This window comes from Perna viridis, chromosome 4 (assembly GCF_037379345.1).
Source record: "Perna viridis isolate PV_CMFRI_1.1 ecotype Kerala chromosome 4, ASM3737934v1, whole genome shotgun sequence".
Taxonomy (NCBI): Eukaryota; Metazoa; Mollusca; class Bivalvia; order Mytilida; family Mytilidae; genus Perna; species Perna viridis.
This window is the reverse complement of record NC_142448.1, coordinates 18,564,886-18,697,771: the sequence shown is the minus strand read 5'-3', so window position 1 is coordinate 18,697,771 and position 132,886 is coordinate 18,564,886. Positions and strand designations below refer to the sequence as shown.

General features: G+C 33.5%; 1 protein-coding gene across 7 annotated transcripts; it reads left to right on the top strand.

The window, feature by feature from the left end:
• Positions 1–30,304: 30,304 nt before the first annotated feature.
• Positions 30,305–67,206, top strand: LOC148619168 (allatostatin-A receptor-like). 7 transcript variants are annotated; one of them, XM_088578780.1, is made up of 5 exons: positions 30,305–30,679; positions 31,388–32,656; positions 44,297–44,334; positions 64,288–64,370; positions 65,731–67,206. In XM_088578780.1, the coding sequence occupies exon 5, from the start codon at positions 65,773–65,775 to the stop codon at positions 66,949–66,951; it is 1,179 nt and encodes a 392-aa protein (XP_088434906.1). In that variant the 5' UTR covers positions 30,305–30,679; positions 31,388–32,656; positions 44,297–44,334; positions 64,288–64,370; positions 65,731–65,772; the 3' UTR covers positions 66,952–67,206. The 7 variants fall into 7 exon arrangements, with proteins under 7 accessions (XP_088434906.1, XP_088434905.1, XP_088434911.1 ...); XM_088578779.1 differs by lacking the exon at positions 64,288–64,370; XM_088578784.1 differs by lacking the exons at positions 30,305–30,679; positions 31,388–32,656 and adding an exon at positions 37,655–37,807.
• Positions 67,207–132,886: the final 65,680 nt, after the last annotated feature.

Sequence of the window (132,886 nt, the reverse complement as noted above, 5' to 3'; positions counted from 1 at the left end):
TTTTCATATAATCCTTGTTTATAGGAGATAAAAATTATATAATATTTAATGTAGAATTCAAAATTAATGGAGATAACTCTGTAAATGACTCTAAAATACAATAGAAACTATTGAATATTTTATGGGAATTATCTCCTAAGAGCAGACAAATTGTAATGAATAATTATACATTTTATCATAAAGACATGTAAAGCAAAATAATTTTACAGAATTTGCTGGAGTGCTACTTAATGTTTTGTTTTGTGTTTACTGTGTGTTAGTATTATTTTATTATAACGGTTGAAAATAATGAACAAGTACGATCTTAAAAAAAGATAGCCGACTCTGTAAAATTTACTACTAAGTTTCTATATTCCTTTCAAGAAAATTGCACTTGGCACGCAATTTCATATTTTCGATACCGTTTTTTAACGCCACTTAGTTATCAGTATTGGGCCAATCGGGAAATAGATTTGTGATCAGATGACTTGCGTTTCCATAGAAGAGCGTCCTTATGATCAAAGGGTAAAAAGCAAACCTATACTGAGAGCATGAACCAGGTGCACCGGTAGGGTAAGCGTCCTCTGCTTTTCTAGAAACACCCGTTATAAAAACAATAAACAAACATTTATTTAGCTTGACGTTTTATATTTTTGTTAACATTTCATCATTTCATTCATTTTCCCACCTAATGATTGATAGTGAATCATTTAACCAGTTCTTTACATTCCTAGTTTACAAAGTGCAAAGTTGCTTGAGATAACAAAGACAAGATTGAGGACTTCAAGGCCAAACCACCCGACTATTCTTGAAAAAACTTTACATTCAAATATGGTCCTTTCGGTCATGTCATTACGGAAGATTTTAACATCATGAAGTCCTTATTAAAGGTCACCAAAAAAAAAAAACAAAAAACAAAAAACAAAAAAACAAAAAAAAAAAAAAAACGTGAAAGTTGTATATAAATTGTAATTATAACTTTAAATTTCTTATGAATGTTGTGAAATGCTATGCAGGTAAATCGACAAAACGCGGGAAAAAACAGTTTCGCAATCAGAGTTGGTAAAAGCAACGAAGTCCTTAATCTTGAAACGTACGAGTGTTCTAAGTAGATCAATGAGTGTCAATGGTGCACAAGTTTTTAAACAACTCGGTGTAGCCAAAGCATTGTCTACTATACAAAATAACTATAGCTCAAAACAACATTGTTTGTGTCTGAAAAAAAATGCATTACATCCAATGCTCATTATCGGTAGTAGAGATAGAAAATAATAGCAGTAACAAGACCTATACTGCCACCACATTCTCCATAGAATAGATTGTGGAAAACTATAAATCCTCTTTTGGTCTTTCTACTAAAGACGATGATTGTGTTCTACCGTCCATGTACTGAATTAAAAAACTCCACAATAATCAATACAAACAACGCTTCATAGCCGGATCTACAGAATGTATTACATAGTATTGTTCAGAACTATTAACTGTTATACTCACAACTGTAAAAAGGGGGTTTACAGACTTACCACGGCACTTGTTACTCATGTAGTTGGAAGAATTAAATGTGGATCATGAATTATTGGAAAGATCTTCTGGAAACCCTCAATGCTAGACTATCATCAGAATATGTAATAGCATCAACCTGGTATACTACTATTCCCTACATTCAGTCCAGACTATAAAATATTCTACATCGTTGTTTTTCCAAAAAAGACGGTACACCTAGACACAAATACGTAGTGCTTGGTATGGATTCCTCATACTTTGTAAAAACTATTCCAAACCATCTTGCTAATATACAAATGAACATGCTGTCAAAATGCCGGATTTTTTTTTATCATCAACATATTATTTCAATGCGGTGGATGCGTTTTTCAACAGACGGTCGGCATTCCATGGTAATTTATGAGCAACTCGGCGGGTGTTTCTATAAAAGCAGAGGACGCTTATCTTACCAGTGCAACTTGTCCATGCTCCCAGATTTAAATAGAGTCCGTGATGCTCGTTTACCTTTGTTTCTTTGTACGTGTTTTTCTTCCTTTTATTTTGTTTTTTTCATGTTCATTGTTGTGTGTGTGTATGTTTCATCTGCCTAGTCTTTATCTTTGGAATATATTCTTTTAATTTTTCAACAAAGAACATGCAGTTACTAAAATCATACATACAAAGCAACAAAAGCAAATGAGCAACTCGGACTCCAGTAAAAACTGTGAGCATGGGTCAGGTACACCGGTAGGATAAGCGTAGGATAGGGTAAGAACCGACAATGATGAATAATATTGCAATCAATGTCATTCCTTTTACTTTTGTCTCAGCTCCTACAGTAATATTAAAATGTCAGAACAATTGATAAGTTGAAATGTTAATGAATCTATGCATTTAGATTACAGAGTACTAATTCAATCAATGAAAATTTGGAACGTACGAAAAAGAAAATTCCCAAGCAGAAATTACTGCCTCAAAGCGCTTTCAAAAAATTCTTATTTTATTTCACAAATTGAAACTGAGGAAAACCATAAGAGCACATTTAATCAGTACTGTTATCTCATTGTGTTGTTAGGCTTCACACACACACACATATATTTATATATAGAAAGGTCTGAAAAATGCACATTCTGCCACATTCTGAGACGTTTGTATAATATTGATTTGTTGCGACATACATCATTAATTTGATCCTCTCTCCTATATAATAACATCTAAAATGAACTGTTTCGTACTACCATACATCGTTACAGTCCTAGATTAATCCTACGAGGAGGAATGACCCGGCCAGCGAAAGCTATATTTTAATATCGCCTAGCTGGCCGAGTGGTCTAGGGCGCTAGACTGTGCAGGCGGTGATGCCATAGATGTCACAGCGGTACGAGTTCGAGTCCCGCAAATTTGACAGTTCTAACATCGTTGGGAATTTTTCAGACCTTTCTATACGTTTATATATCTTCCCTGTATCAATTTGATCCGATGAAGCAGTGTAGCGAATAGAGTCGTCACATTCTGAGACGTATATATATATATATATATATGATTATACCTTATCTTGAGAAACCAATCGGATTTCCTGTACTATTTATAGATCCTTAACTCTCCACTGTCATTTTGAGGATTGTGAGTTGACTTAAGGTTTGATTTAATGTATAGTTCAGGGGAGCCATTGAAAATTGTGAATTTAGCATTAAAGCCTATGGGAAGTGGAATTCGTGGTTTCAAACCTTTACGGTTCAAATCGTATTATTTTTTTATAAATCTTATAAATTTATATTTGAAAAAATATGATTATTCGATGATCTCTACTAATCATAAAGCTACAACAATTCGTCTCTACTGGAATATTTTAGTGTATGTACACATGCTAATTAAAATGAATTTTCTATTTCCGTGCATACGTAATGTTTTTCATTATGTTTGAAACAAGTATAAAAGTAACTGAAGTAACTGAAACAAGGGATAGATTAAACCACGTAGGGAATAAATTAACAAAAAATGTTGAAATCTCCTGGTTATTTGTTTAATTAAGTTACTCCAACATTTCATAAAGTTATCTGAGGAAGACCAGGTCTGTCCCCAGAACATCATTACATGCACTGTTTCCATATAAGATAGAATTTGAAGACATTACAGGACACTTGCAAGGTGCCAGTGAAACTGTTGTTTGATATTTTCTTTTTTTTATCAGTTATCACATATACACAATCCAGAATTCATCATGGGAAATCAACAGTCGTGAAAACAAGACAAAGTATATATCATCCAAATTATACCATATCAAGACAAGCTTCATTTGCTTATCATTTCTCCGTATGTCTTATCCATCAGCCCTCTGGGACGTTATGCTGTGTTAGAAAACGTCAGACTTTGCCACATCGGCATAAAAATGATTAATACTTGAATAAAATCTGATAGACCTGGAGCTATCGTAGAAAAATTAAGTAACTTAGTTTTGTAAACTTGTCAAATCTAGACCAGTGAAACGACAATACTAGTGAAACACTGTAATAGGTCGTCTGTCTTATAAATCCCTGAAGGTATTGCTCATGAAAAATTAATACTAAAACTAGAAACGTTGTAGCTTTTGTATAACGAAGAAAAACAACACCTCTTTCTGAGAGGTCAAAGTGGTATATATAACTTTTACATTTGTCTTGGGGTATAAATGTACTACTTTAAACTCAAGTCTCAATTTTAATGCGCAGTCAGGTGTTGAAAAGAATTTTTTTTCTCAGGATACGCTCAATGCTGACTAAGATAAAAGCAATAAGCATTGTTGTGTATATATTAGGCAAGCAATTACGCCAACGATAAAGTCTAAGACTAGTTTTGCGAATACATGAAACCTATCCTTGTTCTAGTGGCCCTCCAAAAAGTCATTCAGAACTTAATAAAAATAAACAAATACAAACGAAATAGAATAATAAAAAGTTGGACCTTTTACGACTAATCTTTTCGTATTTATCTAATCTTACTCAACATGTACTGGTTCTCAGTACATTTGTACATTTTGTCGACCTTTTCTGATATATTTAATGTGTATAGTTGTATGATTCCACCATGTTCGTTGTCTCCATATATCCAACCAGTAGGTGGCAATACATTATTATATAACCAGTAGTAATGCCGATTACAAGTGGTTAATAAACAAAAGTGTTTACAGAAGTTTACTATTCTCGTTGAATTCAAAAGCAAATGTTTAACGCAACGTAAAATATATACTCCTAGACCAGTATGCAGTCGGATCCCACAAAAAGAACTGTCTTCAAGTGTATTTGTGTGAACAATAATATTTTGATATCAAAACACGTTTATAGAGTCATACATAATGTCTGTCTATGCGTGGACATAAAAAAATTTCAAAAATGTCAAAACAGTGAAAATCGGCGACCAAACAAGATGCGTAAATTTAACGACAAACATGCCACACACAATGTATAGAAATACAAAATATATAGAGAATTCGGGATTAACTCAGGAGTCATAAGGCGGGATAAAATCACATCGATAACCACTCCCTCCAAATTTATTTTTTTTAAATCAGTGAATCTATATATCAGTATGACCATAACAATAAAAATCTTATATGGATTAATCTCAAATTTTAGAGGTCAAATTAATCTGTTATGTTGTGCATTTACATATAAATACTTGAAGGTAATTGTATTGACACAAGTGCATTTTGCCATGCTAGGTAAATGACAAAACCTTGCTTTAAAATATTATGTGTCGAAACGCATTATATATGATTATAAACTAACTTTCCAAATCGACGATTAATGGTACATTCAATCGCCATCTCGGGCATTTTCTATTTTTGATAAATATAAAATACGTATTGAATTGTTACAGTATCAGCTGTTGTTACTTTTATTCGAGTTGTAAATGATGACTCAAACAACAATTCTGTTTTATTTAATTCATAACTGAACTAATTAAAATATGCATTGATCAGTCCAGTTTTGTTTATACACTTGTCTGAAAGTTTCTTCTGAGGTGTCCTTTTATTTCATTTCGTTTCAAATCAGTAAGTCACATCAAAAATATATAAAATATAAGTAAGAGATCATTGATACACCTAAGTAAGTTTTACCTTTAAAATCTCTCTAGAGAGAATGATGATTGTGGTCTGCACGAAATGTATTGGACACAAAAGAATCCATACAAATAACGCTTTAAAGCTGGGCCACCTAAGTACACTTCAAAGTTTCTATCAATAAATTTCATGTGAATTCTTAAAAAGATCAAAAGACCTGTTGCATAAGTGGATTCAGGTTTATTACCCAAATATTACAGTTTACACAGTAGAACCTTCATACATCGGAGCTATTACCATTCGGGGGCACCTATACACAAATAAAATTTCTAGTAGACATCCATATTTTATTAACATAAATAAATCATCTTCTAAATAAACGATGATGTTGTCAAAATGTTGGAACTTTTAATCGAAAACTTATTTCTTCAGTGGACATGTCAGTATATATATAAACGTCTAAATATGTTTAACATCACCAGAAGATGGTAAAATTTAAATTGAATATTTCGGATAACAGATATCCTTCCTCAGCATAAAACTCATAAAACTATACGAGCATAAAACTCACAAAGTTCAAGATCAAAACAGATTCAGAAGCTGAATAGCGTGCGCTGTGGGTGATTGTACCTTTATCAAAAGCTCACATAAGCAACTGATGAGGAGCCTGAATGAAAATAACAAAGAGGGTCTTTTTATCAAAGTTACAATTAACTGTGGAAAACAATTTAAAAAAATAAGAAGTTCAAATATAGTAGTACGGCGTATTGATGTATAGCAAGTAGTGCTGTACCAGCCTTAGATCCAAGACCTAAAAATGAATTATTTTTTCTCGTTAATTCCATCTGGAGAAGTTGTTTGCAATTTCTTCATCCAAAAGCTTTCCCGAGATACTCTTTTACATTTTGACCAATTTTTATTATGTTCTATGATCGTCACAACAATGATGTGGAAATCCTCCTGGGTGTTTCCGGCAGATCTAAGGTGGCGATAATAAAAATGTAAAAGAGTATCTCGGGAAAGCTTTTGGATGAAGAAATCTGGTGATGTTAAACATAATTAGACGTTTATTTTATTAATTGTTATGTTTCGCATCGTTTTTAACGATCCATCACCCCGTCAGAGTGATTGTTGACTATTATTTAGACGCTTATATATATATCTATATATATATATATATATATATATATATATATATATATATATATATATATATATATGGAAACTAATGGTAACTAACTATTCCTTCACTCTTATAAGGCAAACTTATAGAAGATCTATTTCAAGGGAAAGAACGGCACATTCACCTAATTACAACTGCACAGATGAAATCTGAGATGAGATCATTGAAAACTCCTAAATTTAGTGATCATTTTATATCGCATTTATTCTATAGAACTTGAGATAAAATACTATACCGACATTGAGAGATCCGACTAAAATACAAAACCGACACTGTGGGATCGGACTAAAATCTTTCCTTACAATTAGCGATCGACGAAATAGGAAGACTCATGACTTGCCTGTGCTATATATCAAATAAAATGACTGTCAAATTTTCATTTGTGTGTGGCAACACTTTTCTGCCCCTGTATATAGATTTTTATTTCAACATCATATCACCTGCTGAACCTACACAGATTTTCTTACTGTGTTAACAAGTCCGAACAAGTTGAAACACAGGTGCAAATAACTTCATTTCAAACGTTTTATGCTAGACATTGGTGTTGTTATAATGTTGACACATCATCATAAGAATAGTTTTTCATAATGTAATTATTTACCTTTTTCGTATTAACTGCATTCGATAATCAAATGAGGTACTTGTTGGATGTTTCTAGAAAAGCATAGGGTTCTTAACCATCCGGTTTACCTGGTCAAGTGTAGAGAAAAAGTGTATAAAATTTGTTCGTGTAAAATGTAAGTCTCATAAAAAATCCCTGTCTGGCACTTTTTAATATTTGCTGAATAAGTGACTACTTAAAAAATGTGTTGAGGCATTGTCAGTGACAGATCATTGACACATAGATATTATATATGATTAAGTTTAAATCTCTGATTTTCCTTTTTTAATATTTTGGGTGTGACATTATTTACAATCACCTGTACTTCAAGCCGACATAAAATAAGACTACGACCCTGTGGTTGTTACACAAAAAAAGTCGTAAATGGAAAATAAGTCGTGCTTTGTGACGCCACACGTTTACCTATTATTATGTCAGAACTTACGGTTAATTTTACACTCATGACTTTTTTTATGAAAAGAATTGCTGGTTGAAGTCGTAGAAGTTTTTTAGTAAGTTTTAATAGCGCATACAAATTGAAGCTAGCAGAAAATAAATTAGACATTCAAGCAGAATTTTCTTTCGAAGATAAAAGAAAAAAAAAAGTTTTTTTTTCATTCAATATTCCAAAACAAAAACAATAAAACCACTCTGAAACATTAATAATATGAAGAAAATGTAGGTAAGGAATTCAACAAATATTTCAACCAATAAAAAAAACTAAATTGAAAAAAATATATATAAGTAGACAAGTTAAAGCAAGTTAACTGGGGCTAGCACATGACAATAAATGATTAAACAAAGACAAAAGAGTTAATAAAGTTCCACCCATATTTTTTCAACTAATCATTACAGTTCTTTGATCTGATTGGAAAGAAATTGACATAGGAAAAGTATGTTTGGTTGATCTAAAGTACACCAGAGAAAGAACGAATTTATAAAATCTGAAATTTGCCAATTTTTATCATTTTGTCATAATTTTGTATTTTTAAAAGTGTAAATTTTGATATATTACCGAAATCCCTTTTATGTCTTTTGACTGAAGCCATTAAAAGGTACACAATATATTTTGGATATAGGTAGGTTCTTTACCTCAATTGGCATAAGCCATGAATAACAATATGCGTATTTAGATCTTCTGATAGAACGTGAACCTCCAAAATTGGATGAGTGTAATTTCAAAGTTTAATATAATGAACGTGATCAATGAATTAGATCAATACTTTGCAGATTTAAGAAAAATAAATAAACTTGCACACACTAAAATAAAAAAAATGCATAATACATTTTAAGTAATTGCCAGTTGTAATTCAAATCTCAGCATTAAGAAAATAAAGAAGTGCATATATACATATTGTCTCGAAAAAAATGTTACAAAGTGGTGGTGTGTTGGTGGGCGCAACTAGTATGGATGAAACATATAAACCTTCAAAGTTCAACCTAATGAATGTCCAGGAAAACGGGAAGAAGGAAATCAAGGAAACGGCATTCGAACTATTATCAATAACTTCATGGTCAAAGGATGACGACTAGACAAGGAACTAAAATAACATGAACATCAAAACAAAAGTAAATGAGATATCTTGTTTCTACTAAAAACTAGGAGCATGGACCAGGTGCACCGGTTAGGAAGGCGTCCTCTGCTTTTGTCTTTTTTATATTTGCTTATAAAATATATCCGAGGCAGACGAAAAGAGGGAAAACTATGACACGTTGAATAAATCGGCTCCCATTGTGCAGACGGATACACCATTATAAGATCCACGAATTCATGATGACGACCATAAAAAAATGTATTGATGATTTTTGTTTTGTAGCAACATAACCCTGTTTCAGAAGACGTGTAATATAAATACTCCATACGCAGGTGCTGTAGGAATGTTGCCATAGATGGAAGGAAATTAACAATACGGAATGAGAAGTCATCGCGTTTGTCATGAGTTTGGCGAATCAACCAACTGGTAATAGAGGAAGTGTAACAATCGTGGTTTTCCGATGACTTATGAAATGGTTACTACAAAAATAATCCTTATCTTTTTTTTTAGAATATTGAGATGAATAATATCGCGTGGTGGTATGTCTTAAATATAATCTCAAGCTAGTTTCATGGCATTCCTAAGTATTAAGAATGACTGTGTTCGTAGTGTAATAGCCATTACGATAAGACATATAGACACTGAATTAAATCATCCTCACAATATGCGGTTAGTATATGGAAAGAGGCAATGATAGTTTGTAGTTCGGGAGTTAAAACTCCCTGTAATTAGATTGTATTCATTTTGCATTGCGTTTAATGTGAATGCTTGAGTAAAACTATCACATATATCATCGACTAGTGGGTAAGATTACTGCAGAAAATGATTTTTTTAATTTTTATTCATCTTTCACACTTTTTAAATTATACTATATAGCTACACGCAGCAATGCGTTCTGGAAACGCTCTTTTAGTTTCATGGGTTATTTGAACTCTCTCTAATTTACACCAAAAACAATTAAGAACTTTGAGACAGGTGCTACTATAGCTTAGAGAAAACAAATAAAATTACATTAAGAAAAAGTTAAATAATTCAGATACATACAGCACAACTGTATGGACTCACTGGAAAAGCATTCTGAATAATTAAGCATGGGTTCTTTTACGAACTTCATCAATAATGGACATTTTAACGAGGTGTGTAGAAAACTATTGAACGAGTAAGAATTCCCTAATCATTTAGGTACATATGTACCCGTTAGTGATGCTAATATATTGCTACTCATCGTTAAACTATGACAATTTGTATATAATAGATAATACAGTCCTACTCTTTATAAATTACGAAAGTAATTAAGAATAAATGATTCATTTTACATAATGTAATATGGACAAGCTGTTTCTATTTCTAGCAGTTTAGTTTGTATAATTAACTACGCGTACTTTTTGTATCGCGCTGGACTTCTTACAACTATGCTTCTGGAACAGGGTTATGTTGCTATAAGATTGAAGTCATCACTACAGACGTTTTATGGTCGTCATCGTGAACTCGTAGATCGTTATGGTGTATCCGTATGCACCATGAAAACTGATTTGTTCAATGTGTCATAGTTTTCCTTTCCACTTTCGTCTACCCTGGACTTGCCTTGTTATGAGTAACACGGTGGGTGTTTCTAGAAAAGCAGAGGAAGCTTACCCTACCGGTGCACCTGGTCCATGCCCCCATATTTTCGTGAAGTCTGAGTTGTTTATTTACTTTTGTTACTTTGTATGTATTATTTTGGTCATTTTGTGTTCTTTGTTGTGTGTGTCAGTTTTCCATGTCTGGTCTTTGTCACTGCATTACATTCTTTTGATTTCCGCTAAAATCTTGGTTCCCTTGAGTACTTTTTAAATATAAATCAAAGACTGAAGTCTTCAAAGTCGCTAATCGTCAATTATTCTATGCCAATGAGTTTGGCTTGCTTTCTTGATTCAGACGAATTCATTGCTCTACTTAACTTCCGATCAAGCATGTGCAGTGATTTTTTCATTTTCAACATAAACCCTGGCGTAGATATATATATATATATATATATATTGATTTTATTCAGACAAAAATCACAAATTTTATTGAGCTGAAACTTGAAAGTATTAGGTCAACTTAAAGAAGACTATGCAAGGATGATAATTAACAATATACATTCATGTTCTTCTCCATTTCACGTCTTTTGATGTCGTGCATTTATACATTACTAGCAAAATAAATGTATTAATTCTTTTTTTTTCAAAAATAAACTTGACATTTTAGCCGCATCAGTTCGTCAATAAGCTAAGATCGGCAAACTTCGAGTGAGTCCGAAATGGTACAAATCCAAGCGAAGTTGAGATATGCTCCAAAATAACCAAATGGTTTTCAATGAAAATTACCGGCGAACTGGGTGTTTCTAAGCGATCATTTCATCTCTTAATGTAAACTTCCCGCTGTCATACATGTAAAAAAACACACGTAAACCATATCTGTATGGTATTTTTAGAGGTACATTTTTATCTCGTAATAAGCTAGACATGACAGTTCTATGGCACCTATCTGCAACATATATGAATGATTATGATTGGATCAAAAGAATCAACTTTAAAAGCGGAAATTGCAATTGTTGACAAACTTGAAATTACAAAAAAAAACGTTATCTCTAATCGTGAGTATTCGGTGGTAGCATTTTCAACGGACGTTAAATAAGAACTACCAAAATCAAGTAAAACATCTGAATGGACAGTGTGTTCATCAGATACGAAACAAATTCTCTTATCGCACCACTAGCTTTACTTATAAATATGATATACCAATTTTTTTCAGAAATTCGTAGGTACATTGTTTACTTTTAATGGAAACGGGAAGTTATGTGGCTATCAAACTTGGTTTAGTATATCATTTAAATGGAAACGGGAGGTTAAATGGCTATAAAACTTGGTTTAGTATACCATTTCTATCGGAACTGTCAAGGTCATTACGGTTGTTTTCAAGTTCCGTTTTTATTTTTGCTGTAGACAATTCCATGTCTTATCACACATCTTGCCTCTCAACTCAATCAATTATGAGGTGAATTAAGTATTGACAAGTACAGTTAATTATCTTAATCTTTTCCAAATATTAATGTTAAATCCCACAATATCATGATATTTCAAAACGTCTCATATTATTTACAAGTATGATAAATGTAACATGGATAGGCCATACACCATTGATTCTAATGTATCTTTACCATTATTGAAATTGTGGTCTTTGTCGGAAATTTGATATTGGCCTACACCTAATTTCAGACAGCTTAATGGTTCCACCTATTCTTATTTCCTGGTATATCATACGATAATTGTTGTTTGTCTAGGATAATCTTCTTCTAATAGGTAATTTCCGTTACTTTCTCAAGCTTTAGACATTATAATCTTTCATAACACCCATTGTAGTAATGATGAAATAATCAGAAAATATCATTTAACCAATAATTTGTACAGTTTTATTTTATCTTTATTTCTCAACCATAATCATAATAATTCTTGTCGTAAGCAAATGGTTTAATAGACATAAGTTTCAGACTTGTAGATCAAGTTATGGTATTTTTATTTGTATATTATAACGTCATATCAGAACCTGAACCTCACCTTTCTCCTAAGAGTGTTAATTTTTTTTTTACAATGAATACTGACTTTTTCTTATTTGGAACTAACGACTGATACACAAATTATGATGTCAAAAATAGAGTTAAGTTAATCATTTATTTATTCATTCCGTCCCGTGAGTTTCATTTCTCAACACACATACATTTCAAAAGGTTAACGAAGTAACTCGAATATTTGAACCTTGCTTAATTGCTTAAATATAGATCTTGTGGATGTTATCATTATTTTTTTTTCAATATTAAAGTTTTCCATTCAAAAACAGTTTACACTTCATCAAAAAGATATCTATAGAAATGTGATACATGTACCCGTCTCCACCAAAATGTCTATAGTATTCACGGTAAACCGTTTTATAGCATATTACCGGTATATCAGGCTTGATACGAGAAACTTACCCTACCGTTACACTCGGTCCGTACTTACAGCTTGTTAAGTCATTTTCACATTTTTGCGTTTCATTTGGTTTATATGTTCTTTGCTCTTTGATTTTTTTTTTTTCACTTCTTTCGTGGTCAGTATTATGATCACTTTTATAGTGGTTCAGATTACTGTCCCCTTTTCTACAGTATTGTTATTGCATTTCAATTCCACTTAATATGACTTGATTTGAAAAAAAAGTAAAATCAAGGGGAACTAAAAGGTAGTTTCTATAATCGAATCCAACGACTTAACAAAATATTTTACCCCAATCCGTTATTATTCATGTATGGACTAGATGGACCGTAGTCTTGAAAAGTAATGTCGAAATACAAATATCGGTATTTTGACTCATTGTTATTATGATGATATACATCCATAAATGTTAAAAGCAATCAGTTGATTTCAAATTATTTTAGTTTTTAAATTTCATTAAATAAACTGACTAGAAACTAAAATTTAGGAGTAAAGCAGTATGGCGAGGAGTAAATAAAACTATGTATACTACAAAGCAATCGAAAAAAAAAACTGAAATTATATATGCTTCACGAGTCTCACAACCAGAATACCCAAGAAAAGCGAAAGAATATCTTGCCTACTGTAACACTTTAATAATACATTTGCTAGTTCCATTATTGAGACCAAATCTACAGCAGCGCTTTGATTCGACATATTTTATGTATTTCAAAAACGATTTTAACAAACAAGTTTTCTTTGATTGCATGTATTTGATATATACCAAGGAAGAAAGAAGAGTCTTTTTATTCCGTTAGTTAATTAAGATGGGTATTTATCATGTTAATCACGTTTCAAAGATATACACGTATGCTTTAGCAGGAAGTTTTAGATGCAAGTAGGAAATTAAGTTGAGCGTTTTCCTGGTTTTACGAACTTTTGATTTCCGTTCTCATCAATTTCTTGCATAAAATGTGCACTGCCAATCTCATATTTGCCACTGGAGCAGAGAGATGTACAAGCACAAACCTAAGAATTTGCACTCGTTCTGTACATAGTTTATGGAACAATCGTACGTTAGCACCCTAAAACTACATAGCATACACTTTTCTATTGTTTGTTTAACTAATTATATCTAAACCAACAACTGAAACCTGACAAATTGTTGTTGCTTACGCTTGATTTTTACCTGATCTATTTCCCAATCGTTGGCTGTGGAAGAAAAAAGATGCGATTAACCTTTCTGCTTAGATACATATCGTTGTACCACTTAACTTGTGAATATTCTGCTTTTGTGTTTATTTTTGTAAAGCAACACGACTATAGTGTATTTTTTTTTAAATTTAACAGATGCACTTGATTTGATGTATAAGAATCTTTAAGTTAATTAATTAAGTATAGCTTAGAACATTACATTAGATCTTACAAGCAGTCTTAATTTGCCACAGCTTCTTAAAGTAATTTATTTTTATGGCAATTGAATAATGTAGCTTGTATATCATTAGTTTATCTTATCGAAATATTCAACAATTTGATGCACAAAACCACAAATATCGCTCAAAAGGTGCAAAAGATTATCAAGTAAGAAAGAATGCTTGAAAATTTAATCTAATTACAATTAAGAGTTTGTTAGAAGCAGAAAATGGCAGGTTGGGACACTTCTACTCTCTCTTTGTAAAGTCTATTGTTGTGATTCAATGGGCAGATAAAAACTTGAACAAAATCAATCCGGTTGTTTCAGATCCAAGTCCCATAACTCCCGTAAAGTTTCTTAAATCAAAATGGCGGTATGAATAAATAAATCTAGTATTGTGCCTTACAAGTCTATAAAATTTGAACAGAATTCATCCTCGTTCAAGTCCCATAACTCACATAAACAGACAAACGGAAAGACGCAGAACATGTTATGATCCTGTCGCCTTACCTATGCGGCAGTGGACATTCAAATACAAGTAGCCATAGTTTTTAAGTAAGCAAATGAACTTTTGAGTTTATCCAATCATTTGCATGTGCATTCTTGTTCCTTGAAGTTATTGTTAAACCTTTAACTTAACATACTAATATGTCTCTGTTATTTTCTGTTTTTCCAGATAACCTAAAGACCGCCAAGATATGCCCACTAAATAAGAAAAACAGTTTATTAGATAAGGTAATTAAAACGTTTTGCCTACAGTTTATTATATCTGGGCATGCTTTGGCAATCAATTTACATTGTTGAGAGTGGAAGAAGACAGGAAAGAGTCACTTGATAGTAACAAGTACGTGGAGGCGATCCTCATGGATCTACCAAAAGCTTTTATTTTCTTCCCCATGACTTGTTGCTGTTGAAACTCCAACATTATGGAGTCAGTAACAGCTCTCTCTGACTCTTGAAAAGGTGTCTGAGTGACCGAAAACAATGCGTTAAAGTTGGACAAAATGTTTTTAGAATTTGATAAAAGGTGTTCCTCAGGGATATTTTCTGGACCCTGTAATGTTCAATATTTTTCTCAACAGAATCTTAAGTTTTGTTTATAATTCTACTTTGTACAATTGTCCAGATGACAATACAGTCTCCTATGCAGATAATGATCCAATGAATTAAAAAAAAAAACTATACTTGAAAATGACAGCAAAACTCTTATAAAATGGTCCATATTTATGGGTAAAAAACAACAATTTTAATTTAAAGATTGACCTTGGTAGTAATGTTAACACCGAATGTAAAAATAATATTCAAGTTACTTGGTGTAACAATTGATTTTATGTTAAACTTTAATAGTCAAATTAAAAATATGTGCAAGAAAGCAGTAAGACAACTTAATGTTTTCGAGCGTATCGGCCATCACTTAAACCGTCTGAGCATGATTTCAATTTACTATTCTATCATTATGTCAAATTTTAGTTTTTGCCTCCTCACATGGCACTTTTGCTCATAGGCAAACACTAACAAAATTAAGAAAATTCAAGAAAGAGCTGTTAGATTTATTTATCAGGATAAAGTTCTTCCTACGGAAGGTTGCAAGAAAAATCGCTACTCCAGTCTCTTAAAATCAGACGCTTGAGAACAACAAGCATTTAAACATTTAAGATCATTAAAAACGAAAGTCCAATATTTTTACAAGATCTTGTATCAATTAAGAATAATTCTTATAACTTCAGATATACCAACACATCAGAAATACCATAGTAAAAAAAACACCAGGTATGATCTAAAATCCTTCAACCTCAAAGATTTTGAATGGTCTCACGGATAAACTAAGAAAACAGACAGATGTGAATCTGTTCAAGACCTTCATTATCTGTAACTCATAGAGGCTGAGTGTCTATATCCTTGTTTCAGTTTTGTTCAGCTTTTTCTTGCTTTTTCGGCTGAATACTTTCGTTTTTCTTTTCGTGCTGCTTTAATTTCACCTGCTTAATGTGTGTTTTATGATTGTGCTTTATATGTTTTACCCTATGTCTTGTGTATTTACATGTTTCTATGTTTGTATTTATCTGAATGTCTTTTAAACATGTATGATGATCGTTTGGTATAAAAGCTCCCGAGAGCTTATACTATTTGTAATATGTACTCAGTAACCCGACTTTAAAAGAGTAATTACCTACTTATTTAGTTATCTTGGTTGCATAAAGTTCGTCTTTCATTCAGGTATAAATGAACGCTATTCAAAATTGTGCTCATCATTTAAAAATGGGTATAATTTTCAGTTTTATTCCACGATCTCTTAAAACAGGAGCGTCACTATAATGAAATGGGAACCCCAAAAAAGTACGAAAATAACAAGGTTTAGAATACTGCCAGAAATATACAAGACATTAAAAAGTCCTGTTAACTTTTTACTGGACCCTTTTGTGCTAACGTTTGGGTAGTAGATGAGCATGCGTAGAGCATGCTCAATATAGACTTCCGCGAGGAAAATTCTTCTGTTCTACCCAAGCCCTACCTCCCGGAAGTGTCTCTTGAGCATGTTCACCAACTTACTACAAAAGGGTCTATTGGAAAAAAAATATAATGTTGTTTCAGTTAATTGTTCTGTTTATAAAGATCCAAAAGAGGATTACAGAAGGAAGATGTAGATGTTCTCATGTCTTAAAACAGTATGGTATCCGCAATTTTTAAATTTTGGCCTAAATGAAAGTAGTGATTAAATGATGGGACATCACAGTCGCCTAAATGAATGTTAAGTAATCATGAAACAATGTGCTTCAGATAAAATACTTCTCGGAAGAATAATAGATTATATTCAGTCGTATACAGGTTTGTATACATGTACATGTGATAAATCTTGAAACTTGAAGACATCAGAAAGGGATATTGTCTTCTTAATCAAAATGTTGTGACTAGTGTTTTAACAGCGACATCGATTTGAAGGAACCACTGTTATCTCGTTTTGGGCAAGTTTCTGCTTAATTCAAAGTTTGATCTAGGCATGTCTCACTGAACTAGCAAATTCACAGTTAAAATGTGTGTATACCAGCACAACATGTTGAGTGTTTGATTATGATGATTTTAGAGACATTTGGTTTCATTAGGATTAATTTTGATACAGTTCGACATGTTTGAGGTCAAGTTCAAGTTAAATATGCCGAACATATAGATTTTATTAAGACTTTTGGAAATAAAACGTTTTAACACATTTTAAATGTAAATTTTGGCTGATATATCTGCTTTTAAGTTATCAGCCACCATTACAGTGATACAATTTTTTTATATTTGTATGGGCAGTAATTTAAAATGATGTTTTTTTCTGCAAAGAAAAAGCTGTATTTATCAATTGTAAGTTACGTGTATCTTCCTTGTATTTGGGGTCGGGATGAGAAATGTTACGATAATAGGTATGGTGTATATGTCAAGGAAACAAAAAACCAACGGGATGAAATTGTCAGCCCAAGTCCACCCATTGGTCTTCGATGAACGACGAGGAAATCCTCACATCATGCGACAGGCTGCAACTGCCCCCAAAACATCATTTTACATAGGTACATCGAAAGAGTTGCCCCGGCTATATACTTCAGTAACATAAACAGTAAAATAAATGTGAAAACGAAACAAAACGTACAGAGATACGTGTAAGAAAGCGCAAAAAAGACTTATTTGTCTACTATCCGATTTTTAAATAAAATAATGAAGTGTTTTAATGCTTACTGCTATTTTCCAAAACGTCTTTGTCTATGGCTGTCATATTATTCACAGGATGTCTTCTCACAAGAAGAACATCAGGTATACAATGAATTTAAGACTGATTTCATGTTTAAGTCTTTGAAATATATTTTGCCTGACTATTATGGGAACCTCCTGGTAAATAAATGCGTTCAATATAAAGTAACCCGATTGAACGTGGCATAAAGCTGCTAGTCACGCAATAAATCGACATTTCATCATTACAAGGCTTTTTCCAAATCATATTTCAAATATTGTCTTTTCAAGGACACAGTTATAACATTCTCAAATGTTAAGTCATCTCCGATATTTTCTTTTCTAACAGAAACCTTTGTTAATGTGTTGAATTGTCAATCATAAAGTTACTCACGCGTCCAATGCACATTTGACTAATTAATGAACAAAGCTTGTATTTTTACTTAATTTGAAATACTTTGTTTCTCTTGTAGATTCCCCTAAATGCGTAACTGTTGCAAACAAATATTAAGATATTTCTAAGTTTCTTTGTACTTTATGCAACTGTATCTAAAGAATGTGAAAGCTGATGCACAGATGTAGCTCTCATTTTTTTGTTTGCCTTTTCAATGAGTAAATAGTTAACTTCAAGAAATAAAGTCGCTTTTCCTTTGACAAAATGACAATCACCTGGTAAATTTTCGCATGTAGTTAACTTGGCAGTTGACAAAAAGATTAAAATTTCTATCAAACTACGATTGAAATACCTGATAAATTAATAACAAAAACTTAACTATAGTTGTAGATTGTCAAGTTAAACGTCACTAGCTAAGCTATTTCATCGGGTAATGGGAATCAATGAAAGGTAAACTCCATTGCCTGAAGATAACTATTGAACTCGCTGTAAAATATGAAGATTTGTTCGACATTAAAAAAAACAGCAGGTTGTAGAAAAAATACTCTTTAACTGACTGAACAGAATTGTACAAAACAAAATACTGAACTTTTATATCAGAAACAATCTTACTCGATCAATAAGCTCATGTGCCCATTAACAAGAAGATTGATACTGTTCCTTAAGTAAATATGAATGGCGACCTTACAAGTTTCAACAGTGATACAATACTCTTCAAATACTCTACACGAATTTTGTCAATATCCACTAATGACTTTCTTTGCCAGTCTTAAATTGCAATATGTTGCAGTTTCTGCTCATCAGCACTTCCAATGGCTTCCTTAATTTTAAATTAACAAGGGATTTTCTTGAATTCAAAAAGCAATTACACAGCAGAATAACTCTTACGAAACTAATTAACCTATCAACTCTAAAGAGCGGTCAAGTTCGTTATGTACATAAATTACAAAATGAAATGGCATTCGAATTGCTTCGGGATTCCGTCAAATTAGCATCAAGTACTTTAAGAAATAAGTTATGTCACTATGTTAAGAATTAATCCAAATATACGGCAATATAAATGCTGCGACAATGCAATTAATTCCCCGAGTTATGCGATTTATGTTGTATTTTTGCTGTGAACCGAAGTTTGCCACATTATAGGAAGTGAAACCAGGTTTAGGTTGATTTAATTAAAATTTCTAAATAATTTTTAATCATTTAATTTCAGTGCTACTATGTACCGACTAAAAGTTCTGAAACAACTCCATTACAAATGGTGTTAAAAAGTTATCCCCGTATAATGCAAGGACGACATAAATGTTAAATTTGTTTGATCGCCGGCGGTTTCGTCAAATTATCGATTATGAGACGAATGATCAAAACGTAATATCGCGTCCAATGTTCCCATTCCCATCCTTTCAAACAACTCAATTCAATACACTTATATACTGTTGCTTTTTCTTGCGACACTTTTATTTCGATATAACCTATAAATATATGTCTTTACTACATGTATCTACTATGATTGGCAAATAGTTTATTTTTGTATCACTACATAGCTGTAATGTCATGGATTTGTTAATTGTTTACTTCGTGTAGTTAGTAGAGCGATTAAACCGTGCTTGAGCGATTGTCATCTTCGATCTTCCACATGAGTTAACCATTACAGCATATATAGTGTACAAATGATAGATACACAGCGATTCTCCAGAGCGCAAACATTCTCGTTTTGTTATTGTAAAATGCCAATTAGTTGCTATGTGTACTTGCTTTGTTCTAAAACATTAAGTCGCACTCCAGATAAGAATCATGCAAAATGTGATTCATTGTAGGAACGCCTATATATTTTTATTTTTGATATTTCGTTCAAAATGTTATACTAAATAAAAAGTAGCAAGTAGCTTTCCATATAACCCTTGTTCTTAGGAGATAAAAATTATATATTTTAGAGTGTACTGTAAAACTTAAAATTATGTGTACTTGATAATTCTGTAAATGACACTAAAATGCAATAGAAACTAATGGATTTTCAACGTGAATTATCTCCTCAGAGCAGACAAATTAGAATGAATAATAATCATCATATAGACCTATAAAGCAATTAAATAACAAAAAATAGAAATGTGTAGCCTTTTTGTGGGTATATCACATGATACATAATTTGCATGATTCTTACAAAGACTAGAAGTTAAGAACAATTTAAATTTTTAAGGACAGATGTACTTTTTAAATTGCATTAACTATGAATAAAAGTTAGGTGAGACAGGAATTTAATCATAGCTCTGTTACTTTGTTTAAAGCCTAATTACAATCATCACGCGATATATTTATGGTTTTAAGAACTGTTAGTTGATGCTTTCTTGCTGACATGTATGTGTGAATGGTATCCAATACTTTACTGTTTGTTTCCATGATTACCGTCCGTATTTTTATGCAACATTGCTACACTGAATGGAAAATATAAGTTATACGCTCTCAGGTGACCGTCCATGGTTATTTAGACAGTCCAGTCAGTAGATTCGGTTGGAGGGTGAGGCGTTCACAAGAATTTATACAAACAGCGCTGCACAGCTGGATCTGCAAAGTGTACCACCAAACCTCTTTCGAAACTTTAAACTTCTATACTCGCAGCTCTTAAAGAGGGGTTCCAGTCCTACCACGACTCTTGTTACTCCCGTAGTGGTATTAATTCAACGACTCGACGGGTATTTCTAGAAAAGCAGAGGACGCTTTACCCTATCAGTGCACGTGGTCCATGCTCCTAGTATTTAATGGAGTCTAAGTCACAACAAACGTGATTAAATTTCATTCAGTATTGTAAAATTTTCTTTCATCTGTGGCAACATCATTTCAGCATCTGCGTATGGAGTATATCACAACTCATATGTTATACCAGAGTTTGCCGTTACTATGCAGACTTTTGTTTCGCGCTAGACTTCTTACAACTAGGCTTCTGGAACAGGGTTATGTTGCTACAAGATTAAAGTCATCACTACAGAAGTTTTATGGTCGTCATTATGAACTCGTGGATTGTTATGGTGTATCCATATGCACTATGAAAAGTGATTTGTTCAATGTGTCATAGTTTATCTTTCCTCTCTTTCGTCTACTCTGGACTTGACTTTTTATGAGGAACTCGGCGGGTGTTTTAGATAAACAGAAGACGCTTATCCTACCGGCGCACCTGGTCCATGCTCCCAGTTTTTAGTGGAATCCGAGTTGCTTTGTATGTATTATTTTAGTTGCTTTAAGCTTTTTGATGTGTTTTTCTGTCTTCCATGCCTGGTCTTTGTCCTGGATTACATTATTTCGATTTTTGCTGGAATCTTGGTTCCCTTGATTACTCTTTCAATATGGACCCAGAAAAATTCGAAAGTTCTTCTGGAAACCCTCAGTTCAAGATCAGTATCAGAATAAAATAGCATTAAAAGAGTAATCAAGGGAACTGTATATTTTATCCGTGATTATTTTTCCTTATTGTACCCGTGGATGTGTCTATGAAAAAATTCTGGGCACATTACTGTTGCGTCAAAATATGTTGTTTTTAATTTATTTGTATGCAAGTTACAAGTAGTGTTTTTTCAATTCTTTATACATCCATTCCCCATACTCGGTTAAAATCTCGACTCAAAAAAAAAATAACAAAAAAAATAAAAAACATACATCGTTGTTACTCCAAAAAAGACGGAACACCTAGATACAAATATGTAGTTCTTATTGGGATTCCCCATACTTTGTGAAAAAAAAAAATAAATCCAAATCATCTTCTGATTATACCGAAGATATATTCAAAATGTTCGAATTTTTGATTGACAACATATTTGTCCATTGTGGAAAACACATTTCTTTCAACAAACGATCGGCATTCCAATAGGAACAAATTGTGCTCCTCTACTTGCTGATCTATTCCTTCACATTTATGAGGCTCATCGTAGAAGGAGCATCGTTAAGCTAGATCTTTTAATCACAGTTTCCGCAATATAGATGACTAATTATCGTTAAAACAATCCTAGTTTCGGGGATTTACCCCAAAGAACTTGGGATAAAGGATACAACACTGTGAAGTCAGCCTTATAGCTTGACCTATACCAAGAGATCATTGTGACATGTATCGTTAATTTGATCGACTATTCTGCATAATAACACATAGATGAGCTGTCCCGTACTACCATACATCACGTACTAAGTTACAGCCCTAGATTAATCCTATGAGGAGGAATGACCCGGCAAGCGAAAGCAATATTTTAATAGCCTAGCTAGTCGAGTGGTCTAGGTTGCTGGACAGGCGGTGTTGCTATAGATGTCACAGCGGTACGATTTCGAGTCCCGCGGAGGGACAAACAACAATTTGCTTCGCAAATTTGACAGTTCCAACATCGTCTTAAGACCTTTGTATGCTTACGTTTTCTTCCTTGTATCAATTTGATCCGATGGAGCAGTGTAGCGAATAGTGTCGCCACAATCTGAGGGGTTTGTATATATATATGCGATGCAAGTTTGGTCGTTCCCTGAGAGGGATTTGAACCCCTTCTTTTCTCTGACATCTATGGCAACACCGCCTGCACTTAGTCCAACGCTCTAGACCACTCTGCCAACTAGGCTATATAGAAATATAGCTTTCGTTAACCGAGTGATACTTCCTCGTAAGTAAATCTAGAGAGCGAACATTAGCACATGATGTAACAGGACAACCTCTAATGGTATCGAGTAAAACAATAGAGAATCTGTAACAATATACAAATACAACCACACCAAGTATATAATACATATAAGAAGTCTAATGGGGTGAGGCAACTCTATCATCTTACTTGCTAGTACATTACTATGCAGATACATAGCATGCACGGCGAGGGTCAACATGGTATGTTGATACAAGGATGCATACATATATATAATCAATTCTTAACTACACCCCAACTCTAGAATAGATGCAAATTTGGTCGTTCCCTCAGCGGGATTCGAACCTCTTCTCTTCTCTGACAGCAATGGCAACACCGCCTGCACAAGTCCAACGTTCTAGACCAGTACTTTATGACTACATTTCAGGTGTAATGACATGTTGTGCAATGTTTACCTCTCAGACATCAATGATCGTGGTTTAATTATTTTTATTTAAATATGTTTAATATTGCTTGTATTCAGTTTGAAATTTTGACCAACCACTAATGATTATCCTGACAGTTGTAAGGTGTACAATTGATGTTTACATTTGGAACGTCAAGAGATTTTGAATGGTGTATTGTCCATCCTTTTTATTATAATTAGATTTTTATAGTCGACCTTTTCGTCACTTATTACAGACACACTCAACCTTTCATCGATTATATCCGTGTTGTGGGGCTCTATCGGGTAAACCGATTTCTTTTTCATACTTTCAATGTTTACATGTCGCGTGTACTTGATTTGACCCATTATGGGGTTCTATTGGGTAAACTATTGATTTGTTGATTTCATTTGTCTCCATAATTTCATTCGTGGTTTGTTTCCTTCGCCCCCCTTTTTGTTTGAGTATTGTATGATGATTTTTTTTATAAAGAGATTGAACATTTTATTGTTACAGTATGTTTTCAAGTTACTTACGCTCAAACTTTGGCCCGTGTTATGAGGCTCTGGTAGTAAATATGTTTGTTATGCTGTCGCTAACGGTTTTTATATGTTTCATCGGTTTTGAGCTACCCTGTTTTGTAAGGAGGTCTTTCTTTAGTATAGTTTTATTACACAACAATATTGTTTTGTTTCTTTTATATTTTATTTACAATTCATATTCATTGTTCCATTCGTCGGGGTGTCGTCTGTATTTCAAATCCGGGTCCTGCTCAATTGTCTGTTCCATCAAGTGTTCTTCCCCTGTAAATAACACTTCACGATCCAATGTCCTTACGATTCCGCTTTAATATGAGTATTCTTGCCGTCCGAGTATCATTGGAGTCAAGGCTGTTTTTTTTCACTCTATTTTAAACTGCACTTCCTTTTGTTCCTCTGTAAAATGACTTCTGGTGGTGTTCGTTGTATTTCCTGTATAGCTCCTCCTTTTTCTTGATGAACTATCCTCTCAGGTTCTGGCATCGTAAATTAATATGATTCATCTAGTCGAACTTTTGTAACTTTCCTGATTTCTTAAGGTCATCGATTCTTATGCTAGGATGCACGATATTCTGCTCTGGTTTCCACTAGTATTTGATATTCTGACGTTATACGTTTTACGTTCTTAATATAGCTACACGATCTTTGTTTCACAATCCTCTCTATACAGTTCCATTTATAAGTGTCACATCTGTTTTATTGGCTTTTTTCTTTGATCCAGCTGGTCTACCACGATGCCTATTTGGGCCTCACTTTCTTTTGTCAGTTTATTCTTTGGTTTGCATTATGCCTTTCCTGTCGTCAATTGCACGTGTATGGCATCACGACTGGTGATCTCTTCTGAATGAATCCCTCGACAGGGAACTATCTTGTAAATCTTTCTTGCTCCGGATGCGTCCATCTCCTTTGTGACCACATATCCTTTTTCTTCTCTATTTATACTGTTCTTCATTCAAGAACACATCCTGAATTTCCAATGGGAAAATGTTGCTTCTCAATCTCAAGTTGTCGGGAGTGCCCTGTTTCATGTCGATCAATAAATATCCGTGGGGTTTGGCGGTGGCATACTCGTACGATTTCATAAAGTAGTTTGTCTTTTTGAGAAACATTTGTTGGGCCATGGTCATAGCCTGTGATACGTCTCTAGGATTTTGAAAAGAACCAGGTAATGAGCATTCAGACTGATGGTTCTGTGATACTTGTTTTTGTTGAACAGATTCTGGATTCTGACAAAAGAAAGTGAGGCCCTAAAAAGACCTCGTGGTAGACCAGCTGGATCAAAGAATATAGCTATACGGGAAATACAACGAACACCACCAGAAGTTATTTTACCGAGGAACAAAAGGAAGTGAAAGTTAAACAGAGTGAAAAAAAAAAAAAAAACAGCTTTGACGCCAATGATACTCGGACGGCAAAAATACTCATATTAAAGCGGAATCGTAAGAACTTCGGATCGGATATTTAAAGGGGAAGAACACTTGATGGAACAGACAATTGGGCAGGACCCGGATTTGAAATACAGACGACACCCCGGCGAATGGAACAATGAATATGAATTGTAAATAAAATATAAAAGAAAAAAAAACAATCTTGCTGTGTAACAAAACTATACTAAAGAAAGACCTCCTTACAAAATCGATAACATATATTAAAACCGTTAGCAACAGTATAACAAACATATTTACTATCATAGCCTCATAACACGGGCGAACGTTTGAGTGTAAGTAACTTGAAAACATACTATAACAATAAAAAGTTCAATCTCCATATAAAAAAAAAAACATGATACAATACTTAAACGGGGGGCGAAGGAAACAAACCAACAAATCAATGGTTTACCCAATATAACCCCATAATGGGTCAAATCAAGTACACGCGACATGTAAACATTGAAAGTATGAAAAAGAAATCGGTTTACCCGATAGTGCCCCATAACAGGGATATAATCAATGAAAAGTTTCAGTGTGTCTGTCATAGGTAATAAAATGGTCGACTATAAAAATCTAATTATGATAAAGATGAAGGGCAATACACCATTTAAAAGCTCTTGATGTTCCAAATGTAAACATCAATTGTACACCTTACAATAGTCAGGATAATCATTAGTGGTTAGTCAAAATTTCAAACTGAAATATTAAACAAAAATATTAAACATAATTCAACAAAAATAATTAAAACAACGATAAAAATTGATGTCTGAGAGGTAAACACTGCACAACATGTCCTTACACCTGAAATGTAGTCATAAAGCACAATAAAAAGTGGTTAAAAATCATTACATTGGCTATTGAAATCACCAGTAAAATGGGAAGTTTCAAACATCTGTCTAATCCGTGAGACATCTATTCAAACTACACAATCAAGTGAAGACAAAGAAATTCAAATCAAAATTTAAAATCTATTCAAAGTGCCCATTCAATTGACATTATTACACAAAGACAATGAAATCATAAACAAACAATTTACAAAAAATAACTAAAAAACAATTAACGTAAATGAAAATGTAGAAATAAAAAAATATAAACAAAGAAAGGTAACACTCTAGTCATAGTACCCTCTTTTTTATACTCACCTGTTTATAGTATACTTTATAATGACACTAATAAGGACACTTAATGAGGATACCTATGGAGGTCGTTTCCTCCCTCCTAAACTGTATGCCCCTCTAGATCCGAATGTTCCCCGTTCCCTTTATTGGTCCCCCATCTAATTCCACTTCCGGTCACCCAAGGTCCACTTCCGGTCATACACATGGTCCACTTCCGGTCCCCTATCCCCTACCGGTCACTTTCGGTCCACGGTCACCGGATGTGACGTCATGCCTATAGGGTTGCACCTCCTGAAAAATAATAAGCGTTTCCCACATGTATACTACTATCGTTGGAAGCATTTCAGACCCTTCTATACGTTTACATTATCTTCCCTGTATCAGTTTGATCCGATGGAGCAGTGTAGCGAAGAGAGTCGTCGCATTCTGCCACAAATAGCGTTACTAGAAAACCAGAGCTCGAATCAACTATTTATTCACATTACTCAAGGATTTAAAAAACACATTTGTTTACCAGATTTAAAAGACCTTTTTCTTGCAATTTCATTTCAATATGTAATATGCTTACAGGTCTTTTGGTGCATTTATCTATTTAAGTTCCAATTTAATTAGAAGAAGCAAAAAAGAAATCAGAACCGATCAATATGCATGTATACCATATTCATTAGTAAAGAATCATGGCATTACCACTTGTCAATGAACGATCAATTTATGATTTCAGATGATGTACTGAGATAATTACATATAGTAAACAACTATAAATTAATTGCTGGAACCCATATTAAATAATCAATGCTTGGACAGAAAATTTATTGTCATATATTCAAAGGCCGTGATTTTTTTGTTGGACAACTAAATAGCCCATTAACAATCACTGAAACGCATTCATTTTACAGCGGAAATGTTACATTTAATGGTGAAGGTGGTCAGTTCAAAGTAATTCATAAATATTATAGTTGGACTGAAATTGATATATTACTAATTAGCCCTTTGTACTTGATAATCATTCGATGTTTGTTAATTTTTGAAACGCATTGGAAAACAGAGGTCTTCTTTGGATAGCAGACATATATGTTTTATGGTTTTCCTAATAAATGTAGATTTATCCAGTATTTTTTTTTTCAACAGCTAAATCTTCACTTTAATACTTTTACAGTCGATACCAGGCAACTTTAGTCTGATGTATTGCACAGTGTGCGACATTAGTCTTGCTTATAAATGAACTTCCGGTTATACTTTTTTTGGAACTGTACCCGAGTGTCAATGTCTCTGCAAATCTTCTAGCTATAGATAGTGTTGTGCTTCATGCAGGTAAATTGTCCTAGTTTGACATTATGTTCCATATAATTAAAATCATTGAATACATGTAACTTCTTTGAGGTTTTTAAAATCAATCAGTTGCTAATGTAAATCATTTGGAAAAAACTTTGAGCATACCCCTGATTAAAAGCGTATTTGACAGTATCCTCGCTTTACTGAGCTAGTATGCCACTCACATGTAAGACGGAGGGTCCAAATGCGAACTGTTTACTGCACAAGTACTTGGATACATGATTTTCGTTTTTTCTTCGTTCTGATTCCTTTTTTTTTGGCATTGAAATACACGAAAAAAAAACTATTTCATCATCAGTGCACTTTAGTGACTGACTTAGAAAAAAACATAACAAAAAATGAGCTATTCCTTTGAAGATTTTCCTTTTATTTTCATAATGAGTCAATTCTACTTAATTAATGGGAAACAACTCCGGATTATCTTTATTAATGCATTGTCAACATGATTGATCTAAATAATCTACTGTTAGAGATATGTTCAATCAGATAAAGTCAGTTTGTTTTCATTGAAAACATTAATCAATCCCTGATTCTCTATATAAAAATATCTAAAACTAACAAATCATATAATCTTGAAGTGTGGCAGTAAAATCAGGATCGGAGTACAGGAATTTTATTTTTAAAAACGAAGCAAATTACACAATACTTTGAAATATAAAAAACGAATAGAATAAATTCATGTCTTAGAAAACTAAACAAGATCAGTAAAGTTTAGATAAAATATTTCTTTTTATTCTCTCATTTTTATCTGAATAAGATTATTTATCTGAGTTGTGGCTTCCCCTTGTTTACGTAAAAATATTCTCTTCTGTAATAAAATGTAACACTTTTATTACAATGTGGACCGATAAACATCAAATCATACTGAACCCCACTATTTTATTTCAAGGAAGATCTCCGTATTGAACTCACTGCTTTGAACTTTTTAAATTGCTATAAACCATTGCTTTCACTATCATTTTAACTGCCTGAAGACTAAGTGCAGTTGACAGTAAAAGAGTGCCCTAAGATAGAAGTAAATATCAAATGACATACATCCTTTATGAAAAGTTCATTTTAAATTAGTTTGGTTAGATACAAAAAGGTTTTATTGCCATTTCTTGATGACTTTTACGGTAATTTTAAAGATGTTAAAACAGTTCATTATAATTCAGTGTCGTTGTAAAATGCCAAAACATTTTTTTGTTCAACTCACTCAAAGCCATTTTTAAAATAACTCATCTTATATTGTCAAAAGAAATTGTTTTTGCAACAAACTATAAAATGAATCTGACGCTTCGAGGAAAACTTTAATGTGAAATAAATGCACATTTAATTTCTTATCTAAATAATGTATGAAATACCAAAATACAATGTTTCACTTCAAATTATTTGTTCAGAAAAAAATTTGGATTTGTTTGCGCTTGCAAGTAAATATATGATAAGGCTAAAAACTATCATGAAGATGAACTCGATTGAACTTCATCGATTAAGCTGGGTCGGCTGACGTATAATCATCGGATGTGATTTTAATATATAAAATGTAATGAAACAATGCCGTATTCAATTCCTTTCCATAGTACATCGGAAAACTCGAAAAATGATATTGTTTTAACTATTACAGATAGGCCACAAATTCTGGATTTAAACAGACGAGTAATACATCCAGTAAACTTTCGACTTGAAATTATAAAAACAATAATAAATAAAAACTTGACCCGAAATGTCGGAGCAAATGGGAAGAAACCTTTAACAAAAAGAATAATTGAGATGAGATTTGGAAAGATGGGAAAGGTTTGATAACACATCCAAAATTAAAAGAATTTCATTGAAACTTTATACACTGAAAATTCGATTTTAGTTTTTTTTTTTGGGAAACGTGCCGCCACATTGACGGTGCATAGGAATTTGGAAGTTCAGTTTAAAAAATGAACCTCATAGAGTGTATTTGGATTCGAAGTTCAAACTTAAACCATTTGAGAAGGACATTTTAAACAATATTTTTAAAGTAAATATATCAAACAAATTATACAAGGATTGTGCAAATTTACATGTTTTTTACCATGTTACCACTAACTATATTATTTACATTGATTTTTTTTTGTATTACAATGTGTGTTCAAAGTCATGTAATGCTAATTCATAGTTTAAATTTACTTGTTCTGCATACCGAGTATTTACAAAATCATAGAATATCAAAAACCTCGATTTTTATAATAAATATGTCACTGTGAATGGATACCTTTTTTTCATTTCCTCACTTGTTCACTTGAGCCGTATAAAGAATTTGTTACCAAGTGAGAACGAAATACATTATTTGAAAATTAAAAAAAACGTAATTAATATGAAAGAGACTGTGAGCTGTAACAATTGTGGAATATGACAGACCACAAATCTAGACCCTCATAAACAGATGTCAACTGTTACTACTTTTAATAAGAAAAAAATATATTATGTACTTACTAAACAAGCATACAAACGAATAAAGCAGGCGCCATGAATTTATCAGGTAATTGGGATGACAATCCAGAATCTATGAATCTTTCGTCATAGGTTATGCAATTATGATAAAGAGAATAGTAAACGACATGAGATTGTTTTTCACATAGTATCTTTGGGCGTTTGCAAAGTTATAAATTTTCGATATTCTCACTGAAAAATGTTCCCGCAGAAATGTTATGCTTAAGCATTTATTTCCTTCCTCATTCCAACAAGTTTTATTTTCACTTCAGAGTACACGAAGACTATTATTAACCAACAACAACAACCGAGGAAACGGATTTTGTTCTGTGTAAGGAGTATTATATTCTCGTCTAAACGAAGTGCGGAATACTTTTCAAAGTTAATTACTAGTGTAATGTCACGTGCGATGGACTTTACAATATTTATTTTTACTGGTTTGACTACAGAAAGTAAATGAATACAACTGACTCAGAGTCGTCATCTGTACTGACGGTTAGTCAATTTATCAAGACATCATTATGAATCTAATAACAGTAAATTATAAACTTTCCTAATGATTGATAATATGTCAATAAATTGCTTTACTTAGCAGAAAATGCCTCTTATCTCGTTTCTTTTTTACAATATCTTAATGAACATATATGAACTTCAACTGGCGCTGTCAAAACCGTGACTGTACAAAGTTTTTGCCCAGAGATAAAATAGATCTTATGATAATATTACGTTCAACTAACAGAAACAAAAATGTATAAGCTGTATAATAAAACTGCATGAAACGACAGCAAACAAAAGTTGAAAAATAAACATATATTATCATATGGGTAGTTGAACTTGATGCTAAGTGTGTGATAAGACACAATACTATTTAACCCTCATTCGGCCTGATTAAACCTCTGTTCATTATAATTCAATTGATTAAAGTTTTTTTTTTCATTTTTAGTCTAAAATTAACATGATGACACATACAAACATTTTTAAACAAAAATAAAGATTAATAGAGAAGAATTTCGGAATTATTTTTGTTTGTTTTATTTCAATTCGAGATACATTAAAAATGCTGAATCTTGTTCTATAATTAATTTAATATATACTCACGTCTTACACAATTTATTCATTGTTTAAAACCATTTTGACCACTAAGTACTATTGATTGATTGCTTGTAGTTTAAAGTCATATAACCTATAATTCATGCATTTTAGGTCGAGAAAGTTTGATAGAGAGAACATATTTTATTTTGAACCAGTCTGACATACCGGTCCAGACCAGGAGTCAACATGTTACCCCACAATTACAGAATAGTCTTACTCATGGCGTACTATAAAACAGAGATGTGGTATGATCCACCAAAACCTAGATTTTCTTCTATATGAAGCGTGACGGAGGAGCAGTGAATACACATTTAAAAGTACTTGGTACTAGTCGGTTGGGGATCAACGAACCTACCTCACTTCTCTATCAAGGAAAAACGCAATTAGTTATTAAATATATAGAAAAAAATCGCGCACTTCTTTGATAATTGATGTTAACGGCAAATACAAATATCGTAGAAACTCGGGCAATTCAAAAATTAAAATTAATGAGAATTTACTTTACCGTCATATTCTTAGCTTAATATATTCTACCTTGAAAGCTTCTAGTAGATACCAAGTATGTATCGTCAGAAAACAATAACAAGAAAGGAGTACAACGTTATGGCGAATGTAAAACCAATCAAAAGGTATTATAGAGCATTTATGTTTTTGTTTTTTTTTTTGTTTTTTTTTTCATAATAATCTTAATCCTTCTTATTGTTATTAACGAACAGCTGTTGTTTGTTAGACCTAGTTTATTGGTAAGTTGTAAATACAATAGCTAATTTCAATATCACAATACTTTAGTGTTATTCAAATGCTGTTTCCAGCATACAAAGTACCCTTAGGTCACTTACATATTGATTATAAATACGGTTATAATTGACATAAAACCAAAGTATTATTTGACCATCTAATTAAACAAATATTTAAAGAAATGGTCAGATCTACATGTTTGAGTGTAGATATCGACAATTCACGCCATAATAAACATATGATTTTGGAATAAGAGAAAACTATTGGTTGCTGTAACCCTCTATTGATCTGATGTTAACTCCTACAAATAATGCCAGGCCCTGTGCTGAAATTTGCCATTTAACAGAATCTAAAGCACGATGCTCCATGTAAAGACATGAAATTGATTACTTGGACAATTTACTTTCATCAAAGATTAATAGCCGTGAGTAAGATGCTCAGCCTATGTTACAGTATCTTATTCGTCTAGCACGTACTAGGAACAATAAAAGTTTCATGGAAAAGAAGATTATTTTTTATAGAGAAGATATAACCACAGACTGTATATACCCTGTTCATTAAACAATAGTAATTAGTGACTTGAGAAGAGGTATCAAACCGCAGATTATTGGAAATTTTATCAAGGGACAAGTACGTTTACAGGTAGGTCTTCTTTAACGTTGTATTTGTCAAATCATTTAGAATCATTGAATTATTTGTGTTAACAGCATAATATTTGTAGAATTTAAACAATAATTTTCGAATTTTCAAATTCCTTCCGTCTTCATACAATCCACCGAAAATAAATTGGGATGTAATTAATCATAAATATGTTTGAACACAGAGTTGCTTACTTAAAACAAAACGTTCGGATAGCAAATTTACATCCGAAACTAATTCATATGAAATCGTAGATTTTGATTTTTTTTATTGAAAATACAATGCCTATACGGTTTTCAGGATAAGATATGATTATAGATATTGCTATTTTATGAGAAATTATTTCGAGGAAGAGCGCCTTTTCACTTCGTAACATTATTTGGTACATAAAGGAAAGTTTATTTCAATAACAATTGTAATAATTTAAGTAGAAACTTAATGTAATTAATGTCGTTGTTATTCAATTACTTATGTAAGCATCTACATATCTGGTATCATGTTTGTAAGTCTACATTTAAAATTTTCGTGATATTGAACATGTATACAACAAAATGTTCTAATGTAATTTCAATTGTCATGAAATGAAATATTGTTATATGATTAACTGAGGGTGTCATACGGCTGAAGATTGAATTGATTTTTTATGTCAATATTTTGTTCATATTTAGAAATAAGATTTTTACCATTCATGTAAAATATTAAACATTTTTCCATCGGTAAAATACATATAATTTGCTTTCTAGAAATTTCAAACAGTATACAATTTTCCGAAATTTGAGGGTGTTTCATAAAATCTTCAAGAAAAGCAGAGAACACTTACCTTACCTGTGCACCTGGTCCACGCTCCCAGTTTTCAGTGAATTCCGAGTGGCTCATTTACTTTTGTTACTTTGTATATATTATTTTAGCTACTTATGCTCTCTATTGTGTTTGTCTGTTTTCCATATCTGGTCTTTGTCCCTGGATTACATTGTTTTGATTTCCGCTAGAACCTGGGTTCCTTGATAACTCTTTCAAACACATCTTATTCAAATTGTATTTAAAAGTATGGCCTACTCATCAAAAAGGCATATGATTAAAAATTGTTAAGTATATTCATCATAGCAGGAAAAGAAAAGCTCATTAAATTTTCTATTTAAAGTGCAACAGAAATTGCATCTTATTAATATTGAAATAAGAAGCACACATTTCGTTGTATTAAAGTAGAATAACTTTATCAAAACCCAATTTCTTATTACATTTTCTTTCTAATACTTTAATACAAGGGGAAAATTGATCAAAACAAAAGCAATTTACATTATTTATTAAAGTTATTTCTACCTTATATCGTGTTCTGACTAGCAATGTATCAATTAAATTTACAAGGCGAACGTTTTATGGAAATCAATATGTTCCTAAGTTTTTCATTTATCACAAAATTCTCCCACTGGTTTATCTTTTCAAGTTCACTTAGATCCCAGCGTTGTACCATGTAACCTCGAAATAAGTTTCCTAAACAGGCTTTTATCATTATATTTGTTAATTACGTTACATAAGTTCCATTAGAAATATACTAAGTGACTGTAGTGACAAAATGACTTAAAGGTACAAAAAAGACTGTATCATAGATTATGCTTATAATTTCCCAATAAAATTCACCCCTAGCACTGCATTGTACCTCTACAGAAATTCATATTGCGTTTACGGTTTTCTAAAGAATGAAATATAGGAAATATTCGTCATTAATTTTGCCCAAGGTTAGAAACAAAACTTCACATATCAGGAAATTATACGACTTAATGATGTAAGATAAAACTTAATTAAAACAGTGGAATGCAAGACAAACTATATGTAAATAGATTTTTCCTCTTAAAATAACATGACTACAAGTAACAACAATCGCGTGCAATATATCCTTAAGACACATATATATAGCAAGAAACACATTGCAATGATATTCCCAACAACGAACACCAACTTATTTATTTAGTCAATCTAGGCAGATGATAACACCACACTGCAGGTAAATATTGGCATATATTTCAATATTTCAAAGCATCAAGCAGAAGGATAACTTAAAGCCAAAATACATTGCAAAAAACGTGAAAACAGGAAACATACACGATCCACACTCAAAAAAGACAACAGAATAAAATGACATTTCATGAATAAACTGGAAATAAGTAAAACAAGACAGCACATAAAAATATAAAGCACCGGCAATATGAACTACAATGTAAAAAACGGAAGTGACATCAATATGCCTCCATTCCTTCTCAATTTTTATTGTTCATTGTATATCCATTTACTTTGTAATTATTTCTACAGCACCTATTGACTTTTAATAAAAAAAGACAAGTAAAACTGTCTTAAAATAAGTTATTTGTATGCAGATGTTTTGTAATAGCTAGGTTTTTCTACATAGTTATCGGTAAAACGGTTGTGCTGCCATACTTCATGATCTTTCATCGCATAATTCTTGAGCACAAGAAGTGCACTACAATGAAAACTTATTATATCATTAATTTGAAGAATTTTACAGATGTTTTGTAGTGCCTTTGCAACTTACATTTTGGTTCAAGATAAAACAACTTTTACACACAACTTCTCCCTAGGGGTTCAATGAAATACGATTACAAGTTTCTATTTCTTGAAATCAAAGTACATACGGTTTGTGTTAAAATGGCGCTAAAAAGACAAGTAAAACCATAAAAAAAATTTATTTTTCAGTTGTATTCAGAAAGTCCACATCTTTCTATGGAAATTCAGTGTTACCTTTTTATTAAATATTCATATTGATATTGTGTTTGTAAGTCTGTTGATATTGGGCAAAACGATTTTTTTATCTGAAAGGATTAGCCTACATCTTCCTCCTTTTTCTTGCAAATATCTAATTTCAAATCTGGAATTACTGTACTGAAAGTTATGAAACATATGTTCTTTCTGCTGTTATCTTTAAAATGAACTCCATTTTCAAACAGCATGTTGAATATCTAAATTTTGCACTAATTCTCCACATGCTACATACAAATATATTCATAATTTAGATAACAAAATAGTATAGAGTAAAATGACACTATTACATAAGAACAAAACAATCATCAAAGTTTAAGGCATCAGATAGAAAAAAATCTATATCTACAGCTAACTCCCACAAAAAAAAAAAAAAAAAAAAAAAAAAAAAAAAAAAAAAAACCGGAAGGGTAAGCGTGTCCTTATCCGCCAGCGGCATCCATCAAACTTCAAATGAGTACAATCTGATAATAGTCTAGCAACAATAATGCAGTTCTCCGACAAGAGTCACAAATCACTGTTGGGGCGATGTCATTCAATTCAACAAAATATCATGATGTAAATAAATTAAATAATGCAGCAATGAAACCCACCATTAATCAAGGAACAACTGAAAACGCCGGGTCATTTGATCTTGAACTTGATACACTTCTAAAGGGCGCGTTTATGGTTGTATTGTCAACTGAGTTCAGTATATTTATGGCGAGAAAAAATCATCAACACCCAATGTGTGCATGTTCAGTCGGGAGCTTAAAAATCGCATCTGACAGTGTCTACCTCGGACTTGTCTTTTTATGAGCAACTCGGCCGGTTGTTTTTAGAAAAGTATACTAGACGCCGCTTACTCTACCGGTGCACCTGTTCCATGATCCCAGTTTTTAGTGGAGTCCGAGCTGCTCATTTACTTTTGTTACTTTGTATGTATGATTTTAGTTACTTTATGTTCTTTGTTGTGTATATCTGTTTTCAAAACACACCGTCTTGAGGCTAACGTTGCTTAACAGTTATAAATTTTAGCAAAACTACATGTACATGTATTTAGTAATATCATTATCATCCTGTCTTTATTTAAAATTTGCTTCTACAATCAGTTAGTCGTTTTCATTATCATACGGGACACATATCCTGTTTCTGAATGAGACTAATTATTTTTCAATGTCAACACAAGAAAATTAAAGAAGATTACTATGACAACCAGAATCTCCCTGTTTGATAAGACAATGATATGTTTTACATTTATTTGCCTGCAAACAGTAGTTTAGTATATCTAATTTATAAAAAAATAACAATGTTACATGGGACAAACTGAAAAAGTCGTATTCAAAAAGTTAGAACCGTCTTTTTCTTTTTTTCGTTGCTTAAACATGAAAAATTTGCCTAATACGTCAATATTTTCTTTAATGTCCTTATATTCCAGCGAAACGGTGATTAGTAGATATGTTATTCTAGCAGAATTCTTGTAGAAAGGATTTTCTGTTCCAGAACTCATACTTTCATTTTGTAAATTAAATCAAATTGTTCTACCTCATATATATAGATTTATGACTAAGAGTTGCATATCTTTTTGAACGTCAAATGTATTTTAGCTAAGATTAAAAAAACAAATAAAACAAAACAATATCCAAAACAATGATCTTACTGCTGCCTCCTTGACATGCTTCATTGGAAGAGTATCGACCTCCATTTTCATTATTGATACTATATTACTTAAAGACAATATATATATTATCTATGTTATATATATGTATATATATATTATCTAAATCATACGTCATTTAAGGGTATACTGTGCTCATAGTAAAATCGAACCTGGTGCTTGCATCTACCATCACAAACAATTTGTTTAACAATCATATATTATATTATTAAAAGTCTACTGTTCTTCTTCGGTTTGTATTATGACTTCAGAAAATACTGTTTTGATTAAAATTGTATTTAGCATTAATCCACCTTAAAATTTCAATGTGTTCCGTCGTTTAATTAATTCATAAGACGATAAAAGCAAAATATCAATCCATGGATAAAAAAATCGCATTGTTTTCACAAGAAAGCACCTGTTGCACCCAATTTCTCGTGTTTTTTCATATGTCTTTATCTTTCATCTTGGGATAAATCTACAAATAAATGGAGTAGATATAATTTTTGCATACTTAGAAGAAGAGCTGTTACAGAAGGTGTTTGCTAGATCAGTTGATAGTAATTAAGAATTTACCATACAGTTTAACGCTACGGTCGATTTATCATAAAGAAAACAAAGACAATAGTTGACTTTAATGGAATATCTTAATGGTTCTCCAGCTTCTCAGAAGTCAACTGCTCATGTGATGAGATGATAAGATTTAATCTTTAGCAAGTACTGGTACGTACATAATATACCATACGGTAAGTTGTAAAATTATATAATACTTTAACTACTCATCTGCTTTAAAGTACTTTGACGCAAAGGGAAATGGGAAATGCTATGAACAACAGTTGAAAATCTGTGATAGCTCTTCTTGGATCACTCTAAGCGCTTAACTGACAAAAGTCATAAGTATTTCTACCTTTTATCATGATAATCTTTTCATATTTAAAGTTAGGTTTGAATAGGGTTTCTTTAATTCGATATTTTACCAAGTCTAGATCTATTCAGCTGGTAGGTTCCGAGACTACAAATGATACCTTTGCATTAATACGTTTAAAGTTTCAATCATTCAAACAATAACATATGATGATATGCAACAATAATTCTTCATGATTGTTTGAAAAAAAATCTAGGTATGCTTAATTTTCGACTTCTATGTGGTTAATTAGTATTATAATGTTGAATAAGCACTTGTTCGCTCATTTATAATGTATTTCATACATATGCAGATCGACAACAAAGTTGAAACAGAAAATAAAATGATTATTGACTATGGCAGTGTAGGAAAATATTTTTTTAATTCAGTAACCATTTAGGCAGACGGAAAAATGCGGTAAATTTTCACGTCAGGAGTTGCCAGAAAGAGCCTATTCCTGATGATATCTAAAGTTCAACATGCACAAGACGCGTAACTTTCTCTACACGTTGGCCCATATTGGCTCGCAATCAGATTTCCCGCTAATGAGCTTAAAATCCCCGAGGCTAAAACCTACGCTTATTTTACCTGGGGTATTGCGATAGTTCTTTAGACTGAGGGTTCGACCACTTACCAGACTTCTCAATAATCTTAGTCACCTCGTCTGGCAAACTTGGTTTTGCTCGCAGATTTTTTTTAAACATGGAAAACTTAGTCCCGATGGGATTCGACTCTTAAAAAGACCGGACATGTTTTTAATATTTTAATTAAGAAAACCATTTTTGATAAAAAGGTCAAATGGTTCCTGTCTGCATTGGTATTAGCGTTTTTTTAATCCACGAACTAAACAAGTTCAACTTCTGGACGCCCCGTGCAAGTCCGGGTGTTAAAAGAAAAGGCGACTAAATAGTGCTCAGAAACCTAGCCGGGGGCTAGGCGCTCTGCCCACAGAGCAACTGGGATGTGTGCCCCAGGTTGTGAAATGGGGTACCCCTGGCGTGTTACATGCTGGGGTTGCCAGGCTATAATACGGAAAACCTGACCGCAAACCATAGTGGTGCACCGTGTTAGGAAAGATGCCACGTTCCTCGCACGTTAAAGAACCCTACTGTGGTATTCGATAGGAGTAGGAACCTTTGCGCTCCGCCACAGGAGGCTAAATTGCCCGACCTTACCCATCCCCCTTTTCCCAGTGGCAATCAAAATTTGTCGACCCTATTATCCTTGTGACCCATCCATTTTTTTTCATTTCATGTTCATTTTTATCATCCATTTCATGTTCATTGTCTGAATAAAGCTGAAATATTGCTGCTCGGACGTTAAACCCCAACAAACAAACAAAACAACCTCTGGACTTATGGTTTTCTCCAGCGTGTTTGTATTCTTTACAAAGCACCTGCTTTCTACCGATATGGGAAATATTACCTATACCTATATTTTTTTTTGGGGGGGGGAGGGTGGTCTTAATATGTCTCATCATACTTTTGAAACGAACTGTGGTGATGATTTTTCCTTACTTACTGTTTTCAATTGTTCTTGAATGTTTAAAAGCTTATTATTTCAAAAATACAGTTTGTACACAAAGAAAACAATGTAACATTTTGAGTGACTTATTCATATATTAATGTATGTTATTCAAAAGAAAACAGAATTATGTAAAACATAAAGGACAAGATTCGAAAAAAAAAAAAACGCAATGTGTCGTTTCGACTGATCCTTGATGTTTTAGAATGCAACCTTGAATATTGATTTATAAAATTAAATTTGCTCCCTTTCAGATATTTTTCTACAACTTCTTTTCTACAAGAAAAATGAAATATCTAGTTGCGCAAAGATTTAAAACTAAAACAAATAATAATTATATATGTGTTACGAACACTTCATTGTGTGATTTTCTCATGTTAGATTTGACCTTTCAAAAGCCATGATTAAGACATAAGACATTAAGACATATATCTCAAGAATAACCCCCTTATGATAATAACTAGTTACATTTAACTTTTAAAGCATTACTTTACCCTGCTTTATTTAAGAATGTTTCTATGATAAATCATATTTCTAACGTTAACGATACTTATAAAAGTGATATGAAAAGTATAAACCCGGAAGCGATGATGAAATTGCGAGATGATAATTCTTTTTACAGATTTAAGGATAATGGGTAATTTCATACCAATTTCCTTGCTTTTCTGATACGAATGTATCGGTTATTGACGACAAGATTGTTTTATATATTTGCCTTTTTGTACTTGTACCTCATTTGTTGCTTTATTTTAGTTTACTCATGCATGAAGACTGTTTATTTGTTTGTTTATTTTAAGAGGGCGCTTTTGTAAAACATAAACATGTAAATAGACTTTCGTTCATGTCCCTCTATTAATGTTTATTATTACAACTAGTTACGGTTTTATATGTACATGGGCATGAAAAGTGAATAAAATGAAGAATAGCTGTAAAATAAAAACTCATTCCATTCAAAATCAATGGGTATTTGCGTGTTTCAGTAATATATCAAAAGTTTGAAGTTTTAGGATCAACTGCATGTGCATTCTTTTATCGACTATTTTGTCACAAATTATCACAGACATTCGTGGCACAAATTCTATCTAATAATCAACCATGAAGAAAATTACGACAACGACAGCCACAAAATAAGAATCAACTTGACAGAGTTAAACGCAGTAATGATTAAGTATGACAACCAAAAATAATTCATAAGTAAATGAATGTAGACTTTTTATAAGGCTTTGTTAGTACGTTTTGGCTATTAACTTTAATATTTTAGAGCGGCTTTTAGAAGAAAAAAGAAAAAACCTTATGTCACGAAATGTCAACGTATTATAATATAAGAGATTCTACACAAATCTACGAAAGTCTTAAAATTTTGGTTGAATAAGCAATCTATTATCTCTTATAGGTTTTCCCAGGTATCGATCTATACCAGTAAATTAGTGGTAGCCACTGAGAACGAACAAATCACGTCGGCAATTATTTTTCACTTCGTCAAATTCTTAGCGCTTGGAAACATTATGTAAGAAGGAAAACATCTTCCCTAATGTAAAATATTAGTAGAATTTAACCCTGGTAACAGATTTGAATTACCATTGGTAATGTACACGTTTTGTTTATATATATTGCCTTTGTTCAATGGACATTTAGTTGAAAATAAACGGAAATAAAAATATTAAATGCATTTTACTTTTAACAATTACACGAACAATATGATTTATATGTGAATAGAGATTTTTTTCTGTCATAATGGGCCTTATCTTTAAGGAAATCGTCTTTAGCTAAGCAGAAAAGATGATCGTATTATCTAAAGCCTGTTACACTAAAAAAGTTAAGTGTTCGGGATGTTAAAGATAAAACAAACATTGCATCTCATAAATTTAACTTTGTCTGAAAGTTTTATGCACGTTATTAATTAATCAAAGAACATTAACGATTAGATATGTTGGTTTTTGTTTTGTTTAAGTAAAGGTTTGAAGAAATCTTTCTCTAATATTATTAGGTAGAAGTAAAGAAACATCTAATGAGCTTTCTGGAAGGTCAATCATTGAGATTTATGGTCAAAATGTCCCGAACGCATATGTTAAAAGTAAGAAATAACAAAAAAGCTACCACAACAAACATATATAAATCAAAATAAAATCAAGTAAAAAAATTAATTAATAGCATTGGTAACATCGTTTAAAATATGACTCGAATGTTCTGTAATGCACGCTTAACGAAAAACACATGCTAAGATTCGTGACTTTGTTACTGTGGAAGGCGCCCATTACAACACATGATTGAAAACAAAGTGTTTACTTAAATGGTAACTTAACTGTCGTAGAAGTCAATCAGCATTTAAATAGGTTATTCTAAAAACACGCAACATCAGTCACTTGCAACAGTTGATTATTTCGACTCCATTTATTCGTTACACCGAGGACCTGTTTTGTCTGAAGGCTGAGATAAGTTCCATTATTAAGAATTAGCCTTAATTCCATCACAGTTGTTAACAGCCTTATGAAAAGACAAAATGACACAAGATTTTAGCAAAAAAGATAATTATAAATTTGGACATGATTCCCGACTGACCGTACTTTTTTTTGTTTAATTAACGCCAAATGTGTTGCTTTTCAAGATACAGAAAAAAATGTCTGTTATATGTTTGTTCTGCTCCACATTGCATTTTGAACAACGGATTTTTTTCTATTTTGTTCTTTTTTTAGTATTGTTTCAAGGGAGCTTATCCTTTAACAGAACTGAAACTAAAAATATAATGTATTATTTTCATTATTTTTTCGCAGAAAATTATCGACATTTTAAATTTAGCCCAATCAAATTTCAATAAATTGTTTTCATACACACAAGAAAAATTCAAAGCATATTTCTGAACAGAGATAACCGTTCATGGTTGGGAACAAAATCAAACTTGTACATTTCATCCTGAATGAAAGAGTTCAAAGGAAAAGCTAGGATCTTAATGCATTTAGAGAAGTTTTTAATGTTTGTTATTCAAAATGTTCAAAATCAAAAACATTTGTAAAACTTGTCTTAACATGTATATTTCATACACGCAATTCAAGAAACATATTTATCAACTTAAGGAGGTAGTTCTAGGGTCAGGGACATAATTTTTGAATCAGTTATATGTTTGTATCATATTCAATTTCACCCAAGACTTTCAACACAGAATGAAACCAACCCAAGTTACGTTGTTGATGTTTATATGAGATTGATGTCAAATGCTGAATACACACGTTCCAATGATTTGTGAGAGTTGTGTACCTTACCTTAGGTCTATCTCCTGGGCACCTAAACGCAATTGTAAATTATCATCTGTTTACATTAAGCAGCTTGTATTTTTAGTAGACTATCATTTTAGTTCAGGTCTAGTACATGAAATAAACATCGACACTTTTATTGCCTCGTTAATGATTAAGTCACTTCAAAGTAATAGAAACAATGATTATAAAACAACATGAAATGTTACAAGAAGAAAGAAATATTTCATCCATGGTAATCAATTTTGAATTAGGAATAAGAAGGGAGGGTTATAGTCGTACAAATATCATTAACTCTGGCACCGTTATAAGAACATGGGTATTATTCTACTATCATTTTGATAGTTATTACGAAGTATTACCAATCATTTGATGATTGTCTGATATGAAGGAATCAACAAAGATAATAGGAAATAAAATCTGGCAAATTTATGATATTAGGATGTAAAAGTCTAAATACAAATTTTAAAGGTTATGCCGTTACATTCTGTCAAATTATATTCCTGATACTTATTGGTCCGTTAACATAAAAGGTGTTTTTGACTTCAATATATAAGTAGATTTGTCTTCACGAAAAAGAGAAATTTCATTTTGAGTTGATATAAATACTTATAATAGATTCGACACTGATACTCTATAATCTCTACTCACGGGGGAGGGGGCACCTTCTTTACAATGTGATCGGATTAACCGCTGGAATAGGTACCGTTTTCCACTCTGTAAATACGTGAATAGGTACGAAAAAACACAATTATATGGGAAGTTAATAATTTTTTTTTGGAATTTTGTTCGTTTTTTTTTTGTGGAATAAATGCAAGACGAATATTGTTATTATATGTCCTAGTGTATTATAATTTTTGAAAATTCTTTATATATAAAGAAGATTAGGTCTCTTTAGTTATGACAAAACATATGAAAAGGTCTACATTGTTTTCACTAAAGCAAAATAAATGTGGGGTTACAGAATCTCAGTGACACTCCCTATTAAAGAAGTATTAGGGTACGTCGTGTCACTTCTCCCACAGTCTCTACGAACATTATATGGATTAAAAAACATTCTAAAACTTAGCTTTGAAGGTAGGTTCTTGTTCCGTAAGACATTACAAAACAATGACAGCAAGAGTCGTGTTGAGTTAGAGCAATTCATAAGAGCAATGTAAATACTTGACCGTAACACTATGAATTTATTTAAAACTTGTGGTTCTTCAAAATAACTAAATCATGGTTGATTCGACAAAAAATAATGAATAATGTTAAGATGCTTTATATTTATTACTGTTAAATGTTAACATTTTGGCAGTCTAAATATGAAAAACGAAATGTTTCACAACAATTACAACTAGGGACAACTTAAAACGAGTTGAATGGCGTAAAGGTAAATCCTTGATTTCGTTTAAAGTTGAACACCATACTTTCACTTAAATGACAATCATTAACATGTTTTTTTTTATATATTTCAGTTCCTTAAAACCCAAAGCATGCATATAGTAAGCATTAATTGTATGTGCAAATTATAATAATATGAATGTGCATTTTAAGATTGATTCACTTTTTTTCAGGCGATTGCTGAAATAAATAGAGTGGCTCGCATTGGAACGTAAGTTAATATCAATATAATTCTCGAGTTTTAACCACAAACTAATTTTAACGAAATCTTTCATCAAGTACTCTGAGTTATACAGAGCGAAGGTACACCTTCAGTCGTGTGTTTCGATTCATTTTGTATAGCAGGTGGAACATATCATATAGTCTATTGACCAGTGAAACATATACAATAATTCCAAAAGTAGCCGACAATTTGTTTTCATAGCTGGTATGTATTTATTCGCAGTCGTGATGATTTCCTAATCCTTGACAACTAAAATGAACTGTTTGCTCCGATATTAATTTTATGTTTGTGTGTTCAACTGATACTGTTTTAACTCTTTTTCAAGTACTTAGTTTAAATCTATAAGGTTGCATGTTAAAAACTTTGCCCGGTCGTATCTTTAACAGTTAAGTAGTTGGTACTATCGCCATTCAGCTTCAATGACAAGGATAATTGTTCTTTTGTTATTAATCGATTGACTATAATTGATTTGTATCTTGAAACTTTGTTTAGTCCATTTAAAAATCCAATTGAGCCACAGTCTCTTTCTGATTGATCCCATTCTTGTCGCTATTTATAAGAATGCACAAGTGATAAAAGAGGTTTTATGTCCCATTACACAATTCCTGTCAATTAATTTAAATCTACATCTTATACAATCTCATTACAAGAGTTAATGAAGCACACATAATAAGAGCACGAGAGTTCATTAAGTAATTAATATTTCCAGTAAGAACTAAAACTTTCAATAAAATAAAAAAAAAGTAAACAACAATTACCATCTTCATACACGGATTGAATTAACTGCAAAGCTAAAAGTTTAATTAGGACTTCAATATGTCAAAAAAAGAATAAAAATGCTAAAAAGGTAGGATTAATTGAGTTAACCATCCACATGAGTAATAACTGAGCGAATGCTGATCAAGTTTGGCCAGTAAATAGATGACTTTGTATCAAAGGTATTAATTTGTAATTGAAAAATATCTATTTTAATTGAAGTTCTGGATTAGGCACATTGATAGTCGGAAATGACAATGAAATGTCTCGTGAATGTTGATGGCTCCCGATTGGTTATATAGTTAGATATTTTAGAAGTCAGTTCGACGGAAATTGATTCCAAGGCTGTATTTGTCTCTTATAATTTACAAATAGACTAACCAACTTTTAACTTGATTTTGTCATACATTTTGAGGTCACGCATCTGGGTTTGCTCTGTAAGCTTAAGTTTTGGTGGCTGCTTAGTTACGGTTTGTTTAATGAAATGCGCTCATTTACTGATCCGAAAAAAGTAACATCGTGATAGAAATGGTCATCGCCAATATTTTTTTTTATTTATAGTTACATCCGTATATAGCCCTAATAATCACAACCCAACGAAAAACATTTGTTAAGGTAATATATTAAAAAAAAAACAATTCCATTCATATTAAAAGTGTACACAACATACTTTGATCTTATTTCACATAGATGTAAAATATATAGCGTTAATTCCTTATTATTGTAATTTTAGTGTTAAAATTGAACGTGTAGCTTACCAACATTGATGAAGTAATCAAATTTTGTCTTGAGATGATGGACGAAATTTTTCACCTGATCAGAGAGCGTATTACTTCTGAATTTAAATTATATAAAAATATAAACAAACTAGTGTAATCATCAGATGCTTATAATAAAAAAAATACTTATAGTTATGTTTTTGACTTCAATTGAATACTTGCACTTTTGTGAAAATGTAATAAATGACGGTACTAAGATGACGTGATAATGATAGTTAATGTTGGTAATTTCTATATAGGTTTTTTGATAGACAATCTGTACAACTTTCCCCAATTCTTGTCGGTTTTACTGATCAATTCCAATCCTTGATCAAATAACTGTAAAAAATGTCATTCGATGCTAATCTTATTTGCATGTATTAGACTACAAAAGATTCCAGAATTACGCAATTTTATGTCAAACTTAATAACATGAAAAGTTCAAGCTGCCCAAACAATTCTGATCACTGCATAGTAAGAGATTATAAAACAATCGTATATTAACCGATGTAATAACTATCATTCCATCTGATAGTTATGCAGGAATAGTACTAAGATAAAATAATTTAGATTTGAATCATCCTGATAAGAAAATTATTTTATCTAACTGAAACTGACAATATGAGTGAACTAATGCTGGCATCAACAATATAATTGACGAACACGAATTTCAGTTATTCTCCTGCCATAGAAATCTGGTCAACAGTATGCTGTTAAACATTTTATTTTTGTAAACAAAAAATTAAATGCATCCAATTATTTCTGAAAATGTCAAAATGCCAAATTTTTAATTGTCTCAGTAACGTTTGGAAGAGCAGATTACATCATTTAATAAATTAATTCCTTAGACTTTTATTTTGTTTAGCTGGGAATGTTATTTCTGGTTTCAAGTTTTCTTGACTACCATTAACTTTATTGCATTAATTTTGTTTTTGAGTTAAGTGACCCTACATTGATAATGTGTCCACCAAATCTTTTAAAGGGCACGCCGACGACTTGAGATACCAAGGGAGACAACTACTTATTGAGAAGTTATTATGTCAGATATTCCATGTGTACTTAATATCGTCCAGGGATAATGACCGACTTATACAATCAATCATGTTTCTATTTACAATTTCGTAATAAAAAAAAATGTCTGATGATATCTGAAGCTATATATCTTAAATGTTATAATCTAGAGTAGGACATTATCGATCTATTTCTTTAAAGATTTTTATTTTTCTGAACACATCAGATTGAGAAAGTGATTAGAACCGGCGCAGCATTGATTAATTACCTTAATTATTGTCAATTTCAACAGCCTGTCTATAATGAAAAATCGCTTTGCGTCATTTTCCGCACTTATAAATAACCTGAATCTGGATTTGTTACCAAAATAAATGACAAAATGATTTCCCTAGCAGAGCAATAACTATATGTCCAAACAGTTTACATTTTACTTCTGTATACTATTTGTACATATGTGATGGATATGCGTCTGACCTTTTAGGCTTAATCGTGTTGTTCAATAAAATTATCCTACGTCGGCTGATTACGGAAGACTACGTTCATTTACATCCCATTATAACCCTTCGTTCCTGCTTATATTAGATTTTCAGTAATTCTTTAGACTATGGATTTTCGTCTAGGTTTTTCTTAATTCAACCCTAATAAGTTACCTTACAATTTCGAATCTTACTCAGTATTATGTTATAATTACCTCCTGTTACTTTATAAAATTAAATTAGGTCTCATAAAATGAAATAAATGTCACTCAAACAAAGCAAAAGTAATCGTTTAAGTAGTAGCTCACTACTATCCTCAATCCTCAAACTAGCTGAAATATTGCTGCTCGGACGTTAAACCCCAACAATCAATCCTCAAACCAGCGACTTACATAGAAACACATGGCAGTTCTCACATAGACTTCCAACAAGCCTTTTTGTAATGTAAATAATGACTTTTACATAAATGTAAAAACCTACGATTTTATATATATCCAATCCCTCCGCAGATGAGTAATGAATAAATATTTGATGGTAATACTTTAAAGGAATACATGTATTACTAAGGAACTTGTGGCCAGTTTACTACGGGCGGGCAAGTTCTGTGCAGTATATTCGTAATTTGACTTGATATTAAGGATCGAGTTAGAAAAAGAGCTAAAAGCTTAACAAATGCTTGTATATTTATTATTATATGACACATTGATAACTTTAATAATACGTATGAAAGTGAGACAAGCCAGGGAATAAAAAATAATATACAATATACACATACTGTAAATGATCTGAGAAGTGAAGAAAGCAAAATTATTTCAGATGATTTTCACATAAATTTTACATGATTTTCATTTGAACGTGGCAAAATTTGTTTTAGAATTTACGTAAAATTCAAGTGAATCGAGCGTTCACGTGAAATTAATGTAAATTTTTCATATAATGTTCATGTTAAGTGAATTTCTTGTTAAAGAGTAATCAAGTGAATCAAGGTTATAGCGGTAATCAAAAGGATGTAATCCAGGGACAAAGACCAGACATGGAAAACAGACATATACAACAAAGAACACAAAGTTACTAAAATCATACATACAAAGTATACGTTACTGAGACAATTAAAAATCACGTTAATCTCTTGTGATGTTTACGTGGATTTCAGGTGAAACTCGATTAACACGAATTACAAGTAAACAATGTTTGCCTATGTAGGACAAATTAAGGATACCAAAATTTTAGCGAAAATCAAAAAGGATATATTCCAAGCATAAACACCAGACAAGGAACAAAGACACACACAACAACGAACAAACCAAAATAACACGTACAATATCGTTCCAATTATTGTATTCATGTTTATTTGAGAGTTGATATTCTGACGTTGAACGAGGTTTTGAATATTCTTCCCTTATGTGATTCCCAAACTCATTTCTTAATTTGTATAACCATATTTTGGAATGAACAAATTTTTTGAAACTATTATGTGCGTCTCTGTATATGTTAGCGGCAATAAGCAAAATCAGGTATTAAGCCTAAAGCCTAGGCAATAAGCTATTGACTAGTCAATATATATGATAACAAATATTTAAGAAAAAATCATAACACGAAGGAAACAAAACCTCAACTGCAAGCTCTGCTTATAAATCACACTTATGAAATATGATGTTCTTACAGCTCGGTGTGAGAAAGGGTGGCATTATTGAAAGAACCTATCAATTGCTCATCTGTACAAGTCATTTCTACGAGTGATTTATCTTGCTTTTCTTTGTTTTTAAATTTGCTGTAACATCAATTAATTATGGTAAAGCTAAGTTTTTGTGATTCATTATATTGTAGAGCAAAATACCAGACATTACACGCAATCTTTTTTTATCTAAGGTACAATGTTATGCCATGCAGTGAAGAATTGCTGTTGTGTGGTGTATACAAAGATGCAATAAAAGATAATAGCAGACAATAACAAGTATAAATGAACAATTAGTTCACTTCCTTTGCCTACTATGGTGGCTATCTAAAAGGATAAAATACCTTAATATATCATCATACTCTTTTAGTCTCTTACTAATATCAGGAATCCCCTGATCGAAAGCCGCGCGAAAATAAACCATTCTGAGTACGTTCCTTGAATTTTGAATGGTTGTTCGTGGCTTTCGTAAATTATTGACACATTTCTATATCGTTCTCTTTTATCGCTGTTAAAGGTGAAGCTATCATGAAACTTTTCTGATAATACTTCAATTTTTATTAGTGTATTCTTATTCCACTGAATTTGCTATTGATCTTTGAACCATGTACATCATTTCCCATTTCTTTCAAAGGTATACAAAGAAAAAAAAATGTCTACAGTCTTTGTGTTTGGACAAGACTTTAATATTTGAAAAACCAGTTACTTATAGAATGTCTATTAGTCGTTAACAATTTTGAAAATGGAAGTATAAACTGTTTATTTTATTTCACTAAGCTTTATTTCAATTGGCAGTTTGCATGGTAAAATGTCAGTCTCTGGTACGCTAAATTTTTCCTGGAGTTTTTTTTTCTCCAGGAAATTAAACGGTCGTCTTTTTTGTATATCTATACCATGGCCGATTTTAACCAGTTTTAAATTAGGACTTTTCGTTCTTATATGGCATTTAAAATAAGTGAAGTTAGAAGTATTGACAAGGGTTGTTCAAATTGAATTTCTTAGATTAGATTCAAGAGTAATAATGAAAAGCTGAGCAAAGATTGTTTTGTTTCAGAAACACATGACCTTGAAAGGAAAGTAATATGATCCTTTTTTTCAGGGGTAATCTATTTAAAGTCCTTTGATCTGTTTTTGAGTACAACTGCGTTTTTTTTAAATTGTAACTAGAATCTTGGAAATAATGTCAATAAAATTTTTACTCTGAGGGAAAAATCCTGATTATTACAGATTTTATCTTTCAAAACAAACTTAAAGAAAGATGTTTCCCTTGAAATAACTCTTCACGTAACATTCAGGCAATTTATAACGTATCAGAACAACTTAAAGTAGGTCCAGACAATGGTCTGAAAAGTAGGTCCAGACAATGATCTAAAAAGTAGATCCTGACAATGGTCTGAAAAGTAGGTCCAGACAATGATCTAAAAAGTAGATCCTGACAATGGTCTGAAAAGTAGGTCCAGACAATGATCTAAAACGTAGATCCTGACAATGGTCTGAAAAGTAGGTCCAGACAATGATCTAAAAAGTAGATCCTGACAATGGTCTGAAAAGTAGGTCCAGACAATGATCTAAAAAGTAGATCCTGACAATGGTCTGAAAAGTAGGTCCAGACAATGGTCTGAAAAGCAAAATAACATAACAATGGAACATGAATGTCAAACAAAACATTTTGTACAACTCCTTGCATGTAATTCTTTTAATGCAAAAAACTGGCCTTTTTACCTTGGTGAGCAAGAGTGAACAAATATGAGTAATTTATCTTTATAAAGATCATTTGCCTTTTTCTTTTAGTCATAGTTCATACAATTAATTAGTCTTGATCAGTCACCATTACAATGTTCAAATCAGTTGCACTTAATGTTTATTGTCATCAGCGTAAAGCGTTTACATACACAGACAATTAACCAAAGAAACCATGCATTATATATAAATGGCTATTCCATCTTGAATAGATTTTTTTAATTATTTTAAAATAATCACAAGATATTGCTGTCTTTTCAAGTAGCTAAAATGTTTTTCATTGATGTAGGACATTATACGTGTAGGGAAGGTTAAATTTCGTTTAATACGTAATTTCACTTTGTTGAAAAAAAGAGGTTTTACTTGTAAAAAAAACAAAATGTGCTCAAGAATGTAAACACAACTAATTAGTTATTGTTAACAGATATGACCTTAAAGATATGAAAGTAGTCATTAGTCTTTTGTGTTTTAGAATATTTGTAGTAATTAGGACCATGAAGTATCTAATGTCACAGAATGCCCTTTTATTTAATTTGTATAGATATGGTACATTATTGATAAACTTTTCTAAAGAAAGAGATCACTTCACATTGTGAAATTTTGCGCGTTGTACCAAGGGTGTCTAATTACGGAAATTGTTGAACATTGATTCGTAGAAAGTTGCCTAAGCTGGAAATGTCATGATGATTTTTGTTAAATACCGTTGAAGGCAAACATTACAGAGACTTAATTTAATACCGATGTTCTAACCTCAATATATTATCACTCTACTGTCAGAGTAAACTATGGTTTATAGATGTTTCGTTTGTTCTAAGCTATTTGGGATTTGTCAGGTTAAAGCCCTAACAATATAAATGTAAATAACAGGCTTACTTGATATTCCCGACGTCTCGGGGAAAAATCAAGAGAACACTGCCAAACTTATTGAATTTATATTACAATCAAAGATTTTAGTTTATTGTGAATTCGTCTGATTTCTACTTTTGGATTTCTCTCATAAGGTCTCTGTCATATATATTATCAAATTCCTTGCTGAATGCTTTTAAATTTAGTCAATATATTGTCAAATTATGTAATTTGTTAGACTGTTATCAACAAAAAGTTGGAAATATTTATGCGCATATTTAAACCATGGAGTAGAGATAAACTGTCATAAATGCTTTAATGAATAAATGTGGTTTATCTCAGTTTTCCTTCATCTATTGTTTGATAAAGAAATTTTACTTTATGTCTGTCGACTTTCATTGCTGATTATGCTGAAGAGATGATAATAAAATCAACAACTTCGTATTTGGCGAAATAATTCTTCGAAGGACAAATAGCTGTGATGGAATGATTGTTGGGAGAGACAAAAGATGGAAGATGGGATCCACATTTTTCTGCAAGGCGAGCCTAAACGATTCCGCTTTTGTGAAAATCAAAATTAAAGTGCCGATTCGTTCGGGCTTGCCATGCAGAGAGGTGTCACTAAAATGGAGATATAATTGCAACTTGAGAACAGAGTAACCATGACTACTAACCGTACATCTGACTACAAACTTGAGAACAGAGGAACCATGACTACTAACCATACATCTGACTACAATCTTGAGAACAGAGGAACCATGACTACTAACCATACATCTGACTACAAACTTGCAGTGTTTAATGAGTTGATTTTGATAGACACAGCATCCAGTTGGCTACGTATGCGGAGATATTGATATATTGTACGTGTACATGTTTCTTTGTTGTTTTTGTGTTTTTTTCCACATTGGGAAAATCAATTGCATTTTCAGATATTAAATTTGTTTGAAGTACCTACAACGTAAAGGTAAACGATATTTTATACAAACTAGGTGACACGGTTTATCAATTGCAAAGAACACGGCATCGTGTCTTAGAAATTTGGAACAATCTTTCAAAGAGGCTTATATTCAACAAAACACCGAAGCTAGGTTACGTGTCCTTAAACTAATAACATCGCCATGCGTGAAGTTCGAATTTGGTAGAAATGGTATTCATTCATGTATAGACATGTAATATTTGTGGTGGTAAATAAGAGTAGTTTAAATGAATGCATATATTTAACAGATATTTTATTTTCATGCTGCATTTGTATCAATTCTTATCATTAGCTTTCTTAATTTGCAAGATATTTAATTTCGCTCTATGAAGTTAGGAATTGACATTGCAAAGAAATGTATCTGTCATGTATCTGTCATATCTTTAAATGATTCAGGCTGACCTTTGTGTGATCTTTATTTAAGAACATCAAATTAATGACAATCGAGCAGTTGTTGAACAAACATATACCACTCAAATCAAACTGTTCATTATTTTGAATATCAAGAGATCCAAATATCCTTGTTCAACGTGTTATACGATAATTGTTAAGAAACGTTTGATGTTATTAAGTGAAACAATAAACTCCTAGTGCGAATAAGCCACAAAACTAGAAAATGACACAAAATATACCCAAGCGATGTTCAGCGCGTTTTTTTTTCTTGACAACTAACGGTAAAATTTAAAACAGAAAATGCAAAAAAGCCATTGAATTACTTTTCCCGTTTTCTTATGACATAACAGAGGCAATTTAGCTGTATGGTGTTATCACAGCGACTCGTGACAGTAATTCAAATATAAAGCAATGAGATTGACATGCTCGGTAACTATTTGTATAACTGATTCCCAGCAATAAATAAGTTTGTTCCACTAGATCATGTCCTGTCATATTTATGATGTATTAGCTATCAAGGGTCAATTCGGTATTACCAAGCTAACAAAAACGACTGACGGATTGTATTGATCAGTCAAATGCTTTTAGCTATGTATGACTGAGCAATTCACTCTGACAGTACGTAAATAGAAGTCTAAGTGCTTTTAAGATATTAATACTATATTGTCCATATAACCTAAAATACGAATCATTTATATTTCTTATGAAGAGTTAACTAACATGCCAAATCCACTTTCTGGAAAATCGAAACAAGGGTCCATTTATCGGACATGAACCATCGTTTTATATTTTCGTTTGAGACAGTTGATCGTTGAAAAGATATCAATGAAACAGAAACGACCATTTGAAACCTCTCTTTTAGTCAAGGGGGTTGTCATGAAATCTTATTTAGGTTTATATATATTTTTCAAAGTATAATGGATTCAAGAAAGATTATTACACCCAACCAACTGATGAATCAACCTAAATCGTCTTTATTACTGTTCTCAAGATTTTGGAAATAAGGCCATCCTGTATAAATGTCAAAGTTGAAATTAAGATGGCGGCAAAAAGTGGAGTTTTGCCTGCTTGTTTTTATACTGTGTTTTATTATTTTGTTTTTAATGTTTCCTTCATCTGTTTGGTCTTTATGATTGTCATTCCATCCTGTCAATAATATGTAAAGATGGTACTGTGTGTTTTGTTGTTTCGATGTTTAGATTGTTAATTACGTAATTAGATTGTTTTACATTATTTTCATTGTTATAGTTGTATGTTAAATTATTTAAAGCGATTAACCCTTGTAAATTTAGAGAGAAAAACAAGTGCTGCAAAATGCATTTAGCTGTTATTGCTGCCAAAGCATGTCGTTTTTTAACTGTTTTCAGAGAGAGAGAGAGAGAGAGAGAGAGAGAGAGAGAGAGAGAGAGAGAGAGAGAGATTGTTTAAGTTTATCTCTAGAAATACATTAACCAATTAATACACATATTTTGATGTATTACATTTCACAGGAGTCGGGTTTTTTTACTTTAAGAATTGTATATCAAGAGACAAAACTTATCAAAACATAAAGAGAGCACAATTAACAGGTTGACTACTCTTGATCACTATTTGATCATCATTTAACATCGTCCCCACAAATGTGGCTTAGAGAAATTACACAATTTTAAAAAAAAGTATTCTTGAGTTTTTAATGTAAGTTAAGGTACGTTTATGTAATGTCAAAATTAAAATGGAGGGGGTCTTTATTTTCTGTGTAAATTATTTTACATCGTGTTTGCTCTTAATTTCACTTTGATTTAGCTGGAATAAAATTCACGAAGCTTCTTTAAAGATACCTTTTTACGAATTTGACATCGAAAAAAATGAATAGTGTGCACTAAGGTCCTAATGATATCAAATTCGTGATAATAGTCGTTAGGTTTCTATAGCTCCGTCTCAAGTCTGAATACAACAGTTTTCTGATTAAGGAAATTATAAGTCTAAATCTTCAATAGTTATTATCCAAAACATTTGGTATTACCGTTCATGTCTAAAACGCAAGAACTGGCGAAACGTTATTTGAAATAAGTGACAAGTAACAGCAATATAAACCAGGCCGATGTCTTGTCTGTCATATAAAATATTAGTCGATAATACCATCTTGTTTCCATTTTCAAACAAAAGCTAGGACGATATGTGGGGTAAAAATCTATTGTGTGGTTTTCTGTTCCCTTTAGCAAAGTCAAAACTACAAATACTTCTACCATACACAATGCAAGGAATAAAGCCTCAATGTTTAAGGGGTATTGAAATTTAAGATTGTTTTTGTTTGTTGGGATTTAACGTCCGAGCAGCAATATTTCAGCTATATTCAGACAATGAACATGAAATGGATGATAAAATGAACATGAAATGAAAAAAAAAGGATGGGTCACAAGGATAATAGGGTCGACAAATTTTGATTGCCACAGGAAAAAGGGGGATGGGTAAGGTTGGGCAATTTAGCCTCCTGTGGCGGAGCGCAAAGGTTCCTACTCCTATCGAATACCACAGCAGGGTTCTTTAACGTGCGAGGAACGTGGCATCTTTCCCAACACGGTGCACCACTATGGTTTGCAGTCAGGTTTTCCGTATTATAGCCTGACAACCCTAGCATGTAACATGCCAGGGGTACCCCATTCCACCACCTGGGGCACACATCCCAGTTGCTCTGTGGGCAGAGCGCCTAGCCCCCGGCTAGGTTTCTGAGCACTATTTAGTCGCCTTATATGACAAGCTTAGCGCTGCTGCAGGCCTATTCTTTTAACACCCGGACCTGCACGGGGAGAAATTTAAGATATTGCAAAATCCGGTTATTAATCTATTGTAAAGAAAATTTGTGCTGAAAATCGGTTGCATTATATGCTTCATATTAGTTGCGTTTTATCACTTACAATTGATGACTGAGCATGGCAAAATGTATTAGATAGTGGTCAACAGAAACATCTATCTTACCACACTTACACTAATGAAAACACAAGATAAATTGGTTTGCGGCTAATTTCCTTCGACACATAAGTTTATTATGTTAAGTAAACCGTTAAAAGTCTTAGTCTTCTTTTGTCGTTATTGTAACAAAATCGTTCAGTCAACATAAAATTATTTTTATCCGCAAATGGGGTAACTCTTGCTCAAAATAAGTGTTTGTTACTATTTTAACTTTTTCTTTCACTGCTCGTGAATGAGGGCGATTTCAATAACTAATCATTCAAAAAGCAAGATTTTTTTTGACAGAATTGATCACCAGAAAGGTTATGATTTTTCATTGAAATTTGAACTGAATATATCAATACATTTAAATAAGTGGAATTGAGAATAACAAAGTTAAATCTTGGATTCAATCTCTGAGAGAGAGAAAAAATGTTGTACCCTTTATTTATGCTGAACATTTATTTTTGCACCATATTTCGTGCAGTAAAAACTGTATTTTTGTCAAAATTTCTTTCTTGTAGTTTTGCAAAAGTAATTTTTTTATTCATTACGATATACCACAGTAAATTTCTTCCATCTGCATTTTCGAGGATGATTATTGTTGAATATTCTTTTACACATTTTCTGCCACAAAATAATTATTTTCTTTTTTAATCAGTTTGTAGTTTGACTGTTCTACATAAGATATGTTTCTATATGTAGCGAGTACTTTTCTACACTTATATGTGAAATACATATTCCTTTGTGGATTTGATCAAATTCATCTCATGAGGTCACCATCATTAATTAAATGTTTTCTTGTTTCGATACAGATGTAATTAACCTAATATTTCAAAGCAGCTCATCGCATTCAGTTTTAGAATTTGAGGAATGAGTCTGTTACATAAAGGATGATTTAAGTAAGTTTATTTGCGTGCTGAAGTCTACATCGTGATATGTAACGTATCCCATAATTGCTTTGTTCGCGTGAGAAGTGAGATATGGAATAGTAGATGTACGAAGAGGTGTCTGCATGTGTTATAATATCTGTCCTTACCAACTCTCTTTTTTATCTTTAATTAATCAATCAATACTTTCTCTTGTTAAAGTACAGATAGAATTTATTTTTCTTTTTATTAAAAGCTTCTTTGATGAAGCGGATATGATGATTGGGATGGAAGAAAAGTTAATGTTTTAATCCTTAACGTAATAAAAGTTCAATACTTGCTTCCGGAATGCTTACTTCAGTATATAACCATTCCAATTCTCTATGTAAAAATATCATAAAATCAGAATATTCAATGACGATAGCATACAATACTCAGAGCTCAAACAACACTGCATAGATCCTTGATATTAAAATGCTAGTCTATTCGTTTTATTAGCTATATCTAGCAAAATCCATGTTTGACATTTTCGTTGTATAAAGTATCTTCTAGATTTCTTCTTTGATAATATGTTATGGTAAGCATTGTCATAACTTTACATTAATAAAGAAAATTTAATTACATTACAGAATGTAAAGAAATGAATCCTTGGCAAACAGTTGTATCAAACCTAAATATCATTCGAACATGATGCAAAATCTAAATAGTTTAAATTGTATTAACTAACCGTTAAATCTGACTGATTTAATTAAATCTTAGGATTCACTTCCTTTTTATAGCCTGATAATAATCATGATGAAGCATCTATCATTACAGTCATTTCCACTTCGTTGACAGGTTTTCAGAGTGCAATTTCCATCTGTCAATCCAAAGTCCTAAAGTCTTGTTTACACAATAGCAAAAGATTCATTGATTCAGAAAGGATTCTATAAATGACTATAGAATGAACATCAACTTATCTTTTTGTGTGACTGAAAATGATATATATCAACTTTGGAAAAGTGCCAAAATGTCCTGGTTTATTCCTTATTTTATTATTATAAATATCTAATGCGTTACCTGTAGACTCCTTTTGGTCATTTAAACGGTCTTATGTTGGTACCTAATGTCAGGTGTTGAAAAATGTGTCATATTAAAGAACAATGACCTTATGGAATCAAAATCTGATTCTTTGTATGTATATCATCAGCACGAGAAGAAAAGCTACGATTAATACCGAAATATGTGTTCGGATACCTTTGTAAAATTGGTGTATTGCCAGCAATGGTATTCCTCAATCGTATGAATTACAACCAGCATGAGATGACTTATAAATGTCAATTGTGTAGGGCATATATCAAGACCAATTACGTTGTTTTCAGAGACGTTTTCTATGCAATATTTTGATAATTTTATGTTTTTATCATACCTCTGTTGATTACTATATAATTTCCTGTAGATGATTTGCTATATCAAGTTCTAGTGCATCAATATGAAGAAAAAGTCTTGAAATTTGAAGCAAACAATTTTTGAATTTAAAGCTTTTGGGTTAATATAGAAATTGATTTTTCATTTTGTTAAGCAATAATTTGTGTAAAATTTGATGTTTACCTTTTACCCACACACGCATATCTGTAAAATGTCTTAATTATAACATTTAGGAAATGACAACTCCTACGGTATGATCATTAAAATATAACAATGTCAAACTAAGTAAATGATGAATATACGTGACGAGGAATACATGAAAAAAAATGAGAACAATAACCTTGAAATTACAATATTCTTTATGACAGATGTTAATGACAGTAATCAAGGTAGAACATCCATCTAACACTAATGGGATCTTTATAATATGTTCACTTTTCCTTCTTCCTAATTAAGTCATTAACATACCTCTATAATCGGTTTTGTATAAAGCTTGTGGGATGACTCAACTTACTATTACATAATGGGTAGAAAGACCATGTAAAATTTGTGAAGGTAATCTTTTTACGTTCTGGTTTTCTTATTTTTGTTTATTTTGTTTTGTGAAGACCCATATAGATTGGAATAAATTTAACCTTGTGAAATAACGCTGCAATGATGTTGATTGAATAGAAGACAAATCGGTTTCCAGATTTTCTCTTGGCTATCACAAGATTTCATTGTTGAAAATGTATCAGACAATAAGTGTTAATTCCGGAACATTTTTTTTATTAATTTAACAGAGTCAGGAACGCTATATTGATTGATACAACATATCCACCTTAAATAACGTTATATTATCAGACAACTGAAACAACAAAATTCGTGTGAACTATTTTTTTCTTTAATGGTGTTTAATGATCATAGTTCATTGTACATTGGTCTCTTTAACAAAACCAATAGAACCTTTGACCAAGAATTCGATTTCATCTCTATTGTCTAATAACGAATTGAAATTGTTTTGTGATAATTTTATTGAACAGAATCCCGTATAACTCTAGTCGGACTATTTAGTCGATATGAATGTAAGAAATATTGATATAGATAGCAATGAAGGAAATGGTTCCGTACATGTAAAAGTTTACGCTTGGAATACGATGATGTATTGTTTTTATTTCTCAACATTTTTTACCAACACATTAGATAGTAAGTAAATCAGCGATCTCAGTTGCGAAAACCTTTGGCACAGAACATTCATAATTGTCATCAATATAATCAGAATTAAAAGTATATTATTATATTAAACCTTTAGCATAAGCTGCAGTCTTTTTGTAAAATTTACTGAACAAAATATACATGTATAAATCCATTATTATTATTTTTAAGTTATCAACCTTTAGTACTCCTATTCGACCTAGAGATTGGCCGGAGTTAAACAAAAATATAAAGTTTAAGTAACTTTTCTATAAACTACTGAATTTTGTCTGAGAAAGGTTTGGGTTTGATGATCTCACAGATATGATAACAAGTTACTGTTGAATAATGGTACCACGTAATGTAAGAATGTCTCCATATCAGCTCGCTGAGGTGAATTCTTAAAAAAAAAAACAACGTATTATTAGAAATAGTTTTGAATTATTATACTGATTAGTTATTTACTATAAATAAATAATAAATCGAAATTTATTATAAATTTATTACATAATTTATTGTTATAAGAGTTACTTATTTAGGTCTGCACGACATTGGATTATTCTAAGTGTATTTATATTGAATATTTTACATGTGAAATAGCATTTGTGCTTCCAAATTAGCTATGTCTATATCTTGAACATAAAAACACCTTTCTATGATGACGTAATTATTTTACGTCACTGATGGTACAAACATCGAACCAACATAAGCAACAGTCATCTATGTGAATAAATTAAAACTTCAGGATTAATTTGATATTTTTTTTATCAAATTATGCGATATACCCAACTCCGGCAAAGCAATTTACATATAAGCGTCAATTGCCTTTTTATAATACTAGGCAAATGTGATTTGAGGAAGATATTGCTATGAAATTGTGTAAAATTGAAGGCAGTAAATATTTTCATCAATCATAACACGTTATGTGATGACCAAGCGGGACAAACATAACTTTATAGTGTTTAGACACAATCATAACTCAACTTCGTTAGAGTCTTTCAAACCTGAAAGTCATTGTATCGAAAATAAACTAAATTAATAGCAACATAATGGTAAATCCTGGAAGCCTTTCTGAACAACTAACATAGTCTGGTCAGAGCATTATTACAGAATAAGGCATCGGAGGGAAACAAATTACTGTCATGTGTATTATAAGGATGGCTATTTTCTTATTCTGTTGTGTTATTGGTTTTTCCTTCAGGCTAGTAGAACTATATGTTCTATTGAATTGATAAGCTCTTGTCTTCATGTTTCAATATCTCCAGGTGGATTTATAATTTTGCATGGATTGGGAAAACAAGCTGTCTTCTGAAGACAGCAGCTGACAGAAATAATGACATTGTTTATTGGGGTTGTCATATCCAGATGCTGGAAAACGAGTTTATATTGTAATATACTTTTTTTGTTGGCGTATTTGATACAGAATATAACCAAGATCTATTTTACTAAGGTACTTTATACTGCTTCTACTGGAAGTGCTTTATGCAAAATATATACAAAAGTTTCGATTTATAATAATACTTGGCGTGCACAACTGTTGAACAATTGCGCGACAAGTTGCCGGTTAACCCAGTTTTGGTCTGCCTAGCTATAAGTATAATGTGTTGACAACGAGGTATGAAACTTCCAAAGATTGGCCGTGAGATTTTGAACATAATGAACATAAAACTTTAGAATAAAGGCTTCATCGGAGGCGTCTCCTCTCCCTCCAGAGCCTATATGTTTCAAGGACATTTTCCTGACCAAGATCTTTATATCCGCGATGCTTTTAACTTGGCACCTTGATTGCTTGCTAGTCCTTATATATATCGTTGGGAATTTTTCAGACGCTTCTATAAATTTACATTATCTTTCCTGTATCAGTTTGATCCGATGGACCAGAAAAGACGCTGCAAGTCGTTTAATAAGAATGTTATATATATATAGGACCAACACATATTTAGGATCTTGTAATGGTTAAAATTGATCTAGCACTGTTCAATTAAACTATGTAAGTCTTCTCCTTAATGGAGTTAATCTTGGTGGCAGCGAACAAATAGCAAACGTCTAAAACAATCTTATCGAAATGTACACTGAAAAACTACAAAAGCTTCATGTATTGTTCATCAGAAACCATTCAGTGTCAATATGAATGTATAATATTAGATGAAAGAAAATCCGTATAATGGTATAAATGTCACGTCATGTAACAGTTAATGACTTTGTGGACAGGAAATCTTAATTTAAGGATGCATGGAAATCATTTCTAAATTATTTAATGTACTTTGCTATTGAATAAACTGCTTAAACAAGGAAGTTACTGTCTTAAATTCTGCAGTAGCTATTAATAGCATGCTTATACCTATAATCTCTCTCATTTTTCTAGATTTGAGAACTAGAATCAAAAGTGCTTTTAAAAAGACATTTATTAACTATGATATAGTTTTTCTAAGTTTCATTTTTATTTCTAATCTATAGTACAATTTCCTATAAAGTCAAGAAATAACAATATCCAAATATAGCGAAAATATATTTTTTTTTAAATACCAAAGCGTCAGCAGTGGGATGATTTAAATACGTCATAATCCATAAGCATGGTATAATCGTGAGCCCAACATGCTTGAAACATATATATATACACACATAAAAAATTACACATAAATGAAGATAAGGGAAACCATCTGTAATACAAACACACAGAAAAAAAAGCACTAGCAAATAGAACATTTGACAAAATCACAGATATCAAAAAGTCACCATAAGACATACGCCATTATCAATTGTTGTTTTAAAGCACCGGAATTTGAACTTACATGGCATGATTTCAAAGTGATTCAACTATAGTACTTAAACAAATGTTATCGGATATATGTTTTTGAGCAGTAATTTAAAATTCTTCGCAATACTTCTAGATATAGACTCTTTTGATTTCAGGAATGACTGTTATTATTATTTTTTGGGGGTCTATTTGAAATAACCTCAATAACCATGGTGCACACTTACCGGCTACGCAGATTATTTATTGTGCACCACGTGTTTGAGATTATTTCCTATGATTTAATTCTGGTATCAAAATTTAAGGAGTAAATCAGCATAAAAAAGGTTGATGACATCACAGTCATCTTACAAAATTTGGTCTATGAGATGATAGACATAATTTTTATCCAATTAGAAAGCGAGGAGTTACATCTGAAATTAAAACATTATTATTTTTTGTTTGTTTTGTTTTTTTGTTTTGTTTTTTGTTTGTTTGTTTTGTTTGGTTTTTTTTGTAATACGCTTTGATGTTTTTACATGCCATCGAAAGCGTGACGAAAATGCTACCTATATATTATGACATTGACGGAGGACTATTATTGCAACTACTGAAGATCATTCTGTATTTTTTTTTCTTTACAGTTAATGTTTTGTTCGTTAAATGTTTTGTCTAGTATTTGGAGGGGTTACTTTACTTGATAAAAATTCAACAATGTAAAACGTTGATAATAATTGATTAATTAGAACATGTAATGTAACTAACAGAGAAAGAATGTTACAAAGTACAAGATTGTTGGGGTATTGATCTGTTATTATCCTTTTGATTATTATAAAATGATAGACGGTAATTTTTTAGACAAGTTCATCATCCATGTAACTGATGACATTGTCAAGCTATTAACATGGGGACAATTTTGATTCAAGTTTGTTTTTGTTTATTTGCCTGTTATGCGCAATAAAGAATCCTGGAGGTTTTAACTTGTTTACACGGTTGTTGTGAAGATCATTTTGTGTTTAAATCGGATCGCAGAACATCACCAATGGCTTTCTATTGCGTGACAAGTCATTTAATGCGATGCATTAAAACCTAAGGATACTTGTTATGTAACAGAACAAAGATCGAATTTTGCCAAGTCCTTAATTCGATTTTAAATTAAAACAACAGCAAACAACCTAAGTCAACAATTCTATTCCATTAGTTCTAAACAAAGAGTAGAGGCAATAAGACGTTTGTATTTAATCGTTAAAATCGATGTAGAACTGTATTTGTGTTGGTGATTAGAAGTGTAGTTTATATGTGCACGTCCTCGATTTTAACATTTTAAGGTTCAAATACATTTTGATCATAATAATATAAAACAATTAGTGTGTTTTTTAGAACCGGAACACTTGAGCAAATGCATATAACAATTGCATTCCATTTCAATTCATACAAAAACAATAGAAAAGCAATATACCGACCACATACATTTAATAGCATTTTTGTAGATAAAACATTTCTTAGGCTTTAACTAAATAAACTCTTCACTTCAAAACCGATTTAGATTTTAAGTTGTTCAATCAGTTGAAATAGCAGCTAACACCACTTTCTGTTTATAAATCAACACCCGTCCTCCTGTTAGAAAAAAATTCTTTTTGATTGTTTTACAAGAATTCTTCCATCTTTAATCTGTTCATGTAAGAGCCACTTGTTTACTGATTTTTTCCTTGCATAGAGTGTTACGAGTTCTGGAGGAGCAATTTGTTGTCAGCCTAATTCACTCCTAAGTGTTTCCATAATCAAATTCTCAAAATAACAGTAATTGCATACAATCTACTACTATCAATTTTATACAGTATATTCTTTTTCTTGCTTTTGGCGTCGACTAAGAGCATTTGGTTTTTATTCATCATTTGCCATTTCAATCTGTACAATAAACAGGTGCCAACTTGACTATCACATTTCATTTATTATTTTACATGGATATACTTTAAGAGAATTCTCGTACATACGGTTAAAATGGTTCATAAAACGTCCTTACACTTAGATTCCTGAAAAAAGGAATAAAACAAATCAATGAACCTGAATGATTTGTGTCATTTTACTAGGTTTATATCTACATACTACCTACGTTGGTAGCTTTGTATGTTGCGACGAAAAAGTTCGTGAAAAGAAAAAGGCTTTATTAGTGCCACATTTGCTTATATTTTACAGAATCCTGTCAATCGAAGAGCCAATAAAAATCGAAAAATAAGTTGAGAAAGAATACAACTATACTTGTTTGTATCACCATATAGGTTAGAACATAATTTGTTTCTGAATATATGAGCATAGTGGATTGTTATTTATAGTAGCAATGAGCGTCTGTATTTTTTGTCTTCTTTGTGGCTGATGTATTTGAAATGATGGGTATACAACAATTACATTTTTAAACTCAATTTCGATTAACGGCAAAGGCGACAGACAATACCGCATTGATTTGATATAGCCAGTTAAGATGGAAAGATATTTCTTTTGTTCGCGGTAATTAGAGATTCGACAGTCTAATGTGCGCAGCAATATACCGTCATGAAGGAAATTTAAAGATGAAAAAGTTTCTAAATTGAAACATAACGCCGTGAAATTTGCTTGAGTTATTATAGGTTTGACATTATCTCAATGTTCAAAGAGTCTGAATATAAATCATTCTGTCTGTAATGTGAGAACCAACAGCTGATCATAATCATAAAGACGCTTTGAAATTATAACCGAATAACAATCATAGTTTTAGACAGTTGGTGATACGTGATTAACGAATCTATCTTTTTTTTTAACCTTTTAACAGATACATCAACGTACGGTATACCAAAATAATTCATCTCTATAAACTAATAAAAATGTAGAATTAGATATGAAGTATAATATATTAACATATATTTCACGAAAGTTCCTCATTGTCCAGTAGTCCTTCTTTAATATGTCAACCACAGGAAGATATCGAAAAAGGTAGATACTAAATACAAAAACAAATAAACAAACAAAAAAAAACTTTGTAACTTAAAATCTTTTTAAAAAAGAACAAATATTCCACATACATCTGAAATATCGGCACGTGAATACCGAATACCGAAACGTGAAGCAACGGGATGATTCAAACACGTCAAAATCCAAAAACATGGCCTTAAAACATGAAACAAAGACTATCTGCATACAAAATGTAGCGAACCGAATACAATATATTAGATTACACATAAAAACTGACGATGAGGGAAACAAGACGTCATTAAAAATATTGTTAAATCGTGTACGTTAGAGAAACCTACCTTTAAATGTAGTGCCATCTTTATTGTCTTTGTTCTCATACCTAACATATTTACCTCTTGTTGCTTTATATAAATACTTGCTTTTGTCCCATATTCACTGATATATTTACATTATTCTATTTGTGCTCGATTTCGATTCCGCAACCGAGCACAAATAGAAAAAAAACCAAATATTTATAACATTAATATCCAAACTGACTTTCGCCATATGCCATAGTAAGATATTAATGGACCAATCAGCGATGTCTTTGTGGGCATTTTGTGTTATGTAACTTAGATAAATCATGCATTCATAACTTATTCCAGCATTTTCACAATTTAAGTTTGTTATTTGATAATTACCATTTCGTTTCAGGTGGTGATTATTGTCTGGTTCTCAATAGAAACGATTACCATCATGGCGCTTTTAGGAGTAATGACGAACTATTCATTTTTAAACACAACTCAATCACCCATGACTACAGACAATATTTCAAAACTTCAAGAACAACAAGAAGTCCAGTCCGTGATGGAATTTGAGCGTGCTATCCACTTAGCAGTTTCCATCATATTTGGGATAGTAGTGCTCATCGGATTTTTAGGAAACTTACTTGTTATTATTGTTGTTTGGTCAAATACTCAAATGCAAAACACGACAAACATTTTGATCGTTAGTTTAGCGTTCGCTGATTTGTCATTCATCATATTTTGTGTGCCGTTTACGGCAGCTAAGTATGTGATGTCAACTTGGCCATTCGGAGACGTGTGGTGTAAAATATCTAGTTATCTCATGTTCGTTTCTGCTTTCGCTAGTGTTTATACTCTAGTATTAATGTCATTAGATCGCTATTTAGCCGTTGTTCATCCAATCACATCAATGAAAATACGTACAAGACAAAATGCCAATATTCTCGTCATTTTAACATGGATTGTCATTCTAGGGGCGAACCTACCGACAGCTTTCCAGTTTCATTATTTTGAATATCCGTTCTTGGACTCCAATAGATCGACCTGTATTCTTTCAGAAAATACGGATAGCGTAGTTAATCGCCGGTTCTACGGTTGTTTCTTCGGGTTCGGTTACGTTTTACCGTTGACATTAATATGTGTTTTGTATGGTTTCATGCTTAAGCGGCTTCTTTACGGTGTTGTACCTGGAGGAAGTCAAAGAGCCGAAACCATCAGATCAAAGAAAAGGGTTACTAAAATGATCATAATCGTTGTCGGAATATTCGCTTTATGCTGGTTACCAATTCAAATTATCTTCATGGTTCAGTTTTTTGGACATTTTCAGCATACTGGTGTTATTACTTTTGGTATTCAGATGACATGTAATTGCTTGGCGTACATGAACAGTTGCGTCAACCCAATCCTGTATGCGTTCTTGTCCGAAAATTTTAGACGAAGTTTTAGAAAACTACTTTGTTGTAAAGGGCCTGTTTCAACGAAATTTGAATACGAAAGAACACATGCACCTCGTGGAGCTGATAAAGAAACAAAGGAAATGCTTCTCAATAATCTGAACCACACTACGGATGGAAATACTAAAGACAAAAACTGCAACACTGAAAATACTCTAAAAGTGACAAACTTTTGAAAATTTGTGACGCATATGCCGCGTATAGTTTGTATACATAAACACGACAGAACATGTAGGCATGTTCCTTAAGTGACAGATACATTTAAGCCATGATGCTATACATTATTATATCTTATTACAAGCAGATTTGGTTGTGTATCTAGAAAAGATGCACCACACATGAAACATATCTGTGCACAAAAACACATGACGTAGAAAAAATTTTTATTATATAATGCGTAGATATTGTAATAAATTTAGGTCAAGCCTTGATGTCCTTTTCACTTTATATCAAAAAGCTTTCGTGACGCATACTGATATAGCATTTAGTTTGGATTTTATACAATTTGAACCGCGGTCAAATGAAAGGCTGTACCGAGAGTTTTAACGGCTCTGGACGAATTTGTAGACCTTTCGGAAAGTGAATACACTGTCAATGTCTCTACAATAAAATGTATATTTTTATATTAAATCCAAAAAGTAATGATTTTCATTTGGACGAAGTGAGTGACTTCAGAAGAGTGTAACGCTTTAAAGGTCACACCAAATAGTTCCTATAGTTGATGACAATATATCACTTCGAAATATGAAATCAAACTATTTTAGTGCTCATATAGAACGGTTGTAGTTTAAAAGTTATTATATTTGCGGTGCCGCCTGTTAAATGATACGCTGTTTAGCGTTTTATTAATGCACTTCGGTTATTTTTTTTATGAATAACATTACTTCGCGGAGACCAACATATTTTGATGTATTAGAAGCTTTCAACTATGAACGCATCTGAACCACGACGTAAAACAAAAACAAACCTATATAACTCAAGTAAAAACTCAAATTCGCACAATTTTTTGAAAGGGGTTGAAGTCAAAATACTGTTTTATTGTGTCTTTATTATCAGCATGTATATCTCAAATTCAAGGCCTTACTTGCTGAAAACTGAAATTTACACTTCATCATAAAAATATGAATCGGCCGCATAACAAAATCTGTATCTCAGTTTGTCATCTAATTCAGATCTATTCGGCTATTTTGAGCTACACTTGATAAAAAAATCCCGAAGACTTCTGCGGGATATAATTGCTTGTCAGAATGAAATCAGGTTCTAAATGCTTCTAAGGTTGTCTCAATCGGATTATTAACCGTTATGAGAACTTCGTCTTCTATAAACTGCCCTGTATAGTCCTGTTGAAGGTTCAAAAAGGCTTGAAAAGTACTCAAAATGACAAATTAAAGAAAACACATGGCCTACAACAAAACGTACCACAGCTCATAAAAACGAACAATTTGGTGAACTTTCTCAGGCTAATAATTAGTTTACAATGCGCTAAATGATTATTTTGATAAATAATAAGAAAGAGGAAACCGGTAAAGCAAATTTGTTTACTGATCGGTTAAGTACTGTGGATATGCTTAAAATCACTTAATAATATAAAGTTCGGTATTAAAATAAAAAAGAAATGGAACATTGCTAAACGTATTTGGATTATGGAATTTATGTCGGGATCAAATGTGATGTTCAAAAAGACTTTTGAACGAATAATATGAAGCAAATTTGAAACACGCCTTTAACACCTTTATTATCCGTTGAAAAAAATACAGACACCAGATCAGGAAGGACACCTTTAAGAACTATGGTCTGAAATATCAAAAATACAACACATTGAAGCAGACGGGTTGTCATCACAACTGTATTAAATCGTCAGAAGAGACGGTAAGGAGATCTAGAAAAAACATAAGACGAAGACTTCAACAATGAAGACCTGAACAAAACACATTGATAGTAGGTGGAATGGCGAACTACACATAAGGCTTGACTGTTCTCGAGCACGAGGTCCCGAGATATCATCAGGCTTGACTGTTCTCGAGCACCAAGTCCCGAGGTATCACCAGGCTTGAGTGTTCTCGAGCACAAGGTCCCGAGGTATCATCAGACTTGACTGTTCTCGAGCACGAAGTCCCGAGGTAAAGAGAATCAATACTGTACCACCATGTTACAAATACAGAATAATAACAATAAATGAAGTCAAGGTCGTTATCATATATTCTCATGCAACTTATGAAGACTGTTCAATATCTTTGATTAGTAGGAAAATCATTTATTTTATCATATCTCTCAAGTAATGGAGATGAAAATTCAATTTGATCACTTTACATATGTGTTAAAATTTATGCATAGTGGCAATTTTCTTGGAGCTTTTTATACTTACTCGCACTAAATCTGGCTTCGACCAAAACATAGCTGTTCGGCCGAGAGATTGACGTCAGGTAGTACTATACCGTTAGGTCAATTCTGAAAATTTGATCTCATTTTGTTGAAATGAAGCTGTTTTGAGGCATTCCGCACAGAAATTTCAAGTGTTTTGTCATTAAAAAGTAAATATTTTTCTAATCCTTGGTGTGTGGAGGTTCAAATAATTCATAAGTAGTTTACTGATTATTGTTATAAATCCAGTAGCCGTGGTAACATACGGAAAAAAAGTATTACTGAGTTTTAGTACAAATCAGAGGTGCAATTCCAACACTAAAAGCCAAATACTATATTTTTTTAAATATCAGGCACTTAGACATCAACACAGGATGAAAGCATGTATGGAGGATGTGGAAAAAGGCTAAAAATAATCATACCCTTTTCGATTCATTTTCTCTCAATTTTAATTCCCAAAGTTCGTGCGAAATAAGATATTTTGAAAATCAGCCAGCTGGTGCTGAGGAGAGAACCTAATATGGCAGTGGACTGAAAGGTTCCAGTTACCATTCTTCATTTTAATCACTACAGTCCCTCAACCGATCTGATAAACTATTTGACGGATCGATGAACGCTGACTGAATGATCGCTGACGGATCAACAACTGATGACCGATGACCGACCTGATCGCAGTTTTGGTATGTCAAATGACGGATGACCGGTTCATTCTAATTTTAGAATTTTCATTAAAATGAATACGAATCCAATATAAAACCGTAATAAATTTTGTCTTAAATTTAAGATATTAAATCCACATATAGTATTTTACTATAAATTACGAAAGCCCATTGAGCTCATTTTCGTTGACTAAAATTGAAAGTTTTTTCGCGTCATAACGCAAAACTAACGTGTAACTTACGCGTAATAACGCCAAAATTTCGCGAAATAACGCATAGCTTACGCGTCATAACGCGCAATTTACGCTGCCATGATAGTCATGAATAAAGTTGTCCTTGAATGTGAAAGCATTTTGAATGGATGACAAGCAAGAACCTCTTTAGCGGCCACCATTTTTTACATTAAAGTTTCATATTTATCGCTATATAATCGTACGGGGGCGCAGCTTGGTAATTTGTATGCCCTTGCTTTAAAAAAAGTATTTTGTAGCTAGCTCTTATCGGCATTAATGAATTAAATGAAATACCTTTCTGTTGTTAATATTTTAGGTCATGACCTTTTACACAAAAGATGATTTTATACTCCTATATTCTGTTTTTGTTTGGGTTTGCTTTTTTGTTTTGTTTTGTTTTATTTTGTTTTGTTTTGTTTTGTTTTGTTTTTTTTTTTTTTGATGTTTTTGGGGGTTTTTTTTGTGTCCCATTTTTATTCTTGATATAAATGTTTCATAAATGACCAAACAAAACATAAGTAGTACATTATATAAAGAACTAAACAGTTATAAATCTTCCCTTTTCGACCTCCAACACAAAAAAAAGGAAAAATTGAAAATTCTAGGGAACAAAATTAGAAAGTCCAAATGTAGAAATACAGGCAGACAAATCAAAGGTTTTCTTCTTCCATTATATATACAAACAAGACAAAGCGTTCGCGTTTCGAGTTATTACGCAAAAGTTTCGCATTATTACGCATAAGTTTTGCGTTATTTCGCTAAAGTTCCGCGTTATAACGCGTAAATGTCGCGTTATTTTACGAAAGATTCGCGTTATCAGGCGAAAAAAAATTTAGTCTTTGAAAATGAGCTCATTGGGCTTTCGAAATAAATAAAACAAACATAAAATTTAAGTTACTAATTGATGTTTAAATCTATTGCGTTTAGTAAGTATGCGCTAAAATTGACAAACAAATCAACGAAAACCGTAAAATATGTATCTTTACCACTCAGTGGTCGTGAAATACGATCACAAGTTTAACGGATCGGTTTGACGGATTGATAACTGATCGGTGATTGATGACCAATCGCAATTGTTATTGCAAGGATCGATTCAGGTACTGTACATATAATACATCTGTCTATGTAAAAATTCATAACTTCATTGAAACACATATCCATCAAATTTCAACTTTTTTCTTTAATTCAAAGTTAAAAATTAGACCGGGTCAACTTGGTGTGCAAAACCGTTCGCCTAACTATAACTGTACAGTGCTCCCTCAATATCAACGTAAAAATGGTAAAAACCGTCATTTACTTGTGCTTACGCTTCATTTCAGTTCTGGAATAATACATAAGTATATCATTCATTTGATTAATCAATCCTTCGTACATGTATTTCCATTCAAGTTACAGAGCTTTACTTCAGATTAACATTGTAAAACTGTGAGAAAAGCTCAGGTAGTGAAACCCTGCGCCCTTTATCCAGAAACCACATAGTATCCATTACCTATTCAGATAATAATCAAAATAAGAGGTGCACAATGATATGTGTAAAAAAATGTGAATATTCCATACAGCAGTTTCAGATGAGTAATGGATTTGAATAAAGGACGGACGATTGAACGAACAGCATAATCAATGTACCGCGCTTTTGCAGGGTATAAATCAACAATACACCTATCAATTGTAAAGAACATTTGGAGGCCTCCTGATGTCATATCATATTTTCCGTAACTTAAAAAGTAATCTGTTGAAGCATGGCATATCACCTCGAGGTCATCATCGTTACCCTGGTGTATCACCTCGAGGTCATCATCGTTACCCTGGTGTATCACCTCGAGGTCATCATCGTTACCTTGGCGTATCACCTCGAGGTCATCATTGTTACCCCTAAACTCAACAGTCTCATCATGATGTCATGTAATTTAATTTCTTTTCCGTTCCGCGGACAAGATATGGGGTACTTGAGTTTGTCAAACAGAACTGAGGTTGATATATTGTCAAACATTCTTGTCGATTGCTTATAAAAATAAGTTCTCTGTCTTATAAAATAAGTGTGACTTCATTGTATAGTATAAAGAACTTTTCTATATTCATCCCTTGTGCTAAATCGAAGATCTTGTAATGATATTTTGTTTACTATTTTGCATGTAATCTAACAGTAGCATATTGTCTAAGAATGGTATAAAACAGATTCTAAAAAGATGTTGTGCGATTTAATTTGAATTTGCACTGATAATTTCTTAATTTTGATAGATAAATTTTTAATTAGTTCGTTTTATTTAGCTAATGTTTTGCGTCTGCATATCAGAACAAAACATCAATCGAATGAACACGGCCATATGCTTTATCGATTCTTGGAGCCGGATTTATAGCGTCATTACTCACAAAAACAACTGTTTGAACGAAGGCATGCCAATTTTTATTTCTGATACTTTCTTGTCGTTACGTCGGCTATTTACTAGAGTAGTCATGTGGATAAACGGGTCCTTATAATATATGTTTGGCTTTGATGTGACCCAACAAAAGACTTCCGATAATCGAAATGAACGAGAAACCTCTAGATCACAGTGGCGGATTTTTGCATGGATACTTACAGACAGTAAAGATGTTTTCTGTGTGAACAACAGAAGATCCCAAACATCATTTTTTTGTATTTATATTTGTCTGTACTTAACAGAGAAAAGACAAAAAAATGTTGATTGAAATCATTTTCAGTAAATTTATTGCCTTTGGTAAAGATCATCTCACATAAGCACATAAACTATCTAAACTAAAAAAACTCTAACTGCAACCTCTAGGAAAGACATATTTATTCTACATGACTACTGAAAAATATTGATGCATTGTCATTCTTTGACTTATATAGAAAGTGGTATATACGTCCCTGTTTCGTAATATTTGTCATACATTTTTCTTTTGTTAACTAGCAATGTTACATAGTACTGCTATCAATTTAAATTGAAACTTTTTTTTAAATTAGACACCTTAAGATCAGATAATGGCATGGTGTATACAAATGAAAGCATCAGGGAATTTTTTGATAACTGATGAATTACCAATTTAGATCCACATAAAAAGAGTCATTGAAGGAATCCATAAGAAGGCTCAACAGGGTACAAAATTAAAAGAACACGACAGTAAGAGATGTTGTTTTTATCTTTTTCTGTTTCAATATAATGATAAAAATAAATATCTTTTGCAAAGTGTAATCCTAAGTTTAATTGTATCACAAGCTTTTTTCGAAATAAAAATGAAATATTTAGTTGAATATGTATATACATTAAAAACGCACAAGGAAATAAGATAATACTATTTGAACGGTCTCAATTATTTAAACTTTAGGAGTGTCTTTATCATTTTATTACTATAAAAATATTATTTCTAAAAAAAGAACTTGCTATTCCTAATATGTACAGCTTCAAGGTTTTCATTTTTTAATTACTGATGTGTCTGCCAGGGACGTAACTGCCTATACGCAAATACGCAGTTGCGTACTATCGGAAAAAGCAACAAAATAAAAACACACATTTTAACGATGAAATAAAGGTTTTATGCAATGACTCACTGGGAGCCTTGAGCGACTCCCCCCACCTGCCAAGACCCCTCGCCGTAATTTTGAGTACAGGCCTAGCTATGACCCTGTCTGCATTATATATATATATATATATATATATATATATATATATATATATATATATATATATATATATATATATATTTATATATATATATATATATATATATATATTCAGATTATACTTATCACAATTACATAACGATATTTGACTAACTTATGTATCATAAAGATTTGTCTAAATGTTTACATTAGTTGTCCATTCCAATAGCTGTCATTGTTTTGAAGTATGTTTTTCTAGCCTTATAAATAAGGGCATGTATGGCTTTGTTAAATTTACCATTGTGTTTTAACATTATAACTAGATAACAGCACTTGGATACTGTTTCTAAAATACTGCCATAGAAAAAAAATTGGCATGATTTACCATTGGAATTAAAAACAATTTCATTGAACTTTCCTACATTCAGCTGTAATGTCTAGTCTTTACATTTAAAATATTAAGACTGCTAGAAAATAGCACAATATTATCTGCATATAATTGACAATAATTATAATGTACCGTGGTTCTTAATCCCTCGTGTAGAATTGGGATTGATTTTACATAAGATGGGGACATAAATGTTTGCAGGTTTAAACTGGTCTGGAGTAGGCATGTTAGTTTACTGCTAGTGGTCCTTTGTATGTGCATTTGTGTATTTTGTATTCAGTTTTTTTTCTTTTTACATGTAAAGAGGGTCCTCAAACCTTTTTGAACTGCTTTTTTAGGTGTGTTAAATTGTGTAATATTTTTCCACAGTTGCCAGATTTTAAAGGGGAGGGTTGTGATCACGCGAAGGTACTTTAACCCCGCCTCATTTTTAGCCTGTCCGAAGGCAGGAATTTCTGGCCTCTGTATGTCTCGTATCGTTTTCACCTTTACTTTATTTTTATGTTACTTGAGTATTTAGGAGCAACTTTTTCGCTGTAGCTGTGTATAATGATATAAAGCCAGCCCTGTGGTGTGAGGATTTCCTCGTTGTTCATTGATAACCAATGGGTGACCAATGGCTGACATTTTCATTTAAGTGGGGCTGTTGTCTCTTTGACATATTCACTATACCTATTCTCGATATAATTAACAGACACTCCATTGATGATAATAGGATTGCAGTACTTTAACAATATAAAAAATAACAAAATCAAGCTTAAGACATCACCGTGTGTGACACAACAGTTTAATCATCATGAAAACACCAGTAAATTATCGTTGTTTCTAGAAAAGCGGAGGACACTCAACCATCCGGTATACTTTGTTCATCCTCACTGTTTGTATTTGAGTATGGATTGCTTTTCATTTACTTGTCTATGCGAGTATAAGAATTTGATTCAGAATGTGGCATTCTTAAATACAAGAATTATTTAATAAAAATATCGAAATAAGAAGACCAGTTTAATACCGAATATTCTACCATAAGCAATATAAAGAACCTCAGTACATCGATTTTCGTTACACTATATTTCTGTTAATTATCTATGATATAACTTGGGTCAGACAAATCTGACGAGTGGACTGGTGAATACCCTGGAGACACTTTGGTCCAGCAGCAGAGGCGTCGACCTGGTGGTTATAAATTACAAAAATACTAATCATAAGAATATTTCAAATTATGACATTTGAAGGTGGAGGGTTGTGATCACGCCAAGGTAATTTAACCCCGCCGCATTTTTGCTCCTGTCCCAAGTCAGGAATTTCTTACCTCTGTATGTTTCGTTTTCAACTTTATTTTTTTATGTTATCGATGACAAAACTCGGTTCAGACAAATCTGACGAATGGACTGGTAAATAACCTCGAGGCACTTTGCAGCAGTGGCGTCGACCTAGTGGTTATTAATTACAAAATACTAATTATATGAATATTTCAAATTTTGGTAAGCCATACATTTTGTACACATATTAATCTCTGATATCACGACCTACTATTAGAATTCGATGGAAAAAAGACTCATAGCTAAACTATTAGAAAGCGCAGTGACCTGTAGAAGTTTAATTGCTCTTTGTTAGCCACTTGGATGACTATCTCATTGACAATCATACACATCTCCTGTTTTATATTTTTTAAGTATCATTTGTCTATTGCAATGTTTCCTATACCCTACCCTTGCATATGGAGTTTTTATTCTGTGGTTCATACATTATACCAGAGCTTGCCGAAGTTATACATATTTTTGAATCGAGTTTATTTCTTACAAATAAACTATTGGACCATAATATTTTGCCACAAGACTCAAGTTATTATTACAAACGGTCGAAATCATGAGCTAACAAATAACTTGCTTTTTTTTTCTCTTTAGAATATCTTTCTCTAGAATACCCTAACGGTCTACCTGGTGTACTATATTTAGTTGATTATGGGTTGCTATTAATTTTATTATTTATGTGAGTATTCTTGAAGAATAATGTCTTTTTTTTATGAATGGAATATACTTTGTTTCAAGATTATGAATATCATGTTACACAGTCTTTTCATAGTCTCTTTGCTTTTATTTCTTATATTTCGTAAAGAGTTTTTTTCTCGAGAAAAGCAAGTCAATACCTCACTACAATAATATATAGCATATATTTGTAAAGTTTGGTGGACGTATGATTCAAAACTAAATACAAATTCTAAGGGCACTACTTGTAGATCTTATTTGCCGATTTCTTTCTCTCCGTAGAAATAAGGTCAAACTAGAAACCAAGAATTTTGCCTCTTATCTTTACCTTCATCATGGAGTAGATAATAGAGATATCTTACATCTAAACTATACGACAAGAGCTACATGTTTTATTTTCCAATCCCAAATTCTCTCTTACTATTAAACGAAGTGTCATTCTAATTACACACGCCCCGTGCAGGTCCGGGTGTCAAAAGGATAGGCCTACAGCAGCGCTAAGCTTGTCGTAAAAGGCGACTAAATAGTGCTCAGAAACCTAGCCGGGGGCTAGCAACTGGGTTGTGTGCCCCAGATGGTGGAATGAGGTACCCCTGGCATGTTTCATGCTGGGGTTGTCAGGCTATAATACGGAAAACCTGACCGCAAACCATAGTGGTGCACCGTGTTGGGAAAGATGCCACGTTCCTCGCACTCACTGCTGTTAGTTGGTTCATTTTAATATTACTGTACGGTTGATTTTCTCTACGTATTCCCCATATTTAAAAAATGGTATTCTATCATTATCTCAAAATAGTAAGAGCATATACCAGCAAGCAAGTTCAACCCATTTATACTTTATGGATTTTGACGTGTGCACACCCATCAAAATATTTACCTTTTTTAAATGTACCAGACTTCCGTTTCAGGGACTTGTAATTATTAAATAACCAACTTAGTGTTTGCTTACCTAAGATATTGGCAGAAAATTTTTAAAAAAAATTATGAAATGTTATTGACCTTAAAAAATCGATATGGAACCTGACTAACAGATTTCTCTATTTGCTGCATTATTATTATTTTCAGTGAAGTTAGTTCATGTAGTTAGTTTTCACATAAATGACAATTTTTCCAAGAGACTTCCTACCTATTCCAAAAGTGACGGATATTCAAAAGCTGCAAATATAGAAATAAATAGACTTCAAAACATGACTCCTAAGCGTCGATATAGCGTAGTTTTTTTTATCGCTGTACCAACACTATACACTGAAAAAACGGTCCCGTAAACACGAAAGATTTTCTAAATTTAAAAAAAAATAAATCCGGACAGAAACCTTGATTTTGTTTAAGAATTTGAAGCTGTAGAGTTATCGGCAAAAAACAGGAAAGCCGTAGTGTACGGACAAAATCTTTATATTAATAAAGAGTAATCGAGGGAACCAAGGTTCTAGCGGAAATCAAAAGAAAGTAATCCAGGACAAAGACCAAACATGGAAAACAGACATACACGACAAAGAACATTAAGTAACTAAAAATATACATACAAAGAGTAATCAAGGGAACCAAGGTTATAGCGGAAATCAAAAGAATGTAATCCAGGGACAAAGACCAGACATGGAAAACAGACATACACAACAAAGAACATAAAGTAAGTAAAATCATATACACAAAGTAACATAAGCAAATGAGCAACTCGGACTCCACTAAAAACTGGGAGCATGGACCAGGTGCACCGGTAGTGTTAGCGTCCTCTGTTTTCTAGAAACACCTGCCGAGTTGCTCATAAAAAGTCAAGTCCGGGGTAGACAAACAATGACCCGTTGAATAAATCATTTTTCATGGTTCAGATGAGTACACCACAACGATCCACGAGTGCATGATGACGACCATAAAACTTCTGTAATGATGACTTCAATCTTGTAGCAACATAACCCTGTTGCAGAGGCCTATTTGTTAAAGTTCTAGCGCGATACAAAAAGTCTGCATAGATTCGGCAAGCTCTGGCATAACGTATGAATTATGATATGAACACTCCATACGCAGGTGCTGAAGGGATGTTGCCACAGATGAAAGGAAAGTTGACAATTTTGAATGAAAAGTCATCACGTTTGTCGTAAAGTTTGGTCAATAGTTTTCCTTTACCATCGATTTCTATGTGTAGGTCAAGATATGAGGCTGACATTACAGTGTCTGTAGTATCCTTTATCTCAAGTTTTTTGGGGGTACATGCGATATATCAAATCCCCGAAATTAGAATTGTTTAAAGATAATACGTCATATATATAGCGGAAACTGAGATTAAAGGATCTAGCTAAACGATATTCTTTCTTTCGGATCAGATTAGCTATAAAGTAATATAAATGACACTTCAAAAAATGTATTTTAAAAAATGCAGTTGAGTTTTGTTAATTTCGTAATGTTCTGCACTGTATAGGAGTTTTCTGCTTTTTGTTTTTGTAAACAGTGGTATTACGTGTTCATAATGTTTTTCAATTCACGTCTTACATTATCAAACCTTTGTTTATTTTATTATATTTATGCTGTTCTTTATTCAAAGTCTATGTTCTTTAATTTGAGCAGTTGAGATGATTATAGTTGCAATACTACTTGTTGAAACCCCTTACTTGTATAATCTCCTACTAAATATAAACAATTTAATAAGAAAACTTGATCAGGATGGATGTTACTACAAATTGTAACTTGTACTTTCGTCAAGAAAGAAAGAAAAAACACACGAAGACTTCCTTGTTGCAATTTTTTATCGTCTACTCTATTAAGTTCTGTTCAAATTCAACATGCATCAAGTCATTTTGCTTTAATGTTGGTAATTTGCAGGTTATGTAGATTTTCTTTTGAAAGTTTGCATAATTTGTCTGTGTAAGTTGTTTAACAATCAATGTAAAGGACAGTAAAATAAGTAAACTAGGCACAGATAAACGATAATGATTGCGTTCATCACCACAAAAACTGACAACTAAAATAATTTCTTGAAGAAGTGCTTCAAGAATCAATTCTATTTTATCGAAAGAAGCAGAGTTTTTTTAAACCTCATCTGCATTATAATTGATAGCTGTATTGCAATCTAAAGTTCGATTCCAAAAGTTGAGTTTTGTGATAAAAAGATCACAACAGGATTGAATGTTATTGTCATCAGGAACGCTTTTCATTTTCATTCATATCTTTTGTATGTTTTAATTTTTTTTCTGTTTTTACCCTTTTTGCATTTATATATCTTTTTTTTATGAATGATAAGACACGCAAAGACCTTTACACAATGACATGTAATTCACTTTTCTTAACCAAACTTTATTACTTTATCTCACCTATTTTTTGAAATGAAGAAGTAATTGGAAATTTTATGATTAGGATAACGGAGATTTACTTAGCTTTTCATTATCTATGTGATTTGGTGGTTTTTTTTTCATTCACTATCTATTAATGTACATATTTCAAGTTTGATTTATTCTGATGGAGAATCAAAGGTTTTTTCTTTTTTTTTTTTTTGTTAATTTGTTTTACATTGTCATTACAATTATGAGACAATTTATCATCGAGAAATAGGTACCAAGTTCATGGCCAAAAATGAAATTAAAAAAAAACAAAAACAAAAAACCGACATACGAAAATAAAATATTTCCAGTACAATCTCCCCGAACACACAACAAAATAAAACTGACATCAAGTCCTCCAGCAGGGTAAGCATGTCCTGCTCTTCCATCGACACACATTAAATTAAAAGTGAGTAAAATCATTCCAGTGTCAAGTGATGTTGGTTGTCGACACGGTAAGACATCTGGCCTCATTTGTGATATTGAAACTTCATTTCAATCAATTAAATTTTGAATACGACCATAAAATGTCTAGTGCTATGCCTTTAATCTACAAACAAAGTCCATGTTCAAATTATAAGAATAATAGTAACGGACCAAATGTAAGATATATACTTCCCAGACTGGAAATTTTGTTTAATTGACACTAAGAAAGGGGACGTTTACCATTGGAAAGTCACAATCATCATGTCAAACGTCCTGTATATCAAAAATGTGTCGGTTAAAATCTGGCTACAAAGCAGAAGTGGGTGTGTCATTTGTCTCTTTGATTCCATTTCTATTTGCTTATAACAAATGTAAGTACTCCACGAAATTAGGATTTTTCAGATTAAGGACATCATTCAAATAATGCAAATTAGGTTGAAAGATTGGTCTACTCGCTTTTTTCTCTTGCCAAACCTAGGTCCATAGAAATAAAGAAACGTATCAGCTTATAGTGATATTAATGTCCTCTCAAGTCGACAAAAAATCCCAACAATTTTACAACACCAGACTCAGAGTACTCATAAGCCGCTTTTCCCAACCTAGAATCTTGGTTTCCTTGATAACTTGAACTTAACCAGTGTATCTTCTTGTCCCAGTTTTGCATAGCATCATTGGTGAATAAGACCTTAGCTTTATATGTGGAAGTGTGAACACGGTAAAGAACAATTTTGAATACTATGACAAATGGTAATGCTATTGCAAGAATTTTTTTGAGTTTTGAGAATCTACATCTAATGCACACCACGTAATTCATTTACGGGGGACAATAATAGCTTTATGAGTCCCAGAAAAGTAAAAACTTAGGACTGATCAAAAGGAAACCCATTGGATAACATTTTGAAGGTTTACAGTCGGGGTAAGAAACTTCAATCAATTTTTTGCCATCTTGTTCATGTATCTGGTGAATGACTCGTGAAAAGATTTTCCGTACTGTCATCTACTATGAAAATGAAAATGCCTTGTCATTCTACAGAAATTAATTTTGAACTGCAATGTGTTTAATTATGCATAATCCTCAGTTTATTCTATAGCAAAGGAACACTTTATTCACAAAATATTGATTTAAACATTAAGATATCCATTGAGAAAAGTCCAACATGTCAGAAAACAATAAAATAAAGTCCCAAAATCTATTGAAGAAAACGTTACTAATGGATGTAATGGATTTCAAACAATATGATCAAAAGATAATCGACTTTTTAAAACATACTGATTTCACAATTGTATATTAGATACAATAATTGCCATAAATATTGTCTGTACTTCTAATTCATCGTTAAAAACAGTTGATAAAGACAATTGTCACCAGTGGCAAGATAAATCAATAGTAATCACTTGCAGACCAATTATCAAAACAAAAAAAACATTAGGTTTATAATGCCACAGTCACATATACCATTCTTTATATAATATTTGAAATACACACATATCGCAAATAAAATACTGTTAGATAAGTATTAAAACGTTGTGGGTGACAGATTCTGTTTTCTATACTGACAAAAAACATATTTTCGCTTTGTTAGTGGCAATCGAGTTGTAGTCTTGAAGGATCACCTTTACCGCTATAACCTTGGTTGCCTTGGTTACTCTTTAACTGTCTTTAAGCACCGTTTTACTGTAATCATTTTTCAACGTTCTCTTTAACTTGATAAATTCCCTTCTCTACAGAAAAATAATAATAACTTAGAGTTTATGAATTCGGTATAGTTTTACTACACTTCATTCAATAATCTAGCATGGAGCTTTTTAATTGCTCACTGGGGTGTACGTACTAGTCGACTACTTTTTTCATACTTTACGTAATTATATGGATGAAGAGCACATCAATTTTCTTCAATGCTAGATTGTTGTCTATATATAATAGCATCAAGACCAATGATTATACAAACCCTTCATACTACAATACCCCATACTCGTTGAAATCCCGACTCGAAGGTATTATACATCGTTGTTCATATGATAAGGTGGAATACCTGAATACAAATACGTAGTATTTGGTGGATATTCTCAATACTCATTAAAAAGTATTCCAAATCATTTTTTTTTTAAATATACCAAAAGTGTTTACTAAATTAAACTAAATTTAAATTAGTGGTATGTTTTTACAAAGATGAAATCTTAAACAAGCATAAGTCCTTCATTTTTTTCTCTCTACGTCGAAACAAATTGTGAGAACTTGCCTTACTTGTATTGGATTCCCAAACTATATAAAATCCATACAAAGAAAGGTGTATAGCTGGATCTTCATTTTGCTCCAAGAAAGAAATGTCACCTTACAATGATATTATATATATCCGCAGTGAAAGATAGACGAAGATAGACAGCAAGCTAGTTGCAATACCACAAATCTCGTAGTGGTATTAATCGTATGTTAAAATACCTTCAAATTTTTGACTTCTCAATTATTTACACTACGTTGCTATATGAAAAATTGAAATCTAGTTTAAAAGGACTTATTCGTAAATATTTTCGCTGAATCGAGAATGTTGTTCTAGCTTACAAATCCACATATTTTCCTAAAACATATCATAAAGGTAAAATGTTGTACACAGAGAAGCAGGTGTGCAGCATCCTCATTGATGACATTTTTGTCACAATTTGAGGCACTATTTTTCAGCAACAAAGTTGTATTCCAATGGGCACTAATTGTTTGTGCTTTTCTCCTAGCCGATTTTTTTTGTATCCATACGAGACTGATATTCTATAGAATTTTGTAAATAATACAAATGTAAAATATGCTAAATCAAATAATTTCAAATTAATTTCAAATACAGATATATTGATGATGTATTGTCCATCCATTAACATCCCTTCTTGGGTAATTAGTTACCTTCAATATATACACCAGAGTAAAAGATAAAGGAGACTACAGGAACAGCTTGTTAAACATCTTTTTTGGACCTACATCTCGAATTCGACAACAATGGTTATCTCGGTGCTAAAATTTATGATAAAAGAGACGAATTTTCCTTACCTGCGCAGCAATATACCTTCATCTCATGCATATGGTGTTTCTGTTTTTAGTACATATTATTATATGTATAAATGTTCATTGTTTGTTTTTCATATTTTAATAAAGCGTCACGGCTGATGAATGGATGTTGAAGCGGGATATGATAAGATGGTTTACAGGGCATGTTTACCAAAGTTTGCACCGGATCATATTATGTATTTAAACTTTAGTAACACCACAGTTTTGTTATGGTTTAATCTGCTCACAAAATAGATCGGTTGTTGAATTTCTCTAGTATTTTGGAACTTCTTATCGTTTGAATAAAACAAGTTCTGTTGAATATCAGCCTTAGTACTGGATAATCGTGCATCCGTTTCTCTCTTGATTCTGCGAAATTGATCAATTAATGGAATTTTGTCACCATGTTCATATCCCCCTTTTCTGATACAGAAGAGCCATATATATAGTTTATAATCATATTGCAATAACTTGTCCGGTGGTTCGCAAAATCAGCGACATCACGGTGATGCTACAAAATTAAAGTTTGCTTGTGTTATGACCTATATGTATACAACATTTTGTCAACTGGTGTTATAGAAATTGATATCAAAAAGAATATTGTGGGCCATGTGTTATGAAAGTAGAAAGGGGAAAAGCGTTTTTGTTAGTTTATGAAATAATGAAATCTTCACCGGACTAGGTTACAGGCCATTTAATTTAAAAAATTTATGAGAAAAAAAAACAAGAAATTTTAGATCCAAGAAAAAATATGAGATAGAACTTTTGTCAGACAATGGTTTGTTCAGGTTGCCTGACTTGCTTCGACAACAAATTGGCATCCTATTTTGTGTCAATTATTTATCTGAGAGTAATCATGGGAACCAAGGTCATAGCGGCAATCAAAAGAATGCAATCCAGGGACAAAGACCAGACATGGAAAACAGACACACACTACAAAGAACATAAAGTAACTAAAATCATACATACAAAGTAACAAAAGCAAATGAGCAACTCGGACTCCACTAAAAAACTGGGAGCATGGACCAGGTACATCGGTAGGGTTAGCGTCCTCTGCATTTCTAGAAACACCCGTCTAGTTGCACTTAAAATGTCAAGTCCGGGGTAGAAAAATGATGAAAGGAAAACTATGACCCGATGAATAAATCAGTTTTCATGGAGCAGATGAATACACCATAACGATCCACGAGTTCATGATGACCACCATAAAACTTCTGTAATGATGACTTCAATCTTGTAACAACATTACCCTGTTCCAGAAGCCTATTTGTTAAAGTTCTAGCGCGATACAAAACGTCTGCGTAGTTTCGGCAAGCTCTTTGCATAACGTATGAGTTTTGATATGAACACTCCATACGCAGGTGCTGAAGGGATGTTGCCACAGATGAAAGGAAAGTTGACAATTTTGAATAAAAAGTCATCACGTTTGTCGTAAAGTTTGGTCAAAAGTTTTCCCTTACCATCGATTTTTATGTGTAGGTCAAGATATGAGGCTGACATTACAGTGTCTGTAGTATCCTTTATCTCAAGTTCTTTGGGTTTGTTTGTTTGTTGGGATTTAATGCCCGAGCTGCAATATTTCAGCTATATTTAAACGATGAACATGAAGTGGATGATAAAATAAACATGAAATGATGATGAAATGAAAAATGGGAAGGGACATAAGGATAATGGGTGAAGGAATAGGTCAGCAAGTAAAGGAGCACAATTTGCTCCCATTGGAATGCCGACCGTTTGTTGGAAAACACGCCCACCACACTGGACAAATATGTTGTCGATTAAAAATTCCAGCATTTTGTAAAAATCTTCCTCTGTATGTTTGAAAGATGATGTGGAGTTATTTCTATTGCTTTTCTTTGTTACTATTTCTTTGAGACTGATTTCAACCTCAGCCAACTCCAGCGAAGTATTAGAACTTTCCTAACCGTACCAACCATCACCACCATGAAAACAGATTTGCCAACACTATACTCTTTTCCCCTTTTCGTTTAATCCAAATGCTCATATGATCAACTTGGCTTTACACTACCGGTGTACACGATCCATACACTTTATTTTTAGTAGAAGTGGGCTGCTCATGTATTCTTTTGATTCTGTGTGCATTGTTGTAGTTGATATAGTTGATATATATTTTTTAGCGTTTTTTATGTATTTGTGGTCTTCTTTTTCTAGTCTATTCCGTTCTTCGTTTTTATTATGGCGCCTTATCATCTTTGTTTATATGTTCATTCAATGTATAACTCAAAGATATCTAGTTGGATATTAGATTAATTAAGATCTCTTTAGACAAATTTAGATTGATATAAAACATTTAAAAGCCAAATAATGATTCTTCAGATCCTTCAAATAAATTGGCTTGTTGAAATCATTTAAGAGATATATAAAAGTTTTTTTGTACATAATTAACTCACCTTAGACAAAGTTTGATCATTTGATAAATATTCAGGCAAATTAATATTCGTGTCAATATTTTAGACAAACTTTTATATAAATTAAGTTCATTTTGGACAATTTTACAGTTTTACATCATTTAATAAAAAGTCAAATTAAGACCAGTTACGATTTAGATATTTGAAAACAAATTAAGATAAAAATTTGGACAAATTATGTACTTTATCACTATTAATATCATTTTTGAATAGATTTATATAATTTATTAATTAAGGTCATTTTAGACAAAATTGATTTTTTTAAACATATTTTTTTTTAAAGAAGAAATTTTTAACAAGCATAGATCACTTTAAACAAATTTAAATAGATTAAGTTGGGATATGTTTATTTCAAATAAAGCAAGTAAAGTAACATTAAGATTATTTTAGTATATGTACAAGGTTGATAAATGATCAATTTGGACATATTTAAATCAATTTAGATTAAAAAAAAAAACAGTTCCAACAAACTTTTCTTTTTAGGGACCATTTTTGTAAAGTTAAGATAAATTGAATTCATGGACAAAATATCGGAAACAATACCGAAACGATAAAAAATTAGACGAATCTGGGACATCAAAATCCGAGTACATGGCCTAAATAGAAAAGCATTAAAATGGGACAGAAATTTACACAACAACATTTAAAACTGAACAAAAGGAAAACACTTGTACCTGTGATGCAATATTTCTAAGCAGCCCTTTCCCTCCAAACCAAATAAACGGAGTAATCATGTCTATCTCATGTCATATTGCAAAGCGTAATAACCGGTAAGAGTAATTTTCAATATCTTAGCTTTCCAAGACATAAGCGGAGCTATCTGTAAGTCAATTAAGACAAATTATCGTCAGTTTAGATAAATATAGACCAGCTGTGATCATTTTGGAAAAAAAAAACTTTTTAAGACCATTTAAACAAAATAAGTTACATTGAATTCGTTTAAACCTGTCAAAATGCTCGTTGTTGAGATATTTTGGAAAAAGATTTCTCCTATTTTTTCTAATTAGATTTTTATCTATCGAAAAACCCGAAATATTTTTTTTTTTTTTAAATTATCTAATAATATTTTAGTGTATGTGTTGTGGCAGGACGGCCTACCTGCGTTGCAGTGGGTACTGAGATTTAAATAGCCAGTTAACTGACTTGGCTAAAGGATTAATTCTTTATCCGAATTGGGCTAGGGCGCTCTGCCCACAGAGCAACTGGGATGTGTGCCCCAGGTGGTGGAATGGGGTACCTCTGGCGTGTTACATGCTGGGGTTGTCAGGCTATAATACGGAAAACCTGACCGCAAACCATAGCGGTGCACCGTGTTGGGAAAATGCCATATTCCTCGCACGTTAAAGACCCCTACTGTGGTATTCTCCCGGAGTAGGAACCGTAGGGCTCCGCCACAGGAGGCTAAATTTCCCGACCCTACCCAACTCTCCCCATTTCCAGTGGCAATCAAAATTTGTCGACCCCATTGTCCTTGTGTCCTATCCCTTTTTCATTTCATCATCATTTCATGTTCATTTTATTATCAATTTCATGTTCATCGTCTGAATATAGCTGAAATATTGCTACTCGGACGTTAAACCCCAACAAACAAACTTGCTTGTCACCGAGCGGTCTAGCGTTCGATCCTCGGTGGCGGAGTATAATCATGCTCTCCCGTTACAGTTTAATGAAAGTATTAAATGAAAAGTAATAATAATTTAGATATGAAATGGATAAAACCAGATTAGTCCTAAAATCTGACAAAAATGGGTGAACTTCAGGCGTAAAGCAAAGGGAGTATAAAATAACCTCAAAATCCTAATACATGGCGAGGAAACAAATACGATAGATTACATGGAAAAAACTAAAGAGAAATACAGAAATACAACTGTCGGCAAATGCTAGCAAATATAATTGAATTTTAGCCAGTCAAAAGATTTATCGTCAAAACGATAAATATACACAATTAATGTACACAATTATATACAAACAGAAATCGATGGTTGATTGTGACACGTTTTACGGTCCTTACACTATATTCAGTTATGTAAAAAAGATGGAACATTAGTTCTAATGATTTCGTGATTTTCAATTTAGGAAAGCACTGTTTCAATTCCAATTCATGCTATGAACCTGAAATGATGATGATGAAATGAAAATAGGAATGGGACACAAGGATAATAGGGTTGACAAATATTGATTGCCACAAGAAAAAGGGATGGAAGGGTAGGGTCGGGCAATTTAGCCTCCTGTGGCGGAGCGCAATGGTTCCTAGTCCTATCTAATACCACAGCAGGGTTCTTTAACGTGCAAGGAACGTGGCATCTTTCCCAACACGGTGCACCACTATGGTTTGCGGTCAGGTTTTCCGTATTATAGCCTGACAACCCCAGCATGAAACACGGCAGGGGTACCCCATTCCACTACCTCGGGCACACATCCCAGTTGTTCTGTGGGCAAAGCGCCTAGCCCTCGGCTAGGTTTCTGAGCACTATTTAGTCGCCTTTTACGACAAGCTTAGCGCTGCTGTAGGCCTAATCCTAATGACACCCGGACCTGCACGGAGCTGTTTTCGTCATACCATAGTAACTACAAAGAAAGTTTGATGTCGGTAAGAAGAATGTACACAATATCAATTAAACAGAAAATGATTAAACAAATATATAGATTGAACATGTTTTATTATGTTATTATCCAGTTACAAAGCACAGACTCAGTGCTAAAAGAAAAACAGAATTATATTTTTGGTTTTTTTTAATGAGTTCGTGATATTTGATGAAATGTGATAAAATGATAAGTTACTATTGTTGTTTTTATACGTCTGGTACGTGATGTTTAATTGCCCTATTATACGTGATGACTTTATGATCATTATACTGGTTGTTATAATAAATGTTTGATGGAAAGACAGAGACTTGAAATTAGTAATCATATATCAATAAATGTATTCTTTACGTCAACAGTAAAATACAAAAGACCCAAAAACAAAATAACCAAAGGTGATGTTTCCTACATACATGTTCAATATTAACAAGTCAGTGACCATATTTCAAAATTATAAAACAAAATCATACCTTCAAATGATTTTAGAGTAACATATTTTTTTTTATTATAATAGTTTTTTATTATAGTTAGTAAAGTAAAGAGCCTTAAAAACAAATTGACTTAAAAAAAACTGCCTCGTGCTGGTCCGGGTGTCAAAAGAATAGGCCTGCAGAAGCGCTAAGCTTGTCCTAAAGGGCGACTAAATAGTGCTCAGAAACCTAGCCGGGAGCCAGGCGCTCTGCCCACAGAACAACTGGGATGTGTCCCCCAGGTGGTGGAATGGGGTATCCCTGGCGTGTTTCATGTTGGGGTTGTCAGGCTATAATACGGAAAACCTGACTACAAACCATAGTGGTGCACCATGTTGGGAAAGATGCCACGTTCCTTGCACGTTAAAGAACATTGCTGTGGTATTCGATAAGATTAGTAACCTTTGCGCTCCGCCAAAGGAGGCTAAATTACACGATCCTACCCATTCCTCCCTTTTATCTTGTGGCAATCAAAATTTGTCGACCCTTTTATCCTTGTGTCCCATCCCTTTTTTCATATCATCATTATCATTTCATGTTCATTATATCATCCATTTCATGTTCATCGCCTGAATATAGCTTAAATATTGCTGCTCGCGCGTTAAACCCACACAATCAATCAATCAATCTAAAAAAACTCATAAAAATACAGTTCAATCAAATAAAAAAAAGGTACAGAATTTTCTCCTCTCTTAAAAGGTGGCATTTCCATTCACTGTTGTTATTGACTTTCAGATGGAAATCAAATGAAACTCAATTTGATGATATTCCGAACAATTCATCCGAAAGAGCTAATCATAGATGGTTTTTACTGTGAGTAATTTTGCGCCGAAGAATGTATCTTCGGGAAATTTAGGTGGTTCTATTTGTCAAATTCTACTTAATTACGAAGAGCTATTTATTGGTATTGATGAGTTAAAGGATTAGTTGATGATACTATTTTGACTCATATTAACACTATTTCATACACGTCGATTGATCAAGTAAGGTCTCATTTAGCTTCCTCGTATAGTTTTGATTTCTATTGTCAATTCATATCTTGAAGCATTCTTCTTTCCGACGTATTTTCCGCTATCAGATTTTCAATACTACCAGGGTTTTAACGTGACATCCTTTTGTTCGAACACATTTCTTTCCATTTTGTTGCCATGCCAACTTCAATTTCAGATTTTGCAATAAATAAAAGAATTATATATACCCACAGGATAGACAGAATATTCAATTAGAAATATTTCTGTTCCGTCCTTTTTCATTTGTATTGTTTTGTACAAAAATAGTTTTGTCAGAATGTAAATGTAAGGCTATAATCCGAAGCCCTTGTAACAAAAATTGAACACGATATGAATGTATATCACTTAATATTCTTCTTTATAAGAAATGACATCAGCTATTATCCTTTGAAAGTTAATCATGTTTCGTTTCAAACGATTCGAGTAATGTGTTGTAATTTGTAAATTGTTGGTTTCTTCGTAAAAGGTTTATGGCGGAAGACAGACAAGCTGTATGGTTTTGGATAATGTGTTAAGACGTTTAACAGATAGACTTACTTGACAACCATAATAAGAGTGGAGTTACGACAAGAACATATTTTGAACCAATTTGTCAAAATCTATTAGACTTCTAGTTTATATTATTAAATATTTAGTTGTCCAAATTACACGTGTGATATTTATGTTGTTATTATATTAAGAAAATTACTATACCCTTTTCCTCTCCTTCGAAAATCGACACAAGATGTTTTATATCTATATACATATAAAAAAGTCCAAACACACGGAGGCTTCTTTCCTCGGTGATGGAATTGGTATCCTATTTGATAGTTTTTGTTTTGAGTACTTTTTTAATACAATACAATTTTGGATTTAGGTCTTTCTACATATTTGATTCTTATGCAGCTGACTATGGGTTACTCCTTGACACACGTGTACATCATATCGAAATTTGCAATATATATGATTGGTATTTATGTATCTATTTCAACAATTAGTCACAGTACATCAACACCTGTAACCTGCACTGTACAACCGAGTTTCACGACGATGAAACGAATGGCGACCATTGTTTATGTACGGAACGGAGGCTAAACAGTTAAAACAATAGTGAGGATTTCTTTTCTTTTCAACGAGTTTATAATGTAAAGTTACTAATGTTTAGTTTAATACCAGCCTTTCATTAATGACGTTGTGTGTAAAAACTTTGCAAGATTAAGTAACTTCTTACATGAGAACAAAAAAAAATTTTTAAAAATCCCGAATGATTTATTAGACAGTTTTGTTTACAACCACTTAGTTTCTTGATAACACCATTTATCTTGAAGGCTACTAAATTCCATTATCATCAATCCAAACATTCTAAAAGTAATATTGTTCACAATATGTTTCACGAACTATATTTCAACAGATTAGATAATGGTCTCTTTTCGTCCAACTATACGACCAAAAAATGATAAATAGTCAGTATTTCTTGATTACCCCTTAAAGATAGACAATTAAAATTTCAGACACATCAATTATGGCATGAAATGAACTTTAAGAACGCTGCAGATTGAGAAGACATTAGTTTATATTCTAAGAATCTCTATAATCACTAACAATATAATTGCACCAACATTAACACATTATTCCCCAAATTCAAATGACAACATACCTTTCAAACACAGTTCATAAGTAATGGAAGTAAAGCATTATGGAGCAAGGTTATTCCAGATTAACATGGAAATAAAACTGAAATTGTCTTAACAAATTCGCTAGAATGTATGGGAATAAACAATTCGGTCTAAATAAAGCAGATAAAGCAGGTCCAACACATTTATCTTAATTAATACAGATTTATAATTAATATTCAGAAACAATACATTGCAAAATTTCAAATGAAAAATAAACTATCTTAGTATCAGAAAAAAAGTACAAATTTGGAAAATCCAAACGGTTAAAAAAGCTAATGAATTATTCGAATTCGTTCATTATAATATAAAGTTTAAATGCGTGTATCAATTGAACAAACCCAAATAAGGTAATTTTAGACAATATTAATCCAAGCACATACATGTGGAATTGGCTATATCCTCGTTCTTTTGTTGTATACGACTAAAAAATTATAAATATACAGTAATTCTTGCTTACCCCTTAAAGATAGACGAATCCGATATTATTACATAGATAAAGAAGTTTCTTATAATTAGACATTACTTTAATAATGTTATTTATTGTCCATTGTCATAATTTTTATGTGTTATAAAAATGGTTAATTGCAGCGATTAAGATTTCTCGTCGTTTTTGTTTTGGCTTTTCTGTACCATGTTATATCTTCATTCATCATAGACTATTCCTACTTAGTTCTATGATACCTTTATTTATATTGGCTACTATATTTTTAATTTTCATAGATTGTTTAATTTTCCTTTTACCTTTTATCTGTTTGGTCATTCCATCAAAACCCTGACATCACCCATTCATATTAAGTAGGTATCGTCAAGCGTCATCTAGTGAGTTATTTAAATTAAACCTGGATACAACATCAAAGCAAATCACTCGTAATAGAAACTTTTCGATATAACTTACAAAATGGCAATAACATCTATTTTTTTTCGGTAAAGACTCTAAACATAATCTACAGTTATCATTTTTACTCATATTGAATCATTTGTCACTTTTTACAACTATCAGTTACTATATCGGATCGTCCAATACCTCGTGTTATTGTTCACCTTTCCACTGATGTTACATGTGAAATCGACTTTCATAAGTGCTTCGTACCCGGAGAAATAACCAATCGGAATTGGCAAAGCGTCGAACTGACTGTAAAGAAGTAAATCTTCTGTATATATTTATAACTGATAATAATTTTTTGTTTTGTTTGAAATTTTTAGAACTAGCTATACAAAATGTTGTATATTTATAATGTGATTGCAGAATAGTATGTTTACCTCTGGATTTGATGTGATATCTATCTAACCTATATATTTATCATTTGTATTATTGCTTATAAGAAGCAATTTCTCTTCGTGATCAATGCAAATATAATCGAAAGAAAATGAATCAGAGAACAAACCGATAAAAATGTATTTTCAAAGCTTAGAGTGTTAGAAGTAAAGAGTTAATTTTCTGACTTTAGAGTACTTCCCAGATAAGAGCATTACAGACTAGCAAATATTATTCAGTAGTCCTACGTGAGTTTGATTGTAATTCATTTTATCGTATATTTCAAGTTAGCCCGAGCATGGTAAACATTAACTTCTTGTTTATTATTGGCCTACGTTTTAAACTTGTGAACTCCATATTGTAATTATTGCTTTAAAGTATTGACGAAAATCAATTGATTTCAAGTGTTTTGCAAGACAAAATAAGATTTTTTTCCCGCTCACTTCCCTCCTTTGTGGTATAGTTTTTATTTTATGTATTTAACATGTTGGTACATTGTATTAGTTACTACTGATAAATGTGTACTTCGTTTTGCGTTATTTTATCATCTGTTAATTCCCCGTTTTTAAGTTTATTAACCAAGCATGCGTTTAATATGATACATTTGCTACGATATTAGATATTTGATTTTGTTATTTAAATTAAGATTTCAAAAGGGGATCTTTGACTTTTATTCTAAAAAGCAAATCTTTTATGCAATTGTAGTTGTCCATAGCGTAGAACTACACTTATGCAGATTAGATTTATGTGGCGAAAGAGTAATGCAAGGAACCATCATTTTAGCGGAAATCAAAAGAATGTAATCCAGGGACAAAGACCAGACATGGAAAACAGACATACACAACAAAGAACACTAAGTAACTAAAATAATGCATACAAAGTAAAAAAGTAAATAAGCAACTCGGACTACACTAAAAACTTAGAGGGTGAACCAGGTGCTGAGTAGGGTAAGAGTCCTCTGCTTTTCTGAAAACAACAGCAGAGTTGCTCAATGATTGATTGATTGATTGTTGTTGTTTAACGCCCGAGCAGCAATATTCCAGCTATATGCAGGCGATGAACATGAAAAAGATGATAAAATGATGATGAAATGATGATGAAATGAAAAATGGGATGGGACACAAGGGTAATGGGGTCGACAAATTTTGATTGCTGTTGTTTGTTGTTTGTTGGGGTTTAACGTCCGAGCAGCAATATTTCAGCTACAATCAGACGATGAACATGAAATTGATGATAAAATGAAAATGAAATGATGAAATGAAAAAGGGATGGGACACAAGGACAATGGGGTCGACAAATTTTGAGCCCCGTGCAGGTCCGGGTGTTAAAAGAATAGGCATGCAGCAACGCTAAGCTTGTCGTAAAAGGCGACTAAATAGTGCTCAGAAACCTAGCCGGGGGCTAGGCGCTCTGCCCACAGAGCAACTGGGATGTGTGCCCCAGGTGGTGGAATGGGGTACCCCTGGCGTGTTACTTGCTGGGGTTGTCAGGCTATAATACGGAAAACCTGACCGCAAACCACAGTGGTGCACCGTGTTGGGAAAGATGCCACGTTAAAGAACCCTGCTATAGCCTGACAACCCCAGCATGTAACACGCCAGGGGTACCCCATTCCACCACCTGAGGCACACATCCCAGTTGCTCTGTAGGCAGAGCGCCCTAGCCCACGGCTAGGGTTTTGAGCACTATTTAGTCGCCTTTTACGACAAGATTAGCGCTGCTGCATGCCTATTCTTTTAACACCCGGACCTGCACGGGTAAATTTTGATTGCAACTGGAAATAGGAAAAGGTGGGTAGGGTCGAGTTGCCAATAAAAAGTAAAGACCGGGGTAGACGAAAGAGGAAAGGAAAACTATAACACCTTGAACATACCCGTTTTCATGGTGCAGATGAAAACACTGTAATGAGTTCATGATGACGTTGATAAACCTTCTGTAGTAATGACTTCAATATTGTAGTAACATAAGTTCCAGAGGCGTCATTGTCTAGCGCAATACAAAAAGGCTGCGTAGTTACGGCAAGCTCTGGTATAACGTATGAGTTGTGATATTAAAACTCCTTACGCAGGTGCTGAAGGGATGTTGCCACACATGAAAGGAAACATGACAAATCTGAATGAAAAGTAATCACGTTTGTCGTAAAGTTTTGTCAATAGTTTTACAATCGATTCTTTACCACCGATCTCTACATGTAGGTTAAGATATGAAGCTGACTTCACAGTGTCTGTAGTATACTTTATCTCAAGTTCTTTTGGGCAGATGCGATGTATCAAATCACCTAAACTAGTATTGTTTAAAGATAATACGTCATCTATATAGCGGATACTGAGACTAAAGGATCTAGTTAAACGAATTTGTTTTTATTCGGATCAGATCAGCTATAAAGTCAGTCTCGTAAGAGTGAAAGAATAGGTCAGCAAATTGAGGAGCACAATCTGTTCCCAGTTGAATGCCGACCGTTTATTTGAAAACGGGTCCACCACACTGGACAAATATGTTGTGGATAAATAATTCTAGCATTTTAGACTTTTTCTGTATATTTGGAAGATGATTTGGAATTATTTTAACAAAGTATGAGGAATCTACCGAGACCAATATATTTGTATCTAAGTGTACCATCTTTTTTGAGAAACAACGATGTATAATGTTTTAAAGTCAGGACTTTAACTGAGTATGGGGTCTGCTAGTACGACAACATAAATATCATGTACAGCAGACATTGTTTTTGCTACATCGGTTTCTTTGAAACTGATGTAGCATTTACATTTATTACCTACTTAAAACTTTCATTCGTTTCAAAATTAAAGACATCACGGCCTTTACCCACTCTGACAGAGAATCAATGTCTTCTTGTTCTCGTTTTATTCATTTTCTTGCGTAGTCCTCCACGGCATCCATAAGAACTTTAAGTTATGATTCCAATTCATGGAACGTGGTTCACTTGGGTATCTGGGACCTTCAGAAAGGACTTTACGCAGAGATTCGTTTTCGATGATGCGAAAGATCACATATTTATTTTTATTTTTATATGTCTTTTAGAATGCTTCAGAGTATTGAAGTTCGATGACTTTTTTTTCCAACTAGTGTTGGAATCAATTTCAGAGAATTGCATCACTTTTGTCTAAAACACAATTTACCAGAAGAATAAATGTGGGAAATCTTTCACTTTAAAATGAATTCTCCCAAGCTGTCTGACATTAAAAAGAAACAAAACAAACAAAAAACATAAAGGACAAACAAAAAACAACATACGATTTTTTCGGGTGAACAAACTAAATCTAAATTTTAATTTATGACGATTGTAAGGCAGACAGTTTGTAAAGTTTATAAGATTGCAAATTATTATATATAGTAATTTTAAATTTAATGACTGTACGACTTTCATGCAACGATGTTTGTTTAATTAACTTCTTAGTAAAGCTCTTAATCCAGTTAAATTTTGAATAAAACAGATAGAAAATCGGACAAAAGTCATGATGAAACATTTATATGCCGAAACCAATTATTGTATTTCCTACGTAAGAATCATTCAAAAAGGTCATGTATTGTTTCTCTAACCATTTGAGGATAATGGTAAAAAAAACAAACTTAGAGGATGTAAAGAAAAATATGTATGTTTTAAATTAAGTTTTAATGATACATTGTGGATTGATTTTATTAAATTGTCCTATGTATAAAAGACCTTTTTTATTATACCCAATATACTTCAATAATTAAAGTATAGCAATTTATATGATTGTCTTAGTTTCTTGTTGAGAATTGAAAATGAGATTTCAAACACCAGTAATCTTATAAGCAAAGTGCACAAATTGGAGTTAGGAGCACGAATAATTAAATTCCACTGACTTATATTTTATGAAAGACAATGTAATACTACCTGATGACGTCAATCAACAATTTAATGCAGACTTCCCGAAATGGTTAGGCAATTTTCTCTGCGGAGGTATATTTACCAATGTCATATAGACTAATTATTCCATTGGTATCGTAGGCGTTATTAACAAATGATAATGTGACCCTTCAATTTTTCTGTCCTTCCCTTTCAACCTACAATTAAAAAAATATGTTACTTGAGCTTTAAGTCATCAACTATTTGAACAAATATATTCAAACATCCGTTCACATAAATTATAAATCCATGAAAAAAAATCATGACGATTCAAACAGCAATTGAATAATATTATACATTTGTTAAATGATCATGAGGGGAACAGTACCTTATTATTTGATGTTCCTACTATTAACACTGACTACGAAGACGGTCATACATGCTATCGATAAAACTCTTAACAAAAACTTTAATTATACTGAATCATTATGATGTCTTCACATTCCTTCTCTATGACAGACGCGCGACCACGATTGCTGGTCGATCACGCTACATTTAATTCACAACATTGTTCAAGGATAAACCCCAAAAATTGATATGCGCATGTCTGCAATTAATCAGTCAGCAAAACACGCAATTTCACCAACGTGGCATCTTTCCCAACACGTTACACCACTATAGTTTGCGATCAGGTTTTCTGTATTATGACCTGGCGACCCTAGCATGTCAGGGTTGCCCTTTTCAACCACCTGCGGCACACAAACTAAGTGCTCTGTGGGCAGAGCCCCCGGCCAGGGTTTTGGGCATTATTTATTGGGCTGCTGCGGGCCTAGTCTTTTGACATCCACACCCGCACGGGGCTTGACATGTTTAACTTGTAAAACAGTTCATTATCATACCATATCTTCTTCGCCTTTGCCTACCGGCTCGACAACCTTATCCTCTTCGCCCTACACAAATTATTCGTAAACATTCACAAAACATACTCGTTTGAATTCGTTTTGATCCGTTAATTCATCGAAAATACACGCAAATATTATTTAATGAATCGTATTGAAATGTATTGTATATAATAGCAAACCAAACAGTCTTCGAATGTTTTACGATTCCTTGCTATTGCTTAACGAATGTTTAAGAGTGGTTTGCGATCTCTTAACAAATTAAATAATCTAAAGATTCGTGGACATTCGTATAAACATTTTTGACATGTCAAAATAAAATCACCTCGTTCTGCGAATCGATACGAATGCTTGTGAATGTCTACGAGTTGTGAAGCGTTATTTACGAGTGTAAACGAGTTTGATACGAATTCTTGCGAATGATTAAAAATTGATCATTCGTTAGGATTCGCAAGAAAGATTCGTGTATGTTAAGGGGGTAGTGGTTGATGGGAGAGGTGGGTATGGTCAGGCAATTTAGCCTCCTGTGGCGGAGCGCAAAGGCTCCTAATCAGATAGAATACCACAGCAGCGTTCATTAACGTGACATCTTTCCCAACACGTTGCACCGCCATTTGAAACCTGGTTCCCTTGATTGATTTCATTTGTTTTCAAATTGTTAACTTTTTCCTTTACATCAACCTTTGAATTCTGTGTTAATATGGCTGTAATATGAAGTGAATCTCGAAAAATAATAAGAACTGAATCTGTAAAAAGAAATTAAAAATAAAATAATTATCACGAATACTTGATAAGCATAAAACATGTATGCATCATACATACTTTTTGCAACTTTATTTGTATAATGTATCACTATTTCAAATAAATATCAATTTCTTGTAATTGATTTTCAGTTATTCCACTAATTTCTTTCAGAATATAAGCATACAGTTCAGATACCCGTATGGTTAGAGTCATTACAAGTATTGAATAGGTTTATCGACCCCTGTGTTTCTGCGATTGAAGAACCTTTACGGGTTCGATTGAACAGATTTTTTTTTATGTACGGTATGTAAAAGACCACCTCAAATCTTGTTCGTAACGAATATTATACTGGAACTTATCTGGTTTTGGAAAATCAACAAGAAACAGATATTTTATTCGTAAAAGATGTATTCAAAAATAGTTTTGAACTGTCTACGAAATGTCTTCAACACGACTCATACAGTCATTCCTTGACTAGAAAATATAATTATAATGTTAATGCATAGTCTACTTTTAGACACGTTCACTGTATACTATTTAATGGAATGATATTAGTTACGAAACCAAACAAAAAACAAAACAAAACAACAATAACAAAACAAAAAACAAAAACAAAAACAAAAAACAAAACAAAAACAAAAACAAAAAAAAAACAATGGTCCATGGCTAAATAAGACAAAACATTGTTTCCATGTAATATTTGTATAAAAGCACATTTTAAGTCCTTTTACACCTGCATAGTCATTTTACAAACCCATGATCTATCGAATTATCAATCAAGTTATCACTCGAATTGAGTGATTTAAAATAAAAAAAATAAGACACGAATGTTAAACTTTAATAGTATATGAGTTAAATTGGTTTATAGTATTTTAAATATACTTGTTACGCCTGAATTTCTAACTTTACATTCCATGCCGATTTTGCTAAATACCACATATAGAGAGAGAGGTGCAAGTACATTTAAAGAAATAATTACATGTATGAATAAAACTGCCTTTCCAGCGCTTCGTGGAGTTGTGAAATTCGATCTATATTTACCCATTTTTCGCGCGAAATACTCATTCCTTGTGCTTATTCTATAGCGTTTAAAACTCACCTTTCTTTCCCATTAAAATAGTTTTGCTACTGTTTAGTTTATTTTTTAGATATTTAGTACCCATAGATCTGCAAATATGCTAGTTATACAGGATGGTCAACTCATTTACTAATCGTGTTTACTATACGAAATTCAAATACCATTGTCTTAGTCATGGCAAAAGAGTATACATTTACCGATCTAGTTGGATCAACATTAGCCATCTTTCTTGAAGCTGTTATTGATTGCCCAGCAGCAAAGATTTACTTGTTCACTGTTGGTTTCCCTTCAGTGCCTACTGTAAACAGGTACTAATTTGTTTGGCCAGTTTGTAGATGTTGATATTGTTGGCATTAAATGTTGACGGTGAAAATGTGGATGCGTTGAATATGCGGAAAATGTTGAAAAATTGCCATAACAAATCATCAACCGTAGTTTTTTGTTTGATATCCTAGCAATTTTCATAAGGACTAGCTTAAAGTATGCATACTACACAAAAACTCGAAGGTCATCAATTATAAGGTTCTTACACTTAATAGTATTCCGATCAAGATGCAAAGGTTGGACACATATCCAAAGTATAACAATTTAACCTTTACATTGAGTATATTGAATATGTTTTAAATTAATATTTATAGACCTGATTCCTAGGTTTTGCTGGGCAAAGGCAAAATTTTGATATTTTTACAGCCTTTTGCCAATTCCCTAAAATAACTTTCAAAACAAGAAGAAATCAATCAGACTTACTTGACTCAGTACCTTCGTGCTTTGATTTTTTTTCAAATATAAATACAGCAATGATTTGATAATAAGCACTTTTATTCTCTTAATAACACTTTTATCTCTTCTCATACGAAAGCATCTTGTTTTGGCATAAGATAATTTCATTTCACAAAATACTTAGCTATCAATATCGTTCACTAAACCGAACGAAATCCCAAGTGAGGTATAAACCGCTGTATAAAAGGAAAGTATTCAATTTGTACGTATTTGTACGTCAGATATCCCTTTGTGCTTTGTTTATCATTTTCAATAGACTAAATATTTTCACAGGAACCAGCCTTTATCTACGTACAAACTAATGTTCTTTTTGCGTCCACTAAGGATGAGTATTATTTTTCAACTCCTCTGGTATTTGACGACGAAACCTCAATTTTCTATGTAAATAATAACATTGTCGAGTTCCAATTAGTATTGTTTGCACAGGGAAGTGCCTCGTTTTAGAACTATTCCCTTACTAAATCAAATCCATTCTGTTTCTATCCGTCATGTTTTCTGATCTAAAACGGTTTTCCAACAAGTTTTATCAACTTCTAAATTTGTATGGGTTCAAAGAAGTTTAACATTTCTGTAAATTTTCATGTGTCTTATCGTGTCATTTGAAATTCTTATTTTAACAATTCTTCCCTACAAATCGCCTTAATATGAAAGGAGTTAAATGAATTCTACGTAAAACCCAGAATACAAGTATCTTATGTACCAATACAAAACATTGTCAATAGTATTTATAAAAAAAATCTTTATTTCTTCATTTCTAGAACCCGCCCCGTGCAGGTCCGGGTGTTAAAAGAATAGGCCTGCAGCAGCGCTAAGCTTGTCGTATAAGGCGACTAAATAGTGCTCAGAAACCTAGCCGGGGGCTAGGCGCTCTGCCCACAGAGTAACTGGGATGTGTGCCCCAGGTGGTTGAATGGGGTACCCCTGGCGTGTTGCATGCTGGGGTTGTCAGGCTATAATACGGAAAACCTGACCGCAAACCATAGTGGTGCACCGTGTTGGGAAAGATGCCACGTTCCTCGCACGTTAAAGAACCCTGCTGTGGTATTCGATAGGACTAGGAACCTTTGCGCTCCGCCACAGGAGGCTAAATTGCCCAACCTTACCCACCCCCCCTTTTTCCAGTGGCAATCAAAATTTGTCGACCCTATTATCCTTGTGACCCATCCTTTTTTTTTTCATTTCATGTTCATTTTATCATCCATTTCATGTTCATTGTCTGAATATAGCTGAAATATTGCTGCTCGGACGTTAAACCCCAACAAACAAACAAACAAACATTTCTAGAACCCAAAAACTGTAAGTACATACACATTAAAATATTTAAATCGTATGTAACCCCAATATATTTGAATATACAACAAAAACACTTGTCTATGAATAAACCTGTCTAGATGGTTAAATTAATTTATCAGACACATACGTACGTCTATTAACTACACCTAACAGTGAAATAAAGAATACCACTTAAAACAATAACTTTATTTTATACAATTCAGACAAATAATTTGACACAAGTAACATGTAATAATAGTGTTCTACTTCTAAAAAGACATCAATATTTTCTCAAAGATAACAATTGTATTTAAGTAGCCCGTGTCTGCTTTTAACAAAAAGAGTTCGAAAAGTAATTGATCCATTTTTCCTGAAACAACGCTTTAAAATCTTGATTCAATTACATCATAGAACATCGTTATTTATAAAATACGTTTAACTTTCTTCGCCAAATTATCTACTATTATTTCGCTTCCTTCAGACGTATCTATCAAGTTTTCAATTATAAAGTTCCAATTTTGCCCAATTTATTGAATTGAATAAATAGCTAGCTTTTCGTCGAATAATCTCTTTATGTGAATAATGTTGGATGTTGTCGTCTTGTTTTAGTTATAATAGTTCTGGAATTGTATTCACTCAAATGGAAAAGAAGAGGTATTTTCGAAATTCATGATTGAAGTCTGCAAAACACAGAAAAAAAACTAATCAAGTATTCTTTCGAGACTTTTAAGAACTTTAAATATGCACTTAATTTTGAAACGGGATGCAGATTGATGTAAAACAAATTGTTATTGTAGCAATTTCAATGATTTTTACTTTTCAGTTTCTTAACAACACACTTGAGATAACAGTGTTAGAAATTCAAAAATTGTGATCATTTTTCAAAGTGAACAACTTATCATGTGACTTTTCCTTACACAACTATAATTATGATGAGAAAATACGTTGATTGGATTGTCTCAAGATCTGGGAGTCTACGTGTATCAACCTCTTTCCAGTCCACATGTGGAATGACTGCTCGACAAGATGTTCTTAAAAAGTTCAACAAGCTAAAATGAATGCTTCTAACAACCAAATAGTAAGTCCTATAAATACAGCAACTGAGACAGGTGATAAAAATGACGTATCATTTTTAAACTCAAAAGGATTTCTATAATTCCAGTTTTATGCTATAGTTTCGGCAAAAAGTTATGTTTGTTTTTATGTTGGTCTCGTATATTCAAAGGCACAGAAGACAATAAAGACTGAGCAGAGCCCGTTTCATAAAGAACCTCTAATAATTTCCTTAATCCTCCTTCAACTCATCTTTCGACCGATCAAATCGCTTGAAACTGAACTCAAGGATTTGAGGAAAATCTTATTTGAGATTTAAAAAAAAAAAGAAACCACATAGTAATCGTATAATTGAATAGTTTATGTTATCTCTCAATTTGAATAAAAAAGGAGGCACGATTGAATCTACAAACAACAAAGATATCACCGAGTGAGAAACACAATTTAAGAAACTTTAATTAGAGGGGTATACTAATGCTATCGCGTGCATATCGCGTTTCCTGGACAAACATGTGCTAAGTAACGCCTTACATCTCCTTAACTATGTATTTACATAGTTGTCCGACTGACCTACACGTAAATTTGTCAACTACATATAACAGAGTTGTACATGTACAATAAAAATGATTTGTTATTCGAGTGTTGCATAACCCTGATATTTTGTATTCTCTCAAATATTCAACTGCAAGTAACCTTTATGTTCCTATTTACGATGAGTCGTCATGCATTGAAAAGGAAAACGAATTCCCCAACTGATTGTCATTTATTTGATCTTAAAATTCATTGTTATTCAAGAGTATTATATCTTTCTATTTTGATCTCAGCCTTAGTAACTTACAGGCGCCAAAAGAAAGTTTATGTTACTTGTGACAACAATAGTATTGAAACATATATAATATAATGTATGCAAGTGCCGTGTTTATCACTCATCCTGATTTTGCGACGAAGATAGGAACAAAATGAAATCATTAAGCTATGCCAACAAGGCGATAAAATAAGTAAAATTGTCTGACTATCGGACAGGGAAATATCCAAAGATTAGAATAGTGTTATTAACTTATATTGACAGCATAAGACTGTTTTTCTCACATTTCATTCTTGTTTGTTTGAATGTTCGTTTGTGTGTTCTTTTTTTTTTTGCATCTGTGAAATAAGCGTTAGTTTTCAAAATTGTTATAACAACATAGTTTCTGTAAATAACTGCTGACGTCAGGCAAAGTGAGGGTTCAGATTTAAAAACAAATTAATTGTTAACATGATGAAGGTGAAATCTTTGAACGATCCCAAAGAAACATTAATTAATAACAACTTTGATAATTCTTGTCAGCTCTGATATGATATATTATACTTATAACCTTCAAATATGATAAATTTTGTAATGATATATGTCCTAAATCATTATACTAATTGGCATGGTCTGATATGTCTATTGGCCGAAATGTCCAGCATTCATAAGGAACAATTGGTTGTCATGGTCCGAAATGTCTTCGGGTCGAATTATCCGGCACTGGTACACATAATACTTCTTATATTTGCGAAACGTCTTAAAATATTTGTTTTATTCGATTTAGTTTTGCTTCATTCTGTTTCGGTTTGTATCGTTTAATTATGTTTTAATTACGATTTGATTCATTTGATTGAACTGTTTCGTCTCGATTCTTTTATCGGTTATTTTCGTTTTGTTTTCGTTTCGCAAATTTTATGACCCGAGAATTATGGGTAATATTGATTACGCAATTTTCGTAAACATCTGGGCGCAATACTGCAGACTATTTTGGCCATCCCTATCTTCGAAAAGCTATGATTCGATTTGTATTTAATTATCGAAACTAGCGAATACTTTCCGAGACTTGGTTGGCTCTCAATCGCACATATACAAGTATACGCAAATGAAGCTGCCATTATGCTGTTTTTCACCTCCTGAGAACGAAGGTACAAACAAGATATTGATGCTTTTTCTTGCCATAAGTATACAGAACCAAGTTGATAATACAAGCATATAGCGTATAATACAATAACTAGGCTTCCCATGTCCGCTCGAGAGTAGAATGTTATCAGCAACATAAAGTTGTATTTCTTCACGGTTATAGCATACATGGGGTTGATTTTATCAAATTTCGTAACACCACGCCAAAACACCTAAATAATCAGAAAAAGACGGAATTCCAACTTTAGCTGTTTCCACAAAAGTCTTCAAATATCAAATATAGTATTGAATGAAAATGCATTTATATCAATTAAATATGGAAGGGAACTAAGAACTAATAAAATACATCTTAAAAGTAATCAAATACAGAAAGTGAGGCCATTACCTTCCTCTGTTTGGGAAAAAAGTACTAAAAGCGAAGGGCGCCACGGAAACACACCGACCCGTACTGTAGAGACAAGGTGCCTTTCAATTTTTTTCCAATTTGAACACACATGTGTTAAAAGAATAGGCCTGCAGCAGCGCTAAGCTTGTCGAAAAAGGCGACTAAATAGTGCTCAGAACCCTAACCGGGGGCTAGGGCGCTCTGCCCACAGTAACTGGGTTGTGTGCCCCAGGTGGTGGAATGGGGTACCCCTTGTGTGTTACATGCTGGGGTTGTCAGGCTATAATACGGAAAACCTGACCGCAAACCATAGTGGTGCACCGTGTTGGGAAAGATGCCACTTTCCTCGAACGTTAAAGAACCCTACTGTGGTATTCTCCCGGAGTAGGAACCATAGGGCTCCGCCACAGGAGGCTAAATTGCCCGATCCTACCCACCTCTCCTTATTTCCAGTGGCAATCAAAATTTGTCGACCGCATTGTCCTTGTGTCCCATTCCTTTTTCATGTCATCATTTCATGTTCCTTTTATCATCAATTTCATGTTCATCGTCTGAATATAGCTGAGATATTGCTGCTCAGACGTTAAACCCCAACAAACAACAAACATTAAAAATCGTTACATAAAAATCAAAGTGCTCGAGCACTGAGTCAAGGAAGACCTCATAAATATTCATGTAACCAAATTGCAAGCTAAAAAAACATAAAAAACTTAGTCATTTTAAAGAGAACCACCTGTTTGTATGAAATGCATATCAATGCTGCTTGTTCATTAATGCATTAATGGATCTTCTTTTCTTCTTTTGTTTTTGGTATTTCTGGTGACTGTGTATGTTTATGTCCTCAAATTTCCTGACACTTTACACCTAAACCAGCATTTCTTCAAAAATATGATATCCACTGAGAATCACCGACTATCAATATCATATGAATTTTATGGATGTTCAAAGTAAGAAAAAATCCACACTTTGAAATTTCGGGTAGGAGATGCATGAAGACAGATGAATCCTGCGGACTAGGGGAGCTAGATTGACCAAGGACCTAATCTAAAGGGAAAAATGAGCAAAAAAACTTCTCCTTGTTTATGCTCTCTTTGACAGTGATTTGTAATAGATTAAATGAACAAATATGTCAATATTGTTAGTTTTCAAACAGAATTTACTAAAGCTTGTCCTTATCATTGTTGTCTAGATTAGGTCCCGACTTGAAAATGTCAAAACTATACACTTTTTTTACAATAAACAATGACCTTTCTCTAGGAATTTTCAATTCAAACAAGATACAAACTCTTGTTATCAAGACTACTATGCAGTTTAAAAATCTTCAAAGTAAAAAAATGGGTGTACCTCATATATTTCAGCAATTTAAGATTCCAATCAAGATGGGGGGGGTCAAGGATAAAGACATGTAGTGAATAAAGGAAATATCTTGTCTTTCTTTATAACAAATGCACTTTGAATATAAATCCATCTTTTCTACTTTCCAAAACAAAAAGGTGACTAGTGAACCCATACCCCATGTGTACCACTTTTTATGATGAATCATTATTGCGCTTAAGCAAAGTGTTTTATACCTGTCTGCCTTCAATAATGTATGTGCATTTCTGTCATTTTTTTCTGCATGATTGTTTCACCGATATGTATTATATTAAAATACAAGTAACTCTTATTTTTTGCCAACAAATAAGTGCTACGGAATTAGACTTCATATTTGTAGTTTTTATAGAGATGTTGACATGTACCAGTACTTGAGAAACATGATCTTTGTTTCATGGCTAAATAGTGTTACAGCACAAAAATAGTTCATTTTGCTTTTGTTTTTCTCGCTACATCTAGTGGAACTTTAAAAGGGATTACCACTGAAAAGAAATCAAGGAAAAGATAATAACAGTGCCTTTGTTGATTGCAAAATGTTACAATATGTAAATGCATGAAAATATACATGTATTTTAGCCACATCATATAGAAGTACAGAAACCTCCTCTTGATGAGAAATATTCGTACGTGTACATATAACTGTGTGCAAAATCAGGCAAAAATAGAGGTTGAGTGGTTATCATTGTCCCAGGTTTTTACTGGTGTAGTACTGGTTAGTTGAAATTTTGCAAACAGTATTTCTGTAGCATTATAATTTCTGTCCTAAATTATAAAAAGTTAATATAATAAATATATATTATATTTTAGTGTTCTGAAATGTTATTCTTAAAATATCTCTATCAGCTGTTTTAATTAAGAAAAAATAAACACTTCTGTCTCTAAAGTAATTCAAACTTATCTTAAATTTAAACATAACAAACTTTACAAAAATATAGTACAGTGTACTTCATGAGCACATCTTTGTTTCAATAACTGTTAATAACAGGTAACATAAGTAAGAGTATAATAGGTTACTTTTCACCTGACTGACAGGTTGTCATTGTTAAAACAACATCCCCTCATAACCAGGAAGATCATTAAAGTGGTTTGAAAAGGTGAGTTTAAAACAATAAATTAAAGCCATTTCATGTACTAGACAAAACTTCTAAATACAGAAACTGGAAAGTTCACTAATGATATTGCTTTAGGGCTTCTCCCATGTATGGTTTCTAGTTACCTGATGATTGATAATGATGTTTGGACCCCCCCCCCCATTTCAAAACATCTGGATCCATCCCTGTATGTTGATTTATTTATGAGCAATTAATGTCACACTGTAAAGTAAATAACAAATTTTGATACATGTATTATTATATTACAAAAATCATAATGTCATGTATGAGATCATTAATTAATACTGAACTGCATAACCATAGTTAGAGTACATGCACATGTAATTTTGAAGTTTTCAGTATAATTTTCCTGTTCACAGACATACAAATGTAAACTGCAAATTTTGCTAAGACATATGACAACTGTTCTACACTAGCAATGTTTACAGTAGATCTATCACCAGTTCTGAAAATTTTAAATCAATGTGTACATTGGAAGTATATGAACAAACTTATGTATACCTTCACTTACCTAATACATTGTACATTTGTACATGTATGAATGTCCCTGAAAATCAGCTCTTAGGAAAGGTCTACTTTTGGGTGCCTTGATATCCATCATATTTTCAATCTACTTTTATGGACATAGAATTTCTAACCTAATTGACTGTGTCCTTCATGTGTCATGAAAATCCTGTATCTAACTTTAAGATCTGCATTCTAAATGTGTATCTTGACAATGCACTAAAAAAGAACCATATTGATAATCAATTATGACTTACATGTATATGGATATAATACACATGTACATTCCATACTGAATATTACATGCCAAAATCTGTATCAAGTGCGGTATCAACACAAGACTACTATGTCAACCCACTTAGGGCTATTGGTCGCGGGTGATATAGGTCGAGGATTGATATCCATCAGATACAGATTTTGGCATGTCATGGTCATCAAAACATATATTGTAATTATACTTCAAGTGTGTTCTGTGTAGGGTGTGAAATAGGATATCCAATGTAGGTCTAGAGATGTGATATTGGATATGCATATATCCGGTAGGTCTAAGGGTGTGGTATATGGTATGCCATATAGGTCTAGGGGTGTGTTATATGGTATGCCATATATATATGTAGGTCTAGGGGAGTGATATGCAGTATATGATGTGCATATTATGTATGACTAAGGGTACGATATAGTCCAGCGGTGTGAATACCGTGTGATATAGGGTATGCGATATACATGTTACATGATGTAGGTCTAAGGGTGTAATAAACAGTATGCCATATAGGTCTAGGGGTGTGATATACATTTGTACAGTATGTAATATAGGTCTAGGGGTACGCGACATAGGTCTAGGCTTGTGATTTAGGGTATGCAATATAAGTCTAGGGGTGTGATATAGGGTATTTAAATCACAGGTCAGCCACAATGATAATGATTTAATATTTGAGAATGTGGCAATTTCTAATACAATAAAAATGTAATCAAATCGTTTTTAACATATTTAGGAAAATTTTCAGCAGTAATGTCAAAAGCAGGGACTCTTTATGCTCTCAAAGTTTGTTTGGCTACATATAAATACTTAATTTTTACTAGATATCCCTCTTTTTGATAGATCAAGATCAACTACTGAAAGTGATAAATATGCCACATGGCGGCTTCACTTCATCCCAATCTAATTCAGATTAGAGTTTAATTGCTCCCCTTTTTCCTTTGTCGCATGACTTCATGTGAATTCCATGATTCAAATGTTTATTTTCTAGTTTAAATACTTCATATTGTTTGCTACATGTACATTTGTATGTTTATATTCATGTACATGTACAAATTGCTTGCATTTTAAATTCCTGGGATCAAATCAAACACACATGATATCTATAGGATTTACATGTATTTAACAGTACAATGTATATAAAATATAGAACAACTTGAAAACTCTTAGCATATGTAAAAATATTTTTTATCAAAATTGTTCACAAAAATGCATTAAATTTACAAACACTAGAACACTTTCTCAAACCTTCAGGTCCCATCTGGCAGAGACGGATCCAAGCTTGTCAATTTTACACATGAAAATTATTATAATTTTCCCATAAAAAGGAGGGATGCCAACTCCCCCCTCCCCCACACCCTCATTGTAATCATAAACATTAAAACTATAATTACGTTTTTTGTACATCACAAAAAAACGTACATTGCAGCTCCGAAAATCCGTTATTAGAAGCTCCCGACATTTGCGATTGATTGTTTACAGTCATGGTAATAGTCTTTAACTCCTTGGTAAGATTGACAAACAATTAACACTTTCAAACCTACAGGACCCATCTTGTAATGGTCAACATTAACAATATACTAACAACCCAAAGAGTGTACATTGCAGGTAAAAAAAAATCCGTCATTAAAAACTTCGACATCTTCTTGTGAATGTTTGACCGGGTTGCTCGAATAACCAAAAACCTCGGTGTTAACCGAAAACGAGATTGAAAATCCGAAAAACTCAATAAAACACGTTTTTGGATGGTATAATTGTTCCCTGTGTTATTTAAAGACACTTGCAAATATGTTTTTTTATTAGTATTCCAGCACTTTCTAGATACCTAACGATAGTCTGTAATAATCAATATGGCGTCACTTGTCCTTCCGACGCCCTATTGTTTTCGGTTAATGGAGGTACCGTGTTTGACCTGCTTCATGTCAATTAGAAAAAATAGTCCTGCTCGCTAAGACAAAATTCAAATAGTTTAAGATAAGCACATAATCATAGACGTATTGCAATTCAACAACAAATATTACAAAAGCTTCGATGTCATAATACTTCCACCTCTTACGAAAAATAAAACATCACATATTGATCAACGGCGGAGCGATATACTAACGTAAATTTGCAAGGTGGAAAAGGGGGAGGGTAAAGAGAACAGACCGCGGAATATTTAGGCAGTTCTATGTGGCAATATCCACTTCCGGTTGAATCCCACTTGCCGACGATCTCTCAGTCAAGTGCAGACTATAAATAGCCTTCCTTGACAAAAAGGTTAGACATTGTAGCCTTCAGCAGAGAATGCATCAGAGTTGAAGGAAAGCTAACTAACTGTGAAAATGGAGACAGAGTGATAATATGTAAACAATTGGAGGAGCCTCTGCCAAAATTTATGAAATTTGGTAGATATAGTGGGCTAGTTTTACATCCAGGGCAACCTGATGACAGACAAAATACCATCTCATGTGGCAAATGTTTAGAGGCAGGACATACCTTCAAAGACTGCCAAAATGACTGGAAATGTAAATCCTGTGATAACTATGGGCACAAACAAATTGACTGTCCACAAAGGCTTGACCCTGAGATGTTCAGTTAGAGCGAATCTGATGATGGTGACAAAAGTGATGCTGAAAAAGCAGAAACTGAAAATGTTGATGTCGAAAGCGGTAATGAATATAAAAAAGGAGACAAACAAGGGACAAAGGGAACAGAATCAACAAAACCAGAACATTAAGCACAAAGGTGTAGAAGCTGAAAATGATGGTATAGGGAGTGACAATGAATCAAATAAGGGTAAGGAGACACAAAAGAAACAAAGAGAACAGAGACAAAACAAACAGAACAAGCACAAAAGTAGTGAGTCAAAGTCAAATTCTCAGTCTGCAAGACACAACAGCAGTGGCAAAGAACATAGTTCCGATAAAAACAAAAAAAGTGACAAATCTGTTTCTTTTGATGCTTCAGAGCCAAGTATAAAATCTTATGTTAACACTCCTATGGTAGGACAAAGTAAAGGCCAGAAAAAGCAGGACACACTCCACCTACCCCTGGAGACAGGGGGATAAAAAACCAAAATAAGGTCATAATCTGTCAATGACTAACGGGAAAATGCGAGAGCTATTTATAGAATATACAATTCCAATATTTGATCGGCATAGCAGAGCGAGTAGGTTCAATGAAAATCATCACTTATGTTCCTATCAAATACTTCGATTAATAGATAGTTCGATACGTAATAATGTATATTGTCAACACATTTTTGGATAAATATACGTACATGTACCAAATACTGCATTTTATTCAATTCTGGAACATGTATTACAACACGCACCAGTCATTTTTCTAATTATAGTTTTTAGATTAAAGCTTTACAGGAAAATTGGCACTAAGAAATCATTTAGTTACAAACATTGTGAAATATTTACCACGATAAAACAGAATGTGTATTTGTTTAACATTTGTAAAATGTATATATGTAAATGTTATAAAATGTATATTTGTAGGCATTGTATTATAAAAATCTACTTACTGAACTGCAAGAAAAATGTATGCAAAAAGTGTAGAACATCTCAAAAATCTTTCAAAAAATAATCGGTCTCACGTTCATTTCAAGCGTATTTTTTACATGAAGGCGGTAGAACCTTTTGAATCACAACATAGACCTTCAGCAGAAATTTTCAGATTTATTCCTCTTGACAATACGAATATATATCCAACCATTTATGACTATCTTCAAATTTCGGAAGATTTCATGTATAAACAAATCACTGCGATCACATACGTACAAAAATCCCATTTCCGAACTATACATTATAATGAATCCAGCATTGTTACTTTTCAATTTTGGCAATTCTTATAAACAAAACATTGAACTATAAGCTTATTGATAAATTTGAGGATTATGAAGGGAGATTAGTATTAGTGATTATTGAAATAGACGATATTATAATAACATTAACGTACCTTAATGCGCCAAATTGTAGATCTCCCCGAAATAGTTTTTTTTTCAAAAAGCTTGAAGGAACACGGAGTAGGAATCCCGATAATAGGGGGAGACTTTAATGATACACTGAAAACAATAGATAGGAAAAGCTCTAGTGCTAATTCTAAAAATACACAACCAGTAAACAGTTTTAAAAAATTAAGGAAAAATAATAAATTAATAGATTTGTAGCGGCATTTTAATGGAAAGCGGCAACAATATACATAGCGCCGAAGACAAATCACAGCTAAGCAGCATAGACATGTTATTAACAAGAAATGATTTTATCCCGCTGATAGAATGATGTAAAATAACACCGGCTATTATAAAACCAACTGATCAACTCAGTGCGTTTATGAAATTCAAATCAAACTCAGCTGATACAGGTGTAGGTTACTGGAAATTAAAAAAATCAGTGCTAGAAGAAACAGAATATATAAAGGGGTTGGTTCACTAAGTACCAAATTTGGCCCATGCACAGTTTTTGACAAAAGCTTTACAGATTGATAGGTAGTGATGAAATATATATATATATATATATATATATATATATATTTAAATGTCTGAATATCAATTCTGCGTTTCCATGGCAACCGATTGAATCTATCATAGGAAAAATCACATTTTTTTCATTAGAATGGCCCCGTGCAGTTCCGGGTGTCAAAAGAATAGGCCTGCAGCAGCGCTAAGTTTGTCGTAAAAGGCGACTAAATAGTGCTCAGATACCTAGCTGGGGGCTAGGCGCTCTTCCCACAGAGCAACTGGGATGTGTGCCCCAGGTGGTGGAATGGGGTACCCCTGGCGTGTTACATGCTGGGGGTTGTCAGGCTATAATACGGAAAACCTGACCGCAAACCATAGTGGTGCACCGTGTTGGGAAAGATGCCAGGTTCCTCGCACGTTAAAGAACCCTGCTGTGGTATTCGATAGGAGTAGGAACCTTTGCGCTCCGCCACAGGAGGCTAAATTGCCCGACCCTACTCATCCTTCCCTTTTTCTTGTGGCAATCAAAATTTTTTTACCCTATTATCCTTGTGTCCCATCCATTTTTTCATTTCATCATCATTTCATAGACAACCTTATTGTAAAATATTTTAATGATGACGATAATGTAGAAGATATAACAACAAGGTGGGAAATTTTTAAACTTGAAGTGAAAGAACTGTTGAATATTGCAAGAAAAATGCAAAAAGATCAACAGAAATATTGATAAAGCTAGAAAATGAACTTGATAAAGTTGTCAGCTTAAAAGATAGGCAAAAACATATCGATACCAACTTAGATAGGAAAATACAAGAACTGGAAACACGAATAGGAAATATTTACGAAAATAAAGCAAAAGGAGCACAGATAAGATCGATTGAAAAATATAACTCTTTTTTTCTGGGATTAGAAAAAACAAAGACAGGTTAAAAACGTATAACTGAACTGAAAATAGACGATGACAATGTTCTTACGGACAAAAAAGAAATTTTACTAAAGATCAAAGAATATTATCAGAAGTTACATGCCACTATAAATCCCAATAAAATACTTAGTAATAGGTATATACAGGAAACACCAATTGACCATAAGCTTAATAATGAACAAAATGCGATTTGTGATGGTCCTATATCAGTCAAAGAATTTACATATCTGTTGGATTGATGGAATATTGCTGAAATTTTATAGAAAGTTTTGGGACAAACTTAAATATATACTTGTACAAATTTTAAATAAAGGTTATATGGAACAGAAACTTGCTTACTCGCAAAGAACAAGTGTTCTCTCTTTGATATTTAAAAAAGGTGATCCTTTATCCTTGAACAATTATCGTCCAATTTCTTTGCTAAATGTTGATCTTAAGATCCTTTCACATATTTTGGCACAACGACTTAAGAATTACCAAAATCATTAAAGGAGATCAAACAGGTTATGTGAAAAATAGATTCATTGGATTCAATCGCAGACAAATTCAAGATATAATTGATTATGCAGAAACTTATAAAACTGAAGGTGCTATAATATTCGTTGACTTTGCTAAAGTATTTGATTCTCTCAAATGTTTGTTTGTTTGTTTGTTGGGGTTTAACGCCCAAGCAGCAATATTTCAGCTATATTCTGGCGATGAATATGAACGGGGTGATAAAATGAACATGAAATGATGGTGAAATGGAAAACGGGATGGGACACAAGGATAGGGTCGAAATTTTTGATTGCCACAAGGTAAAAGGGAAGGATGGGTAGGGTCTGGCAATTAAGCCTCCTGTGGCGGAGCGCAAAAGTTCCTAATCCTATCGAATACTACAGCAGAGTTCTTTAACGTGGGAGGAACGTGGCATCTTTCCCAACAAGGTGCACCACTTTGGTTTACGATCAGGTTTTCCGTATTATAGCCTGACAACCCCAGCATGTAACACGCCAGGGGTACCCCATTTCACCTCCTGTGGCACACAACACAGTTGCTCTGGCTAGGTTTCTGAGCATTATTTAGTCGCCTTTTACGATGAGCTTAGCGCTGCTGCAGGCCTATTCTTTTAACACCCGGACCTGCACGGGGCTCTCTCAAATGGAATTTCATGTTAACGGCTCTTACACATTTTGGATTTAATGAATCTTTTATCAGATGGGTTAAAATTTTATACACGGGAGTTCAAACTTGCGTAATGAATAATGGATGGATATCTGAAGCATTTAAAAAATCAAGGGGCATACGAAAGGGTTGCCCTCTATCTGCCCTTTTATTTGTTTTGTCAGTTGAAATAATGGCACAGCTACTAAGATTCCTTACAGAATTCTGGAAAAGAATATATGACATCCTTTCGGTTCATAAATTTAAAATTCAAATGAAAATTAAGCTAAAGCATTTGGAATTAAAAATTTTAATAAAGAATACTTCTGGTTTAATTATTTTCTAACTAAAATTAGTTTTTCTATACACAAATTATATTATGCATCAGAGCAACGAAAAAATACAACTGACACATTTTTGTGAAGGAATTTAATCAAAGCATTAGAATAAACTCAGAGAATAAAAAAGTTAAAAGCCTTGAGGCAATTTATAAACACTTATTGAAGGTATATGTATATTATTTTTTTAAGTTTTCTATGCGAATTGTAGATTGTACCTCATGGATATAAATTCTTTATATATTTTGTTTTGCTTTTGGCAGCTAGTGGAGATGAACAGGAAGCATTAGGATATGCTTGCTTGGAATCCTGATGCTATTTGTAACAAGCAATTTTGAAATAAATGTGATATTATTGTACGTTACATAGAGTGTAGCGGAACGAGTGAAAATGAAAAGACCAAGATTTCCTCTGACGAATGAAAAATGTTTCGAACGATATCATAAACAAGTTTAAGTACCTGTTTCTTCCGTTAAACCATATATTTTGTTTGCTTCTCCTAAAGAGCGCCACCATTTCTTACCCTCAGGTAAGGTTTCAAGGTTCTCTTACTCGGCAGAGCCTCGTTTAAGAACTTGTGTAATTTAACCCTCATGTGTCCAAGATTTCTCTGTCTGGCATTCTCAGCGGTGCTGTAATGAACAATTTTTGGCTTAAATTATCATCAGAACAAGCTTTTGAAAAATTGCACTTTGGACACTGCCTTACCCCTGGTGAGCGCCACATCCGGGGAAAATGACAAAAAATCACCAAAAATGACCATTTTCAGGCAACAGACCCATTTTCCAATGCATGCCCATACACCATCTCATCACTTCAGCCCCGTGCAGGTCCGGGTGTCAAAAGAATAGGCCTACAGCAGCGTTACGTGGAACGTGGCATCTTTCCCAACACGGTGCACCACGATGGTTTGCGGTCAGGTTTTCCGTATTATAGCCTGACAACCCCAGCATGTAACACGCCAGGGGTACCCCATTCAACCACCTGGGGCACACAACCCAGTTACTGTGGGCAGATCGCCCTAGCCCCCGGTTAGGGTTCTGAGCACTATTTAGTCGCCTTTTACGACAAGCTTAGCGCTGCTGCAGGCCTATTCTTTTAACACCCGGACAGTAGGCTTCTTTAACGTGCGAGGAACGTGGCATCTTTCCCAACACGGTGCACCACTATGGTTTGTGGTCAGGTTTTCCGTATTATAGCCTGACAACTCCAGCATGTAACACGCCAGGGGTACCGCATTCAACCACTTGGGGCACACATCCCAGTTGCTCTGTGGGCAAAGCGCCCTAGCCCCCGGCTAGGGTTCTGAACACTATTTAGTCGCCTTTTACGACAAGCTTAGCGCTGCTGCAGGCCTATTCTTTTGACACCCGGACCTCTACGGGGCTGATCACCTACCTTTAACTTATATAAAACAATAAGCATCAGCACCATGATGCAACTAATTTGCATAAGTTTGAAAAATATAGAAATCTAGACATTTGTTCAAACAAATCAACATTGACATTGATGTAATGTGCCCCATGGTATGACGTTTTCAATTTTTAATTCATGATTGTCAACAGAATGAGCTTACTAGAATGCACAAATTATTGTCTTCGGCTGCAATATGTTACTTGTACTTAAAATTTGTAAAGTAACCTAAATATCTTTTATGGTTTTTAGGAATAACCAAATTATATCATGGAAATCTTTTGAGATTGGAAAAGGAAAAAAACCACAGTGAAGAAGAATTAAATGTTTGTTTGTTGGGGTTTAACGTCCGAGCAGCAATATTTCAGCTATATTCAGACGATGAACATAAAATTGATGATAAAATAAACATGAAATGCTGATGAAATGAAAAACGAACAAGACACAAGGACAATGCGGTCGACAAATTTTGATTGCCACTGGAAATAGGGAGAGGTGGGTAGGTTAGGGCAATTTAGCCTCCTGTGGCGGAGCCCTATGGTTCCTACTCCGGGAGAATACCACAGTAGGGTTCTTTAACGTGCGAGGAACGTTTGTTTGTTTGTTTGTTTGTTGGGGTTTAACTTCCGAGCAGCAATATTTCAGCTATTTTCGGACAATGAACATGAAATTGATGATAAAATGAACATGAAATGAAAAAAAAAAGGATGGGTCACAAGGATAATAAGGTCGACAAATTTTGATTACCACTGGAAAAAGGGGGGATGGGCAAGGTCGGGCAATTTAGCCTCCTGTGGCGGAGCGCAAAGGTTCCTACTCCTATCGAATACCACAGCAGGGTTCTTTAACGTGCGAGGAACGTGGCGTCTTTCCCAACACGGTGCACCACAATGGATTGCGGTCAGGTTTTCCGTATTATAGCCTGGCAACCCCAGCATGTAACACGCCAGGTGTACCCCATTCCACCACCTGGGACACACATCCCAGTTGCTCTGTGGGCAGAGCGCCCTAGTCCCTGGTTAGACTTCTGAGCACTATTTAGTCGCCTTTTACGACAAGCTTAGCGCTGCTGCAGGCCTATTCTTTTAACACCCGGACCTGGAAGAAGAATTAAAGAAAGTCTGTCCATCACCTCCATCATCTTTTGGACTCATCGTTCATACAACATTCACTTTGCCATAAAAAAAGATGGTATGATTTCAATAAAGCAAAGAGTTGACTTAAATGAACGGAAATACAAAATCCCAAGACAACATCTAAGCAAGAAACAACAAGTGTTAACAGGATATTTTCTTGCATAGAACCTGGTTGTTCGAGAGTTTTACAATCTTTCTCGAATTTAGAATCTCACTTACTTGTTGGCAAACACAGAATAGAAAAAAAAAACAGACAATCTTCTTTTGACAATGTAAAAATGAAATGGCAAGATTCTTGTTTAAACATAGTTGAACATTCCGTTTTATCCAAGAATATCCAATTGGACCATGGCAATTCATCAGCAGAAATGGGTTGGGCACTTAAAAAAGAAAGGAAAAGCACACGCTTTGATGGAAGGACAAAAGACTACCTGAGAGGAATTTTTGCAGAAGGGGAAGGTATTGGAAGAAGAAAAGCCAATCCAGCTGACGTTGCTAGAAATATGAGAGTGTATAGGGATGAATCAGGACAAAAAATGTTTTCTCCCTGTCAGTACCTGTTGCCAAGTCAAATTGCGTCATTTTTATCAAGACTCTCCTTTCAATTTCGTCATCCAAGATCAACAGAGGAAGATGACCTAGAATCTGCTATTCAAATGATAGATGTCATGGAAGCAATGCAAACTGTAAACTCTGATTAACAATTTTCATAAATGTTATTTTTGATTTACTTAATTTGATCCATAACACCACTTGACTAGTGGAAGCAATATAAGAAAAATCTTGTCTGTCCATCCATTCATTGGAATTTCTTTGCCCTATCTTGTCTCTCAACTGAAGGAATTAGGACATGGCTTTATATAGATAAAGAATATGTTACACGTGGTTGTGGTTATTGTTCGTTGTCAATTTTCTTGTTTATTGGACTTTGATATATATGGAATGATATAGAAAGTGTATTCATAAAAATATCTGCTCTGAATGCAATGAAGGATGTTAAAGTCGGCATGTCACTTTATATAAATGGGAAACACATGTACATGTATGTGATTATGGCTGCTTTCTGGTAGAAATTTCATGTTTGTAGGAATTTTGCCATTTATTAACTATTTTGCATGATAGAAAATTTTTCAAAGTCTAGGCTGCAACTGAACAGATTTATTTCAATTCTTACTATTTTATGTGTAATCTATTAAGTGGTAAGGACACTTTTCGTGAGACATAAGTGTAACCTGCTGCAAACCTGTTATTTGGTGTAACATTTGTACTACCGTTGATATGCTTTTTTATGAGGAAAAAAATTGAACATTTAAATTGGTTTAGTTATAATGATCTTATTGTACATTTGTATGATTACATACTTCTATGGGTTTGTACAGGGATGTGTTTCCATAGCAACCATTGTATTAAAATGTGTTTATAAGGACTTATTATATGTTCTGTCTGTTGTTAAACTGCATTATCAACTAACAAGATAAATTAAATACATAATTTGATGTGCTTAATCTGGTGGCATGGTATTTGCAAAAACAGAAAGTATTGGTATAAAAATGACTATTTTCGGAAAAATCCGAAGGAGGCTACATATTTTTATTTTTGATCTGTTGAAGGCTAAAGATGAACAAACAAATATATTCTGAGGAAAGTTTGATATCCCCGTGTTCATAGGAGATATTAGATCACAGAATGTTTTATGTTTTTACAAGTCAAAAAGACCGATTTTAGTTGTCATGGTAACTGCAGTTACGCAAAAAATATTGATTGTCTACATATTTCATTTTATATATTAATTCTACTACTTTCCCCATATGATAAACGATTTAACAAAAAATGGTGTTTTTTCTGTAAATTTACTCGAAAAAAAACAGAGAAAAATGAAGTTTTACAAACTCATATAGCGGGGGTTGCTATGGAGGTTTGTTACCAAAGCAACAACATGACTAACACATGTTTTTTTCATATTTTTCAATGTTTTGGACGAAAATGAAATAAATCATAGCCCCGTGCAGGTCCGGGTGTTAAAAGAATAGGCCTGCAGCAGCGCTAAGCTTGTAAAAGGCGACTAAATAGTGCTCAGAACCCTAGCCGGGGCTAGGGCGCTTTGCCCACAGAGCAACTGGGATGGGGTATCTTTGTTTGTTTGTTTGTTTGTTGGGGTTTAAGTCCGAGCAGCAATATTTCAGCTATATTGAGACAATGAACATAAAATGGATGACAATTGAACATGAAATGAAAAAAAAAGGATGGGTCACAAGGATAACAGGGTCGACAAACTTTGATTGCCACTGGAAAAAGGGGGGCGGGCAAAGTCGGGCAATTTAGCCTCCTGTGGCGGAGCGCAAAGGTTCCTACTCCTATCGAATACCACAGCAGGGTTCTTTAACGTGCGAGGAACGTGGCATCCTTCTCAACACGGTGCGCCACTACGGTTAGCGTCAGGTTTTCCGTATTATAGCCTGACAACCCCAGCATGTAACACGCCAGGGGTACCCCATTCCACCACCTAGGGCACACATCCCAGTTGCTCTTTGGGCAGAGCGCCTAGCCCCCGTTTAGGTTTCTGAGCACTATTTAGTCGCTTTATACGACAAGCTTAGCGCTGCTGCAGGCCTATTCTTTTAACACCTGGACCTGCACAGGGCGGGATGAGGTACCCCTGGCGTGTTACATGCTGGGGTTGTCAGGCTATAATACGGAAAACCTGACCGCAAACCATAGTGGTGCACCGTGTTGGGAAAGATGCCAGGTTCCTCGCACGTTAAAGATCCCTACTGTGATATTCTCCATATCACCATAGGGCTCCGCCACAGGAGGCTAAATTGCCCGACCCTACCCACCTCTCCCTATTTCCAGTGGCAATCAAAATTTGTCGACCCCATTGTCCTTGTGTCCCATCCCTTTTTCATTTCATCAGCATTTCATGTTCACCGTCTGAATATAGCTGAAATATTGCTACTCGGACGTTAAACCCCAACAAACAAACAAATAAATTATAAGTATAAAATCATTTTTATTGTCTATCAGTGTAGCACCTTTTGCATGATTCTTAGATGGACAGGTATTTAATTTCTCACACATAGGTGAGACAAAACACCGACATTTGTGACGTCACAATTAAACGTTTTATGGCGCGTTGATAATATACAAGAATTTCGACCAGCAGGGCAATCTAAATTGTCGTACTTATCACAAATTAACATTAACATTTATTTTCATTTATTTTTAAGTGAGAAACAAAACAAAAAACTAAAACATTTCTAGAAAATGTAGACTTAGGAAATCCGACACCTTCGGGTAGGATTTCGATTTATCTAACTGCAGAGCTGTGCTAGAGAACTTGAAGTCTTACCCAAAGATGCCTGAGTTTTGGCTGTCTTGCACTGCGGTCTCAACGGTGTTCAGATTTTTAATGTCCATTATATATACTGATATTACTAGGATAATTCTTAAGACACTAAATAAAATTCCCGTGCGGGTCCGGTTGTCAAACGAATAGGCCCGCAGCAGCGCTAAGCTTGTCGAAAAGGCGACTAAATAGTGCTCAGAACCGTAGCCTGGGCTATGGCGCTTTCCCCACAGAGCAACTGAGTTGTGTGATGGAATGGGGTACCCCTGGCGTGTTACATGCTGGGGTTGTCAGGCTATAATTCGGAACATCTTACCACAAACCATGTAGTGCACCGTGTTGGGAAAGATGCCACGTTCCTAGCGCGTAAAAGAATCCTGCTCTGGTATTCGATAAGATTAGGAACCTTTGCGCTCCGCCACAGAAGGCTAAATTGTCCGACCCTACCCATCCCTCCTTTTTTCTAGTGGCAATCAAAGTTGTCGACCCTATTACCCTTGTGTCTCATTCCTTTTTCATTTCATCATTATCATCATTTCATTTTCATTTTATCATCCATTTCATGTTCATCGCCGGAATATAGCTGAAATATTGCTGCTCGGGCGTTAAAGCCCATTAATCAATAAATTAAGACTGTTTAATTATATTATTATACTGTGTAATTATAGATTTATAGATTCAAAATTGAGAGAAAAGTATACGTAAGGTGCATTAATCTCTATGAACATTGTAAGCGTTAGCTTGCATGAACAATATGACAAACGGAAAAGTGTCGATCTGTATCTTTTACTACAACCCAACTACATTCTCTGTTTAATTAATCCGGTCCTTTTTGTAAGTAAGTGGTTTGTCAAGAAGTGATAAGATATTGCGATGAGTCCATTAATATGTCTAGTCTATGAGAAAAAATAAAATGATGTACAGGATTCATAGTATTCATATGGCTTTAGGTGATGGTATAATGAAACATCTTGTTCTGTTTGTCCATTTGCTTATTTGGTCAGATAAATTTATCTCGTATTTAGCTGATGATCTTGTTATTAGACCCATGGAAAATATTTTGGGTTTTTTTTCTGAACAGATGGATACAAATGTCAAATGTCATCACAAACATTGTGTTACTTTTGCAGTTTTAATAGATTTTAGCTATAAGGCATATATAAACAAAATAATTGAGAAGTCTGTTGCATACTACTTACAACTCCTTATACTTAGTAATTGTTGGGATCACTAATGACAAGTTGTAATATTTTTATTAAATATATTTTATAAATGTGAATGTTGTCCTCACATAAATTAAATCATCTTGAAAAAGTATGGTTCTATCAATTTTAAGAGTTGTTTTTAATCTTAAGCAGTAAATCTCTCACTACAAAAAGGTTTAATACATTCTAGTTATAACGTCAGCTGTTACCACCAACTGTGTATAATATCCTATACAAATATGTTGTATTATTCCCATTGTCAAAATAACCCATTTATAAGCATTTAAAGGCATAATCATAGAATGGAAGGAAGGGAAAATAATAAAGCTATGATTGTTTGAAGAAACATAAATTGTCTGTATTTTTTAATATCGCTCTACGGTAACATTCACGACTAGATTGAATTCAAAGACAAAAAAAAATGTCTGTCATTTTTACATTAAAGTGAAAAGATCGATACACAGGATTAGCTGTCTGCACTTAAAAACTCGTTACCTCTAGGAAATTGTTTTAAGTACGACTCGTAATAAATTGCTGAATAATGAGAACTTTTAGAATAAAAACCAAAGGAAACAGACATATATCAGCAACTGAAATAGTTCAATACACATGGAGTATCATTTTGCTATTTTGTATTTATATTCATATTAGTGAAAAAATGCAGTTAATATGAAGTGAGGAACAAAATGGCAATGTATCAATTCAAAGTGGCGATCGGTTTGTTTGTTGGGGTTTAACGTCCGAGCAGCAATATTTCAGCTATATTCAGACGATGAACATGAAATTGATGACAAAATGAAAAAGGGATGGGAAACTAGGACAATGGGGTCGACAAATTTTGATTGCCACTAGAAATAGGGAGAGGTGGGTAGGGTCGGGCAATTTAGCCTCCTGTGTCGGAGCCATATGGTTCCTACTTCGGGAAAATACCACAAGTGGCGATCGGAATAACTACATCTAAAACTCTTCAAAATCTTATCGTATCTACATACTGTTTATAGTTAGTTAATCTATGAGTATCCCGTTGTTTTAATCAACGAATTTTAGAGATTTCAAAAACATATACTTAGAAGAATATTGATAGTTATCACGACTGCCGTTGTATTTTCAAAGACTTTGTAAAAGTGTCTTCTATCAAAAGTTCATCTTAATTTTCTTTATTTTAATGTTGTTTACACATCTAGTCCTGTATATATAACATTGGGGTTATCTAAGTGAAACAAGTTAATTGAAATGCAGATAGTTTAACACCTAATTCGATTAACATCTTCGTCAATGCATCTGAATGACTTTGAGTATTCGTTTTACTAAACAAAATGTTGAAGACAAAACGATGTTTGTTTTGTTTTTTTAATAACCATCTGGACTCCCCAGCTTTCAATTACTATCATTATTTTTTTTTCATAAATACTTACTATGATACATGTAAACAATAATGTTAATTATAATTGCTGTATTGGTTTTTAAATTTAAGATGCGAGAAACGTTCATTTCTTAGCCTCGCCCACTCTTCAGGGTTTTGGCCTCGCAAAATCCATACAGACACACAGCGTTGATTTGATTTAGTTTATCAATATAAATTCGAATTGCAAATTTCAGTATATTTGTTCGAATTACCAACCTGTTAATAATTTTACCCGTCGTAATTATGCAATTTTGCAATATACAACAACGTTATTTAAGATATTTCTTAGTTTTATTATCAATTATCTTTATGAAAATAAGGAGTGACATCCCATACCTTTTTTTCAATAAAGCGGAATGACAACTTACCAAAGTTTGGTTAAAATTATGTACAGCAATAACTAGAAATAAAAATGTGCAGAGATTAAAAGTAAACTGTACGTTAGTTACGTAGAAAGAACGATAACTCATTTTCTCAAAACCATTGAATATCTGAAGGAAATACAAACAAACCCAAAAAATGAAATAAAAAGAAAAAACAGCTTTCTTCTTTTAGGGGGTATAATATGTGTTTGTTGGGGTTTAACGTCCGAGCAGCAATATTTCAGCTATAACCAGACGATGAACATGAAATCGATGATAAAATGAACATGAAATGATGATCAAATGAAAAAGGGATGGGACACAAGGACAATGGGGTCGACAAATTTTAATTGCCACTGGAAATAGGGAGAGGTGGGTATGGTCGGGCAATTTAGTCTCCTGTGGCGGAGCGCAATGGTTCCTACTCCGGGAGAATACCACAATAGGCTTCTTTAACGTACGAGGAACGTGGCATCTTTCCCAACACGGTGCACCACTATGGTTAGCGGTCAGGTTTTCCGTATTATAGCCTGACAACCCCGGCATGTGACACGCCAGGGGTACCCAATTCCAGGCCCGGGTGTTTAAAAGAATAGGCCTGCAGCAGCGCTTAGCTGGTCGTAAAAGGCGACTAAATAGTGCTCAGAAACCTAGCCGGGGGTTAGGCGCTCTGCCCACAGAGCAACTGGGATGTGTGCCCCAGGTGGTGGAATGGGATACCCCTGGCATGTTACATGCTGGGGTTGTCAGGCTATAATACGGAAAACCTGACCGCAAACCATAGTGGTGCACCGTGTTGGGAAAGATGCCACGTTCTTCGCACGTTAAAGAACCCTGCTGTGGTATTCGATAGGAGTAGGAACCTTTGCACTCCGCCACAGGAGGCTAAATTGCCCGACCTTACCCATCCCCCCTTTTTCTAGTGGCAATCAAAATTTGTCGACCCTGTTGTCCTTGTGACCCATCCTTTTTTTTATCATTTCATGTTCATTTTATCATCCATTTCATGTTCATTGTCTGAATATAGCTGAAATATTGCTGCTCGGACGTTAAACCCCAACAAACAAACAAAACAAACAATCTTAACACAGTGTTGGCCAATCATTTGCACGATATGAGTGACGCTGACAATCAGCTGACTGTTCCTATACTTGGTTTAATTTTCGTTTTCGTGCTCACATATATACTCAATACTGATAGACCCGTGTTGCACTCACGTGTAATACATGACGTACTGAGGTGTTTCTTAACGTCCTTGGCTGTCGTTTGGGGTCTCTCACGGACGATGTAAAGCGTCAAAGCGTTAATACACAGTCCCGGGCATAGTCGAATCCGTGAATGTGGGTCATTGTGTATTCGGGAAAATTAGTTGTCAGGTGACCACGTTCATTCATTCAAGTCATTGAAATTAATGCATTATCACGTGATTTAATGTAGCCCCGTGTAGGTCCGGGTGTTAAAAGAATAGGCCTGCAGCAGCGCTAAGCTTGTAAAAGGCGACTAAATAGTGCTCAGAACACTAGTCGGGGGCTAGGGCGCTCTTCCCACAGAGCTACTGGGATGGGTACCCCTGGCGTGTTACATACTGGGGTTGTCAGGCTATAATACGGAAAACCTGACCGCAAACCATAGTGGTGCACCGTGTTGGGAAAGATGCCACGTTCGTCGCAGGTTAAAAATCCTACTGTGGTATTCTATCGGAGTAGGCACCATAGGGCTCCGCCACAGGAGGCTAAATTGCCCTACCCTACCCACCTCTCCCTATTTCCAGTGGCAATCAAAATTTGTCGACCCCATTGTCCTTGTGTCCCATCCCTTTTTCATTTCATCATCATTTCATGTTCATCGTCTGAATATAGCTGAAATACTGCTGCTCGGACGTTAAACCCCAACAAACAAATAAACGTGATTTAATGTCGATCGGTGACCTAGTGATTCAATTTGTAATAAGCACGCTATATACAGAGTTGTATAGCCTACAACAGCATATGCTGAATCTTTGACCCAGCAAAATATTTTTTGGGATACAATCAACACTTTCCAGTGCATGTTAGACTGATTTTGGTGTATGTGTTGTCCGGCCAGTTCTCCAGGGAGAAATAAACCACATCAAATCGTTAGGTTCCAATATTTATTGCAGTTATATGGATAAACAAAAAGACCCTGCAATAAAAATACATAAATTCATAAGATTTGGGTAAAGAAAGATAACCCTGATAGCATAGATAAATTCTATCAGTCAATTAAAATAATATAGTTATAATATAATATTACACCTTCTATAGGCAATGTGATAGTTTTCATATAATGCATTTTCTTAGAAAAAATGTATTTGTCTGTTGCGCATGAATCTCATGTACAATATTCCACATCTATATATGTTTTAAACACAATGACATGCAAAAAATAATTTAGCATGAAATGTCTAAATAAGCAACAAAAATCAGTCAATTGATGAGAAATTTTCAAGCACTATTCTAAAATTTTGTAGGGTCGGTAGGTAGGGATTTTTATTTTCATTTGATGTTTGAAATAAAATAGGCCATAAAGATACAATGAAAATCAAATATGCAAAAGACTAAACATGTAATAGACTTAGTCCACAGCCTAATCCATTTTTGGATTCGGCGCATGAGTATTTTTTTTTGTTCTGACGGAGGTGGTAAAAACAAAAAAAAAAGTCAAGTGCCGAATTCTAAAAAGGGATTATCCACGACCAAGAGGACACTCATGGCATGTGTGTTTTCAATTTTTTTTTCTGAAAGATAATCGGCAGAATGTTTTTTTTTCCAAATTTCAAATAAATGTTTGTTGGGGTTTAACGTCCGAGCAGCAACATTTCAGCTATATTCAGACGATGAACATGAAATGAATGATGCAATGAACATGAAATGAAAAAAAAGATGGGTCATAAGGATAATAGGGTCGACAAATTTTGATTGCCACTGGAAAAAGGGGTGGGTGGGTAAGGTTGGGCAATTTAGCCTCCTCTGGCGGAGCGCAAAGGTTCCTACTCCTATCGAATACCACAGCAGGGTTCTTTAACGTGCGAGGAACGTGGCATCTTTCCCAACACGGTGCACCACTATGGTTTGCGGTCAGGTTTTCCGTATTATAGCCTGACAACCCCAGCATGTAACACGCCAGGGATACCCCATTCCAGTTGCTCTGTGGGCAGAGCGCCTAGCCCCCGGCTAGGTTTCTGAGCACTATTTAGTCGTCTTATACGACAAGCTTAGCGCTGCTGCAGACCTATTCTTTTAACACCCGGACCTGCACGGGGCCCTTAAGGTCAAAGGGTAAATATCGAAACTATACCGTCTGCGTCGGAAAAATTACTACAGCGCTAACAGTTGTAAATAAATATAGACATTAAATGTGTTTATATCATGTCTGATAAGTTCAAAAGAAAAGAAAAATCCAAACTGACCATATCTTTAAATTAATATTTTAAATTAATAAGGACTGAACATGAAAATAAAGGGAAAAAACAGTGAAAAAGTTTTGGAGTTTTGATAAGTCAGCCTATGGATAGACTAATTTAAAAATGATCAACAAAATTAGTTTGCATTTAAAGTCTATACTATGGATGGTTTAGAATATATTACCGAATTATACTGAATTAAAATAAATCTGATTAATCATTAATAAGCCTTGATGGAAAACCGAACTTGCCATACTAAGGTGCATGGTTGACCATTTTTACTGTATCACATTTAACTGTAAATGACATTCAAATACAAAGTATTCAATTTATTTTATTTATTTATGTGCATCAAACACGATTGCTTCTGCATATTACAGTTTCATTCAGTATCACCCATAGGATCGGCTTCATCTAGCGGCGGGAGGAAATATGACATTTTTCGCTGATGAACGCTCGTAGTGCGGTCCCTTTGTTTGTTACTGCAAATCTGTCCATGTAGTCTTTTAAGATTTTTTTCCCACCAACTGTCCACGTTTGTTTGATAATGTGTTTTTGTACTGGCGAACGTGTTTTGGCCAGATTCTCATTTAAAAAAAACGTCATTGTAATTTTCGCTATCTTTCAGATTGGTACTTGTCTTTTAATCTGACAATTATTAGCCTAGGTGATAAGGGTGACTGGGTCTAACCTGGCGTCTTTTACTTCCTGATAATCATAATCAATGCTCTTCACTATGTTGGTAAGGATTTTTCAGTAATGTTTCAGTTTTATTTCCGGTATACAACTTACACGCACCAATCCCTTCTGTCATACTGTTCAAGAGCATCGATATGCTCTTTTAACATAGTGGTTTTGGCAGACAACCATTCGATTTCACATTTATGTAGGGCTGCAGGCCCCGTGCAAGTCCGGATGTTAAAAGAATAGGCCTGCAGCAGCGCTAAGCTTGTTGTATAAGGCGACTAAATAGTGCTCAGAAACCTAGCCGCGGGCTAGGCGCTCTGCCCACAGAGCAACTGGGATGTGTGCCCCAGGTGGTGGAATGGGGTACCCCTGGCGTGTTACATGCTGGGGTTGTCAGGCTATAGTACGGAAAACCTGACCGCAAACCATAGTGGTGCACCGTGTTGGGAAAGTTGCCACGTTCCTCGCACGTTAAAGAACCCTGCTGTGGTATTCGATAGGAGTAGGAACCTTTGCGCTCCGCCAGAGGAGGCTAAATTGCCCGACCTTACCCACCCCCCTTTTTCCAGTGGCAATCAAAATTTGTCGACCCTATTATCCTTGTGAACCATCCTTTTTTTTCATTTCATGTTCATTTTATCATCCATTTCATGTTCATTGTCTGAATATAGCTGAAATATTGCTGCTCGGACGTTAAACCCCAACAAACAAACAAACAAACAAAATTGTGATGAATCAAATCTCAGAAAAATTCTTTTTACAATATCATATTTAAGGATTTATACAGGAGCAAAAACAAATTCATGTTTATTACTCTAGAGCATGCTCACTGATTCTAATTTATGAACAAAACCAAAAGTACTCATATGAGAAAACTAAAGGCTCTCAGGAGCCTGAATCGTTCACCTGGTTATTGTTTTGCCTTTCAAAGGCAATAACTATAACAAGGAGTTATCCGACAATTTTCACTCTATCAAGACTTCGGTATCTAGTAAGGATCATTTCATCGATTGAAAGTTTCATTCCATCTATTATTGTTTTCAAGATATTGGCTGAAAACTGCTAAAACATAATTTTTTGCCTTTCTAGGGCAATAACTCTAACAAGGACACGTAAGACAGCTTTGACACACACAAACTTTTGTAGGCCTTATCATAGATCATTTCAGCAACTGGAAGTTTCATTCTATCTATCATAGTTTTCAAGAAATTGGCTGAAAACTTAAAAAAAAAAGGTCATTTTTCACCTTTAAAGACAATAACTCTTACATGGAGTCGTCAGACAACTTTGATCTCTCAAAGACGTTTGGGCGACTAAATAGTGCCCAGAAACCTAGCCGGGGGCTAGGCGCTCTGTCCACATGATGTGTGCCCCAGATGGTGGAATGTGGTACCCCTGGCGTGTTACATGCTGGGGTTGTCGGGCTATAATACTGAAAACCTGACAGCAAACCATAGTGGTGCACCGTGTTGTGAAAGATGCCATGTTCCTCGGGCGTTAAAGTACCCTGCTGTGGTATTCGATGAGAGTAGGAACCTTTGCGCTCCGTCACAGGAGGTAAATTGCCCGACCCGACCCATCCCTCCCTTTTCTTGTGGCAATCAAAATTGTCGACCCTATTGTCCATGTGTCCCATCCCATTTTTCATTTCATCATCATCATGTCATGTTCATTTTATCATCCCATTTCTTGTTCATCGCCTGAATATAGCTGAGATATTGCTGCTCGGGCGTTAAACTCCAATAATTAATTGATCAATCAAAGACTTGTGGGCCTTATAATAGGGATCATTTCAGCATCTGGAAAAATTTGTCTAAACCTAAGTTTTGGAGATATATGACAAAACATCTGACTAATCCCTTTGTTCTATTTTTAGTAACAGTGGCCATGTTTTTTATGGATCAAAACTGCCCACAACAGTTCTATTCAAGACACCACACGGAACATTAATATCAAGTTTGGTTCCAATTGGTCAAGGAGTGTCGGAGAAAATTTTAGAAAGAAATAACATAAAAATAGCTAAAAACATCGAAAAGGGCAATAACTCCAGCATGGCTTTACAGGTTAAAACGCAAATTTAGCCACAGATAGCTAGATCTCGTCATGCAGAACACTTTTACAGTCTGAATTTGACTAAACCTAACGGTTTTGGAGATATATGAGAAAAAAACCACTGTCTAATCGCTGACTCCTATGTCCTATTTTTAGTAACGGCGGCATGTTTTCCGACCAATTAAAAATCACCAAACCAATTCTATGTAAGATACCCCAAGGAACATTCATACCAAGTTTAGTTTCAATTGGTCAAGTAGTGTCAGAGGAGGAGAGTTTTGAAAAAAATTAATGGCGACGGACGTCAAGTGATGGCAATAGATCACGAGCTAAAAATTTAACAACTTTTTACTTAAAATGTAAAAAATATACCATTTTACAAACTAAGTGATTTACTTGGGTAGACGAATATACTGTCAGGCCCAGTCTGGTTCTTGCTACTCTTCAAAATTAGTTAATCCAGACCCCTCTTATAAACATTTAGATGATCTCACCATATGTACTTCGCTGACATTTATCCCAGACATCTTACTTCCAAACCAATGAATAGTTAATACAATGACCTATTTCTGTCAAATTCATATCTTAAATTACCATACTATATAGCAATATTGTAAACGCCTAAATACATATATTGAACTAAATTGTCCAGCACAGCTTCAACATTATCTGCAGTTGTTTTTGACTTAAAGCGAGTTCACAGTTTTATGTTATGAGTAAATAGTTTACATTACCAAATATTGCTTGTTCGAATAACACAATAGAGGAAAATACTACATTTTTTGAGAAATAATTTATTTTCACCACTACAAAACTGCCCCGTGCAGGTCCGGGTGTTAAAAGAATAGGCCTGCAGCAGCGCTAAGCTTGTCGTATAAGGCGACTAAATAGTGCTCAGACACCTAGCCGGGGGCTAGGCGCTCTGCCCACAGAGCAACTGGGATGTGTGCCCCAGGTGGTGGAATGGGGTATCCCTGGCGTGTTACATGCTGGGGTTGTCAGGCTACAATACGAAAACCCTGACCGCAAACCATAGTGGTGCACCGTGTTGGGAAAAATGCCACGTTCCTCGCACGTTAAAGAACCCTGCTGTGATATTCGATAGGAGTAGGAACCTTTGCGCTCCGCCACAGGAGGCTGAATTGCCCTACCTTACCCATCCCCCCTTTTTCCAGTGGCAATCAAGATTTGTCGACCCTATTATCCTTGTGACCCATCCTTTTTTTTTCATTTCATGTTCATTTTATCATCCATTTCATGTTCATTGTCTGAATATAGCTGAAATATTGCTGCTCGGACGTTAAACCCCAACAAACAAAACAAACAAACCACTACAAAACTCCCCAACATAACCCCAACGTATAGTATTCCTAAAAATAGGGTTTTTATCTAGATTATCTATCTTTCAATGTTATTTTTGTAACTGGTGCTTGTTTGGAGATACAATTTAATAGGTATATATATAATCCTGTATTCCTTTTTTTTTAATCTGTAGAGCTGATTTTTGTTCTTTGCTCGTGTTATTTGCGAATATTTTAATTTGATGAGAATCCTGCCATTTGATTGGTTCGTTGACAAAAATCAACATTGTTTCAATTGTATAAACTAACTTGCTATTTAGACAATGCCCACGTTTTACGGAACTACTTTTTGTTTGTCAACATCCGAAACAACGTTTTCAGTCACATTGTAACGTTGAAACGTTCTGTGACAATAAATAATTAACTAACTTTATGTCCGCCGGGTTTACGTCAAATTCCTGCTTTAATAACTGTCTTCAATTTTGGAAAATAACTGAACATTTCCCAGTGATGAAATGTCAGCGTCTTGCCGCAGATTTTAAAATGACGGCTAATTTGTTTACTAGAATTACTACACGGCAGGAAAATTACAATTGCTGTTTACTCAGTGTTAAGAAAAGTGATGGATATATCATTTTTTTTTATTTTTAATTAAAATATAATGAATGTATTCAATTTCTGATTAGTTTATACGTTATAATCTAATTTGGGTCCGTTTACGCTGAAACATAATCCGCTTCGCGGATAATTTAGCGTAAACGCACCCAAATCAGAAATTGAACACATTCATTAAATGTGGAGTTTAAGTATAATATTCGTGCAAATTAAATTTTGAGTTAACAGTTATGGAGTTTATATTTTACGATAGAGTTTTTAACTGTCATAGATTTCTTCAGTAGAAGTTTTACATGTATGGTACTAAATATAGCTGAAATTATGCATGGGGCATAACATCATTATGTATTCAATTTTTACGATAGAGTTTTTAACTGTCATAGATTTCTTCAGTAGAAGTTTTACATGTATGGTACTAAATATAGCTGAAATTATGCATGGGGCATAAAATCATTATGTATTCAATTGAAACAATATATTCATCGATTCGAAAGTTCTATCGTCGCCAAAAACTAGCTTATCGTTTTGGCTTCATATTTCCAGAATGACTCACGAACTACATGGATTTTCATAGATTTTCTTTTCCTTTACCAGACATGATCTTGATCGGATAGAACAGTGGTGTACTGTAAGTAGGAAATGCTCACCCGTCCGGATCATCTTTATAGCCTTATTTGGTTTTGTGGTGTTCGTGCTTTTCTCTCTTTATTGTTTTAATTTTTTTGTCTTTTTTGTTGTTTTTTGCAAGTTTTGTCATGTATTTACACTCCTGGTGGCCCCGTGCAGGTTCGGGTGTTACAAGAATAGGCCTGCAGCAGCACTAAGCTTGTCGTATAAGGCGACTAAATAGTGCTCAGACACCTAGCCGGGGGCTAGGCGCTCTGCCCACAGAGCAACTGGGATGTGTGCCCCAGGTGGTTGAATGGGGTATCCCTGGCGTGTTACATGCTCGGGTTGTCAGGCTATAATACGGAAAACCCGACCGCAAACCATAGTGGTGCACCGTGTTGGGAAAGATGCCACGTTCCTCGCACGTTAAAGAACCCTACTGTGGTATTCCCCCAGAGTAGGAACCATAGGGCTCCGCCACAGGAGGCTAATTGCCCGACCCTACCCATCTCTTCCGATTTCCAGTGGCAATCAAAATGTGTCGACCCCATTGACCTTGAGTCCCATCCCTTTTTCATTTCGTCATCATTTCATGTTCATTTTATCACCAATTTCATGTTCATCGTCTGAATATAGCTGAAATATTGCTGCTCGGACGTTAAACCCCAACAAACAAACAAACATAAATTGCCCGACCCTACCCACCTCTCCCTATTTCCAGTGGGAATCAAAATTTGTCGACCCCATTGTCGTTGTGTCCCACCCCTTTTTCCATTCATCATTTCATGTTCATTTTATCATCCATTTCATGTTTATCGTCTGAAATATTGCTGCTCCGACGTTAAACCCCAACAAACAACAAACCGAATTAATTGCTTCTATACCTTTGTTGACAAACGGTAGTGGAAGAAATGATCGTTTTTCTTCATCTTGACTTTTCACACAAACTGGTTTCAAGACTGGAAACCAATATCAAAAATGATGGCAACAAGTCTGTATAATGATGAGGTGGGGTCAGAAACAGGAGTGTCAAGACTTGTTTTGTAAAGGGAGTGTAGTAGAGTGAGAGGTATAGAATAAAGTTTGGCTCTAA

Excerpts from the sequence above, each read along its gene's own strand:
- LOC148619168 (XM_088578785.1), top strand. The coding sequence starts at position 65,773 with ATGGCGCTTTTAGGAGTAATGACGAACTATTCATTTTTAAACACAACT.